The sequence below is a fragment of the Phoca vitulina genome, unplaced genomic scaffold (assembly GCF_004348235.1).
Source record: "Phoca vitulina isolate PV1807 unplaced genomic scaffold, GSC_HSeal_1.0 scaffold38, whole genome shotgun sequence".
Classification (NCBI taxonomy): domain Eukaryota; kingdom Metazoa; phylum Chordata; class Mammalia; order Carnivora; family Phocidae; genus Phoca; species Phoca vitulina.
In genome coordinates this window covers 711,626-855,087 of record NW_022589741.1, presented here as the reverse complement: position 1 = coordinate 855,087, position 143,462 = coordinate 711,626, and the positions used below count along the sequence as shown (strand labels likewise).

General features: G+C 46.4%; 4 protein-coding genes and 1 long non-coding RNA gene across 11 annotated transcripts in view; 2 read left to right on the top strand and 3 right to left on the bottom strand.

The window, feature by feature from the left end:
- Positions 1–6,566, top strand: part of MMP7 (matrix metallopeptidase 7) — a 7,866-nt gene extending 1,300 nt beyond the window's left edge. Inside the window, exons 2-6 of the mRNA XM_032427719.1 lie at positions 1,444–1,670; positions 1,753–1,901; positions 3,235–3,363; positions 4,870–5,031; positions 6,538–6,566. Coding sequence (XP_032283610.1) covers positions 1,444–1,670; positions 1,753–1,901; positions 3,235–3,363; positions 4,870–5,031; positions 6,538–6,566 — 696 coding nt within the window. The remainder of the gene's footprint in view (positions 1–1,443; positions 1,671–1,752; positions 1,902–3,234; positions 3,364–4,869; positions 5,032–6,537) is intronic.
- A 28,600-nt stretch (positions 6,567–35,166) lies between these two features.
- On the top strand, positions 35,167–94,242 carry TMEM123 (transmembrane protein 123). The gene is made up of 5 exons (XM_032427791.1): positions 35,167–35,427; positions 40,332–40,388; positions 88,543–88,794; positions 89,846–89,999; positions 92,247–94,242. Exons 1-5 carry the CDS (start codon positions 35,328–35,330, stop codon positions 92,269–92,271), a joined length of 588 nt encoding a protein of 195 aa, XP_032283682.1. The 5' UTR covers positions 35,167–35,327; the 3' UTR covers positions 92,272–94,242.
- On the bottom strand, positions 93,553–103,038 carry LOC116646853. The gene is made up of 3 exons (XR_004302227.1): positions 100,410–103,038; positions 94,251–94,319; positions 93,553–93,639 (listed from the first exon to the last, which is right to left on the bottom strand). It is a non-coding gene; the product is annotated as an uncharacterized LOC116646853 (long non-coding RNA).
- A 78-nt stretch (positions 103,039–103,116) lies between these two features.
- Positions 103,117–129,634, bottom strand: BIRC2 (baculoviral IAP repeat containing 2). The gene is made up of 9 exons (XM_032427709.1): positions 129,531–129,634; positions 126,511–128,601; positions 126,319–126,418; positions 122,839–122,917; positions 121,975–122,023; positions 106,259–106,501; positions 104,411–104,665; positions 104,110–104,151; positions 103,117–104,001 (listed from the first exon to the last, which is right to left on the bottom strand). The coding sequence occupies exons 2-9, from the start codon at positions 127,406–127,408 to the stop codon at positions 103,808–103,810; spliced, it is 1,860 nt and encodes a 619-aa protein (XP_032283600.1). The 5' UTR covers positions 127,409–128,601; positions 129,531–129,634; the 3' UTR covers positions 103,117–103,807.
- Positions 129,635–138,894: 9,260 nt separating this feature from the next.
- BIRC3 (baculoviral IAP repeat containing 3) overlaps positions 138,895–143,462 on the bottom strand; it is a 54,452-nt gene continuing 49,884 nt past the window's right edge. For all 7 annotated transcript variants that reach the window (XM_032427702.1, XM_032427701.1, XM_032427703.1 and 4 more), the window contains 3 exons: positions 140,109–140,363; positions 139,665–139,706; positions 138,895–139,555 (listed from right to left, as the gene is read on the bottom strand). In XM_032427702.1, the coding sequence (XP_032283593.1) occupies positions 139,362–139,555; positions 139,665–139,706; positions 140,109–140,363 (491 nt within the window). In that variant the 3' untranslated portion in view covers positions 138,895–139,361. The remainder of the gene's footprint in view (positions 139,556–139,664; positions 139,707–140,108; positions 140,364–143,462) is intronic.

Here is a 143,462-nt window from a genome sequence, read left to right as displayed (position 1 = left end):
ACACCAGGGAGACGTCAGCTGGGTTTAACAGAAGGCAGGAAAGTTCACATCAAGAATGCAAAAAGATTTCTTCCAAAAGAGTGTCTTTGTAAAGCCCGTAGCTCAGGAAGGGATAAAATGACTCATTTGTTTTTAAATAACAGATTCATTCCTAATTGTCATGGATGAATAGTGTTTGTTGTGTTGAACAAAACACAATCCCTGGGACCTTGAAGAGAGAGGACTAAGGTCACTTACATGAAGCGCACATTCCTGAGAGGTTCAGAGACAAGTGACCTTACCGCCTACCGCAATGAGGACGGCACGGTGTGCGCCAGGGTTTGAATCGTTCCAACGAAACCATCGTGCATCCTAGAGCCCTCGCCATTGTTCGAATGAAATGGGCTTTGGAAACAGAACCCGAGTTCAAATGCAGTTCCTCTCGGGGTGACCTGGTGCCAGGGATTTGCTTGTCTGAGCGGCGACTCTTCATATGTAAATAGGAACAATGCCACGCCTGCGTCCCAGCGCAGCTTGAGGTTTGAAGGAGACAAGGACCTGAGCTCCCGGTACAGTCCCTGCCATCCTCATGTCCGCACACAGGGGCCCCCTGAGAAAGTCGCAGGACCCAGGTGCACGTGGGGCACTCCTGGGAGACCGGCTGTGTCGGGCAGCCCACAGGATGGGCAGTGAGGGAACTCAGGGCCAGCTCTGCTGCTAAGTTACTAGGTGGCCCTGGGCACATCATTCAGCTGTGTGAGCTTTGCTGTCTTCACCTGGAGAATATGCACAGTAAACAAAATAACTTCACAGTGTCCTCTCCCAGCACTAAAATCTTAAGACCCATTAACCCCAGCCAGGCCCAGACCTCTGGAGAGTCTCGGATGTGGCTGTGTGAGTTGGACCTCTGGGCGGGGTCTCTGCTGCGCCCCTGAGGACTCGCTGGGTGCTCTTCCCGCTTGGCTATTACAAGCAAGTCTGTGCTTTATAAACTGTACGGTGGGTTTCTGCTCAAAACATTTACCGGGAGAGGGGCCCCTGGGTGGCTCAGTCGGTGAAGCGGCTGCCTTCCCCTCAGGCCATGATCCCAGCGTCCTGGGATCAAGTCCCGAGTCGGGCTCCCTGCTCTGCCGGGGGGCTGCTTCTCCCTTTGCCGCTCCCCCTGCTTATGTTCTCTCTCTCTCTCTCAAATAAATAAAACCTTTAAAATTAAAAAAAAAATCTTCCAAAAAAAAAACATTTAATTGGATAAAAGGGACATGGAGGGGCCCTTTGGCTCATGAAATGGAGTGACGATGCATCCTGATCAATATTAAATCTTCTCCTCATTAATGCACACTTGTTTCACCTGGTGGCTACATAGCTACCTTCACACCACGACTTGAGCCCCCAGGATCCGAGGCAAAGACGCACGGCCTTCTGCGATCTAAGAAGATGACAGAACAATCCCTCTCTTTCCAACAGGACTATCTCAAGAGGTTTTATCCGTCTGACTCAGAAACGAGGGAGGCCGACAGCTTCGAAGCCCAACTCAAGCTGATGCAGAGGTTCTTCCGTCTGCCGGTGACCGGAGTCCTGAACTCCCGTGTCATAGAAATAATGCAGAAACCCAGATGTGGGGTCCCAGACATCGCAGAGTACTCACTCTTCCCAACCCAGCCAAAGTGGATTTCCAGAGTGGTCACCTACAGGTTGGTCCCCTGGGGCTCGCCTCGGCAAACACAGCCCAGCCCTCCCCCTAAGGCCAAACTCTGTTTTCTCGTCTGCTGCCAGGGTCGTATCGTACACGAAAGACCTGCCACGTGTCACCGTGAATCAACTAGTGGCAAAGGCCTTGACGATGTGGAGCCAAGAGGTCCCGCTTTCCTTCAGGAGAGTTTTAGTGGGGACGGCGGATATAATGATCAGCTTCGCAAGAGGAGGTGAGGAAGGTCGCTGCGGGCGGGTCCTGTGCGTTCATGTGAGTGCATCCCTCTGTTCAGGATTGAAACCCTTTCTGTGTGTGGTCTTTACGTACGCTACATACATGACATACGTAACGTATAATGACGCATACAGGCACTAGACCTTCTCTAGTCCATCAGTGTAGAGCCACTGTTTCCGGCAGGGGATGCCAAGCGACGGCCCGTGAGCCACATCTGGCCCACCATCTGTTTTTGTAAATAAATTTCTATCCTTTTTTGTGTGTGTGTGGGCAGTTTCAGCACTTCATGGGTAAATATTTATCAGCACACAGTGATGGTCCTTCATTTACCCATTATTGATGACTGCTTTGGGGCTACCATGGGAGAGTTTAGTAATCGTGACAGATACCACCAAGCTCATAAATCCTAAATTACTTATTATCTGGTCCTTTACAGAAAAAGTTTGCCAACCCTGTTCTGTAGTGTGAATCCTGACAGGTGTATGTATGCGTACCTATATATATTTATGGGACAGGTTAAAATATGGCTAACTAACATCATTAAACCAAGAAAAGGGTTACAACTTCCAAAGGCCCTAAGTGGTCTCCCCGATGGCCTGTTGCCAACCCCCTCAATGGGGTCAGAAAGGAGAAACTGAGAGCATCCAGATTACAGGATTTAAGGAGACAGAACCCACATACAGGGGCTGCTGTTAATTGCTAGCATTTTATGGTGCAGATTTAAAGAAAAATGTTGTTCTCTTTGGTTCTAATGTTGGACTGCCCAGCTGCTGTGAACTAAGCTGAGTTTTGAACTTTGGCCACAATACTGACCGCCAAAGAACATGTCACAGAAAGCACTGATCGTGGGAGTCCATGTCTCTCAAGAAATGGATCGAATCCATTGGACTCAAATGGATACAGCCTGATACCAATTCAAGAATAAATATCTCTGCATCACAAATAAAAGCACTAACAAAATTCACTGTGACACTCTGTGCCTGGTTCTCCCAGGTTTTCATGAAAAATTGTCCTAAATGGTGCACAAGTATCTTGCTGAGTGGGGTACGGCTCTCCCTCTCCATCCTGCCGCCATTCGGCCAAGCACATCAATCAGATTTAACACCTCGATGGCCCTGGAAGTTAGATGTGGTGCATTTAAAGTCCCATATTCAGGAAGCCTTCGATCTCTGGTGGTGGGCAGTGCTGAGAAAACCTGCCTGGGACCAGCACCACGCGCTGAGTGCCCACGCCGGGCTGGTCTTTGCAGCCTCTGTAATTACGTAAACTACAGGATCAGATGGCCAGAGACCGACTCACTCACTAAGGGCAACCCCCCTGTTTTCTTTCAGCTCACGGGGACTCCCACCCGTTTGACGGACCAGGAAACACCCTGGCTCACGCCTTTGCCCCTGGGCCGGGCCTAGGAGGAGACGCTCACTTTGATGAGGACGAGCGCTGGACGGACGGTAGCAGGATAGGTATAGGGCCCCCTCGCTCTTCTGCTGCACGTTGTTTTTAGAAATCTGAGCTCCCTATACCAACGTGAATTTGATAATTGCCTTAGTTAATGGTAATTACTGACCCATCGTTAACTGCCAATGACTATGTGCCTCAAGTGCTTTATTTCATTCCACGTGCTCACAAGGCTGTGCAGACAGAGGATGGGACGAGGTTCCGGGCTCGAACCACAGGGGGTTCAACCCGCCGCAGGTCTACCAGCCACTCGCCGCGCGTCTTTAGTCAAGTTATGGACTTCTCTGAGCCAGTTTCCATCTGTGAAGTGGGACTATAAGTCCCACCTCCTGGGATTGTGGTTGGAAGTAAATGAGATAATATTTCTACAGTGCTTTACACGGTGTTGGGATAGCTTAGTCATTCAACAAATTAGAGTTCTTTCTATTTCCCAAAAATTAGTTGTTTTTTTTTAATTGGAGGAAAAGGAGGAGCAGAGACTATGATATTTAAGAATTGTGTACAATTCTGAGATCATCCTCTATTGTTCAAAAGGAAGCCAGCCCATCGTATTTGTCACCTTACAATGTGGGAGATTACAGACACACCCCAGAAAACTAATGGAAGAAAGCTCTGGTATAAATAATACCAAGTGCAGACGATTCTAACACTAAATTAATTAAATAAAATAATGTGGCTGCTCACTGTCCCTGAGAGGGAGATCTGTACTAGTGTTTGGTGATGGAAATCCACCGCCAAGGCGACGCCTGGCTGTCACTCCAGGCTTGGTGAGGGGGTGACACGGGCTCGCTTCCACGTCCTGAGGGTCTTGCTCATCCCCCTTCCTTCCTGCTCAGGGTGGGCTCACGGAGCATCCCCAGTCCCCACCCACCATCGCAGCGCTGGCCCCTCCGCCAATGCCCAGGCTGGCGCCTCCCACCTTACTGGCAAAGCCTGTCTGTGAGTCGGAGGGAAGATGGCTCAGTAAATCAGGAGCCAAGCCCAGCGTTACAGTCCTGGCTTCGTCAAAGCCAGCTTCCTCTCTCCTGATGCTCAAAGTCCTGTCGGTGAATGGCCAGTGTTTTCCGGACAGTGGGCAACTCCCAGTAGTATGACAAACCTACCCAGTGGGAGTGATTCTCTGTTGAACAGACGAGGACCTGAGGCTCTGGGAGGTCAGTTCATGTGGCCAAAGTGTCCAGCTGGTGAGCAGCAGAGCCGGGTCTCGAGCCTGGGTCCCTAGTGCCCCTGAAGCTTTTGCTTTCCACTCCAGAAGACTGCTGTCTGGGTGATTACATAAGAAAAACAGCACATTTTTGTAAACGCAGAAGGGGTGATGACATTAGAGCGCCACTCCTTTGATTCTCCTTCTCCGCCCTCCACTCGTGAAGGCCTAGACACAAGTAAGTGAGCTGCAAAGGCTCTGAGGAGGTGTGTATACTTGCAGTTCTCTTATTTTTTATTGCATGCTGTGTACGACGTTGTTTACAGAGCTGCTTTTAGAGTTCCTGTATGTCACTCTTGGGTTGTAGGAGTTAACTTCCTGACCACTGCGACCCACGAACTTGGCCATTCTTTGGGCCTGGGTCACTCGTCTGATCCCGATGCCGTGATGTATCCAACCTACAGAGTCAGAGACTCCAAGAACTTCAAACTTTCACCAGATGACATCGAAGGAATCCAGAAGTTATACGGTAATATTTATGATTTCACGTCGTCTCCTCTGGGCGGGCGCACCTGAGAGGAAAGACTGGGAAATGGGCATCCACTTGGGAAACACACTGGAAGTTACACCTAAAAGCCCACTGCGGGCAGAAATTTGAGACCTTAGATCCTCAAAACGTCACCAGGCTACTTTATACGGCAAGGATGTTGATTTTAAGTTTTCGATAATGCAGTATCATTTGGTGACATCAGGAAAATGACATGACTGAGGTATGCGGCTCACTGTTCTTTCTCGCTCGGTGCAGACACTTTAGAGAGTGTCCCCCTGGGGGGCTGGACTGAGGAACAAAGCTCCTTCCTCCCCAGCCGCCGAAGAGTCTGAATGATCACAAGAGCAATGAAAGTGCTTCCAAATGACAGGGCGATGTCCTCAGGAGAAGATCATTCCTGGAATAAGATGGATTTAAGACATCAGTCGAACCTAGAATTTACTATCGATGGCATTTCCTAAACTGTGTTCCCAGAACATTGAATAGTCCTACAACTCCTAAAAAAGGAAGCTATGGAAAAGCAAGGTCAAGAAACAGCATCTGTTGTACTTGAGGTGCACCTGCCACTCGAGTTAACCCCGCACTCCCTAGATTTTAACCCTCTTTATGGAACGCCAACTGAGTCCTGGCAGAATAGCATCTCAGAGAACACGTTCTGGAGAATAGCACGTAACTGTGCCTTAAAGTTGTGACTCAAATTGTTGTTGTTGCCAAAAAGTTCATGAAACACTGGCAATTGTCGGTAAAGTTATCACCAACAGAACAGAAAACAGTGCCTCCCCTTACATAAATCCGCGGCACTCGTGGAATAGTCCATGGCATGTATCACTGTCCCAGAACGCTAAGAAAATGAGAAAGGGACCCCAAAAGGGACGGACTAGATATCCCATGAAGCAGACAGACCAAGGCGTTGAATTAAGCGTTAGGCAATGAGGCGCCCCAGTCAAAGCTGGAGGGAGGTAACTTCTGGACACACGAAAGCAAGACTTAATTAAATAGGTTTTAAATTTAGCGAGTTCATTCATCCAAGAAGTCGCCATATGAACAGAAAATATACATTCAAAAGAGTATGATTAAACTCATGGGTGTTCTTTCCAGAATAATACAAATAATAGCTACAATGCATCTCGCGTTTAGTGCACCCAGCATTTCACGTGCTTTCGCTCACTTAATGCGACAATCCAGTGAGTTGCTGTTATCCTCATCTTGCACGTGGGGGGTCTCTCGTTGAGAGAGGCCGAGTACTACCTTACCCAGGATGGCGCGGCTGGTAGATGCAGAGACCGAGATGCAAAGACATGTGCCCCCGGCCCGCACTCCATCCAACGCCACCCTCTTCGCCTCTGGAGGGTGGTCTTCAGAACCTTTGTTCCAGGCACAGAAGAGCAGGCCGGGTGGATGACGGATTGTACTGACTGCAACATCTTAGGATGGGTTTTAAGTGTTGTATCCCATGTCATGTGTTCTTATTTTCCCTCTTAACAGGAAAGAAAAGTAAATCAAGAAAGAATTAGGAGCGTGGGGAAGAACACACGTTCATCCAGTGGATTCTGTGGGGTTGGTCCCCAGCCAGAGTTAATGCTCATGGCCCCTGAGCTCCATTTAGCACCTTGTCCGTCCTTCCCTGCACCGCGGCTGGTTTTCACCTGTCTCGCTCTCCCGGGGAAAGCATGAGTGTCTCCTTCCTCGATGACTTTCCTCGAGCAGCTTGCACTGGGTAAATAGCAATAAATGTTAAATACACAGATAAATAAAGTTTTTACTCCGTGGCAAAAGGGTTTCTACCGGGAAGTACTGTTTCTGTGTCAGAGAAGACATGCTCTATGGTGAAATCAAAGATCAAACAAACAAAAGCCCCACGTCACTTCGGGTCTTCAGCTGAACCTGCCCTGTCCCCGGGCGGGCAAGGAGGGAGCTCTCCATCGGTGCAGCTCAAAGGTGCCCAAGTTCCCCTTTTCCTCCTGGCCAGGCTCTCACTCTGAGTCTTCTGGGAGGTCCAGTTCTTCCCACAACAGGCATGTGAATTCCCAAGATTTTACATTCCCATAGTCACTTGTGGCTGAGTCCTGCCCCGGACCTGATGTCACTGGTTCTCCCCTGACCCGGCCATCCTGGGTTCCCTGTCCTCAGCCCAGGGCCAACCCAGACGTCAGTCCCACCCTCTTCTCTTTAACTTTCTCCGAGCCTGTCCCGCAAGGCTTCCAGGACCCCGCGGACACTGCTGAAGACCTGCCTCAGCAGTGGGATTGCACGTTGCACCAGGACCGTGAAACTGGACATTATCCCCATCCCTCAAATCCTTCCCCTACCCCAGGATCACAGATTTCTCACTGGCCGCCCGCCTCCCCCAGCCCCACCCTCCTATCCCCACATCTACACTCCACTCCTTCTCACTTCTCCCAGAAACTCATTTTCCTGACGTCCACGCAGCTCTCTCTGCAGCGAGAGACTCGTGAATGTGTTTCCGTGGGAGAAGCATTCTCTGTAGAAGAAAGAATCAGCGAACTTGAATATAGGGCAGTGGAAATTATCAAAGCTGAGGGGGAAAAGGGAAAAGGATCAAAGGAAAGTGCACAGAACCTAAGGTGCCTGTGGGACAGCCTCAGGCCGACCCTGGTGGGAATGCCGATAAGGAGGGAGGCTCTGCGTGTGAAGGGATGGGGGGGGGGGGGTCTGTGGAAAACGTCCGTACCTTCCCCTCGATTTTGCTGTGAACTTAAAACTTCCCTAAAAAATAAAGTCTTAATTTTAGAAAAACAACCTTATAGATTAAACATTAAATTACAATCTGGAATTTTTTAAATCAAAAAAATTGACAAACCTTTAGCTAGATGGACTAAGGAAAAAAGAGAGAAGGCTCAAATCACTAAAATCAGCTTGAAAGTGCGGACATTACTACTGATTCTACAGAAATAAAATTAACAAATAAGAGAGCACTGTGAGCAATTATATGCCAACAAATTGGATAACATAGACTCAAGGGACAAATTCCTAGAAACACCAAACCTGCCAAGATTAAATCATGAAGAAATAGAAAATCTAAATAGACCCATAACTAGTAAGGAGATTAAATCAGTAATCAAGAACCTCCTGACAAAGGAAAGCCAGGACTGAAGTCTTCACCAGTGAATGCCACCAAACACTTAAAGGAGAACTGACGCCAATTCTTCTCAAACTTTCCAAAAAATTGAACAGGGAGGAACACTCCCTTATTCTACAAGGCTAACATTACCCTTATATCAAAGCTAGACAAAGACACTACAAGAAAAGAAAACCACAGACCAAGAGTCCCTATGAATCGGATGCAGAAATTCTCAACAAAGTACTAGCAGACCAGATTCAGCAGCATAGGAAAAGGATTATGCACCATGCAAGTAAGATTTATTCCTGGAATGCAGAGATGTTGCAACAAGGTGAAAATCGATCGATGTAACACACCACATTAACAAAAAGAAGGGAAAAACCGCATAATCATCTCAATTCATGCAGGAAAGCATTTGACAAAATTCAAACCCTTCTATGATAAAAAAACACTCAGCACACTAGGAACTGAAGGAAACTCCAACAACATAATAAAAATATGAAAAATCCACAATAAACATCATGCTCAGTGCTGGAAGAATTAAATCTTTTCCTCTAAGATCAGGAACAAGACAAGGATGCCTGGTTTTTACCACTCCTACCCAACATCGTACGGGACGTCCTCAGCAAAACAATTAGATAAGAAAGATAAAAGACATCCAAAAGGAAAAGGAAGAAGTAAAATTACCTCTGTCCACGAGGATAAGATCTTATATACAGAAAGCCCTAACGATTACACCACATACACACATACACACACACACACTCACACACTCACACACATACCTGTTAGAACTAATAAATTCAGCAAAGTAGCAGGATACAAAGTCAACAAGCAAAAATCGGTTGCTTTTCTATACACTAACAATGAACAACCTGAAAGGGAAATTAAGCAAACAATGCCATTAACGATTGTATCAAAAAGAATCAAATACTTAGGAATTAAGGAAGGAGGTGAAAGAAATCAAAGAAGATAAACTAGTGGGAAAATCCCATGTTTGTGGACTGGAGGACTTAATATTGTTAAATTGTCAATACTACCCAAAGTGATCTACAGTTTTAATGCAAAAGACAAAAACTTATGCTAAAATTCATGTGGAATCTCAAGGGACCCTGAAGAGCAAAACCAATTCTGAAAAAGAGCAAAGCTGCAAAATTCACACTTCCTGATTTCAAAACTTACTACAAAGCTACACTAATCAAAACTGGATGGTGCTGGGGCGCTTGGGTGGCTCAGTCGGTTAAGTGTCTGTCTTTGGCTCAGGTCATGACCCCAGGGTCCTGACTGGCCTCCCTGCTCAGCGGGGAGTCTGCTTCTCCCTCTGCTCCTCTCCCCTGCTCATGCTCTCTCTCTCTCTCTCAAATAAATAAATAAAAAAAATCATTTTAAAAAAAGATGGTACTGGTGTAAAGAGAGATACAGAGGCCAGTGGAATAGAATAGAGTCCAGAATAAACCCTCATATATGTGGTCAAAGGATTATTCCTATAACTACACACAAAACATAATTTGATCATTATTCTCAGTTAACCATTTAACAAACATTCACTGAGTCAGGAACTTCGGGAGAGAAGCAGCATGCAAAGGTGAAAAACATATAGCATGTGCCTTCCAGAACCTCAAAGTCTGATGAATGAAGAAGATATTCCAGAAATCGTTATAATACACGATGTTAAGTGCTGCCGTAAAGGACTGAGCAACGTGTTGAGTTTCTGAGGTCCAGCCTACAATTTCTAGCGTACCACAGATCACGTGCAAATCCAAAACTCCAGTTTGACCCTCCAGTATTCTGGACAAATAGGACCTCCCTAACAGGCTTGGGACTCCCCACCAGCCTGGACGAGACCGTCTTACAGCTTTGATATAACCTAACACTCCGCAGACTCCAGACCCGCATCGCGGTCTGAAGGCTCCCCCGACCTGCTCCAGGCTCTTTATCCCTCCGAGGCACAGGAAGGACACCCAACAATAAATCTCTTGTGTGTCTAATCACATCTTGGCATCTGCTTTTTGGAGGACCTGAACTAACATAAGGGGTGTTTCAGTAATCTATCACTGCACTAAATGGTGGCTTGCAACAACAATCATTTTATTAAGTCCCATGATTTTGTGGGTCAAGAATTTGGGCAATTCTCCACAGGGTGAATCTTTTGCTTCATGGGGCAGATGGGCTGGTTCGGAGGGTCTGAGATGGCTTCACTCCCTCGTTTGTCACCTTGTTACAGGTGGCTGGAGATCTGGGCTCGGCAGGGACTGCTGGTTATCTCATAAACACGGTCTCTCCAGCTTGCAGATGGTGAGGTGGTAGGACTTCATACCTGGAGGCTCCGGGATCGAAGAGGGATCCACGAGCAAGGAGAAGCTACATAGCCTTTTGCTTCTAGCCTCAGAAGTCATGTAACATCATTGCTGCCGTAGTCACTGATCAAAGCAACCACAAGCCCACCAGACTAAAGCGCGCTCATACACGCCACCTGGATGCAAGAAATGCCTAAAAATTTACAGTCATGTTTTAAAACTGCCACATGGGGTCACCCTTTCTCTTACGAAACCATGTATCGTTTAAACCAGAGGCGCTTTATTCGTTCTGACTGAAGGTACATTTGCTTCATTAAAACGCTGTATGGAATGAATGGAGAAAGAAGATGTGGTTCATACATACAATGGAATACTACTCAGCCATCAGAAAGGATGAAATCTTCCCACTTATACTGACGTGGATGGAACTGGAGGGGATTATGCTGAGCGAAATAAGTCAGTCAGAGAAAGACAATTATCATAGGGTCTCACTCATATGTGGAACATAAGGAACAGCACGGAGGGCCAAGGGGAAGGGAGGGAAAACTGAATGGGAAGAAATCAGAGAGGGAGACGAACCATGAGAGACTCTGGACCCCGGGAAACAAACTGAGGGCTGCTGGAGGGGAGGTCGGTGGGGAGATGGGGTAACTGGGGGATGGGCATGAAGGAGGGCACGTGATGTGATGAGCACTGGGCGTTGTATGCAACTGATGGGTTGTTGAATGCTACATTTGAAATTAGTGATGTATATACATTGGCTAATTGAATTTAAATTAAAAAATAAAATAAAATAAAATGCTGTAGGGATCAGCAAAAATAAGTCCTGGCTTGTCTCCTCATTGCCGCCGCAGGCCGGATGTCGATGCCCCGGCCAAGAAGGAGAGAATCCAGTGTTAGCGCTTCCGTGTTCAGGGGACCGATGAAGCTACAGCCCATGCCTCTGGTGACCATGGCTGCTTGTCTGGGGTAGAGTTTATGTTTTCTGCACGTACGGAAGCTGTCGGGCAACAGGACCCCTGCCCACGTACTCACTGATCTTTCTACCTGTGAGACAGAGTAACTGACACTAGCAGGTTAGAGGATGGTGACCTGCACTTTGGCCTGACCTCCAGCTAAGGGACAGCCGTGACCTACTGGGCAACTTCACCTGGTAAGGAGAAACGTGGTGTCACGATTACCCAAGGACGACGGGTCAAAGTTTAAAAAACAGCACAGGCACACTTTCCTAAGGATCAGAGGTTGTAGACCCAAGGATCAGGACTCTCCTTGGTTACAATGTAATTGTGGACTTGCTCTCACAGACTTTGACGATGGTGCTCGTCTAGTTCGTTCTGGGTGCAGGTGTATGGGGTACACCTAAATTTTTAGGCATTTCTTGCATCAAAGTGTCTCAAAGACACTTTGAGAACTCCCTCAGCATTATTCGAATGCATTTGATAGGCTTCTTTTTCTTGCTTCTCAAATTAGCAAATTCTCCTAGCCGTGAGAAAAGCAAGCAACTATATAGAAACCTGGGAACCATACATAATGGGTTGAAGTTCTGTCTGAACTTAACACCTACTCCACTTCCTCGGTTTAGCTCTACCTACATGACTTACAGGGAAGAGTCTACCTCAAAGTACGTAGACCACACCTCTTACTCTATGGAATCATTCTGGTACAGAAACCGTGCTCAGTCTAACTCTTCTTTAAGCTTCTCCTCTCCCCAACCTCTCCCCCATGATATTGGTGGGAACGGTGGAGTTCTTGGCAAAAAAGGCAAAGTCCGTGTCTGAACTGTCTGGCGTTAGAAACTTAGTGATTAACATGAGCACAGAGAAGTCACCTGATATCCATTTGTTGAATGGCTAAATGGATGAACGAATGAATATTAACTTGAGTTAACTTGCTCAATTAAAATTTTCATTTTAGACATCTTTCAGAAGATGATGATATAAATCGAGAATGAGAGGCAAAATACATGCTACTCTAAATTTGGAATAGCTAAATGGTTTCTATTGAGCTTCTTCAGTATTAACACTTAGGAAGATATTCATTATAATTTACTTAGATTAATTTCCTTTGAACTTCATTTCTTATGTGTCCAGATCAGACAATTACGTCTTTTTAGGGAAACCCTAATATTTGGATTATCTTTGATAACCATCACATCACCGACAAAGACTAAAGGGCATCGTTTTCATTACTTTCAGACAGGGAATGTATCTGTTTCGTTCAGTGCCTGGAAGAGCATGTGACAGAGTCGGCACCCATTTGACATTTGTTGAATGAAGGAATGAATTAATCGATGTATAAATGGTCTGGAAAAGCATCAAATGGAAATTGACTTTTTCCTGAATGATAGCCCCTGTGCTGGGCTCGCTGGGCTCCTCCGTATTCCAAGCCCTCTGGTCATCTACGGCTACACAGCAGATAAACCCCAAACCTAATGTCCCGAAATGACTACAATGATGTATTGTCACTCATAATTCTGTGGATCAACCAGACGGTTCTCCTCCCGGCCTTGTTCAGGAGCTCAGCAGTCCGCGGCCAGGCAGTGGCTGGGCTGGAGTGCCCACAACTTGTTCATTCACAAGTCTGGTCCTTGGCACACATGGTCCAGATGGTCTCTTTACCCAGTGGCCGAAGGCCCAGCCCTACAGGTTCCAAGAAGCAAAAAGCAGAGGCAGCACTTTTGCGAACTCTCATCTGCTGAAGCAGACATGGTGCCGGGGATTCAAAGTGAGGGAAAACCAGCTCCGTTTCTCAATGGGAGAGCACGACAGGAACACGAAACCGTCTTCAGTGCGCCCTCCCTGCCACGTTCTAGGAATTACAGCCACCCTGAGAGGTGGGTAGCGGCTCGTCCCCTCCAGCAAAGGGGAAAGTCTCACGGCTGCCACGTGATGACACTGGGTTTGAAGATGTGGTTGTGCCTCTCAGGTCTTTATTATTGTTTCTCCAGAAAGATACCGTTTAGGATATGTACAAAATAAAACCGAACAAAATGACCTGACAGTGACTTTGTCTTGCTCGCTTGTCTCATTCTCGTACCTGAAAGCCATGTTATTTGTAGAATTATCAGTCAGGGCCTTGTATTGCTTTTTGGCTCCAAATACTGTCCTTTCGGGGTTTCCCATCACTATTGTCCACACAAAAAACACTCATTCCCTATGCAGTCTGCCCTTCCTGTCTCTTCACGACCCAGACAATGGTTCAGCCACCAGCGTGTGGCCCTTGCTCTGTTCTTTCAACGAGACCACGCTCACCTGAGTTGACCACACGGATTTCAGCTCCAGGCTAACTTGCCCTAATAACACACCTGCTCTCTCTGCTGTGTCCTCTGAGAAGGCAAAATAGTTCAATAATGGCCTAGCCATTATAATTCTCCCCTACCCCCAAGTCCTGACGATACTCCATATTTTCTTCTAGCAACTTCATTCTTCCTTATTTAGCTTCTTACTGATTTTTATATTTTGAGCTTATTTTTGTATTTCACCTGAGGTACGGATCTAATTTATTTTTTTCCACATAGTGAACCAATTTTTCCTACAAAATGTCTAAATAACACAAACTCTCATTGGCCTCTTTCTGGGTTTATTCTGTTCCCTGGGCCATTTGTTTATTTCTATACCTGCACCACATTGTTTTTCCTATTGTAAATGTCTGACTAGTTAGTAGAGTGAGTCTGTCTCCTTTTTGCTTTTCTTTTTCATGATTGTCTTTTTTTTAGTAAAATAGATCCAATTTATTGAGCCTCTACTATAGTTTGCTTTTCTCATTGCACAGTTGTTTATGCATATTAACACCATCTAAAGTAGTCCCTTACCCTAACTTCTTTTTTTTTTTTAATTATCATGTTCAATTAGCCAACATATAGTCTTAATCAGGGATCAGGGAACTACAGCCCATGGGCCAAACTCTGACCACTGACTATTTTTGTAAATAAAGTTTTACTGGAACGTAACCATACCCATTTGCTTGCATACTGTCAATGGCTACTTTTAAGAATGACAGTAGAGTTGAGTAGTTGCATCCAGCCACCAAAGCTTAAAATGTTTAGTGTTTTTACAGAAAAATTTTACAGAAAAAGTTTGCTGACTCCTGGTCTTTGTTACTCACAGACCTGAATACTTCCACATAAAGTTCAGAAATATTTTGGCAAAGTTCCTAGTTCTGAGTTCTTGATTACAAGCAACAGAAATTGGTTCTATCTAACTTAATGCAGAAATGAATTTACTGCAGAAGGCATCAGAGTTCGCCGGGACTCTCAGGAAAAAGCCTAGAGAAACAAGCTCAAAAAATGGGCATGACCCAAGGAAGAGCAGACAGCAGCATGACAGACAGGGCTACACTGCAGGGAGCCTGGTTGGGATGCGAGCATGGATGCTGCCACAGGGAAAAGTCTTTTGAACTTCCCTGCATCCCTGTACCACTCAAGATTCTGAGAAGGAGAAGGTTTTGTGTGAGCTAACATCACACACTCATGTGCTAGCTTCCAAAGAGCAAGGCATGTCTGGCCCTTCATCCACTTCCACAGAGAGGGGTAGGCTCCTGGCTTCTACCAAGACTCACTCAGTGGAGGGTTCATTCAAAATATGAGCAGGGAAGGATCTCCCCAACAGCAGCTGCGACTTTGCTTGAAATTGCATTAAATTGGGGCACAATTGTTATCTCTAAATACTGCATCCTCATTCATGAAGATGATTTATCTCACTTTTAATTCAGCGCTTTCTTTGTGCCCTTTGCTGGAGTTTTAAATGTTCTTCTGTAATGGTCTTGTGAATTTTTGTCTCATAAGTCCTTGATATTTTACAGTTTTGTTATTGTTGTGTTGGATGTTTTGGTATTATACTGTCTATTATCTTCTTGATTTTATTATTGCTGGTATTGAGGGATACTACTGATTTTTTGTATATTGATCTTATAGTATGTAAACTTTCTTATTACTTCTGAAAGTCTGTTGGTTTTCTTTAGTCTTCTGTGTAAATGATCACAATACTTACAAGTGACAATTTCATCTCTTCCCATCCAATCCTTATATTCCTTAGTGTTTTTTCCTGTCTTATTACTTTGGCCTGAACCTTCAGTGTTATGCAGAACATTATGTTAGCATGTATTGTTATACTGTTACTGATCTTAAAGCAAATGCTTTTCAAATTTTTCCAGGTAAAAAGATAAATACTTTTCTATCCCATTAAGGAAGTTTCTTTTTATTTCTAATTTTCTACTAACTAAAATTGTAAATAAGGTGTTTTTCCTGCATCTGTTGAAATGTTCCTAAGTATTTCATTCCTCAGCTTGTTATTATGTGAAATTACATGAATTAACCATAACTTATCACAATATATTATATTTTTTTTAAGCATTACTGAATTCAGTTAGCTAATATACATTAGGGTCCTTGCATCTGTATTCACAAATGAGACTGGAAGGTAATCTACTTTTATTGTACTGTTTTTATCAAGTTTTGATATTAGGGTTAAATTGGCTTCATAAAAGGAGTTGGCAATCTTATCTTTCTTAAAGAAAAGAAACAATAAACCTAAGGCTACAAATCAAAAAGATGAAGAATATTTAAAAATAAAAATGATTTCCAGAATTATAATTTATTCTTTTAAAAAGTTAATAAAAATAGAAAAATGACCAGCTGCCCCTCCTCCCCAGCCTGCCCCCGGAGGGCTCCGTGTTACACCCGCTCTCCTGGCACAGTTATTAACAGCAGCTCCTTTCGTCCACAACATGTCACTGCTGGGCAGTAAATTATCCAAAGGCGTGAGCCCGCTGTTCAGGCATGGGTTTGATGCTGCCTATTAGCTGGATCGAGTGGTGAAGTCACCGGCCTCTCTGGGTTTCAGGTGGCCCATCAGCAGAATGGAAATTGGGGAGTTGGAATAAAGCAAGTAAACTCTTAACTTCTCAACAAAAGTTAGTTGATTCCAACACCAGCGATTGCCATCCCCAGCAATCCACAAAACGGAGCAAGGATCCCAGCACCCAGACCCAACCCAACAGACTTCCAGAGCCATCTCGACTAGAGGCAGGAAGTAAGATGAGGCCACACCACTGTGACGTGATGGGTTTCTGCCCCAGTTCCTGGCACAGAGCACCTGAAACCTTTTTAATGTCCTGAGTGATGAGAGGATGAGGAGCAACTCTTGTTCTAATAGTTGGCCTTTGACCCCAGCGCCTGACATGGGGCTCCTGAGACTCGTACACTCCTGGGTGATGGGAGCGCCTTTTGTTTTTATGAGGGGATCCCTGGTGGGCTCCTTTTACCAGAGACTAAGCCATGATTAGAACCTTGAAATTTCAGCTCCCTCACCGTTCTCTGGAGAAGGGAGAGGCTGAAAACAGAGTTAATGATTGATCATGCCTACATGATTAAGCTTCCATTTAAAAAAAACTCAAAAGTCGAGGCTCAGAGAGCTTCCAGGTTGGTGAACACATCCACACACACATCTCATCATCTGGCTGTTCACCTGTGCCCTTTATCGTGGCCTTTAACAAACTGGTAAACTAAGTGTTTCCCTGAGTTCTGTGAGCTGCTCTAGCAGGTGACTGACTCCAAGGAGGGCGATCGTGGGAACAGAGGATTTGTGACCACGCTGGTCAGAAGTTGCGGCTAACCTGGGGACCTACTGCTTACGGCTGGCAACAGAAATGGGCTGGGGGGACAGTGTCCCGGGATGGAGCCCTCAGTTGGTGGGACCGGAGGCTGTCTCTGTGAAGACAGTGTCAGAATTGAGTTAAACTGCCGGACATGCAGCTGGGGTTACGGAGAGCTGGTGTCGGAAGCGCTGTGTGTGGTCGTGGTGGGGAGACCCGGAGGCAGCCAGGCTGTTTTTCCCACACAACCGCTGACGCCCAGCACCCCACAGCCTCCCACCCCTCAGCACCGGCAGCCCTGCGCACCAGGTCTGCTGCGAGATCCCCGAGCGCGGGCTCCCTGCCACGCTCCATTCTGACACCCAGGCAGCCCCCACCCGTCCCCGCCACCTGTCTGGTCCTCTGAGGCCTGGGCGCTTGCTCGCACTTGCCACCAGTACGTGGCAGGACGCGGATGTTCACACTGCTTCAAAGCGTAATCTCACCCGTGGGTGTTTTTCTTCCTTCTCTTTGATGTACTAGAAAGTGAAATGGAAATATTTTTTCTCAGCTTTGGTAAAGTCAACCCTCCCTTCCCTGGAGCAAAGAGAACATGTTCTTCAAGTTATGGATTTAAGGAGCATCAAGCGTAGGGTGAAAGGAACGGGGGGAGGAATTCCCACCCAGAGCCAAGCAGAGGCGGTCGGGGCAAGAGGTCTGTAGGTACCGACGCAGGTGGGAGCCGGGCTCTGCCCCGAGTCCTGACCCCAGCAGCACCCAGACAGGAGGTAAGCGGCTCAGCCGGGGAGGCGGAGCCCCAGCCACGGGGTTTCAGAGCTTTGCCGAATATCCTAGTGTCCCACACGTGTCATGGAAACTTCTAGAAGCTGCCAGACCCGACCGGAGCGTGCAGACGCAGACAGCGGCAGACGAGCAGTCACCGGGGTGGAGGGGCGACAGACGCAGGAGTAGGAGAGCCCCCCGGTGTAAGTCTTGTATGTGAGGGGCTGTCTCCCAGAGCAAGGGTCTCTCTGTTGACCATCCCTTGATTACCCTTCCAGACCCCGTCCTGCCACACTCCGCCCGTGCGCCCGACTCCGGCACCACACGGCTCGCTGGGCGTCCGCTGTCAGCATCTTCGCTCCCACCTCGTCCTGATGTGGTTTGTCTCAGGAGAGAGACACGGGCAGAACGGAAGGAGTGTCTTCTTATTAGTTTTACTTTCCAGATGTCCCGGCAGGTCCCTGAAGGGAGATAGGACAGAGCCCGGGCGTGCAGACGGCCCTGTTCTCGCATGTGTGTGAGGACCTCGGGTTGCAGGAGGGGACAGGCAGAGACGGGCACCGGCCGGGCAACTTCCAACGACCACATGAGGCTCTCCCACCAGAATGTATTCCTTGTGGGGCCAGAGATGTGCGTGCTGTCCCCTGGCGAGGCCCCAGAACCTAGACGAGGGCCTGGCACGTAGTATGTGCCCCGTTAATTTGCGTAATGCCTTCACGACGAGTAGCTGAACATTTGTCCCCACCCTGAACCGCAATCTCCTCGTCACGTCCACGAACGCCCCTGTTGTCAACATGCTTCTGATCCCGAGAACGTGCCTAAGAAGAGCTGTGAAAAAGATGGGTACAATGTAATCAAGACGCGCGGCCCCGGGTCTGGACGCGTGGGGGATGCGTGAGAGCTCACAAATAGGAGACGAACCGGAGTGAGGTTACTCCTCAGAGCGGGACCCGCTCGGCCCCAAGGTTAACCTCCTTATTCTACTTGAGTTCCCTCTGATGCTACACTGAAAATCTCCTGCTGGATTTGCAAGATCTAGCTCCCTACTGAAACCCATTATCTCTAGAGATGAAGAGATTATTGTGGAAAGAAAGACACGTCTCCCACGTGCGTGACAACGCTTAACAGTGTCCTGAGCTGCTTCTCCTGAACGACCAGATTCTCAGAAGCCTTGTAAGAGGAGAGTTAACAAACTGTGTATGACTTGTGGAAAGAGCTACAGAAAATCATATTCACAAGTTCTTACACTGACTCCTTGTAGGATACTTAAATTTTTTCAGGTCAAGAATTAACAGAATCAGGGGCACGTGGCTGGCTCTGTCGGGGTGGGGGGTGGGGCGGGGAGTGTGCGACTCTTGATCTCAGGGTTGTGAGTTCAAGCCCCACGTTGTGGGTAGAGATTACTTTAAAAAATAAAATCTTTAAAAAAACAACAACAATAAAAACAATTAACCGAATCCACATAAATTGTAAATTGGAGGCCATCCACGTGAGCTGCAAGTGTCTTTTCTTTTATCCCCTCTGCGGCCAAATGTAGAGGGAAGTAAACTACAACCATTTATTTCAGAATAATTAGAGACCACCTGGTTCCACCCTATTCATCACTTCCTCTTTTCACCCAATGTCTCAGAAAATCAAGTAGAAAATGTCAAATTTTTTAGTACAGACATTTACATATTTCAAAAGCACAAGCAATTAACATATTTTACAGAATTCTGTCTTAACGCTGACAGAGGAAATAGTTAAAAAGGGGATTGTAAGGGTTACTTCGCATTTAGTACAGTATCTATTTGTGAATAAGTCAATTTGCAGATAATGGGGTTGAATTGCTGGTTTTCTAACCCATTCTCCTGAAATGGATCTGCTTGTTTGTAATAGGGAACTTCCTGGAAGATGGACAATAAACACATAATTTTTTTTAAGATTATTCATTTATTTATTCAAGAGAGAGAGCGAGAACATGAGCAGGGGGAGGGGCAGAGGGAGAGGCAGGCTCCCTGCTGAGCAGCGATTCCCAACTCGGGGCTGGATCCCAGGACCCTGGGGTCATGACCTGAGCCGAAGGCAGACGCTTAACCGACTGAGCCCCCCAGGCGCCCCTCAACACTTAAATTTTACTTTCATGTTAATTACAAACTTATTGTCAACAATCTGCACAAATTATGTTGGAAAGAATCTTCATTTGTGAGCTCCCCCGGGAGAGTGGTCACTTGAACCAGGAAAATGCACGGTGTTGCCAGAAGGAGCTAGACTTTTACCCTGGGAACGCCACTAACTGCAATAGGTCTTTCCTTCCCTGTAAACATCCCCCCTTGATACTCCCACCGAATTCGGTGGTTTTCCACGCGTGGCCTGGCAGCCTCAACAGCTCCCGGGACTAGTTAGAAATGCAAATTCCTGAGGCCCACCCCAGACGTCCTGAGCACAAACTCGGTGCAGCCCAAATGCTGTGTCTGAACGCGATCACCACATCCGGTCCTTTACTTTTCAAATGTTTTTTAACCTTTTGCAGTCCGGGTCACCTCACTGAGGTGAGAGAGAGAAAGCAGGCCTGGGGGCTGGCCCGGCACTCACCACGCACGAGGCCTTGCGGGAGGACAGAAACAATATCTCAGAACATCATCAGACCAGGCCGCTCCGTGACCTTGTCTGAACACAGATAAAAACAGGAACATGTCCAAACCACAAAAATAACCAAAATGTTTTTCCATCCTAGCTAAAAATGAGTGGCCGTTGTCTCTTGGCCAATTAAAGCTTTAGATTCTGTTTATCCCTGCGCCTATCCAATACTTCGTCATAGAGCTGCCCTGCTTGCTGACAGCATCCAACCCCGGGCAAGACCCCACGTCTCAGTAGGACCCAACCCAAGCCGAAATCCGCCCCCCCAGAAAGTCCTTTCTGATTAGTTCTGACTAGAACGTTGCAGGGCTACACTGAGGAAGGACCGCGCTGGCTCAGGAACAGGTGCGTTCCCAGTGGTCTTTGGACAGTATTGGCATGGGGGATACCGCACCCCTCCCGACCCCCCACCCGGCCAACGGCTCACGCCTGTTGACCACGGACGAGAACAGTCGATGGCTGAAGGGTGGAAGGCCAGGAAGGACAAGGGGCGCGTGACTGGCTTCCAGAAGGGGGAGATGAGGAAGAAATCCACGAAGACACCGGGATTTCAGGCTCTTGCTCTCCCACAGGACAGACGTCTCTCTCAGACCCCTTCTCTAAGTCGGCCACAGCACCTGCTCACCCGCGTCCCTCCAGGGCGTGTAGGGGAGGAAGAAAGTTTTCCTCCACCCTCATGCGGTCCCTGGCTGGGTCTGGAAAGTAGACTGACAAGGATGATTAACAGGAGCAAAGTCTGCAAATGCACTCATTTAATAGAAGTTTTATGTGGTAGGAGAGCTTTCACGGGGAAATGACCAGAAGAAATGGTCAAGCGCGAGTGTTTTCACGCCAGGTTTGATGAAGAGTGGACGGAGTGGAGAAGCAGGCCAGGACAAAGGTGGTCAGCTGGAGGAACCCCAGCGGGGCCGGCCTGCCGGGATTCTCCTCCCTGCATCCTGGAGGTGAGGATGTTCCTCTCCCCCCGGGGGGCCAACGTCCTCACGACGAAACTCAGTTCTCTGACCTTGTATTTTTGCTTTCACTTGCTTTTTTGCCTTTGAAACTTCCAAACTTGATCCATTTGTTGAATCTTGTTTTCTAAATGTCCTTTTATCCTTTATCCGGCGTGTGTGCGCGTTTCCGCTGTGACGGTCCACCGAGGCATCCAGACCCAGGTCACTGACCAGCAGGTGCACCTGAGTCTCCTTGTGGAGTTCCGCTGATTTCAGTGCAAAAATGACCCCTTTGTTTAGTGTTCTCTCTCTTCACTATCACAGAATATCGTCACGTCTGAGTCCTACCTGATCCTTCTCAGAGTTCCTCATTAATTTGTCTAGGGTTTCCCAGACTTCTTAAAACTTCTAACCTTTAAAGCAAGTAAGTGCTCAGGACTCTATGCAATTTTTATAAAATATATATATATAAATATATAATAATATGTATTTATATTATATTATATTTATATTATATTATATATTTATATTTTTTATTATATTTATATATTTTTATATATACTTTTATATATATTTATATTATATATTTATATATATTATATATATAATTTATATTATATTATAATAAATATAAAAATATATATAAAAATAATCAGTCAAGCAAAGGGGTTCAGAGCATGAGTTCTGGACCCAAACTCCCTGGCTTCAAACATTCACTGCTCCTTAGCTGTGTGTCCTGTGCTGTGGACTCGCTCGTGGATAAACAGGGGGGTGGGGGGGAGGTGATAAGACTAGTACCCTCCTTATTAGGGACTGAACTAGTTAATGTGTGTAACGTTCTTACAACACGGCCTGCCACATAAGTGCTAGATTGTGTTTAGTTCATTAAAATTGTAATTATGATTAAATCATTGAAATTGTTATTGCTACCTGGCAGCTGCCAGTGACGGCATTTGTAAATTAGTAACTTTTTTAAAAAATATATTTTATTTATTTGACAGCGCAAGCACAAGCGGGGTGAGGGCAGAGGGAGAAGCAGGCTCCCCGCTGAGCAGGGAGCCCGACGCCGGACTCGATCCCAGGCCCCTGGGATCGTGACCTGAGCCGGAGGCAGATGCCCAACGACTGAGCCCCCAGGCGCCACTAACCAGTAACTGTTGTGCATAATCCTGGAGGCCTGTCCTTCGGCTGGAGAAACCCTGAGAGTGCCTGGCTAACGGGGACCCCGGGGAAGCTAGACCCGCATGTCTCAGAGAAAGAGAGCATGAACACGGGCCAGCTCAGGTGTCAGGGACAGCAGTGGGGCTTTTCTACGGATCATCCCATTGCTCCTTTCTACCATCACTGTGATGTGGGTGATCTGGTTATCGTCCTCCCCTGGTTGAAGAAATGGAAGTTGGAGCAGCTGAGGGACTCCCTTGGGCCTGCAGATGAAGGAAGGACACATGGGAAATCAGGCTGCCGCCCGGCAGGTACCTTTCCCTGGGCAGGTGGGTGGCCACGCGTCTCTGGGGTCAGCCCATGTTCGAGTCCCCAGAGTTCGTGGGTGTGGTTGTTCATACGCTGCTGGTGTTTCTGGAAGCTGGACGGGACACGAGAGACTCCCCTGTGAAATCAGCCCTCCTCACGTCACCTAAGAGGAAAACAGGGCCAACAGCTCGTGGCGCGGGCTCCAAGTTACCAGTGGCAGGAATGAGGCCAGAGGGCCTCCCTCCCGACGCCTCCCCACAGCGCCATTCGCCCTGACTTCCCTAATCCTGAAGTCAGACTGTTTATAAATAAAGTACCCTGGGGCGCCTGGGTGCCTCAGTGGTTAAGTGTCTGCCTTCGGCTCAGGTCCTGAGGTCCTGAGGTCCTGATCCCAGGGTCCTGGGATCGAGCCCCGCATCGGGCTCCTTGCTCAGCGGGAGGCCTGCTTCTCCCTCTTCCTCTACTGTTCCCCCTGCTTGTGCTCTCTCTGTCAAATAAATAAATAAAATCTTTAAAAATAAAAAAAATAAAGTACCCTGATTTGTTTGATACGGGGAAAATACCAATTGTTTTGTTGATAGGGAAATCCGGCAAGTTGAAAATTCTATTAGTTTATTATGGTTACATTTATGAATTACAACAAGCATTAGAACAAGACAATACAAAAGCAAACAATTTGAACAAAAGTACCTTCAAAGCAGTAACAGGTGTTTAACTACATTAGATTAAGAGCCACACAGTCCTCCCCATATGCTAGAGGGTCACGTAGCCATCAGATTAACAAGAAATCAGCATTTTAAGCTTCAGTACAATGTCCTTCCACTGAGGCGTGCTCACCTGCTGTGAACAGATAGAGCAAAATGCAGTGTAAATTAGGACCGAAGCTGCCCTGGATGAGAAGGCAAATCGCCACCCCCTCAGGGGCTGCCTCAGCTCCAGGCCCCCAGCAGGCCCCTTGGCAGCCCCCGAGCAAGGGTGAGACCAGATTCGGATGTGCTGTGTCTGAGCCGGGGGGACTCGGGTGTCGCCTAGCTAGCCAAGCATCTAAGTGCTTCACTTCCCCCAGCCGTGGTGGACTCCACATTCCACAAGGAAGGGGACATGACGTGCTCATCTCTGTCTCCCCAGCACCCGGCATGGCCCTGAGGCGTAGCGGGTGGGCTATACCTGTCTCCGGAACGTTGTAGCAGACCAACAAAGGCACCAGTGAGTTCACGGACATCGCTGTGACTGGAGGTCAGGGACAGGATGGTTGGATGTGGCATCCTCCTCCCGCGGTCCAGACAAGGTCCCTGTGGAAACACCAGAAGATTTCAGCTCATCTCACACCCAGTAAAAACCAGGAATGAGACGCGGCTGATAACAAAAATGATGATAGAACCTTGAGGTTGAGTTAACAGGAGTATGGTGCTCCAAAGAAAGTTGATAGGCGATTCTTCACTGCTGTGACCGCTTCCCAAACATGCCAGATGCTATGCTCATTTCCAAGGGAAGATAGATAGACCCCCACCCTTTTGTTCTCTCTGTTTATGCAGTTTTCTTCCACCCACAAAAATCCTTCCTAACCCATCCTCCAACTCTCCATTGTCCTCCTTGGAATTCTCCCGTTCCACAATTCCAGTCCCTATACCCACCAACTGAATTCTAGTTCCCCCAAGCCCCAAGTTATGGGACTTACATTTTTTTACCTAATATTTTCATTAATTTACATGTCTTATTTATCAAAAGAATGTAAACCACAAAGCACTGATCAAAGGCAAGTGGTTTTCATTATTTTTGTTGTACTTGCTTCCATGTACATTTCACAGCATTCGATTATAATCATCTAAAGGCCAGTGAGACCTTCGTCATTTCTTTTCTTTCCTTTCCTCTTAAATTACACACTGCACTGAGCTAGTGGCTCTGGGAAAAGAACAGAAGTTACTTGTCTCAGGGCTGACTCAGACATATGCAAGCTGCAACAAGAGGAAGCTGACACGCGGGCCAGGAGTGAGAGCACACGTACTCTCCGAGCCAGGAGCTGGGTTTTGAAACAACTCTTAGCACAGAGATATATTTTCACGTACACAGCTCGCATAAGAGTTAAGCAACCGAATATGTAAACAAATAGTTTATACATATACATACAAATGCCCAATAAAATAACCAAAGGTGTGCCATTTCAGTTAATAGAGAGGGAAATGCAAATTGAGCAAAATGAGCCTCCATCTTCGGCCTATCACTCTGGCAAAAGACAAAGAGGTAATGTGCAGTGTGAGCAACAGTGGGAATGTAGATTTTAAAGTGCACTTCACAACACGGATCAGAATTTTTAAAACACATATGCCCTGACTAAACAATCACGTTCGTAAGAATATACTCCTCAAAATTACTTTTTCCATGTTGCCAGGCTGAAGGATGCTCGCAGTGCCATGAATTTATATTAGTAGAAATCAGAGATGACCTACATATCTGTCAAACTAATTATGTTTCAGTAAATGACATCTTGCTCTGACGTTTCATAGTCACCACAAAGAATGAAGCGCATCTCTTTCTGTAGATATGGAAAAATGATCACAATATATTGTCAAATTTAAAAAGCAAGTTGCAGAACAGTAACTGGAGTATAATTCCTTTTTTGTGGGGAAAAAAAAAGACCTATGTTCTATGTTTTCATGTTCATATAAATGCACATGCAAATTTCTACATAACTAAATGTGCAAAGACAAAAACAAACATACAAACAAAAACAGAGATCTGAAAAGAGAATCACCCCACACCTGTGGTTACCCCCCAGGGAGGTAAGACAGGAAAGACTTTTTACGCACTTCTGTGTATTGTTTAAATTTTCTTTCAACCTTCATGTAATACTTATGACTCTTTTTGAAATAGAAAATAAACCCAATTAAAAGTAGAGGCTTTTCAAAGTTGTGATAAAATGCTTGAATATTCGTGGAAGCCATGATCGAACTTCAGAGACTGCATGCATGAAAAATCTCTAAGTATTCTTTAGAACTCTATGCTCACAAAATTACTCACATACATGTGTGTCAGTTACGGAAACCTGAAATCCTGTGTGGTCGCCCAGACCAGCTCCTTCCATGTTGCAGATGAGGTAAGAAAGGAACTAAAAGAAAAAGAAATTTCTCTGACACTTTGCTTTTTAAAAATTGACAACCCAAGCAAAGGGCTCTCAGAAACAATTCACCCGATCACTGATTTATGCAAGGGGCCACAAATTCAAATGCCACAGGACAGGCAAGAAACCCAAGTCAGGGATTAATGAGGCCAGCCGGGAATAAGACAGGAGGCGTGCAGGGCTGTTTGGAGGTGCGTCCTGCCCACAGAGCCTGGGTGGCTCAGTCAGTTAAGCGTCTGACTTTGGCTCAGGTTGTGATCCTGGGGTCCTAGGGGGTCCTAGGATCGAGTCCACCATCGGGCTCCCTGCTCAGCGGGGAGTCTGCTTCTTCCTCTGACCTTCCACTGCACACGCTCTCTCTCTCTCAAATAAAGAAATAAAATCTTTAAGGAAAAAAAAATAATTTTACGTGTACAATGCAGTGGCATTAATTACATTCACAGTGTTGTACAAACCACCACTACTAGGTATTTCCAACATTTTTTATTACCCCAACAGACACTCTGTGCTCATTAAACGATAACTGCCACTCTGCCGACCCCCAGCCCCTGGTAACCTCCAACCTACTCTGTCTCTATGCCTGTGCTGGGCACCTCGACGGAGTGGAATCACGGGCTATTTGCCTTTTGTGCTTGGCTTATTTCACTCAGCATGATGTTTCCAGAGTTCATCCACGCAGAGCATGCATCAGAACTTCATTCCCTTTGCTGGCTGAAGAATATTCCATCTACGCTGTGTATTGTGATATTTTTTTTAAGGAGGCTCCATGTCCAACGTGGGGCTTGAACTCATGATCCCAAGATCAAAAGTCACACGCTCCACCGACTGAGCCAGCCAGGTGCCCCGGGTATTATGGTTTATAGTAAGAAACATATATTTGGTCTTCATTTCCCTTTCCAGCTTGAGAGCTTCTAAACCCTCAGAATTTCCCAAGCTGTGAGAAAGTTCAAGGTGTCTTTTGTTATGTTAATGAGGTGGGTTTTGGAAAGCCCCTCGGTCACCTGAGTGGGGGGTGGGGGAGAACTGGTTGCCAGGGGAACCAACCAGGTGATTTGGGGTTGGACTTGCAGTTCCACCCCCTGACCTCCAGGAAGGAGAGAGGGGCTGTAGGTAAAAATGCTCGCAGGTGACCCATGATTAAATCAACCATGCCTATGAAATGAAGCATCCATAAATAACCAAGGAGGACAGGGCTCAGAGAGCAGGCAGAGTGACACTGTGGAGACCTGGGGGACAGAGGTGCCCCGGAGAGGGCGAAGCTCCGTGCCCTCCCCCTGTTCCTACTGATCCTGAGTTCCATCCTTTTATAATAAGCCAGGAATCTCGTGAGTAAAATGTTTCTCTGAGCTCTGTGAGCCACTCTAGCAAATTCATCAAACCCAAGGACGGGCCATGGGAGCCTCTGATTTATAGCCAGTCGGTCAGAAGCACAGCTAATCTGGGTGACTGGCAGGTGGCCTCTGAAGCGTGTGTTGGGTGGGGGAGGGGGACTGAACCCCTCCCCTGTGCAATCTGATGCTCTCTCCACATAGATGGTGTCAGAAGCGAACTAAGTTGTTGGACACCCAGCTGGTGTCTGAGCATTGCTCACTGGTGTCGAACAGTTTCTATCCGTCTACCGTCTACCATTTTGGTTTATCTGTTCCTCCGTTGATGGGTTGTTTCCACTTTTCAGTACTGTGAAAAATGCTATGAATATTGGCTTAGAAATATCTGAGTCCCTTTTTTATTCCTTGAGTCTAAACCTAGGAGTAAAATTGTTGGGTAATAGGATAATTCTATATTTAACCCTTTGAGGAATCACCAACCTGTTTCCCACATCATTGGCACCCTTTTACATTCCCATCAGCAACGAACATAAATCCCTTATTTTTGAGGTGAAGAAATCAAGGGTAAAACTGGTTAGATAACTTGACCATATACACAGAAAGTCAACTGCAGATCTGATATCACAAACAGGTATCTTGAGTCCCAAGACAATCCTCTTTCCAAGGTTAACTCCACCAAGATAGAAGTCAGGCGATCAGGCAGATGGCAGCAACATCTGCACAAGACTAGACCATTGGAAAGGGACTCCCTGATATCTCTGGGGGAAAGAATTTGAATAAGTTCTGGATTTTGCTCATCCATCATAGACAAAATTTTGTTTTATTCTTTACTTCCTCAGGTCTAAGCTCCAAGAGAAGATTAAATCATGTTTGTCTTTTGCCTAGTACCTAATTGTAGAGTAATCATAGACACATTTTTTATCATTATTACACTTACTGTTCTAAAATAAGGGCTTAAAAATATTACTTTAAATGCAATAAATATTCATTTTAGAAAAATTGGCAAATTCACAGAAGTAGAAAGAAAAAAAAAGAAGAGTTACCTAGAGAACTATCTATCAGAAAAATAACTATTAAAGCCTGAGTCCTTTTTTCCCAAGCTTTTTTTTCTAAGAATGGTGTTTTTGTGTGATATATATGGTTGGAATTGCAGACGCTTAAAATTTAAAAGAATTATTACAATTTGGGGAGGCAAGCTTAAAAAATACAATAAGGAAAAATAGATATTCAGTTCTAGGAAAGGGCCCAACATACACCTGGTGGTTCTTCCTCCCAACTCAGCAGCCCTCACCGTCTCAGATATCCCTTTTGGTGGTATGTTATTACTTACCTGTCATACGGAAAAGTTTCATTTACCCAAATATAAGAGCCTAAGAGCTTGGCCACATCTTATACTATTTTGTTCCTTCCTCCATGCTGCAATTACAGGGAAAGCTCAGCAAAGAACTTTTGGATGATTTTTACTGATTTCTTATCACCTTCGAAGTTAACACTCCTCTGAGTCTCTAATAAGGGGTAACCCAACCCAGGTACTGCAGGGCCTCCCATTCCACATTAAGAAATTAGTTCAGCAATCAAAGGCCATTTAAAGTCATTTAGGGGCCCCTGGTTGGCTCAGTCGGTTGGGTGTCCAACTTTTGATTTCGGCTCAGGTCATGATCTCAGGGTCGTGAGATTGAGGACCCGCCCCCCCATTGAGCCAGTGTCAGACTCCAAGTTCAGCAGGGAACAGGGAGTCTCCTTGAGGTTCTCTCTCTCCCTTTCCCTCTGCCCCTCCTCTTGCTCATGCACACACTCTCTCTCTCTTTCTAAAAGGCACACCCTCTTGTCTGCCACAGAAATGTTTTCATTTTTCTCTCTTCTACGTTCTGTATAAATTTGTGTAAAGTCTCTCCAGACTTTGTAGTCCCTTTTAGCTTATGTCCACGTTATCACTGATAGCACTTACCCAACATTGAGACCATGTTCTCTTTCTCTTCTGTATTGACAGAGAGCACAGAGGGGTCTTTGTTGGAATCTGTTTTATTTCCCCAACACTCCAATGATCCTCCAAAAAACAGTTTCATCTCTTCAACGATATTTCTTATTTCCTCTCTGTCTCAGTCCAGGTGATACCCAAAGTGCACTACTCTGGGGTGAGAGGGACTTTGGTAACCCCCAACGCCGCTCAGGGACCCCCTTGACCCATGCAGACACCAACAGAATATCATGGAAAGGTTGGGTTCCACCGTGGTGCTCTCTGTGTGCATTCTGGAGGGAGGCCGCTATGAGGGACCCAGAAATGACAGAGGGACAGTGAGACAGAGCTCAGACAGTGCGTGTGAGTATTCCAGGGTAGGGGGTGTGGAGCTACTGCTCACCCAGTTGCTCACACCACAAACCTGGGGGTCAGCCTTACCTTCTCTTTCTCTTAACCACCACATTCTGTTGACTGCACACCCAATCTACACCCCAAACCCATTCGCTGCTTCCGTTGTCACCACTCCCACCCCAGTTCAAGATACCACACAGTAACCCCCTAACCAGACTCTTGTTCCCCTAGAGCAACTCCCTAAATACATAAATCATAACATGTCCCTTTGCCAATTCTCGAATGGCTTTCCATCATGTTCAAATTAAAACCCAAACTCCTCACCTGAAAACCCCCAAACCTCACCGTGTACCCCTCTGCCCTTACTCACTAAACTTCAGCCACAGTGACTTCCTTTCTGGTCCCCAACACACCAAGCTTGGTTGAGCTGTACTTCCCCTGGTTTTCTCACATGGCTCCGTGTAAGGACTCGTGGCTTCGAGCGCCACCGTTACCTGCTCAGAGAAGACTTCCCTGACTACTTATTCTGAAGTAACCACCCAGACGTTCTGCATGACACTGCCGTGTTTCCTCAGCAGAGCCCTGATTTCTGGTGCTTCCTTGTGGGGCTGTGTGTGTTTTCCAAGGCTCCGACTTCTGCTGAGTGAATGGATGGTAAGCCCTATGCCCCCATTTCCCAGACGGGAGGCAGGAAATATTGAGCAGGGATCACGACTGTAAGAACTTTATTTCAGATATTTTTTTTTTACTTCCTCATAAGAGCTGTTTTACCTTTTGTCAATTTCTGCGCCATGATTAGCAATGAAACTCTTGCTATAGAAAGTGGTTGTGATCAGGGGCAGCTAGGAACAATGGCGGGGGACTTGGAGCTACGTCCACATGAAGGCTCGAAGAAGTAGGAACAGTAAAGAATGGGGTAGGTGGCAGTCAGTGACTTTGACTGCAGGTAAGCTGAATCCCTGGAGCCTCGTCCAGAGAAGAGCCGAGAGTCAGAGCAGTTGCTGATGAACAACCTGCGACTAACAGTGGAAGAGCCCGTAGGACTTTCCTGTGCCCACCACCTGAAGCCTCTGAGCCCGGATCCCATCTTCCTCCCGTCCTCCTGGCACAACGGAATCCTGCTCCGATCGCACACCAGAAACTCACCACCGTCACCTCTCCCCCAACCAATTCCTCTGGACTCAGACACAGCTCCCCGCTCCCTTTTTGAGAAGTCATTCCTTAAAAGCCGTAGTCTACCCAGAACTCTTTCTAATCTGACCTCCATGTTTGGAGAGGAAAGTCCAATTGTGTTCACTGTTCTGTGTGTTGAATCTTCACCTTTACTTGTGTTTGCTGTGTTGTATTTCTGCTGTTTCTCTTGCCTTAATGTGAGAATCCTGCAGAGCCTGAATACAAAATCGACACCCAGGAGAGCTTTTTGGATGAGTGGTACTCTGAGGGAAGAAACAGAAAGGAAAAACTGAAAGCAGAGGGAAGAAGGCGTGAGAAAAGCAGGGGCTCCAGAACACAGAGAGGAAGCAGAGGTACAGAGGAGGGAGGGGACCCAGTGAATCAGCCTTCACCGTGAAGACTTAATCACAGTGTACAACGTGCTGTCAATCTGCTGAAATGGAAGTTGACAGGAAATTGTGGAGAACAGGGAAATGGCCACAGGCCAACTCACACTCTTTTGTTAGGTCCTCCCCCTGCCTTGTCAAAGTTGCCGCTCCCTCACAGTCTCGAAGTCCAGCAAATTCTGATTCGTTCCTCGTGCAAATACTGACGTATCAACAGATTGGCTCACACGTCGCTAGAAGGTAATTACCTGTGCACGTCTAACCAGATGAGCGGTCCTTGATCACCTCTTTCTCTTTTGATGAATAAGAACTTACAGTGGGATATAAGCAGGTTTCAGTGATAAACTTGAAATCTCTGGACCTTCTGTGCAGTCACAAGAGAAACAGACTCTGCCATTCTTAACTCAAAACCAGCTCACTGTTAAACCACTCACTGGGTCTATCATTTTATGAGGCAGGTGGAATCTGTGTTATTCGCTATTTCCCAGCACCTAGCCCCATGCCTGGTGTATGACATGTGTCCACTGAATTTTTGGACATTAGCTGATTGAATGAACGATGGTCCCCGTCTCTGCTTCGTGCTCAGGGGACCTTCATTCTAAGACACAGACGTATGGGCAATACAGAATGGAGAGAAGAACAGAATCCCTGAGGGAGTAGAGTACCTGAGCTTTGCTCTGTCTACATCCACCCACCTTCATTCCATGCCGTCGATACGATGGGAAGTGCGCTGGACTCCCAGGTACAGATAGACACAGACCCTCGCTCCAATATGTGCTTTTCCATGATCTCATTGTAGCATCCACCACTCTGCGTCAGCAACTAGACAGCGTGTCCCTAGACTGTGAACTCTGCTAGGACATTGTCCACCGCGTTCTAAGAGCATCTGATGGAGGCGGGAGAAGACATGTCCAACTGTAAAGAGTCAGGATCCTTAGTTGGGGAAAGAAAAGCTGAGTGTTGCTGATGGAGCAGAGAAGGAAGATGCTGAAGATACTGGGAAGCTCTCGGGATTGTTGGAAGGTGCAGAGAATCATGACTGAGGCTACACCCCAAACCCTGCAAAACTAGTCCAGTGAGAAAGTGTCTACACTGCAGCTCCTGGCCAATGCTGGTATGCGCACCCGCAGCGCCGGCGGCTCCAGACGGGGCTGGTTTCCTTGGGCTGCTCAAACCTGCATCTAAGTTTCCCACGGATGAGCCAGCTCGGCAGAGCCTAGCTCACATTCTTGAGCCCGGCTGCCAAGGAGGCTGGGATTTGACATCTAAAGGAAGGCAAGCTAATCAAAAGGTGATGAGTGGCCATAAATATGACCAGTGTCCACTGTACTGCAGCAATACGTGATGCGAGTGAAATCAGAAATGTGCTTTCAGAGATAGTCTCTGGTTCCATGAAACTTGCATCCTTGAGGGAGAGCCTAACAATAAGCATATACATGAGCGTGATGATGGATAGTGCTAGATGCTACAAAGTCACTTAGAACTGTGGGGTAGGGCATCCAAGAAGAGCTTTTCTGAGATGAGCAGACACCTAAATGGCATGAGGGGGCAGCCAGCACAAAGGCTCTGGGGTGGGAACTGATTTGGCATTTCTAAAAAACTAAAAGGCTGCTGCTGAGTAAGTGAAGGGGAGAAGGTAGAAAAGAGGGCAGGAAGAGCCCCAGGGATGATGCTGTGTAAGGGCCATGATTCTGGACCCTGGAAGGTTGCAGGGGAATAGCATGATGTGACTTACATTCTAGGAAGATCACGCTGGCTGGTTGCTGTGATCGAAGTATGAGCAGGGGGATCAGGGCACTTAAATCTGCCTGATGTCTGGGGAGAGGGTGACACAGGAGGGAATCCTGGGAGATGAGCGAGAACTGCCCAGGAGAGATCAGGAGGCATCTTGGCCAAGGGAAGAGCAGGAGCAAACACACAGCAGCATGGAAGGCTCTGGAATGTTTGCAGAACTTTGAGGAGTCCAGTGAGGTTACAGAGAGGGAACCAGACATCAGGCTGGAAAAGTAGGGGAGAGCCAGACTGCCAAGGGCTCCGGCACTGTTCTTTTAATTTCTCACGGCACCGAAGTCAAGTGTTCGTCCAGTGACGGGGGCAGAGCCTGACGTGACACTGGGACTAGATCTTCCCCAGGGAGTCCAGACCTCTCCTAGGACTTTGTAAGAGGGCAGGAAAGACACAGTCCCTTGCCCCTTCCACCGCCCCCTTCTCAGGCTGGAGGAAACTGTGGGCCGACCCCCAGTTCTGTGTTGCTGTTGTCAGAGCAAAGCTGGTGCAGCAGAAATCAGATAACACACAAGATCAAAGGGCGTCGATGTCAAGGTCAGTCCCAGGAGAAAATGGCAAGTGGACATCTTGTCTTCCATATTTCTCATTTCTCTTCTGGAGGCATCTTATATTCCACCCCATACTCCCAGGTACATGTACACTGAGGCTTAAAGGAAGCATTAGAGGTAGGTTGGCCAAAAGAACAAGAGAAGGGCGTTTCAGAAAGAGAACAATGTACGCAAATGCCCAGGAACCAGAAAGCACCCTTGTCCATGGGCAGCCGAACTAAGGCTGGAAAGGCAGGTTGAACCTGGGTTGTGAGATGCTTGGTTGATGGGCTAGACAGTCACCAGAACAATTCATTCCTGAACCAGATTCCCGGGTTGAGTAGAGTAACCAAAACCTAAATGTGCAGTGTTTGCTTTTTTGTCCATGGTGGATGCCAGGGAGTATTTGCTGGCTTGCTTGAATCAACAGATGGAAGTCTGTAAATTTAGGACAGATGGCCCCATTTAATCTCTATGATCAGTCATGTCCATATTGATGGACTTACGGGAGATCATCTCGGGGAGGTTTCCCACCCACAGCAGGACTCTTGGTGGCTCTCCTGCAGGAGCTATGGGTTCTTAGCAAGAACAACATGCAAGCTTAGGAAGCACTGCAAATCAAGACAGTGAGTAGAATTGGCTCCGAGGGCTTAAGAGGGACTGGACCAAAAACTCTTCAGAACAGGTTATTCCATCTGAACTGGGACAGCAGACCCCGGGAGACAAGGGACGAGTTTCGATCTGTACCGCGGGCCTCCGCGCCGTACCTGCTACCACGCCCGCGCCCCCTGCCCCCGCACTCCTCTCTTTCCGCAGAGCGCATCTTTATCCCGACGTGCAGGGCACGGGGGCAAGACGATGAGCTACAACGTGGGGTACAGGTGCCCCTGCCCGAGAGGAGATCGTTCCTGGGAAACTGAGCCGGGGTCAGGGAACGGTCTCCCCGCTTCCCCACAGTTCCCCTTCCCACACTTTTAGGGAAAGACCTACACGAGCACCCTACGGCTTTTCCCCTAAAAGCAAACTCCTCTTGGAATCTGTCGGGAAAACACGCAGTACCGCAGGTCTCTCCTGAAAGCCACGTGGCGGAAGGCGGACTCTCGCAAAGAGGGGCCCACGCGTGCAGAGGTCACGGCTGCGGCATGCGTGCATGTGAACAGTGCCTGTGTACGGACCCCCGGCCCAACTCAGGCGGGGTCACCGAGAAGAAGGCTCCCACGGCCCACCACCCCTGCGGGACTCCCGCCCCCCGGAGTTCCGCTCCTCCCAGCCCGGGCCCCACCCGAGTCGATCAAAGACTTCCTTCCGGGCCCAGCGAAGCCCAGCACGCCCGCGGTCCCGAGAGGCCCGGCGGCCGCCTTGCTCCGCGACTGCAGAACGGCCGCTTCCGAGAAGAAAGGAAACCGCGCGAGCGCCGGGGGCAGGGGAGTCCGCAAGCGGAGCCTCGCGGGCCCCGCCCCCAGCCGGCCCCGCCAAGCCCCGCCCCGCGCCGGCCCCGCCCCACCGCCCCAGCCAAGTCCCGCTCCCGCGCGCCGGCCCCGCCCCACCGCCCCACCCAAGCCCCGCCCCGCGCGCCGGCCCCGCCCCACCGCCCCCCCAAGTCCCGCTCCCGCGCGCCGGCCCCGCCCCACCGCCCCACCCAAGCCCCGCCCCGCGCGCCGGCCCCGCCCCACCGCCCCAGTCAAGCCCCGCCCTCCGCCCCGCCCCCGCCGCCCCGGCCCCGCCCCGGCCCGAGCCCCAGCGCGGCTCCCGCGCCCTATTTGGGCATTTGGGGGGCCGGCGGCGGGAGGCGACGCGGAGCCGGTGCCCGTGCGCAGAGGGGCCGCCCTGTGGCGCCGCGGACGCTCGGTCGGGAGCCGCGAGGCAGCCGCGTCCTGCCCTCGGAACAATGGGAGTCGGCGCGCGCGGCGTCTGGGCCGCGCTGATCCTGGGCGCGCTGCTGGTGCTGGCGCTGCTGAAGGCCGCCGTGGACAGCCCGGGCCTGGGCGGTAGGTGGCGGCGGGGGCGCCAGCGCGGGCCCCGCAGGTGGGGGCCGGGGGCGCGGAAAGTTGTGCGCGCCTCAGGCGGCGCGCGTGGGGCGGGCCCGGGGAAACTGAGGCTCGGGCCGGCCCCGTCCCTGCCCCACGCCGCGGCCGTCCCCTCCGGGTTTCTGCCAGCGAGCTCGCAGGTCCGGCGGAGCGCGCCTCACCTGTTGAGTGACCCTCCGGCGGAGGGCGCAGGCTCGTGGTTTCCCCCTCCTGACGGCCGTGCCCCCAGGCCCCCTTCTGTAAACTGGCCGGGTGGGCCCCCGCGCGTCCGCGACGGACTGAGTGGTCTCGGACCAACGCTCTCTAGCCCCGAGGCCCCCACACGCTGAAAGGGGGGGACTGTGGGGAGCGCGCGCTGCTCCCGGGGCGCCCCAGGGGCGCGCGCCCCCGCCCCGCGCCATGGGCACCTGCCGCGGCGCGCACCTGCGGCGCAGTCCTCGGGCCCCCGCTGCCTGGTGCGCGCCCCCGGCGCGGTCGGTGCGCTCAACACCGTGATGCCGTCCGTGGTGCGGGGGGCGGGGGGGCTGGGGACTTTAAAAACCCTTTAGGGGAGAGGCCGGGAAGCCGAGGTTTGCTGTAAATTCCCTTTTCCTTTGGTCAGCTATTGTAGCAGTCGGGTCACTGGGTAATGGCGGGTAAACTAGGGTAGGTTGTTTTAAGTGACCCAAGTTTTCCGTAGTTTTAAGTTCTGTCCATCGGCTGTTTGTTTAGCCTGAGATTAGTTTTATCCAGGAAAAGATAAAGATGTCAGTTCAGGCACAACACCTGCTTTGGCTAGAATAATCTGGCTGAGTTCGACAATAACAATTTTCGTTTGTTTTGCTGATTTTTTTGTTTCCTTTGCTGAATTGTGCATGTCACAAGCCGGCTTTGCAGACCTGATTCTGAGATTATTTAAGGAAACAATGATCAGTAAATCACACCCATCATATTTTCAATATTATGAGATGTTTCACTGTAAGGTGAACAATCTGGACCGAATCAGTCTATTTTGGTGCTAATTTTATACCAATACTTATAGAAGGTCTCCCTTCTTTTATTTGTTATTTTGTGAAAGTAAACCTTATTGTTTCTCTGATGAATTACTGATTAGAGAAACTAAGTATCCTTGCTTTACTTTTTTTTGCCCTAATAACAGATTTGGGGGGGGCGCTATTTTAATACTGTTTGTTCTGTTTATTACTTAAAGTCTCTCTAGAGGCTAGTGCTATTTGGAAGTCTTGGAATGAAGGCTCTCCTAGAGGAGAGCCTTCATTTCATGAACGAGTATAATGAACATGAGCTGGAAAGCATTTCTACAGACTCTAATGTCACTTTGAAATTAGAGTAAAAGAAGGTTCTATAGAGAATTTCTCAAAACAAGTAAGTGTCATTATGAAATCCAGTAGTTTTTAACAATCATCCTAGAGCTTAAACAGTATATTTTACTAGGCACTTTTCCTGTGTACTCCCCATTATGCTAATTGAGGCCCATACATCATCCCATTGGATCCTCACGGTATTATTCCCATTTTATAAATAGAAAAAAACTGAGGCTTAGAAATTGCCTAACTTATTCAAAGTAAAACAGCTAATACCTGTTTGATTTCAGAGATTAAAAATCCCAACTCTTAATTCACCATTTTGCCACTAAGTCACTTTAGGTGGTGTTGGCTGTTCAAGTCGATAATGCTTAAATGTACAATCTGCTATAGTCCACGATATTGTAGAAGATAAAAACATGGAAATTCTTTTTTTAAAATATCCTGCATAGTCTCCTTTGTAGTTTCATAAACACCGTCAGTTGGAGGGAGGGGTGGGGGAGGCAATGAGCAAGTTAGCAAAGCTGCCAATAGTGGTCGTGCGTGGCAGGGGGAGGCCGTTCATCAGGACTCTTGGTGGCAAGTGCCAAACCCACCTTGAACAGCCCTAGTGGAAAGCAGGGACTTTACTGAGCCTTTAGCACAGAAGTCCAAAGTGGCTTCAGAAATGTAGTATTCAAGAGTTCAAATAGGTTGCCAGGAGAAGGCCACTTCTGGCTCTCTTGATTACATCTGTCAACTCTCAGGTGAGCCAAGCCGAGCTGTAGTTCAAGTGTTGTCGGCCTGGGGTGGGGGTCAGGGCCTATCTAAAGTGAGTTTCCTGCACCAGACACCACCGTAATGGGCAGCCAGTAAGGAGAGTAAATTAATCCTTACTGAGTCCGTGCCTCTTCATGAATGTAACTTTCTTTTCTTCCATTCAGCACATGGGTCTATGTTAATACTTGGTCTCTGTCAAGTAAAGCATCAGCCTCTTGGTAGTTAGATGGCCGTGGTGTTCCTTGTCTCCTAGGATACAAAACCAGTACATACCCGCAGTAGGTGCGTCATAAGTAATTGAGTCGAGAAAGGAGAAGGGTCCTAGAGCTGCAAAGACCATCTGCTTTTGTCTCCTTTTTTAAGCCAACAAGGTTGCTGGGACATGATGCGTCGTAGGAGTGACAAGAGCGGGGAGACAGAAGGAGGGGGCTCCTGCTGTGGTCCAGGCAGAAGGCAGCAGCATGTCATAAGTGCACGGAGTCCTTCTCTGGGGGGGGGGGGTGTGAAACTGAAATCACCTGCTAATGGACTGGAGGAGGGAGTGGGGAAGAGGGACGAACGGAGGCTGACCTCTTGGTGTGGGGTTGAACAGCTGGTAACCCAGCAGCGGAGAAGCCCGGGGACAAGCAGGTTTGCAGTAGAAAATCCGCACTTCCTCCTGGCGCTCCTGCGAACAGGCTTCGCAGTCAAACAGCCTGGTCCAAATCCAGGCTCTGCCACTTCCTAGCTGGGTGGCCTTCTGTGGGCCTCACTTCCTGCCACTGCAAAATGGTCTTCGCGTCCCAGAATTGTCGGCAGAGCTGGGTGACCTAGTGAAGTGACATGCTCCCCAGGAGGCCTGGCATGGAGGACGCTCTTCGCGATATTGGCAAGTATTTGATACCAGCTGCTAAATACGGCTGAGGCGGTGCAGGACGCTGGTGCACTGACTTGTTTTAACCAAGAGTCACTGCTTCATCAGTCCCTGAAGCCTGCCTTAGTCTGCGGCATGACTGGTCTTTCTCATTCTGCGGAGACTAGTCTACTGACCTTGATCTTTCAGGTTTAATCTTTTTTTTTTTTTTTTAAGATTTTATTTATTTATTTGAGAGAGAGAAAATGAGAGACAGCACGAGAGGGAAGAGGGTCAGAGGGAGAAGCAGACTCCCCGCTGAGCAGGGAGCCCAATGTGGGACTCGATCCCGGGACTCCAGGATCATGACCTGAGCCGAAGGCAGTCGCTTAACCAACTGAGCCACCCAGGTGCCCCTTTCAGGTTTAATCTTCACATCACATCCTACTATGATAAATGGAATAGTTGCATTAAGAGGAAGACATTTGCACACACAGTAAAGATAGATCCTTCAAAGTTGTTTTGCTTACTTTGTACTTTGAGGGGTTTTTTTGGCTGGGGAGTGCTACCTTTGTCAATAATATACCTGCTCTCTTCTCGTGTGGTATATTATATTTAATATCCCATTATACAAAGACCCAGGTTGAATAAACCACTCTGACAAGGGACATAGAATTCTTCTAAAGTTTTTCCAAATCTTAAGGTACTAGTTAAAAATTAAAAGAATCATACTTCTATGAGAAGTCTTACAATTAAAAATGAAAATCCTAAGGGGCTAATATCCAAAATATATAAAGAATTTATACAAACTCAACACCAAAAAAAAAAAATACAATTAAAAAATGGTCAGAGGACCCGAATAGACATTTTTCTAAAGAGGACATACAAATGGCCAGTAGACACATGAAAAGATGCTCAGCATCACTGATCATCAGGGAAATGCAGATCACAACCACAAGGAAATACCACTTCATGCTTGTTAGAATGGTGAGAATAAAGACAAGAAACAACGGGTGTTGGCGAGGATGCGGAGAAAGGGGAACCCTCACGCACAGTTTGTGGGAACGCAAGCTGGTGCAGCCGCTCTGGAGAATAGTATGGAGGTTCCTCAAAAAGTTAAAAATAGAGCTACCATATGATCCAGCAGTTCCACCTCTGGATGTCTATTCAGAGAAAATGAAGACAGTTATTTGAAAAGATAGATGCAGCCCTATGTTTATTGCAGCATTATTTACAACAGCTCAATGATGGAAGCAGCCCAAGTGTCCCTCGGTGGATGAGTGGATAAAGATGGGGGTGGGTAATGGAATATCACTCAGCCATAAAAAAACGAGATTTTGCCATTTGCAGCAACATGGATCGAGCTAGACAGCATTATTCTATGTGAAATAAGTCAGTCAGAGAAAAACAAATACCGTATGATTTCACTTGTATGTAGAATTTAAGAAACAAATGAACAAAGAAAAAAAGACAAAGAAACAAACTCTAAAATAGAGAACAAACTGGTGGTTGCCCGAGGGGAAGTGGGGAAAAAAGAGAAAATCCTACCCGCTTCGTCTTCTCTCCATGGTATGAAGTTAGGGGTCTTGGTGGTGTGAGACCCAAGGGTGCCCTTGCGTCAAAAGGGCCCCTCCCAGGTGGCCCAGTCCTCTCGGAGGAACAGAAAGTGGCTTCTCTCACCAATCTCTGTGTCCCCGTGTAAGTGAATGAACTTTGCAGGAGCTGGTGCATAGTGAGTGGGATGTAAGCGTTTGTTACCTAAGCCAAATGTTTTCTGTGTTGAAAACCCCAGTAATCCAGTCCTAGATTTCCTGGCAGGCCAGGTGTGTTTCGTAGCCGTAACGGGGAAGGAGAGCTTCTCGGGGGATGTCTGCCTCCCGCACATCACCGCAACCTGTCGCCGGTGTTCTTACATCAGTGTTAAATGCTTTTTCATCACGGGATGTTTTTTCTTTTTTTTTTTTATTTTATAGGATCTCTAAACACACAGAATTTGGTGCCTTCAGGAAACCACAGTGCTAACCCAACAGGTGAGTTTAAAGAGGTTCAAGCAGTGGGTTTTCGGCCATCTAGGAGGCAGAAGGTAGGTTTGAAGCCCGAGCCGCAGGTCCCCGAATCCTCTGGGTCTCTGAGGGCACCAGCGTGGAAGGGTCCAGGAACCACGCTGGTGTCCCCAGGGCCAGCAGTCAGCCGGTCAGCGAGGTTTCAGTTCATTTCCTTCTCCCGGTCCTCATTCCTCAGCGCAGACTGAGGTGTGAACTAGACGAGGGCGCCCAGACCTGTCACTAGCCCCGCTGGTCGGCTCCCATTCAGTGGTACTTACCGAGCGTCCGCGGCACGCTGAGACGGTGTAGGGGCTGAGGGCACAAACTCGTCCCAGCCCTGGCCTCTAGCAGTCGTGGTGGGGTTTTTAGTTTCATTTCATTGTGGGAAAATACACACAACATGACACGTAGGCTGGTAACCACTGTGAGCGCACCGCTGAGCCCCGTTGGGGAGTCTCCGCGCTCTGCCCGCCTCACGCTCTCCCTGCCGTCCCTGCCTTTCCTACTGGCTTCTGGCCGAACAGAGCATATTCTTCTATTTCAGCTTTAGTCATTCCACAGGAAAAGTTTTCATTTGGGGAAGAAAGACTAGCTAGGTTGCCGCGAAATGTAATCATGATTATTGCTGGGCGTGTGTAGGACCTGGTTTGTTTGTTTTGTTTTTTAATATCTTATTAGATTATTAAGTGTCTTTTCCTGAGAGCCTACAATGTTTAAGAAACTTCTCGTACATTTGCTCGTCGCGCAGTGCGGAACTGGGGATGGTTCCGTGTGACACAGGAGGGAGCTGAACATCAGCGGGCTAACCATCCTGCCCAGGGTCACACAGCACATTCGGGATTTGAAGCTCCCTTCCTCGGACCTAAACCTGTGCCCCCTCACCACATTTCCTGCAACTGCGGTGTGGTCTTACCTTTGAAATACCACCGCTCACAGTTGTGAACTGTTATTAAAGCTCAGCGCCGTACGCTGAGGACACCTCCGGGGTCCGTGGGGTGTTGCACCCGCCCCTTCTAGCGCAGGGAAATTCACGGAGAACAAAAGAAAGCCTTGCCTCACAGCATTTTTCTAAAGACAGCAGATAATGCAGCTGTTACAGCAACGATGTGTTGCTCGGTGTGTAACACTTCCCGTAACCGTTATAATATTCTTCGCAGATCGTCTTTGATCTTGAAAAGCCTTATGTAACATGTTGAATTTGTGTATTTTTGTAGGATGTGATGCTTACTATTTTGTCTTTTGTGGTAACATAGACCCTTCTAATTGTGGAAGCTGATTTTGAACATTACCAATTTCTCTGGTGCTGTTGACCTAACACGGTTTATTGGGCATCAATTCCAAAAGGAGAGTAACATTTTTCCTTGGCAGACTGCTGTGTCGTGTGCCGCAGGCTCCTGGGGCACGTGGGCACGTGGGCACGGCCAGCGCTGTGGCCTGCAGCACGGGCGCCCGTCGCTGTCACACGGCTCGCCACATCAGGGTTGGCACTCCTCCCTTCTCTGTTGGGTTTTAGTCTCATCTGAGTTCCTGGGGAGTGGCTTCCATGATTTATTCATCCCAACGCTGTGCCTGGTCCCCAGGACGTAACGCACACACGTTGGTTGACCTGAGCCATGGCACCAAATGCATATTTTGTGACTCCCACCTTATCAAAGAGCCGCTGTACGGGGTCTGCAGACATGACTGCTCCGTGCTCCAGGGTGATCCTTTATTACAGCTGTTTTGTCATTTTTCGCGGAGTGGGATGGATACTTGAGGTCAGAGAAGCCGGAGTTGAGGTCACTCTCCGTTATATGGAAGGGTTGTATTTCCTTATATGCCCTAGTCATTATCTGGGGATAGCCATAGCTTTGACATTCTTTTCTGCAGGGTCTTACTGAGTTTTAGTAATTCTACAGAAAAGTTTTCATTTGAGGGGGGCGGACAAAAAGACTACACAGATTACCCAAAATGTAATAATGATTATTGTTGGGTAGTTATGGGAGGATTTTTTAAAAAAATGTATTGTAGTAGATCATTTGCACATTTTCAGCTTATAGAGAAAATAATTTTCCCCATTTTAGATATAGTCAGAGGGCTTCTATTTTAGGGTCTGTGGATGGATGAATTTATTCTTTATAGTGTAAGGAGGTCACATGCCCAGATTATTTTTCATAACAGGTTTGGGCAAAGCTACAAGGGAATGTGACGTGGTTCAGAATTGACAGCGTTTCTCATCAGTGGCCAGACCGTAGCTCAGTGTCACCCAGGATACACCTTCCCCTTGACCACTTATCACTGATGTTCCCCGAAAAGAGGAACCCGAGAGCTGCCAGGGACCCCCTTCCAGGTTGAAGCTCTCTCCTTGGGCATAATTTGTACCGAGCCAGTTTCAGAGCCGTCCGTCCCCGATGTGGCGCGTGCGGAATTGGCTGTGCGCCACAGAGCCTTGGTCCAGTCATGTCGGCGTCTCTAGTTGGCGTGGTTTTATCCACAGATGTGGTTGTCCTAGTGAGTGTGTGACATACTGAGATCTGTAGGAAATACATATTGGGTCATTCGAATGGCCGAAATCTATTCCCCGAAAGTATTTGGTCTTCCTCCGTGGTTCCTGGCCTACAGCTCCTAAAACCCAAGGAGTTTCCGAAGGTAAGAGTGATCAGGGTGTCTTTTGTTACACTAACGAGGTGACTTTAGGACCCCGCCCGAAGGTGGGGCTGGACAACCACGTGGCTAACTGGTTGGAGCTTTCCGTCTCCCCCCACCCCCTGCAAACTGTGGGAGGGGAGGGGGCTGGAGGTTCAAGGAGCCGATGGCTAATGACTTAGGCATGACTATGTGATGAAGCCTCCATAAAAACCCACAAAGCGTGGGTTGGGAGTTTCCCGGTGTGTGAACCGGTAGAGGTTCAGGGAGAGCGGCCCCGGGGAGGGCCCGGGAGCTCCGCCCTTCCCACCCTCCCGACCTGGTCCCGAGTGTTTCTGCCCCAGCTGCTGCTTCCTGAGTTCTGTGAGCCGCTCTAGCAAAGGAGAAGAACCCGAGGAAGAGGTCACTGGAGCCTCCACACTGCAGTGGGTGAAGCTCAGCCTGCGTCCTGTGACGGGGGCCAGGGTGCTCTCGGGGGACGGCCCTCACCCATGGGATCCCACGCTGTCTCAGGCGGGTGAGTCAGAACAGTCCTCAGACACGCTGGTGTCCCAGGAATTGCTTGGTGGACGTCGGGTTTGGGAACCCTGGTTTAGTATGACACCAAATCTCACTGCGTTTTGGTTTGCTTTCCTTTGTTGACTAACGAAGGTGAGCTCCTTCTCCCATCTTGGGGAGATGTCCGTTCAAATCCTTTGCCCATTGTTTAATTAGGCTGACATTTTATTAGCTTGTCTGTACCTTCTTAATTTTTATGATGATGAAAATAGTGTATAGTTCCTGTGGAAATTTTGGAAAAGTATTTTTTTAAATCATTCAGATTACTCCCACCAAGTGTTTTTAGGTTTTTTTAAACTCCAAACTTAATTACATGGGCACTGTTTCTTAAAAAGGGAACTAAGACTCTCCTGCAAAACGTTTCACTGCGGTTACAGCCTAGGAGGTGAAAACAGCTAGTTGAAAAGTGACAGTTTTACTCCATCACCTTGTTGGGTATGAGCTGCTTTGACTGCTTTCCCTCCACAGCGAATGTAATTCCCTAGCTTTTCATGTTCCCCCCACCCACCCAAGATGTGGATCCTGTTTCATTTCAGGGAAGATAGAAAAATTATTGCTTTGCTTTTAAGTGGCCTTGGGCAAGTTACTTAACCTTCTGGTGCCTCAGTTCCTTCTATTTAAAAAGCTGATAAAATGCAAGTGTCTAGTGGGATAAATGAGGTAGCATGTAAAGCACCTGCCGTTAAGTGGCACCTGGCACAAGCTAGAATCTGAATGTGTCCCTCTTGCTCTCTGGCCGCGATGACGTTTTCTTTACTCCCTCCTTTGTCCGCCTTCGCTGCCACGGTGCCTTTGCATATTCTGTTCTGGGTCCCAAAGAGCTCGGCCCCCCCGCCGCCCCTTTACCTGGTAACACCCCTTCAGCTTTCCGATCGTGCACAAGCTTCCCTTCCTCATCGGGGAATAGTCTCCAGCCTCCAGCTCCAGGCCCTCAGCGGACCCCATCTGTCTGAGGGGGCAAGTGGGTCTCCCCAGCCCACAGGTCAGCTCATTCACGGGCAGTGCCGACGTCGGCCACCGCGTCCCCAGTGCTCAGCACCAGACTGCACATACATTTCTGTTGAAACAAGGAGAAACATGCTCTGGGAGGAGGAAACCAGTTTTTACGCCTGGTACCGCAGCCTCACCTGGGGGACTAGCTGGGAGCTCCTTTGTCAAGGTGACCCACGCCATGCGCTCCACAGTTAGGAAGAACGGGGCTTCAGTGGTAATGGGGGAGTTGCCACGTTGTGCTGCTAAGTTCCAGCACAACGCCGTTTGCTTTGCTTATGTTCTGATCAAGTCTCGGAGCAGGCCCTGATGGGATGTGCAGGGAAGGGGGGTAGACCGGGCCATTCAGATCCCAGAGGATAGCAGGGACCTGGCCTGGCTCGCCAGGGCCCTGCTGCGGTCAGTCTTCCTGCTGAGCTGGAGGTCCCGGGGTCAGGACGGGGACCTTGTGGCAAGGCAGGACCATCTGAGCTCTGCCCAGACGTGAGGGAGCATCGTGAAGGTGCTGTGGGGAATGGGGGTTTGGGAGGGGAGGGGACAAGGTTGCTGGAGCCCCTCAGGGGGTTTGGATTGGATAGCAGTGTGGTGGGAAGCCCCTGCGGGATCTTAAACAAAGCCACCCGAATGGCTAACAGCCCGGGGCGGCGGCGGCTGGAGCAGCAGGTGTGGAGGGCACATGGGCAGCTGGGTATTGGGGTTGGGCTCAAGGGGCTTCTTGGCCCTGTCAAAACCAGACACCTGTTCCCCACAGGCCTGGGGGATAATTACAGGTGGAGAAGTGAAGCCTGAGAACAGCCGAGCGATGACCGCAGGCTGGAGGGCAGGGCAGGCGGAGTCCGGGAGGGAGGGCCGAGAATGGCAATGAGGTCGAGTCGGGCGTGGAGGGGACGCCCCTGTACTGAGCTTCCTCGAGTGGGAGACAGATGCGGGGTGACGGTGGAAGCTGTTTGAACTCGGTCGGTGACCCGGTTATTAAAGACGTTTCTTGCAGGATAAATCTTAGAAGTGGTCATCTTTTAGTTCCACTATTCCATTTTTATTTTTAAAATTATAAAGCCTTAAAACTGGAAGAAGTCTTAAAGCCATATTTTTCAAGTTTCTTAGCACATTAGAATTGCCTGGAACATAAAAAACACCGGTCTGGGTCCCACCTAAAATGTGAGTGGGGAGGAGGAAGCCTAGAACGTGCCCGGGGTTCCGCGTGGAGCTGAGGCTGAGAGTCGTGACCTCGGGGTGGGCTGGAGGCTGGGGGCGCAGGTGCTTCCAAGCAGCCCGAGCAGAGTCGGCGCTGGAGGTTAGCTTTTACAAACATTTCTAGCAAACACAACGACAACAACACATTTTTAACTTCTTTGGAAAAGAAGTATAAAATCTTGCGTGGTGGGGTTAGGCAGAAAATCCAGTGATCCTCACGCTGGGCTGCACCCCCCACGAGGTCGGGAGGTGGACAGGACACGGGGGAATGGAATAGCGGTGACGCTAGTAGTCGGAGGATTTCGTTACTTTGATTAACATTGTTTAGATTTGATAAGAGCCCTGTAGTTACCAAGAAAGGATAGGGACTAACTTTCCAAAAATGGACAAATTCTTTAAGTTGTGTAACCAGAAGAGCTGTACAGAATAGTTGAAGCCCATTCTAGGTTTTTTCTGTTTATATCAATCTTAACACGTGTTCTTCACAATTGTTCTTGTTTGCATTGTGAAAATTTCCTATTAAAGCAGTCATCCCAAGTTAATTAATCTCTGTTAACTCTGTTTACCTCACAGTGTGGTAAAAAAGAGAAAAGCAGCAGTGACTTGACGGATGATGGAATCATTAATGTGAATCATTTATGACTTTCTCCAGAGAAAACAAGCTTAAAACTTTGTCGAAAGACTACTCTGGTGGCTTTTACCATAAAGGTGCGCATATTGAGATTGCCTATTTTACATAGAGACATGAGGACCCTCTTTTTTAAACAATCATAACGCCAATGTTACACTTAAAAGTTCATTTTTTTTTACGGTTTTAATGAGGAATAATTGACATACGGCATTGTGTGAGTTCAAGCTGTGAGCATAACGATCTGACTTACACTGTGAAGTGATGGCCACAGTAAGTTTAGTTAACGCCCATCCCCTCAGAGATAGAAAAAAAAAAAAAACCCAGAAGACAAAACAAAAAGAAAAAAAATGCTTTTTTTGTTCTTATGATGAGAACTTGGGAGGGTTTACTCTGACTTTGCTGCGTCATGCGGTGGTGGTAACCCCAGGTACCACGTTGTGCATCACACCCCTGGTCCTCACACCTGGACATTGGTTCCTTGTGCACACCTCTTCACTTCCCCTCCCCTGCACCTGCCCTGGCGGCCCCAAAGCTGTTTCTTTTTCTCTGAGCTTGGTTGGTTTCTTTGTTTTAAATTCCACATGTAAGTGAAATCATGGAGTATCTGTCTGTTTCTGACTTAGTTTGCTTAACGTGATGCCCTCAAGGGCCATTCACGTCGTTGAAAATGGTGGTGTTTCGTCCTTTTTGGTGGTTGTATAATACTCCGTTGTGTAAATATCAGAACTTCCTAACCCATTCATCCACTGATGGGCGTGCGGGTCGCTTCCATGTCTATCTGGCCGTTGTAGATAATGCTGCAAAAACATGGGGCTGCAGGTATCTCTTAGAGACCGTGATCTCGTGTCCTTTGGATGAACACCCGGAAGTGGAGCTGTTGGAGCTCATGGTATTTCCGTTCTTCACTTTTGTGAGGAATCTCCATCCTGTTGTCTCTAACGACTGCACCACTTTAACAGTTCTTCCAGCAGCGCTCAAGATTCCCTTTTATCCACATTGGCGCCAGCATTTATCTCCTGTCTTTCTGATCTTACCTATTCTAACAAGTATGAGAGGACACCTCATCACGGTTTTGATGTGCATTTTATTTTTACTGGATGATGGTGAGCATCCTTTAATGTACTTGTTGACCATTTGTATATCTGCTTTGGAAAAATGTCTGTTTAGGTGCTTGGCGCATTTTAATTGGATTAACGACATTTTGCTGTCGAGTTGTAGGAGTTCTTTATCTTTTTAAAACTGTAGTTCACATGAAACTTAGCTTCAGGTGTACAACAGAGTGATTTGACATTTATATACATTACAGATTGCTCGCCACAATAAGTCTGGTTACCATCTGTCATCAGTTATTACATTATTGACTATACTCCCTGTGTTGTACTTTAAATCCCTGTGACTTCTTTATTTTATAGCTGGAAGTTTGTACCTCTTAATCCCCTTCACCTGTTTTACCCATCTTCCCAGCCTCCACCCTGCCGGCAACCATGAGTTTGTTCTTGCATTTGAGTCTCTTTTGTTTCTTTTTTTAGATTCCACATATAAGTGAGATCATAAGGTATTTCATTTCTCTTTCTATGACTTATTTATTTGGCATAATACCACTAAGTCCATCCATATAGTTGCAGATGGCAAGATTTCATTCTTTATGGTGAAGTAGTATTCCATTGTACAATCCATGCTTATTATATATTCTTTATCCATTGATCTGTTGATGGACACACAGGTTGCTTCCATATCTTGGCTGTTGGAAATAATGCTGCAGTAAACATAAGGATGCTGTACCTTTTCAAATTATGGTTTGCATTTTCTTCAGATAAATACCTGTAAGTGGAATTACTAGATCATATGGTAGCTTTACTTTTTAATGTTGTGAGGAACCTCTGTACTGTTTTCTGTAGTGGCTGCCCCAATTTACATTCCTACTAACAGTGCATGAGGTTTGCTTTTCTCCATATCCCCACCAACACTTTTTATTTCTTTTTGGTAATAGCCATCCTGACAAGTATGAGGGGATAGCTCATTGTGGTTTTGATTGCATTCCCCTGATGATAAGTGATGTTGAGCATCTTTTCATGTGTTAGTTGGCCATTTGTATGTCTTCCTTGGGGGAAAAAGTTTATTCAGGTCTTCTGCTCATTTTTTATTCAGATTTTATTGTGTTGAGTTGTAGGAATTCTTTATATGTTGGATATTAACCCCTTATCAGATAAATCATTTGCAAATGTCTTCTCCCATTCAATAGGTTTCTTCTTGTTTTGGTGATGGTTTTCTTTGCTGTGCAAAAGCTTTTTAGTTTGATGTAGTCACAATTGTTTATTTTTGCCTTTTTTATCCTTGCCTGGGGAGACAGGTACAGAAAATACTACTAAGACTACTGTCCACAAGTTTATGCCTCTGTTTTCTCTTGGGAGTTTTATGATCTCAGGTCTTATATTTAGGTCTTTAATCTAGTTTATTTTTGTGTATGGTGTAAGAAAGTGGTCCAGTTTCATTCTTCTGCATGTAGCTGTCCAGTTTTCCCAATACCATTTATTGAAGAGCTGTCTTTCCCCATTGTATATTTTTGCCTACTTTATCTTAGATTAATTGACCATTTAAGCATGCGGTTTTTTTCTGGGCTCTGTGTTTGGTTCCACTGATCTATATGTCTGTCTTTATACAGTGCCATACTGTTTTGATTGCTATAGCTTTGTAGCATAGATTGAAATCTGAGTGTGATGCTTCCAGCTTTGTTGTTCTTAGGATTGCTTTGGCTTTTCAGGGTCTTCTGTGGTTCCCTACAAATTTTAGGATTATTCTACTTGATAGGGATTGCATTGAATCTGTGGATTGCTTTAGGCAGTATGAATATCTTAACAATGTGGGTATACATCAGAAAATTGCAGGTTTGGTTCCAGACGACTGCAATAAGGGGAGTCATGAATTTGATGGTTTCCCAGTGCATGTAAAGTTATGTTTACACAATACCCTAGTCTGTTAAGTGTGCAATAGGATTATGTCTTTAAAAATGTACATACCTTAATTTAGAAATACTTTATTACAAAAAAATGGTAACCATTATGAGCTTTCCAGAAGTTTTTATCACTGATGGCAGATCACCATAACAAATAAAATGAGACTGTTGTAACTATTGTGAGAATAACCAAAATGTGACAGACACAAAGTGAGCAAATGCTGTTGGAAAAATGGCATCAGTGGAATTGCTTGATGAAGTGGGATTGGCACAACCTTCACTTTGTGAGGGAAAAAAACCACCTCATTATCTGTGAAGCAGAGTAAAGTGAAGTGCAATAAAACGAGGTAAGCCGATATAAATTCTTCCGTTCCATGAGCATGGCGGATCTTTCCATTTATTTGTGTCATCTTCAGTTTCTTTCACCATTGTCTTACAGTTTTCAGAGTATAGTGATTTAGTTTACGTGATAATTTATTCTTTTTTATAAATAAGATTGTTTTATTTGATTTGTTTGTAACTAGTGTGTAGAAATGCAACCAATTCAGGAATATAAATTTTGTATCCTGCAACTTTATTGAATTCATTTATTTTAATATTTCTTGGATAGATTTTTTAGGATTTTCTATATATATAGTATCATGTCATCTGCAAAGAGTGAAAGTTTTACTTCTTCCTTACCACTTTGGATGCCTTTTATTTCTTACCTGATCGCTGTGGCAAGGATTTCCCTTACTATGTTGAATACAAGTGGTGAGAATGGACATCTTTATTTTGTTCCAGATTTTAAAGAAAAAGCTTTCAGCTTTTTACCATTCAGTGTAATGTTAGCTGTGGATCGGTCATATATGGCCAGTTGAGGTATGCTCCCCCATTACCACTTTGTTGAGAGTTTTTTTCATGAATGGATGTTGATTTTTGTTCAGTGCTTTTTCTGCATCTATGGAGATGATATTTTTGTCCATCATGTTGTTAATGTGTAGTGTATCACGTTGATTTGTAGATAGGGAAGCATCATGGCATCCCTACTTCGTTGTGGTGAATGATCCTTTTAATGTATTGTTGAATGCTGTTTGCTGACATTTTGTTGAGGATTTTTGCATCCATGTCCATCAGAGGTATTGGCCTGTAGTTCTCTGTTTTATTACTGTCTTTGGTTTTGGAATCAGGGTAATGCTGGCCTCGTTGAATGAATTTACAAACATTCCTTCCTTTTCAGTTTTTGGGAATAGTTTGAGTAGGGTAGGTATTAATTTCTCTTCAGATGTTTGGTAGAATCCCCTGTGAATCCACCTGGTCCTGGACTTTTGTTTGTTGGGAGTTTTTTGTTGCCAGTTCAACTTCTTTTCTAGTAATTGGTGTGTTCAAATTTTCCGTTTTTTTTCTGGTTCACTCTCAGAAGATGATATGTTTCTAGGAATTCATCCATTTCTTCTAGGTTGTCCAATTTGTCGGCATAATTATTCATAGGAGTCTTTTCTTACCCCTTGTGTTTTCGTGCTGTCGGTTGTAACGTGTCCTGACTTTCTGATTTTGACTTCTCCCTTTACCTTGATGAATCTGGCTAAAGCTTTATCAATTTTATTTAGGTTTTCAAAAAATCACTCTTGGTTTCAATGATTTTTTTTTTATTGGCCTGTTTCTTTTTTCAGCTTCTTTAGGTATCCGTGTTGATTTGAAATTTCTCTTGTGTCTTGAAGTAGGCCTGTCTCACTGGAAGCTTCCCTCTTAGAACAGCTTTGGCTGTGCCACAGATTTGGGCATGTTTCCCTTTTGATTTGTCTCGAGGTGTTTTTTGACGGCGTCTTGGATTTCTTCCTTGACCTACTGGTTGTGGTCACATGTCGTTGAGCCTCCGGTGTGCCGTTTACAGCTCCAGTTTCCTTACTGGTGGCCTGTCTGATGATTGAGGTCAGTGGGGTTTGAAAGTCCCCTGCCATTGTCGCCGATTCCTCTTTATTTGGGTGCTCCTATCTCAGGTGCATAGATACTAAAACCGTTACAGCCCCTTGTGGAATTGAAGCCTTTATCATTACGTAACACCTTTCTTTTGTTGTGTTTTCCTTTCAAAGTCTGTTTTGTGCGATGTGAGTATTGTTTCTCCAGCTTGTTTTTTATTTCCATTTGCAGGGAATACATTTTTTCCATCCCCACACTTTCAGTGTATGTGTGTGTGTGTGTGTGTGTCAGTGTATTGTTAAGTCTGAAGTGAGTCTCTGAAAGGCAGCCTGTGGATGAGTCTCTTCTCATCCCTTTGGTCACCCTGTCTTTGGACCAGAGCATGTAGTCCATTTACATGTAAGGGAATTATTGATATGTATGCATTTATTGCCATTTGGTTGATTGCTTCCTGGTTTTTATAGTTCTTCCTTTCTTCTCTTGCTCTTCCCTTGTGATTCCATGGATTTCCTCAGTGTTTGGATTTCTTTTTCTTTAGTTTTTGTGAACAGGCCTACCTTGAAGGCACAGCGGTTTCAGTTCTAGACCACCACAATAAAGCAAGTTAAATTAATTTTTTGGTTTCCCAGTGCATTTCAAAGTTATGTTTACACTGTAGTCTGTTAAGTATATAATAGCATTATGTCTTAAAAAACTACATATCTTAATTTAAAAAGGCTTATTGGTTAAAAAATACTATCTGAGCTTGCAGTGAGTCATCACCTCTCCGCTGGTGGAGGGTCTTGCCTCAGTGCCGAGGGATGCTGACTGATTGGGGTGGGGGCAGCTGAAGGCTGGGGTGGCCATGGATTTATTAAAGTAAGAAGTTTTGCCACGTTGTTTGACTTTTTTTTCCATGAACAATTTGTGTGTTGTGCAGTGCCGTTAGATAGCTTTTTACACACAGTACACTTTTTAAAACTGGAGTCAGTCCTCCCAAAACCTTCTGTTGCTTTATCAACCAAGTTTATGTGATATTCTGAATTATTCTGAATGTAACATTCTGTAGTACTTTGTTGTCATTTCAACAATCTTCACAGCATCTTCACCAGGAGTTGATTCCATCTCAAGAAACCGCTTCCTTTGCTAAGAGGCAACTAACTCCTCATCCGTTCAGATTTGATCACGAGATTGCAGCAGATCAGCCCCATCTTCAGGCTCCACTTCTGATCCCGGTTCTCTTGCTGTTTCCACCCTGTCTGCAGCGACTTCCTCCCCTGAGGTCCTGAACCCCTCAGAGTCATCCCTGAGGCTGGTAGTCCACTGCTGTAAAACCCTTTTTAATGATGATATTTTGACCACCTCCCATGGATCACAATATTCTTATTGGCATCTAGAATGGTGAATCCTTTTCAGAAGGTTTTCAGTTTACTACGCCCAGACACATCAGAGGAATCACAGTCTCTGGCAGCTATAGCCTACTGAAATGTATTTCTTAAATAACAAGGCTTGAAAGTAGAAATTCTGTCCTGCTCCATGGGGTGCAAGGTGGATGTCGTGGTAGTAGGTGTGAGAACATCAGTCTCATTGGACATCGGCATCGGAGCTCTTGGGTGACGAGGTATGTTGTCAGTGAGCACTGAAAGTTTTTTAAAAGATTTTATTTTTAAGTAATCTTTACACCCAACATGGGGCTCAAACTTACAACCCGGTTTAGGAGACTTATGCTCTGCCAACGGAGAGAGCCACGTGCCCCCGCACTGATGTTTTTAAAGGAAACTATTTTTCTGAGCACAAGGTCTCAACAGTGGGCTTAAAATAATCCAATATGGCCTTTGGGCCTGTACCCCCATCTTCCAGTAATTCACCAAGATGACCAAGACAAAGGGAAAGAGGAGAGGCCTCTTAGAAAACATGGCGTTGTTCCTTTAGCCACGTACAAGTGAATCTTCAAGAAGGGGGATACTGTGGACATGGAAGGAATGGGTATTGTTCAAAAAGGAGCACCTCACAAGTCTTACCACGGTGAAACTGGAGGAGTCTACAGGGATAGCCAGCATGCTGTCGATGCCATTGCGAACAGGCAAGTTAAGGGCAAGATTCTTGCCAAGAGAACTAATGTACGTATTGAGCGGAGACAGCTTCCTGAAGCCTGTGAAGGGAAATGATCGGGAAAAAGGAGGCCAAAGAGCAAGGTGTTTGGGTTCAACAGAAACACCAGCCTGCTCCACCCTGAGAAGCACACTTGGCAAGAACCAGCGGAAAGGAGCCTGAGTTGCTGGAACCCATTCTCTATGAGGTCATGGCGTAATAGGTGTTAAAAAAAAAAAAAAAAAGTCCAGGACTATTAAAAAAATTTTAAAACTAGAAAATTAAAGGGGTACCTGGGTGGCTCAGTTGGTTAAGCATCCACCTTCGGCTCAGGTCATGATCCCAGGGTCCTGGGATCGAGCCCCGCATCGGGCTCCCTGCTCTGCGGGGAGTCTGCTTCTCCCTCTGCCTCTGCCCCTGCTGTGCTCACTTGCACTGTCTCTCTCAAATAAAATCTTAAAAAATAAAAAACTTAAAAATTACAGTGATGTAATAGTTGAGCTGCCATCCAGGCTTTGTTGTTCAATTTCTAGAGCACAGGCAGAGTAGATGGAGCATAATATTCAAGGGCTGGGGGGTTTTTCGAGCGGTACGTGAGCATTGGCCTCAGACGTAGTGTCTCCAGCTGCCTTACCCCTAACAAGAGCGTCAGCCTGTCCTTTCCAGCTCCAAAGCCCGGCACCGACCTCTCTCCGGCTGGGAAAGTCCTGGATGGGGTCTGCAGTAAAGGCCACTTTGTCTCCACCGAAAATCTGTTTTGTTCAGTGTAGCTGCCTCCGTGAGTTATCTTAGGTAGATTCTCTGAGTAACTTGTGCAGCTTCGACATCAGCACTTGCTGCTTTGCCCACACGTGGTTGCGTGAAGATGGCTTCTTTCCCAAAACCTCATGAGCCCACCTCTTCCAGCCTTCAATTTCTGCAGCTTCCTCAGCTCTCAGACTCCGGGTTAGATTTTGGCTTACGGGAGCGTTGTGGCTGGTTTGATCCTCCCTACAGACGCCTAGAACCTTCTCCGTGTTGACAATGAGGCAGCTTTGCTGACTTTCTCACTCATGTGCTCACTAGGGGGACACTTTTCACTTCTCTGTAGAACTCCTTTGCGTTCACAATGTCACTGTTAGGCTGAAAGTTATCTTATGCCCGTCTCTGCTTTCAACATGCTTTCCTCACTAGGCTTAATCACTTCAAGCTTTGGATTTAAAGTGAGAACCTGAGGCCCTTCCTTCAACTTGAACACTTCAGAGCTGTTGGGGAACAAGAATATCCTGTTGCCTCAAGGTCGTTCCAGCTGGACTGAGAAGCAAATGGACAGGAGACAGATTAACAGGAAATCACATTTAATAATGTATATATGAGGAGTCCACACGGGCAGGGAAATTGCAAAGACAGGCACAATGAGGTATATATATCATCCTGAACTAAGGAGAAAGGGGTAGAGGTCTGAGTCTTCAAAGGGAAGGAATGCAGTCCTCTGGAAGAAGGAAAAGTTTGCTGGGCCACACAAATGATGGGATGCAGAGAAGACTTGGAACAAACAGGCCTTGCTGGGTTCCTCCCTGTCCACCATCCCCCATTCATGCCAGCATGCAGCTGTGGTGACCACTCCCTTCCTGGAGTGGGCCCTCCATGTGGATTCTTATAGGCAGTTGTGGGGGAGGTCAAGAGCTTTTCCTGAATCTGCTGGGTCTTGATGGCTTTTAATTCAAAATTGTCTTCATGCCAAAGTGGCCGATCTTGGGGCGGCCTGCCCTGGGGCCCTGCAAGGCCATTGTAGGGTTATGAATTGGCCTAATTCCAATACTGTTGTGACTCAGGGAAGAGGGAGGCTTGAGGAGAGGGAGAGACAAGGACGGCTGGTCAGTACGGTAGTAAGAACACACACACAGGTGCAGTTTGTGGTGCCCCAAAAGAATTAATAACATCAAAGATAACTCACCATCATAACACATATAATAATATGAGAGTGTGAAATAATGCTAGAATTACCAGATTTGGCACAGACATGGAGTGAGAAAACTGTTGAGAAATGCTGTTGGAAAAATGGCACTAATACGCTTGTTCAGTGCAGGGTTGCCATAAACCTTCAATTAGTTAAAAAACAAAAATTGAAAAACAGTACTTGTAAGGCACAATAACGTGAAGCACAATAAAAGGAGTTTTGCCTGCATTCATTATAAGTTTTGGAAGTTCGTATATAATACCGTGTATATGTATAACAGTCTGTTTTGAGTTGATGGTCCCTGAAGTTGAAACACATTTTAAAAGCACTACATTTGGGGCGCCTGGTGGCTCAGTCAGTTAAGTGTCTGCCTTTGCCTCAGGTCCTGATCTCAGGTCCACATCAGGCTCCCTGCTAAGCTGGGAGCCTATTTCTCCCTCCCCCTCCCCCAGCTCTTGTTTTCTCTCTCTCTCCCCCCCATAAATAAAATCTTAAAAATTAAATGCACTACATTTTTTTTTTTTTTTTAAGATTTTATTTATTTGACAGAGAGATAGCACAAGTAGGCAGAGTGGCAGGCAGAGGGAGAGGGAGAAGCAGGCTCTCCGTGGAGCAGGGAGCCCGATGCGGGACTCGATCCCAGGACCCCAGGATCATGACCTGAGCCGAAGGCAGCCGCTTAACCGACTGAGCCACCCAGGCGCCCCCTAAATGCACTACATTTTTATTCCCCCCTCAACATTTTATGTATTTGACATCATATTTTACATATTTTGTTTTGTATATCTTCTAACTATTATAGTTTATTTTTACTACTTTTCTCTATTAACATTCATGCTAACTTTATAAGCAATTAATCACTACCTTTATTATTTGTGTGCTTTTGCCAGTGAGGTTTTTTTGTTCTTAATTTCTCTCTAGTTATGGCCTTTCCATTTCTGCTTTAAAGAAGTCCCTTTAACATTTCTTGTAAGGTTAGTTTAGTGGTGATGAACTCCTTTAAAAAAAGGTTTTTTTCATATGGGAAACTCATCTCTCCTTCAGTTCTGAATGATGATCTTGGTGGGTGGTATATTCTTGGTTTTAGGGTTTTTTTCTTAAAGCACTTAAATATATTTCTCTTCCTTATGACCCAAAAAGTTTGTGCTGAAAAATTAGTAGATGGTCTTTGGAGTATTCCCTTTTATGTGACTAGTTGCTTTACTCTTGCTACTTTGAAGATTTCTCTCTTTATCTTTACTTTTTGACATTTTAATTTTGTGTTTTGGTGTGGACCTCTTTGGGTTTATCTTGTTTGGGACTTTCTGTGCTTCCTGGGCCTGGATGTCTGTGTCCTTCCCCAGGATAGAAAACTTTATTATTTCTTCGAATACGTTTTCTGCCCTTTTCCTCTTTTCCATTTAGGACCCCTGTAATGCAAATGTTAGTGTGCTTGATGTTGTCTCAGAAGTCACTAGAAGTCACTTAAACTATCCTCATTTTTAAAATTCCTTTTTGCTGTTGAGCTTGAGAGATTTCCACCACCTGTCTTCCAGATCACTGATCTGTTCTGCATCCTCTGCTTTGCTGTTGATTCCCTCTAGTGTATTTTTCATTTCAGTTATTATAGTTTTTAGCACTGATTGATTCTTATATTTTCTATTTTTTTGAAGTTCTCTGTGTGTTCATCCATTCTTCTAATTTTGGTGGTTATCTTTCGACTCTCACTTTGAACTCTCTCAGGTAGATTGCTTACCTGTTTCATTTAGTTCTTTTTCCTGAGGTTTTGTCTTGTTCTTTTGCTTAGAACACATTCCCGTGTGTCCTAATTTTGCCTGACTCTGTGTTTATTGCTTGTCTTAGGTAGATTAGGTACGTCTCCTGATCTTGAGGGAGTAGCCTTATGTAGAAGGCATCCTTCAGGGCCCAGAAACACAGTGTCTCAGGCTGTTAAAACCAGGCACTCCAGGGATGTCCCCTGTGTGGGCTTCACGTGCTGCCCCTGTTGTGGCTGGGCAGTGAGTGCTGCAGGTGACCTGGTCGGCAGGGCTCCCCCCACCCCCAGGCGGGAGCTGCTTTGGAGAGTTGCTGGTCCTGAGGTGCCCTGCTGTGTGTGGCAGGTGGGGGGCACTCTGATGGGGTGCTGGGCCTTTCTGAGGCTCACTGGGTATGGCGGGGCTGGGGCTGCTTTGGAGGGGCACCAGTCCCAGCCAGGGTTGCCCACCAAGTGTGGTGGTGTGGATGCCAACTTGCAGGGGTTCCTGCCTGGTGGGCAGTTGGATGAGGTGGTCCCACGGGGGAACAGTGGGGTTGCAGAAGCGGTGCTCTCAGGGTGGATGGAGAGAGTCAGAACCGGCACCCACCAGTGTGCGGTCAGCCAGGCAGAAGGAAGGCAAGAAAATGTCATCTGTTAGCCCTTTCGTTCCCAGAGAAACTTCCATAAAGATGCCTGCTCCTTTGTTACACACCCTAAAATTAGTCAGCAGACCTCCCTCACTTATGACCCAGGTGCTTTTCAAACTGTTGTTTCTGTGCTGTAAGTCTGTGTGCCGGCCCCTTCAGGGTGGAGCCCTCCTGCTCTCCCAGGGTTAAGCCCTGCTCATTTTCACAGCTCTCAGAGTTAAGCCCCCCGTTCTGCAGGGCCAGACGTGGCAGGGCCACCACCCCCTGGTGCAGGTCCCCAGGGCCAGGGATGCCCGGTGTCGGGCTTGAACCCTTGCTTCTCAGGAAGAACCTCTGCATCTATGACATCCCTACTGTTTGTTGGTTGCCACACGAGGGTTGTGGGTTCCAACCAGACTGTGTCTCTGCCCCATTTACCTTTTTAAGTTTTATTTTCTGTTTTTGGCTGTGGAAGAACTGTTCTGCTTCTCTTTGGGTTGTTCTCAGAGAGTTACTCCATATCTAGTGGGGGAGGAGGTGAGCTCAGGAGCCCCCTACTCTGCCATCTTGATTGGGATCCCCATGTATTATTTATTTTTAAGTATTAAGCCCTTATCACATATTTGGTTTGCAGATTTTTTTTCCCCATTACATAGGTTGTTTTTTCATTTTGTTGATTGTTTACTTTGTTGTGCTGGTTTTTAGTTTGATGGAGTTCTGGTTATTTTTTTTGTTCCTGCATTGGGTGTCCTATCCTAGGAATCCTTTCCCAGACCCATGTCAAGGAGCTCTCCCCCTGTTTCCTTCTAGGAGTCTTAAGGTTTCTGGTCTTCCGTTTAAGTCTTTGATCCAGTCCACATTAATTTTGTGAGTGTGTCCAGGTTGGGGTCTAATTTCAGTCTTTAACATGTGACTGACTATGCAGTCTTCCCAGGGCCGTTTATTGAGGGGCCGTCTTTTCTCTCTTGTCAAATAATAGCTCACTGTGTCTGCACCGGTTTATTTCTGGCTCTCGATTCTGTTCCTTTGGTGTGTCTATTTTTGTGCCAGTTCCTACTCTTTGTTAACTCTAGCTTTACAATGTGCCTCAAAAATGAGGAAGTGTGATGCCTTCCACTATTTTCTTTCTCAGGATTGCTCTGGCTCTTCAGAGGCTTCTGTGGTTCTGTATCAGTGTTACAATAGTCTTTTCTACGTCATTAAAAAAATGCCTTTGGACTCTTGATAGGGCTGAATCTGAATCTGTAGATGGCTCGGGTAGTGCTGACATCTTAAAAATATTCTTCCAATCCATAAACACAGGATACCTTCTAATTGTTTGTTTCTTCAGTTTATTTCTTCAGTGTCTTGGAGTTATCAGTGTAGAGATACTTCAATTCTTTGATTAAATGTATTCCTAAGTATTACATTATTTTTGATGCTATTATAAATGGGACCATTTTCTTTACTTTTTAGATAATTCATCAGTGTCTAGAAATGTTACTGCTTTTTGGACGTTAACTTTATTCAACTTTATGAATGTGTTGATTAGATCTATAAATTTCATGCATAATACGTAGGATTTTCTATGTATAAAATCAGGGCATCAGCAAACACAGTTTTAACTTACTCTTTTCCAAATCTGATGCCTTTTATTTCCTTTTCCTACCTGATTTCTGACGAGCACTTTCAGTACTATGTTGAGTAGCAGTGGTGAGAGGGGGCCCCTCGTCTCGTTCCTGATCTTAGAGGAAAAGTTTCCAGCTTTTCATGGTTGAATGTGATGTAAGCTGTGTGTTTGTCTTATGTGGTCTTTCTTATGTTGAAGTATGTTCTCTTTATATCCCCTCTGTTGAGTTTTTATTGTAATTGGGTGCCCATTTATCATTTTGTCAAATGATTTTTCTATATCTATTGAGATCCTATTTTTATTTTGGTCATGTGGCATATCACATTGATTTGTGGGTGTTAAACTAGCTTTGCATCATTGGAATAATTCCTACTTGATCATGGTGAATTATCTTTTTAATCATTGCTGCTGAAATTGGTTGCCAGTATTTTACTGAGAATTTTTGTATTCATGTTCATCAGGGATATTGGTCTATAGCTTTCTTTTCTGGTAGTGTCCTTTCTGGCTTTGGTATCAGCATAATACTGTCCTTAGAAAAATGAATTTGAGAGTGTTCCCTTTGCTTTGATTTTTTTAGGGGACAGGGGTAGTTTGAGAAGGATTGGTGTTAAATTCTTTAAGTGTAAAATTCGCCAGTGCAGCCATCTGGTCATGGACTTTTCTGTGTTGGGACATTTTTGATTACTGATTGAATCTCCTTAGAAGTAATTGTTCTGCCCAGATTTACTATTACTTCCTGAGACCGTAATGGTAGTTTGTATGGTTCTTAGAATTTTTCCATTTCTTGTATGTGTCCCAGTTTGTTGGCATGTAAGTGTTCATAGTAGCCTCTTAGGATACTTTGGATTTCTGTGTAGTCCGTTTTACAGGTTTTTTTTATTCACTTATAATGTTGACTTGGGTATGCTCATTTCCTTGGTTTAAACTAGCTAAAAAGGGGCACCTGGGTGGCTCAGATGGTTAAGTGTCTGCCTTCGGCTTAGGTCATGAACCCAGGGTCCTGGGATCGAGCCCCGCATCGGGCTCCTGGCTCAGCGGGGAGCCTGCTTCTCCCTCTCCCTCTGCCTCTCTCCCTGCTCATGCTCTCTCTCTCTCTCTGTATCTCTGTGTCTCAAATGAATAAATAAAATCTTAAAAAATAAATAAATAAATAAATAAACTAGCTAAAGGATTGTCAAATCTATCTTTTCCAAGAACCAACTCTTAGTTTTGTTAATCTCATTGTTTTCATGTTGTATATTTCATTTATTTCTGCTCTAAACTTAATTTCCTTCACTCCGCCAACTTTGGGTTGTTTGTCCTTCTTTTACTAATTTGTTAAGGCATAGAGTTAGTTTGCCTATTTGAGATCTTTATTCCTTGGTTTCTTAATGTAGACATTTATTGCTATAAACTTTGCTCTTTGAACTGCTTTTGTTGTATCCCGTAAGTTTTGGTATATTGTAGTTCCATTTTTTTATTTACTTCCCCTTTAATTTCTTCTTTGATCTATTAGTTGTGTAGGAGAGTGGTGTTTAATTTCATGTATTCGTGAATTTTCTAGTTTTACTCCTCTTCCTTATTTGTAGTGTCATTGCTTTGAGGTAAGAGTAGATGCCTGTAGGATTTGTCTTCTTGAATTTGCTATGACTTTGCTTTGTGGCTTAACATGTGGTCTGTGCTAGAAAATGTTCCACGTGCTTTTGAGAAGAATGTGTATTTTGTTGTTGGATAGAATGTTTTGTTTATGTCTGTGGGCCCACCTGGTGTATGATGTTCAAATCTGCAGCTCCCTTATTAATTCTGTCTGATCTGTCCCTTGGTGAGAGGTAGGGAATTAGAATCCCCATCTCCTGTACTGCTGTTTCTCCTTCGGCCTGTTAGCTTTTGCTTTAGATTTTCAGGTGCTCCGATGTTTGGTACATAAGTAATTACAACTGTTACATCTTTTTGATGGATTGATTCCTTTATCATTACATAATGGCCTTCTTTGTGTATTTTTACTGCTTTCGGTTTCGAGTATATTTTTATATCACTTAAGTGTATCTACCACTAATTCTTTGGAATACCATTGGCTTGAAATAATTTTTCCCATCCCCTGACTTGCAGTCTGTGTGTGTCTTTATGGCTAAAGTGAATCTCTTGTAAGCAGCATATCATAAATCTTGTTTTTTTATCCATTCAGCCATTCTGTGTCTTCTGATTGGAGGATTTAATGCATTTACATTAAAAGTTTAATTATTGGTAGGTAAGGCTTTACTTTTGCATTTCTGTTGATTTCTGGCTGTTTTGTTGATCCATTGTTACTTTTTTCATATCGTGCTTTTGTGTTGTGTTGTTTTTTTGGTGTCAGTATGCTTTGACTTCTTTAGCATGTTCTTTTGTGTAATTATTTTATCTTGTGGTTATATGAGGTTTACATAAAATATCTTAAAATTTGACACCATGGGGCGCCTGGGTGGCTCAGTCGTTAAGCGTCTGCCTTCGGCTCAGGTCATGATCCCAGGGTCCTGGGATCGAGCCCCGCATCGGGCTCCCTGCTCGGCGGGAAGCCTGCTTCTCCCTCTCCCTCTCCCCCTGCTTGTGTTCCCTCTCTCGCTGTGTCTCTCTGTCAAATGAATAAATAAAATCTTAAAAAAAAAAAAATTTGACACCGTATTTTAAATTGATAACAGCTTCAATAGAATTCCTAAACTACAATTTTACTTCTGCTCCCCCTTACGTTTGAGGTTATTAATGTTAGTTTACATATTTTTTTCATCGTGTAACATGAAAGTGAAAGTAACAGATTTTCACCGAACTTTTAGAGTAGAATTCTAAACAAAATATGCATCACCATCACCACAATATAAAATCGACCATATGTGTAGTCCACAATGGACTATATATATTGTCAAATTCTATAAACATATACCATTATTCAGCAAGTTTTATGCTACCTTTTTATGTTTTTGTGATAACTAACATCTTTTAAATTCCACTCGAACTCCCTTTAGCATTCCTTACAAGGCAGGTCTAGTAGTGACAAATTCCCCAAGCTTTTGTTTGTTCTGGAAATCTTTCTCTCTCCTTCACTTCTGAAGGACCGCTCTGTCAAGTGTAGAATTCTTGGCTGACTGCTTTCTTTTCTTTTCGTTCTTTTTTTTTTTTTTTAAGATTTTATTTATTTGACAGAGGGAGAAAGAGAGACAGCTTTTTTTTTTTTTTTTTTTTTAATCAAAGTCTTCCCTCCTGGCCTGGAACCTTGTTGTTGAGGAACCTGCCTGTCATCCTGTGGCCGATCCCTTGTATCTAATTTCTCCTTAACCTTGTTGCTTTAAAGAAATCTTTATCTTAGACTTTTGACAACCTCGTTAAAGTGTGCCTTGGCGTAGTAGCCCTATTAGAGTTTGACCTTTTGGGGCTCCCTGGGGCCTCGTGAACCTGGATGTCCGTTTGTCCCCTCAGGTTTAGGGAATTTGAAAGCTATTCGTTTGTTCCCTTTGGTGGCCCACTCACTACAAGTTTTTTGCATTCTGTACATTTAAGCAAGCAGTGTCCTCTCCTGGTCTTTACAGGTGGCAGAGAGCTCCTGACCGCTGGCTCCGTTTGGGTTTGTGGACGCATCAGCTGTTGCCTTGCCTTGGGCAGGTGGGGCCTGCTCCCAGGGTCCGCTGGGGGCGCGGCCGCTGCCCAGGCTGGCGTCTGATGAGGGGGTGTGCCCCGGCCCAGGACAGATGGACAGGATTGCTGTTGCCTCCCAGCCCAATGGGGCGGCCGGACGGGCTCTGGGGCTGCCTGGGTGCTCTGGATCCTGCCCAGCTTGCTTACCGTCGGCTCTAGTGCCCGAAGCAGCAACAGGTGGGGCTCTGGGTTAGTTTCTCTGCCTGGGTGGGGCCTGGGCCAAATCAGGTGGTACTGTGCACGGAGCGCCCTGACCCCAAGGGGCCGGGGTACTTCTCTGCACACAGGTAAAACCAGCCAAGCTTCCTTCTAGCATCCCTGGAAGCAAGGCCGATGCAGGGGCTGTGCAGCCCCCAGCCCACTGACCGATGGGACACAGAACAGAGTCTGTGGGGGCTGCAGCCGCAGTGCGTGGGGCTACGAGCTAGTCCCCAGACCAGTGGAGAACTAGCTGCAGTGCCCGTAAGGCTCTGACCCAAGGTGACCCATGTCCCCAGTGCTCTGGCTGAGCGGGGCCGCTGGCTCTGTCCTGCAGATGGTCACCCTCGTCCGCTGCTATGCACTCCAGGTGTTCTCGCAAGCCTTCCTGGCCTGGCAGGGCTGGGCTGACTCCGCTGCCCTGCCCCACGGGACCCAGGCTCAGGGGGGGCCGCCAGCTGCCCTCCACCCCTGCCAGGGCCAGCCAGGGTCTTCGCTGGAAATCCAAACAAGGCAGAGCTGCGTGCCCCCAAATTCCCGAGTCGGTACCCCTCACTGGTTCTGGAGAAGGGTGGCGGGCAGGTTGGCCCGGCTACTTGGGTGCCGCGGGGGGGGCAAGTCAGTTTGCCAAGATCCCCGTTGGGCATAAGCTGAGTGGGGGCTGCCAGAAAGCCACCTGTAAAATGAGGGAGCTGGATATCCAGCCCAGGTTCTTCCCGCCGGTGGGAACCTGCACTGGCTGGGGCCGCGGTGGGCGTGGGGGAGGCGCCCGGCCTGCGGTCACTTCTCTCGCGCATCGCACGGGGTCCGCCGTGGTCTCGGGCAGGGGCTGCTTCTGCCCTCGTGCTGTAGACCCTGTCGGTGTCCGGTGTGTGACTAGCTTAGTGGTTGTGCTGGGGGCGGCATGGTCAGAAGCGCCCCGCACCGCCACCCGCCCACCCTCCCTGTCCATGAGTTCATAACACACAGAGACACGCAGACGTGCTGTTTGGTTCCTCTCCATCGACATGTACTGTAGAAATTTTAGGGAAAGAAGCAATACAAGTATTTATAAGTAAAGGGGTAAATTTCAAAAGTCTTTAAAATGTGGATCCTACCGACCTGCCTCCTTTTCTTGGTGAGAATCTCTCTCTTCACACGAACTAGAATTACATGTGGCTCACGGGCACAAGAAATTACCAGGAGGCTCATGATAGAGCAGCCAGGCCGACGGAACCCTTGACCTTTTCAAAACCCTCCCCCTGCTCCTGAGAGACCCAGTCCCATGTGACGTGTGCTCTCCGGAACCAGGGGACCCCAGCAAGGCATTACCTGTGCGGGCAGGAGCATCACCTCCACAGACGACACGGGCAGAGGCAGAGGACGAAAACCTCCGAAATCCCCACCCGCCCCTGAGAAGGTCAGCTGTGTAACCCCTACTGCTTTTAAATAGATCGTATTTATCAGAGTCCTAACGGCAAAATCCGAGGGAGTCCGCAGGGCACTGCTGTAGGGGGACCACGGATTCAGAAGCGTGTCAGCAGGAAACCTTGCTCGCCGGCTGTAGGTGCAGGCTTTGCTCTCTCTTCCCCGTTTGTGTGTCGGGGACGGTCCTCCTGCTCGGCCGCCTGATGGCGACTCGTCCGTATACACGCGTTCAGTGAGCCCTCGGACTTCACAAGGAGAAAGTGTTCTGTTCCGTTCGTTCGTTCTTTTTGCGGTTGAGTTTAGCTTTTCTAGGTATGTTCCTGGAAGTGCTGCTGTGTGATCCAAATTTGTCGTGACCTCACCCTTTTTATCCCAAAGTGTCTGTTTCAGGGTGAAGCCCGGGAATGAACAGTCCGCGGTCACTTTGCAGCAGGGACACTGCGTGCTGAGACGGGCAGCACGTGCAGTTGACGCGTCACTCTCCCTCTGAACAGCATCCCCTCCGCCCGTGCGCGGCTTGATGGCGGGCCGCGCTGCCCAGACCCGAGGCTGCATGTCAAACGTCTGATGCTGTGTCCCCCTAAATCCAGGGGGCCTGTGCTCGTTTGCCCCTAACAGGCACCGTGTGTAACATGCCAAACTTCTGCTTCGTAGAGTGCTTTGATTTTCAGTTTATTTTTGAACCAAAAATAGTCCAGTTGGCTTAAGGGTAGTAACATTGCAGCAAACAGACACGGGCATTTATGTTTTCACATCTGTTAGTTTTAGGAAATGTTTTTCAAGGCCGGAGTGAAACGTTCGCAGAGGAGTGTCGAACGCGGTTTCCAAGAGAAAAGTCTAATTTTAGAAGCTTCCCCTTTATGCCCCAGAACTTGCCTTTGAACACATCGCTTCATAGATCTGTCCTGCGGGCACAAGTTGAAAAGTGCATTCTGTTGCAAGGAAAAATGTTTTAAAAACTGAAGAGAAACCATAAATATGATGTTGAAGAACAGGAAATAAAAACAAGAAGTAGCCATCGCCGAGTTACAACTACTTGAGGGCCTGAATGAACCGAAAATCTCTTCAAGGGGTGGCTGTCCAAATCCCTGTCCGTTGTGTCCACTCAGACCCCGTTCCTGGGAGGGCCCGACTGGCCTGGTCTGCAGCCCTTGCCGGTCCATCCCCTGCGCCTTCAAACCCCGCGGTGAGCGACGGGGAGAGCCCGCGGATGCCCAGTGATCCACTCACCCTGCCGTGGGCAAACGGATGGTGGTGCCTGGCGCGGGGTCTGCAGTTCCGAGTTATGTGGCAACGGGTCACATCCCGTGAACCCCACAGTGTCCCTCTGGGTTAGCTTTGCGAAGTCGTCTCGATGAGCAGGAACTTCTCAGAAGGGGGAACTCCTCTAGCTCGTCTCCCCTGGTGAGTTCTTACCTACGGGGTGTTGCTAGATGATGGCGACGCTCAGAACGTGTGTGTGTTCTTAGATGTCAGCCCTGAGAGCAGCCCTCGTCTTCCTGAACACACTGGTACAGTGTTTGCATTTCCCTTCCATTTCCTTAGGACTGTGACGGCTGTGGTCAGGTGCCGCCTTCCGTGAACCCCCCCCAGTCAGCGAAGGCCAGGGAGCAGGACCTGGCTCCATGTGTGGGGACGGCATGGCTCCCTCTGACACCAGAAGACCTCTGTCAGCCTTGGGCCACCGCACGGGCACAGGTGACCGAGAAGGGAGGGCGCGTCCCCAAGCACGGCGAGTGCGCACAGGGCCTCCCCCAGAGCTGGAGGGCCTCCCCCAGAGCCGCGTAGGGTCTCCAGGGACCAGTGCCCCTCGAGTTCGCCAGGAAAGGGAAGAACACACATCCAAGCTGGGAGGAAGAGGGAGGAGCCAAGCAGCGTCCTGCCTGCCGCAGGGGACGGAGCTCCCCACAAGGACCGAGCCTCCCCCCTCGGTGAGGAATAAAGCCTTCGCAGGAAGACCGAAAGGCACGTCCTGTAGGAAATGGTACAAAGCCAACTGTGAGCAGTAGTGTTTGTCCCCGAGTTACCTAGATAGAAAGGGAGATAAGACGCATGTGTGTTCCCACCGCAGACAAAGGTTGTAAGCAGAGAACATGTGAAAACACAGCAGAAACCTGCCGCCGGGCTCGGGGGCTCTGTCCCTCGGCGGACGGTGGCGCGTCCCCTGCGGAGGGCTCGGGTGTGGTTTGCTGCCGTCCTGATTCCTGTGCACCATCAAGTCACCGATGTTCGGCCCGCACACAGCTTTCCGTCCACAGCTGGCTACACCCGGAGTGTGTGCATCCGGGCCCGTTCGGGAGTTCCTGACGCTCCTGGGGTGGCCGGGATGTCGCCAGCCCAGTGCAAGTTCCCTAGCTGTGACGGCGTGCGCGGCGAGGACTCGAGCACAGAGCCTCCGTCTGCATGAGGCCGCGTGCGCGTTCAGTCCTGATGTATGTATTCTAGTAAGTAAACCTGCTTTCGCCGTGAAATAGAAGTGACTGTGATCCTAAAACCCTTGCCTGCTTTACTGGTTGTAAACCGGCTGGTTTTTTCCATTATTATGAAGTTAAAGGCAATTTTTAGAAGTTCCTTGAGATAGCTGAACTTTTCAAGTTTTCCTCTTTAGGGAAAAAGCTACCATAAAGAAATTGATTCTAGGTAATCTTGCACCCAGAACAAGGGTTTTACTTAGGTTTTCTGTTTTGCTTTTTAATAAGTCTTACTATGTGCACTTCGTTAACGTACTAGTTGCCCCGCAGCGGCTGACGGGAGGCCGGGTTCCTGTGCGAGCCTGGTCGGTGCCTGTAGGATGGATTAGAACAGTGGGTAGATTGTAGATGGTCCATGGTAGGAACTTCTTTTCTCTGGGGGCCAGGTTGGGGGGAGGACATAAGCATTAACAGCCATTAAAACATGAATAGGGGAAAAATAAAACATGCGCTGATTTTAAGCCTCAGGGGTTTTGTGCAGGTTTCTGCACCAACTGTAGAGTGTTGGGGTGCTCGGGAAACCCTCTTGGGCCCCGGCAGCATTTTGAAACTGTTGGCTCCCACCGATGGGTGTGGGTTTCGGTCCTTTCTCTTCCGTAGTTCAGAGGAAGGGGATCGCGAGGTGAGCTGACACATCTCCGTGCCTCCGTCTGCCCGTCGGGGCACCTGACGGGGTTGTGCGAGGACGTGAGTGTGCACACGTCGGAGGCGCTGTGTGAGCGTCGGTCGGCCCGTGTGGTGGTGCAGGCACCGCAGTCGGGAGCGGAGGGTGTGAGCTCTCGTCGGCTAGTGGGACCCCGGCTGGGCTCCGTCAGAGCTGCCCGGCGGTTCGGCCCCCACACCTGCTGTCCCCTCACCCCGTCCGCGTGGACCCGATACACGCTGGGCTCTGCCACGGATGGTGGGGGCTGCGGGCCTCCCGGGGCCCAGGTGATGCTCGTAGGGTGCTGACGTCCCCTGGAAGGGCAGCTGCGGTGGACGATGCCTGTGCTGCGTGCGGACACCGTGGGGGCGCTCCGAGCGGGAGAGCCGCGAAGGAAGCCGCCCCTGGATGCGCTGGGCCGCCGCGATGCTGCTGGGTGGGCTAAGGGGAGGACAGACACGTCCCTGGGGCCTGTGCTGGGGAGGGGGCGCGTGCCCCTGGTGAGATGGTGGGGAGGGGGCCGTAACCATGGTGACCTCAGGTGAGCAGGTGCTTGGCCAGGCCTGGGACAGGCGCCCCGTCCTGCTCCCGAACGTCGCAGCTACGTGAGAAGGAGGGGAAGCTGTGCGGCCAGGCAGCCAGCCACCCCGGGAGCCCTGCGCTGCTGTCCTGCCCGGCTGCCCCCACAGGCTCCAGGGATGGCCGGGCTCCCCGTGAGACACACAGGCTCCCTCCCGAGAAGAGACACCGATGTGGACACACCGGTCTCCATTCCCACTGTGCACATTAGCAAACACGCTTTCTGCCTCCGGCGTTTGCCAGAGACCGTGTGTCTGAGACACGAGCTCGCGGGCACACGGAGCGGAGCCGGGCGGCGCGGGGTGGGGAGCCCCACACTCCACCGTCCCCCTCCTCTGTGTCCCACAGAGTCCATGACCAAATCTGAACTCCGAGCACGGGATTCAGGGCTTCAGGGGAAACCCGGGTTGGTTTCCAAATCTGTAGGCCCCAGGGTTCATTGTGGGGTAAAATGACACACTGTCTCTGGGATACTCAGTAAAGCATTTCCTGGCTTTCGTCCCAGTCCCAGGGGATGGTTTCATCCTCAGGGGCTTCAAGACCCAGCCGTCTTTGTTCGGGCGCTCGTGTGCTCGTCGGCTTTGTTCTGCGGGCCTCGGCTGAGGGCCTCACGACGGCATCAGGCCGCCCTTGCCGGGCCACGCCTCTCCCCATCTGCGGCTCTGAGTCAGCAGTCAGCCAGAAAACCGCATAATAGAACTTGTTAGCAGTGTGTCTAAAATTAAAGCAATTTTCTTCCTTAATAGGGGCTGAGAAGCTTTTTAAATCTCAATTGATTCAAGTTTTTTTTTATTTTTCTTTGGTCGTTATGGGCTTTGAAAAAACCGTACAAGTTAATGATGGGTGCACCTAATCTCTCAGGGAGCCCAGAAGTACATGGAATCTCAGGACGAACCTGGTCCCTCCCTTCCCTTCCCAGTAATTCCCCAGGAATATTACTGGGGTGAGTGTCCCAGAAGGGTGTGTGTACCGTGTCCTGCAGCTTGCTTTGGGGACTCGACTGCAGAATGCCGATGTTCTGTGCGGCCCTGGATGTTGCTGTGGACAGCCTGGAGCTCCGGGCGGTGAGACCGTCCTGTCCGTGTTCCCCTGGCTCAGGAGCCGGGAGGTAGCTTGGCCGGGTGCTTCTCCGGGGCGGGAGTGGAGGCGGCAGTCAGGAGGGCGTGAGCGGGCACTCAGGGATGCCCTTCTCAGGTGACACTCCGCTGAGTCAGGCCGGCTGCTGGCCGGACTCTGTTCCTCTCCTCCTGGTGTTGCTCGAGCGTCTTCACGACATGGGGGCATGCTTCCCCGAAACTGAGCAGTCCCAGAGATCCCTAAATCCTAGAGGGCCGGGCAGAAGCTCTCCTCCTTAACATGTAGCCTGAGAGGTCGCAGAGCGTCACCTACCCTGCCCTACCTGCGCTTAGAAGGGGGTCTCTAAGTCAGGTCTCCACACAAGGGAAGTGGAGTCAGGCTTCACCAAGTGGGGAGGCCCATCAAAGAACCCGGGGGCACACGTTAACCCCGTCACCGTGTGTGCAGCCCCGTGTCCTTCGTGCCCACCTTTGTTAGGTTTCGTGGAATGGACGTCCCGCGACCTTCCCAGCCCTGCCCCCATCGGCACGCATCTTCTTGTAACCAGTCTGCAGTGAACAGACACGCGCACCCACACGCACGTGGCTACACCAGCTTGCGCCGGGTGGCCAGATTCTCAGACGAGGGATGCCGGGCCCGTCGTGGGGTCCACGTGAAGGCCCACGAGGATGGACCTCTTAAACACAAGAGCTGAACGTGTGCAGACGCACTTTGCGGACTGGAGTTGGTCCCTTGTATACTCACACGCACACGAGCAGCATCGTGCCGTCAGAGTTAAATGTCGCGAGAGCTGAAGCGGAGGAGTAGACTCAAGCTGAATGAAATGGGTTGACGTAAGGAGCTCAGGAGGCGGGAGCAGAGTGGTGCGTCCCACGTGAAGCCACGTGCAACTTGAGCACATGCCTAACTGCTACGTGGCGTAGAAGTCGTGTGAAGTAACAGCACAGACCCAGGATAGATTCAGGATAGCAGTTTCTGCACGGCCCCATCGTGGATGGCGCTCCTTTCGGGACTTCCTCAATCAGCAGATCTTTATGAATCAGGACAGTGAGAACACAGATGGTCGTATTCTCTGTACCTTCTTGTAGGTCTTTAGTTTTAGTTACTTAGCTTTTTTCAATTTTATTTCCTTAAAAAGAGAGGCTCTCGTTATGTAAGTTTTTAAAAATCTGCGATGCTCTTACTTGAGCTTCACCGTTGGGTATTAAGTGCAAATACGTGTTTATTGGTAGTGATTTTAGACCGTGAAGGCGGTCGGTGGTGGGACAGCCGAAGGGAATGCAGGGGGTCTGGAGTTACCGAGGAGCCTCATCCACGAACAAGGGGCACAGCGGAGCAGAAGGGGCACCGGCCTGACTCCCGCGGCCTGGTAACGGTTGGCTCACCACCTCCTGCAGCGATGGGCGTTCCCCTAAACTTGCAGTCCGCCTTCTCCTCTTAACTTGCTGTGAACAAACCCCCTTTCCAGGGCTGTTTTACAGACCCCAGGACATTTCTTAAAATCAGAACCGTGGAGAGCACCTACGTACCGTGACCAGCACGCAGTCAGCATTTTCTCCCTGCTCCTGCCGGTGACTGCCTCGTGGGTCCCGATGCTGTTTCTACCGTTTGAACAAATACGTGCTTTTAGTAACTGCAAAGTGGACGTTTCTCTTTAGTCTTGCAAGAAAAAATGTTCATGTTGAATATTTTCTAATGCCTTTATCCAGCGAGTTAAGATGATTTGCTGGCGGCTCATGGGCTGCACGGCTGTCGTCTCTGGAGGCTTCTTTCTGCGGACGCCTGAGCGGATCGCTTTTGCGCTGCGTGAGTATGTCTTTGTGGCGGCGCTTGGAGCTCGTCCGACCATTCTCTCGCGGCAGCGGCAGGTGGCTCGGGCTCCGTGGCCGGCGCATAAATCTTGTGTAACCGAGCAACAGGTCTGCTGCCCAGCCCTCTGGGGCTGCGCATAATTGCTCTGGTAACATCATTTCAGACCCGCTTTCCCACACATTTTAGCCGTGCCGTGACGAGGAACCGATCGCCGGGCCGTGAGAAGTTCTGGCTGTTGGGCGTGTGTTTACGATGTGGACGGCGTGGGACATCCTGTCTGTTGGTCTGTAGAGCGCGGAACAGCGCAGTGCTGGGTACGTGCTCAGCCTGCGTTTGCCAAATACTCGGAGCGATTCTGAGCGTGCCCTTTGCTCCCTGTAGCATCTGTTTAGCGGCACGCTCTGTGCAAGGCCGGTGGCGAGGCAGAGACCGTCGCTGGCCCTGACCCAAGCTTTTCCACGGCTGAGAGCAGACTCTCACGCCAGACTGGCCAAGTTCCAGTCCTGGCTTCCATTACTGCTTAGTGCTCACGTTACTGAGCCTGCGTGCCTCAGTTTACCCCTGTACAATGGGGACGACCGTGCCATCTGCCTGCTAGGGGGATTAGGGCAATCGCTAGCATTTATGGAATATTGGCTCAGAATCAATACCGGTTAAGTACTGATCCCGTACATACGTGCGGGGCAGACTGCTCCAGAGCTCGTTCCAGGTCAGGTCCATCCCCACGTAGTAAAGGAAGACTAGAAAACATCAGCAAACGGTGTTTTCCTTCCCTCTGACCAAACCAGAAACCACGGAGCAAGCGAGCCTAGTGCAGCTCCTGAGGGTCCCCTCAGGGCGGAGAGCAGGCAGGACAGGGTCGGAAGGGGGGTCATCTTGTCACGTCTGACTGTGGTTCTGCCCCAGTGAACGGTGACAGCTAAGTCGTCTTAAACCCAGTGATCCCGTGTGGTCGGAGCGTCCTGGTGTGGGAGCTGCTTTGTCAACAGCCATCCAGTGCCACGTGCTGTCAACGCTGGCCAGGGGTCTCCCAGGCTCCCCCCAGAGCGCACGGCCACACAGGGTGTCCCATGTCTGAGACCTACAAGTGCCCTTGGCAACCAGCTCGTCTGGCGGGGGTGGGGGATGGTTGGGCCCTGAAGCCACAGGCACTGTGGGTACTTGCCCGAGAAGAAACCCAATGGTCCAAAAGGAATGAGATCTTGCTATTTGCAACGACGTGGATGGAACTGGAGGGTATCATGCTGAGCGAAATAAGTCAAACAGAGAAAGACATGTATCATATGACCTCACTGATATGAGGAATTCTTAATCTCAGGAAACAAACTGAGGGTTGCTGGAGTGGGGGGTGGGGTGGGAGGGATGGGGTGACTGGGTGATAGACACTGGGGAGGGTATGTGCTCTGGTGAGTGCTGTGAATTGTGCAAGACTGTTGAATCTCAGATCTGTACCTCTGAAACAAATAATGCAATATAGGTTAAGAAAGAAAAAAAAAAGAAGATAGCAGGAGGGGAAGAATGAAGGGGGGGAATTCGGAGGGGTAGACGAACCATGAGAGACAATGGACTCTGAGAAACAAACTGAGGGTTCTAGAGGGGAGGGGGGTGGGAGGCTGGGTTAGCCTGGTGATGGGTATTAAAGAGGGCACATTCTGCATGGAGCACTGGGTGTTATGCACAAACAATGAATCATGGAACACTACATCTAAAACTAATGATGTAATGTATGGTGATTAACATAACAATAAAAAATTAAAAAGAAAAAAAAGAAAGAAACCCGAATGTCAAGACCAGGGTTTTCTAACCAAAGTGCCATAGTGAGGCTTTATGGTGTGAAACCATGAATTCCTGTGTTGGAGTCTTCACAAACTGTTAACAGACCGACAGCCTGTGCGAGGAGTTAGAGACCTCTCGTGAAGGCACGAAGGACCAGAGTAAACTGTGGGCTTCAGGGGCCGCGTGGTCTGAGTTCCACTCCACTGTGTCCGCAGACGGTGCGAGAACAGATCGGTGGCCGCGTTCCAGGAGCTCTACTTCGGGAACAGGTGGAGGCCGATTGTGGCCAGCAAGCCAGACACGGTAGATCCTTGTCTACATGGTCTCTGACCGGGGAAGTAAAGCCTCGAAAACGCAGCGTCCGGCGGATAGCAGATCACGGCAGTGCTCCCGGGGCGGTGGGGGCCCCACAGAGTCACCCGCTCTGGGCCACTGCCCCGGCGCCTGGGTGAAATGGTGACATGGTCCCCCTTCCACCCCCGGACCCCCAGCACGGCCTAAATGCCATTCTGAGCACAACCACCCTCCAGCAAGGAGAGCGGGTCTTGCGTGAGCTGACCCCAAGCCGCTGGTTCCGTCCCCCTTCCCATCCACGGGTGTCCCACTCATTGTCTCGGCACTTCACTCCCGCTCGAGCACACCCGTGAGAACTGGGGATGCTGGGGGACATGTTCTCTGCTGTGTCTAGGACGCACCTGCCATGAGTTACCTTTCAGTAAATACTCGGATCAGTGCGCACCCCACACTCTGCAGCCTACCCCTGTGCACGTGTGTCCTCGTGCACGGCTTCTCCCCAGGAATAACCACCTCCCGTCCTTCCCAACCCCAGACCTGTGTGGAAGTCCTTCCTCCGTGCACTTCCTTCTTTCAAACTGGAACTTTTCGTTTCTGCTCTCAGAGTGTGTTCTCTGTGGTGTAAAACCTCATCCATACCGTACTTGAGTAATAGAAAATACCCGTCCAATATTCCATACTAGATGGAAATGCCCTTAGATTGGCTTTTCTTCATACCACCTGTAATATTTAGCATGTCTTATATAAAACAGGCAACCAATAAACATGTATATTCTATAATTAGGCAAAATTTGTAGACTCAAATAATTGCTGAATTTAACTGAATTCAGCTTTAACTGGATAGCATTTTGTTCCTTCATTTTTTAGGGCTCCCCATGAAAGGCTGATTTGTTGCCACTGGTCCGTCTCTCCACCGGTCTGGGAGATGTATTAATTACTGTATCTCAGTGCCCGACAGGTAGTACGGTACTCAACGCTCAATGAATCAGTCGAGGTTCATTGAATCAGTTGGTGATTGAAATTCTGTAGGAATGCATGAATGATCAAAGGTTTTTTAGTATGATCTATAGTTTGATTCTTAAGAACGATGAACAGGAAAGCTAAAAAAGCCATAGACTTGAATGCACTAACTTATAATCAAACGAGTGTCTGGAAGAACCAGCTTGAGCTGCTTTTCTCAGCAAAAAACACCGACAAAGCCGGGTGTCCCCCAGGCTGGTTGTCCGGGTACGGGTGAGCGCATACCTCATGGGAAGCCTCGGGAAGTAGATTTCAGCTCTGCAACCTTCAGTTCTTCCAGTTCCTCCCGAGGAAGCATCTGTAAGAGCTCCTGAAGGGGTGTGTGCTCTCTCAGCCGATCTGACATCAGAAGTCTGTGTGAACCCAGATGCCTGTCTGGTGTATGCACGTAAGTGGTGAATGCCCCTCGAAGCATGGCTTGAGCGGAGCTCAGAGTTGTGGTATTGTCAGAGGTTCATTGTCAAAAGGTTTTAAAATTTATATTGTGATTTTTAAAATTTAATCTATGGGTAATTGAGAAGTATCTATTTCTAATGTTTTAGGAACTGGGTAGTTATGTTTTTAATGTGGATTTTAGTTTAAATTCACAATGGCCAAAATTTATATTCTTTCAATCCTTGAAAGTCATTGACTCTTGTTTTGTGATGAAGTTCAGGTTCCTATTTGCTAAATGTACCATATGCTCTTGGAAAGTATGTGAATTTTAGTTGGATAAAAGTGTATGTTGTTGATTAAGTCAAGTGTGTTAATATTATAAAATCTTACTGATTTTTTTTTTTAATTTTTTTTTTTTTTTTTTAAGATTTTATTTATTTGCGAGAGAGAGAATGAGAGACAGAGAGCATGAGAGGGGGGAGGGTCAGAGGGAGAAGCAGACTCCCTGCCGAGCAGGGAGCCCAATGTGGGACTCGATCCTGGGACTCCAGGATCATGACCTGAGCCGAAGGCAGTCGCTTAACCAACTGAGCCACCCAGGCGCCCCCTTACTGATTTTTTTATTCTGCTCATTCTTTTCCCTCAAGTTGCCAAAATTCCAGTTCTATAGATTGTTTCTCTCTATTGGGTCTTTCGTTTTTGCTTCATATGTTTCTCCTGTTATATATAAAATAGAGCTTCCTGCTGGGCTGACCCTTTTATGAAATGTTCTTTCTTTTTTTTTTTTTTTTTTTAAAGATTTTATTTATTTGAGACAGAGAGAGAGATAGCTAGAGAGGGAATACAAGCAGGGGGAGCAGGAGAGGGAGAAGCAGGCTCCTGGCTGAGCAGGGGGCCCGATGCGGGGCTCGATCCCAGGACCCTGGGATCGTGACCTGAGCCGAAGGCAGACGCTTAACCGCTGAGCCACCCAGGTGCCCCGAAATGTTCTTTCTTAAAACATGTCTGGTTATGACTTTGGTCTTAAGGACTATTGCATATGATTATAGGGTCATCACCGTGGTTTGAAGTATGATTAGTAAACACGCATTGCAGGTGTATGATGTGAGGATTTGATATTTGTTCAGTGAAATGATCACAATGACTCTTGTCAACACTGGCCACCATTCATAGTTAAAAATTCTCATCACAAGAAAAAACGTTAAGATTGACTCTCGCACCTTTCAGATATGCAATACAGTGTTATTAACTACAGTTACCACACTGTGCATCACACCCCCTTGACTTGCTTGTTTTATAACTGGAAGTTTGTACCGTTTGACCCCCTTCATCCATTTTGCCCCCCAGACCCCCCCCCCCGCCTCTTGAAGCCACCAATGTATCATGTCTGTGAGCTTAGTTTTTTTAATTTCACATAGGAGTGAAATCATATAGTATTTGTCTTTCTCTGACTTATTTCTTAGCATAATACCCTCAAGATCCATCCATGTTGTCACAAATGGCAAGATTTCCTTTCTGATGGCTGCGTAATACTCTGTTGTATATAGACCACCTCTTCTTTATCCGTTCATCAGCCATGGACACCTAGGTGGTCTCCATATCTTGGCTACTGTCAATAATGGTGCCATAAACATGGCAGTGCAGATCTGTTTTCAAGTTAGGGTTTTTGTTATCTTAGGATAAATAACTAGAAATGGACTTTCTGGGTCATATCATATTTCTTTTAACTTTTTGAGGAACCTCCATACTGTTTTCCAGAGTGGCTGCACCAGCTTGCATTCCCACCAACAGTGTAGGAGGGTCCCCTTTCTCTGCATCCCCGCCAACACCTGTCATTTCCTGTGTTGTTGATTTTAGCCATTCTGACTGGTGTGAGGTGGGCTCTCCTTGTGGTTTGGATTTGCGTTTCCCTGATGATTGGTGATGATGAGCATTTTTTCACGTGTCTCTTGGCCTTCTGCGTGTCTGTGGGAAAACGTCTCTTCGTATCTTTCACCTGTTTTTTTTTTTAAGATTTTATTTATTTATTTGACAGAGAGAGACACAGCGAGAGACGGAGCACAAGCAGGGGGAGTGGGAGAGGGAGAAGCAGGCTTCCCGCTGAGCAGGGAGCATGATATGGGGCTCGATCCCAGGACCCTGGGATCATGACCTGAGCCGAAGGCAGAAGCTTAACGACTGAGCCCCCCAGGCGCCCCCTCCACCTGTTTTTTTAATTGGATAGTTTGTTTTCTTTTGCTCTTGAGTTGAATGACTTATGTATTTTGAATATTAACCCCTTATCAGATGATTTGCAAGTATCTCCCATTCAATAGGATGCCTTTTCATTTGTTGATAGTTTCCTTTGCTGTGCAGAGGCTTTTTAAAGTTTGATGTGTCCCATTTGTTTATTTTTGGGGTTTTTTTTGTTGCCTTTGCTGTTGGTGTCAAATCACACAAACAATAGCTGCGCCTGACGTCAGGGAGCTTACTGCCTGTTTTGTGCGAGGAGTTTTATGATTTAAGTCTTAACATTTAAGTCCTTAATCCATCTCAAGTTAATTTTTATATACGGTGTAAGAGAGTGGTTCGGTTTGCCCAGCACCATTTATGGAAGAGACTGTTTTCCCCATTGTAGACTCTTAAGTCCTTTATCATATATTAATTGACCGTATGTCCGTGGGTTTATTTCTGGGCTGTCTGTTCTGTTGGTCTGTGTGTCTGTTTTTATGCCAGTCTCGTGCTGTCTGGATTTGTGCAGATTTGTAATATAGCTTGAAATTAGGGAGCATGATGTCTCCAGCGTTGTTCTCTTTGTCAGGGTTACTTTGGCTCTTAAGGGTGTTGTGTGGTTCCATACAAATTTCAGGATTTCCCATTTCTGTGAGACATGCCGTTGGAATTTTGAGTGGAATTGCGTTGAATTACAGAAAGCTTTGGGTAGCATGGATTTTTAGTACTATTAATTCTTCCAGTGCCTGAGCATGGAATATTTTTCCGTTTGTGTCATCTTCAATTTCTTTCGTCAGTGATTTAGAGTTTTCAGGATATAGGTCATTCACCTTCTTGGTTAAGTTTTTCCTTAGGTATTTTATTCTTTCTGGTGCAGTTGTAAATACAACGGCTTCCTTTGCCTTCTGGAGGCTCCTCGTGAGTGTTTAGAAACACAACACATTTTGGGACACTGATGTCTGTATCCTGCAACTTAACTGAATTCATTTATTCCATCAGTTATTTTGGTGGTATGTTTGGGGTTTTCTGTATATAATATTGTGTCATCTGCAGATGGCGATGGTTTTACTTTTTCCTTTCCAATTTGCCTTTTATTTTTCTTGCCTAATTGCTCTGGCTATGGCTTTTAATACTGTGTTGAAGAAAAGTGGCAAGAGGGAGGGCGCCTGGGTGGCTCAGATGGTTGAGCGTCTGCCTTCGGCTCGGGTTGTGATACCGGGGTCCTGGGATCGAGCCCCACGTTGGGCTCCTGGCTCGGCAGGGAGCCTGCTTCTCCCTCTGCCCCTCCCCCTGCTCATGCTCTCTCTCTCAAAAAAAAAAAAAAAAGTGGCAAGAGGGGTTGTCCTTGTCTTGTTCCTGAGCTTATAGAAGTTTTTGGTTTTTCACCATTGAGTGTAATGTTTGCTCTGGGTTTGTCATATATGGCCTTTATTATGTTGAGGTACATTCCCTCTATACCTGCTTTGTTGAGAATTTTTATTGTAAACAGATGTTGAATTTTATCAAGTGCATTTTCTGCATTTGTTGAGATGATAGTAAGATTTCTAACCTTCATTTTGTTCATGTGGTGGATCACATTGACTTGCAGATGCTGAACCATCCTTGCATCCCTGAAATAAATGTCACTTGATCATGATGTAGGATCCTTTTAATAGATTAATGAATATGGTTTGTTAATACCTTGTTGGGAATTTTTGCATCCATGTTCATCAAGGATATTGGGCATTCCATTTCTTTGCTTGTGACATCCTGATCTGGTTTTGTTTATCAGGGTAATGCTAGCCTGGTAGAATGTGTTTGGAAGTGCTCCCTTCTCTTATATTTCTGAAAGAGTTTGAGAAAGATTGTTATGAGCAGAACTCACCAGTGAAGCCGTCTGGTCCTGGACTTTGGTTTCTTGGGAGGTTTTTGTTTACTGATTCAATCTCCTTAGAAGTAATGGGTCTGGTCTGCTCAGATTCTCTTATTTCTTCATGATTCAGTCTTAGAAAGTTGTGTTTTTAGGAATTTATCCATTTCTTGTAGGTTGTCCATTTTGTTGGCATTTAATTTTTCCTAGTAGTCTTTTGTGGTTCTTTGTAATTCTGTGGTGTCCATTATAACATCTCTTTGATTTCTGATTTTATTTCAGTCCTTTTTTTCTTGGGGAGTCTAGCTAAAAGTTTGTCAATTTTGATCATCCCTTCAAAGAAGCAGTTCTTTGTTTCATTGGTCTTTTCAGTCTCTTTGATTTTTATTTCCACTGTGATCTTTTTGTTTCCTTTCTTCTACCAACTTTGGGCTTTGTTCTTTCTCTAGTTGCTTGAGATATGAAGTTAGGTTGTTTGAGATCTTTCTTGTCTCTTGAGGTAGACATTTATCTCTATAAACTTTTCACGCAGAGCTGCTTTTGCTGCATCCCATAAGTTTTGGTATATTGTACTTGCATTTGTCACAAGGTATATTTTGATTTCCCTTTTGATTTCTTCTTTGGACCATTGGTTGTTAGGTAGAGTGTTGTTTAAACTTCATGTATTTGTGAATTTCTAGTTTTCTTTTCTTAATTGATTTCTAGTTTCATACCATCGCGGTTGGAAAATATGCTCGGTATGATTTTTTTTTCTAATTTATTAAGACTAGTTTTGTGGTCTAAGATAATATCTATTCTGGAGAATGTCCCATGTGCACTTAAGAAGAATGTGTATTCTGTTGCTTTAGGAGGGAATGTTCTATGTATGTCTGTGAAGTCCATTTAGTCTAATGTATTGTTTAAGGTCAATATTTTTTTTTATTTTTCTGTCTAATCTTTTTTTTTAAAGATTCATTTATTTATTTTAGAGAGAGAGTGCGGGGATGGGGGGGAGACAGAGAGGGAGAAAGAGAGAGAGAGAATCTCAAGCAGACTCTCCACTGAGCACAGAGCCCGATTCAGGGCTCAATCCCATAACCCCAAGATCATCACCTGAGTGGAAACCAAGAGTCTGATGTGCAACCGACTGAGCCACCCAGGTGTCCCCTAGCGATCTATCTTAATGAAAATAGGGTTTTAAAGTCCCCTGCTATTATTGTTTCTATTTCTCCCTTTTGATCTATTAATATTTGCTTTACACATTTCAGTTCTCTGTGTTGGATGCATACATATATACAAATGTTTTATGCTCTTGATTGGACTGACCTCTTTAATGCCTCTTTGTGTCTTATTGTTTGTTTTAAAATCTATTTTGGGGGTGCCTGGCTGGCTCAGTTGGTAGAGAATGTGACTCTTAATCTCAGGGTCATGAGTTCAAGCCCCACATTGGACATGGAGCCTACTTAAAAAAAAAAAAAAAAAGTCTCTTTTGTCTGATAGAAGTATAGCTGTCTCAGCCTTCTTTTGTTTTCCCTTTGCATGGAATATCTTTTCCATCCCTTCACTTTCAGTATGTGTCTTTGGGTCTGAAGTCTCTTGTAGGCAGCATATAGATGGATCTTGTTATTTTATCTATTCAGCCTCTCTTTCTTTTGTAGAATTTAGTCCATTGCATTTAAAGTAATTGTCAATAGGTATGTACTTATTGCCATGTTGTTCTTTTTCTTCTGGCTGTTTTGCTCTTCCTCTCTTCTCCTAATCTTTCTGTGGTGTGATGAGTTTCTTTAGTGGTTTGCTTAGATTCCTTTCTCTTGTCTGTGCATCTACCGTAGTTCATTGCTTTGCAGTTACCATGAGATTTGGATAGGATATAACAACTTCCATTTAGAACAGTCTTTCTTAAGTTGATGATCCCTTACGTTTGAATACCTTCTGAATACATTTCTATTCTCCCTCCCCCAGTGTTTTATGACTTTGTCACATTACATCTTTCATACTGTATATCCTTAACTAATTACCGTGGTTCTACTTTTATTGCTTTTGTCTTTTAACCTTCATATGGCTTTATAAGTCATGAATCTACCACCTTTACAACATTAGATTCATCTGAATTGTACCTTTATTCTTTCATATGTTTTCCTGTTACTAATCAGCATCTTTTTGTTTGGGCTTAAAAAATCCCTTTAATGTTTCTTGTAAGGCCAGTCTGGTTGTGATAAACTACTTGAGCTTTTGCTTTTCTGGAAAATTCTTCATTTCCAAGTGACAACTTTGCAGATCGAGCATTCCTGGTTGGAAGTTTTTTCTTTGAGCGCTTAGAATATATCGTGCCCCTCTCTTCTGGCCTGCAGAGTTTCTGCTGAAAAATCTGATTGTCTTGTGGGGGGCTGCCATTGTATATAACCAGTTGTTTTTCTCCTGCTGCTCTTAATCGTCTCTCCTTTATTTAATGCTTCATTTTTTTTTTTTTAAGATTTTATTTATTTGACAGAGAGAGAGACAGCGAGAGAGGGAACACAAGCACGGGGAATGGCAGAGGGAGAAGCAGGCTCCCCACTGAGCAGGGAGCCCGATGCGGGGCTCGATCCCAGGACCCCGGGATCATGACCTGAGCCGAAGGCAGACGCTTAACGACTGAGCCACCCAGGCGCCCTAATGCTTCATGTTTTAATTATAATGTGTCTTGGTGTGAATCTCTGTGGTTTCCTCTTATTTGGAACTCTGTGCATCCTGGACCTGGATGTCTGTTTTCTTCCCCAAGTCAGGGAAGTTTTCAGCCATGATTTCTTTAAATTTTCTGCTCCTTTCTTTCTCTTTCTTCTGGGGCTCCTGTAATGTGAACATTGCTTTGCTTGATGTTGCCCCATGAGTCCCTTAAGCTCTCTTCAATTTTTTTCATTCTTTTGTCTTTTTGCTTCTCTGTCTGGGTGAGTTCCACTGATACTTTCTTCTGCAGAATCGGGTTGGCCGTGGGGCCCCGTCTAGTGCATTTTTCAGACCAGCTGCTGTGTTCTTCAGCAATGTGGCTTCTCCTTGGCACTTTCTTATACTCTCTTTCTCCATTGAAGTTCCCACTGTGTTCCTCCATTCCTCTACCAGGTTCAGGGAGCATCTTTTTGACCGTTATTTTGAACTCTTCATCAGGTAAATTATCTCCATTTCATTAAAAACTTTTTCTGAGGTTTTGTTGTTTAATTTCGAATATACTCCTATTCCTTCATTACCCTTTACACTGTGTTGGTTTCTGTGCATTAGATGAAACAGGCGCCTCTCATTCTTGAAGGGGTGGCCTCATGGAGCAGATGAACCTTATCACTCAGTACTGCCCTAGTTTGGTTGTCTTTCAAAACTTTGTGATTATTACGCACGTTCTCTTGTTTCTAATGGCTCCCGGGAGCTGAGGCTGTGCCCAGCCCGTCACTGTAGGGGACAGTCCCAGGACCTAGACTCAGGCTGACCGTAAGCCACGTCCTCGGCCGCCGGCATTGGAAGCATGCCAGCGCACACAGAGACTGATGCGGAAGTCTCGCTGGCCCCCAGTCAGGCGATCTGGAGGTGTCCTCTGGACAAGAATTGCAAAAATGCAGCAGCTAGGCAAGTGTTCAAGCTCCTTCCCACGAGATGCCAGTGACCTGGAGGGAGGCAGACAGAGCACGAGGGTGCCCGAGCCCAAGGGAACAGGTCTCTTTCACAGAAGTACGAGGAGAGTTTGTCTGCTGTGCGTGCAGCGCCCTGGGGTGCCAGTCTGCCCGGAACTGCCTTTCCAGTCTTTACAGCCATCGGACCCAGGAATGCCATCCCCCTGGCCACCAGGCCAGCATGGGGGGGAGGGCATAGGGTCCTCTCCTGAGATACTGGGGGCTGGAGTGCAGCAGAGGGGGAGTGCACCTCCACCCCGAGAGAGGACCCATCAGGCCCCTAGATGTGTGTTAACTTCCATGCCTGCCTTTCAGGCCAGCACTTGAAGGTGAGCAGGGGAGCCTCTTTGACATAAAGTGTGGGCACCTGTCACTCGGCTGCCTCTGGGCTTGTCCCCGGGGTGAGCGACACTGAGCACACGAGCCGCTTGCAGTTCCCTGTGGGTCTGGTGGGCCTGAGGGCTCGGCTCCCAGGGCAGGTGTGCAGGTTGGAGTACCCGATGTGTGGCTCAGGGAGGGGTTGGGAGTTCCCTTGTGACTGGGGGTCACTGTGCTGGCGGGGAGCTCATGGCAAGCTTGCTTCCTTGCGGGTGTTCTCTGCTTTGCTCCATGTGTAGAGTTGCTCACCTAGTTGGGGGAGTGTTTCCAGAGGACATTGTTCTGTGGGTCCCTGCAGATTCAGTCTGTGGGAGGAGGTGCCGGGCTCTGCTGCGATGCCACGTGGAGCCGGGACTACTCACTGCCCGGTCCGGGTCGGTTACTGCTTTGTGGTAACTTCTGCGCTTTCGCTCTCCAGGCTGGTCCAGTTTCTTGTCGCTTGTAAACAAACGGTTCATGGGCTTCTTTCTTACTGTCTGATGATCTGCATCTTGTCGGTGGCCTATTTCGTGCATTTAATGTCCAGTGGGTGTGCTCTCTAGTGGGGTCTTGGACAGGAGCAGAGCTGGACTAGGCTGAGGGAGCACGGCAGGCCCAGGAAGGAGCAGGAACCAAGCGCAGAGATGAGCTGCACGTGAGGGGAAGGCGAGCAGATGCACCTGCTGGGGAGACTGGGCCTGGTGCGCCGCGGCAGGATCTGCCCTCTGGGTGCTGGACGGTCCAGCGTGCGGGCGGGAAGTGAGGGCGTTCGCCCGCAGTCGTGCTCGCACGGTATGGAGGAAAATGAAAATCCAAGAGGAGTATGTGCAGGTGACAACCAGCTACTTCCATTGAAAAAAACAAAATACGATACAGTAGTTTGGGGGGCGCGTAGGTGGTTCAGTCCAGTAAGCGGCCCACTCTTGATTTCGGCTCAGGTCATGATCTCAGGGTCCTGGGATCGAGTCCTACGTCGGGCTCCACGCTGAGCGGGGAGTCTGCTTGAGATTCTCTCCCTCCCTCTGCCTGCCCCCCGTACGTGCTCTAAAAAATGAAGATACATTGTTGTTTAATAATAACACAATGAAGAAGTCTGAAAAATGAAAAACATGTTAAATGAAAAGGGTGATGCCTGGAAGGAAATGGAAGTCCCAACATGAGTGCGCTGTTTGCACCTTGCCTGGACCGTGAGCTCCCGGCGGGTAAGGATTGTGTGGTCTGTGTGTGTGCAGAGCCTGGGAGCACGCTGGTGCAGGGCCGGGGGCGCGGGGGCTGGAGTGTGCTGGGGGGCGGCCGGGGGCGTGCGGGGCCGGAGTGTGCTGGGGGGCGGCCGGGGGCGCGTGGGGCCGGAGTGTGCTGGGGGCGCGCGGGGCGCGGGGGCTGGGGGGTGGGGGGGGGGCGGCGGGGGGCGGGGGGGGGGGGGGGCCGGAGTGTGCTGGGGGGCAGCCGGGGGCCGGGGGCCGGGGGCGCGCGGGGCCAGGGTGTGCTGGGGAGTTGTGTGCCACAGAGCAGGAAGAGAGGGAAATTACTGTTCTTGCGGATGCCCTTTGACTGTGATCCGTGCCTTTTTTGTCGTTAGCCGGGGTGACTAACCGGGAGCAGAACGGGCGAGGCCTCGGGCTAAAGCGGGGACATTGCGCTCCTGGCTCTGCTCAGCTGTTCCCCGCGCGGCGCTGGGACGAACAGCCCGTCACCGATACACGAGACCTTATTTAAAACACCCCAGTTATGTTTCTGTGTTGGTGGATACAGTTGGTTTCCCTTTTGGAATTTTAACTTAGGAACTTGTAAAATATATTTGATTTTCAGAGAAAGCACACTTCTTTATGATGACAGTTTTTATTTTTTAAAGCCCAGTTTCCTCTTAGATCCTGTTTTAATCTAGATTTTTCAGTTCTGTGGATTTTTGGTCCGCAGGTCATTAGAATTTAGAATTTTTGGAATGAGCGTCCTGTCTGTGCAGGGAGGGAAGGCCCCCGCTTCTAGATAATGCACCTGGGAGTGAAGTGCTGTTCGTTGTTGCTTTCTAGAGGAAGGAGGTTCTCCGTGTGCAGAGTACGCCCGGGGCCGCACGCCTGCGGTCGTCCGTGGTTTGCGCAGGCTGCAGGCTGTGCTCAGAGTCCCACCAGAAATTCACGCCGTCTTCAGTAGCACAGTATGTCCGACAACGGGAACAGGACTGGAAAGATACTACCACCCCATATTTAATAACTACTTCCTGTGCATTTCAGCCCCAGTGTAAGTGTGTATTTGATGCCCTGATGAAAAGAAACCGTCACCCCTAACCTCGAAATCTTTAGGTTGAAGGGGGAAAACGGCACTTAGGTGTTTCTGGACCCGAGGCTGCAGGCGTAAGGAAAGCGGAGCAGTAACAGGACAGGAATAAACGGAGACTCTCAAGAAGGTCCGTACGTGTGTCGTGGAAACGGGCCTGGCTTCTCTTTTTGGGTAATTGCCTCAAAGAACCGAGGAAGAGGCAGCATGCTCTTCCTCTGATGTGGCTCCGAGGGCAGTGGGGTGGCCCTGCAGACACCCGTGGGGGGACCTCGGGTGCGGCTCTCGAGGGGAGATCCATTTATCCCAAGAAGGGGTGAACCGTCGGCGTTTCCCTGGCACAGGCACGGTGCTGCGAGCGCAGCCCCCCGTGACCTCCCCGGCCACCAAGCAGGCGCGCCCCGGCCTGGCTGGTGGTGGCTTGTTGGCACCCGTGGCTTTCACCCCACGTGGCATCTCGTGTGTGCGTGTACGCGTTCCCCAGCTAACAAGGGCACCCGTGACCCATTTCCCTCTTCATAAGGCCCCTCCTAAGGACCTCACTTTAACTCCATCCCTTCGTCAAGATCCTGTCTCCAGACTAAGGTCACGTCGTAAGGTGCTGGGGAGCCGGATTTCAGCACGAGTGTTGGAGGACGCAGCTCCTCCCTGACCTGAGCCCCGGTAGCTGCGGGTCCGCCACGCCCCTCCCCTGCTCCAGCCGAGGGGTTGGCCTCCTCATGTCCGCTTACCGACAGTCGACAGTCATATATAGGGTGCTCTGCTTTCCAGAATAACCCCGAAATACTAAACCTCTGCGGCCAGCCAAGCTGAGGGTTTCTCCCGTGCCCGCCGCGGCCTGCTGCCCGATTGGCGGCTTGCAGCGGGGAGTGGGCGTTGTTGGGCTTTCGTCTGTGCTCTGCCTTTGTCCCCCCACTCCTGCTGATTGTGACAGGGATGAGCGTCTGAGGGAAGGTTGGGACGTCTGCATGGGGCAGAGGTGCACCCGTGGTTCCTGCCGCGGGGGCCTGTCCCCCCGCCGACCCTCCCTCCACACACCCTGGGCCCCCACTTTCGGCGCTCGGCCTCCCTGCTGGTCGCCGTCGCCCCGTCGTGCGGAACTCTGTCCTGAGGCGGTCGTGGAGGGCCACCCCGTGCGGCGGTCTCCCGCGCAGCCTGATGTGGTTCGTGGGGAACGAGCACCTTGGCCGTCAGCGTGAAGTCTTCTCCCAGTTCAGCCGTTTAAACTTCACTGACAGGTGGAGACACACCAGCCCCGGCACCTTGAGAAGGACGCGTCAGGCCAGAGTCCTTTCCAGTCTCTGTCCCCTCAAAAGCTCTCGGGGCAGCCGGGCTTGACGTCAGGGCATCTCTGTCCTTCGTGGGCAGAGGTGGGAGTGGACACGTGGCCGCCGACGCTCTCCCGCTACCTGCCCTCTTGGTGCCTTGACAGGCGCTGCTTGATTTGCTTTTAGTACTTTTCTTACGGAGATGTAATTGACACACGACATCTCTTGGTCTCAGGGACCCGCCGCGCGTCAGCATTTGTGAATACTGCGAGGGGACCACAAGGAGTCCAGTAGACAGTGTGGGCCATATGCAGGGACGGTTTTTCTTCCTTGTGATGACCACCTCTAAGAGTGACCCTCCGCAGCCTTCAGATGCGTTCCCCGCGCCACACGGTGCATCCTGGTGACTTGCTCTGTACCTGCTGCCGCCCTTCCCTGCCCACCTGCCTCCCTCACCTGCACCTGCACCCCAGGCTGGTGGGCGCGGCCCGGCTGGGGTGCAGGCAGTCAGGGCTGGGGCGGGAGGGATGGCGTTGTTCGCAGAGGGGTGCGGACAAGCTGGCACTCGAATCCCAGGCAAGGGCGTCGCGTTCGTGGATGTGAGCACTGGCCTCAGGAGCTTCCCTGGATCGCAGTTCACGCGTCGACACGTCGTGACATGGTTTAATACAGAACTTACTTGCTGTTCTGTCAATTTGTAGAAATGCTGAGCTGCTTGTTTCTCTAACACATTTGTTGGATTTTCGTATTTGGATAAACCTACTGCAGCTCCCCACTTCTACCCCTGCGACTCTGTCCAGTAGCTCGAGGAACTTCTTCCGGCCGAGAGAGGGGAGCGGGCTCACGTGTGCGCGCTCGCGTGTGCGCCGCGTCCAGAAGCACGCTGTGTTGTCTTGCTCTGCAAAGCTCATTCTGAAGCTGTGACATAAGTCCTGGTTCTCTGCTCTGTTTCCCTACGGTAGCAGTCTGCACTGGCTCAAGGAGGGGTACTTCCCTTCTAAGGTGTATCATCTCTACAGAGAGCACTCAGGTGGGTTCAGGTGTGTATCATTCGTATCCTCTACTTGGAATAACTGTAATTTATTGGTCTGTATTGTACAAAGGTATTCCTCTGGCCTTTTTTAAAAACTAGATAATACTCTGTGGGTGAGACCATACAGTAGGGACCCCAAGTTGAGGAAACGTGTAAGGAATCTGAATAGTAAAATCTGACAGGCAAATAAGCAGCACTAATCAGCCTTACAGTTAAACTGAAAAAAGAAAAAAAAGTACCAAAAGTCTTTCAAGAAAAAGTCCAAAATTACTGGAAGATGGGGAGTTGGTACAGGAAGCAAGCAGTGCGGGTGCGGGACGGAGCCGCTGGGGCAGGACGGCCAGAGGGAACCGGGCTGACGCGGGCAGCGGAGGGGACCAGTGAGCCTGCAAGGATGCTTGGACACGCAGAAACAAACGCAGGGATCCGCGCGTTCACTTAAAGGGGCAAAGAGAGCATCGACTAGATTGCAGGGACTAAGGCACCCGTGGCTGGAAAGGGGTGAGGTGGTGACGTCAGGGAGCAGGTACCACGTGAAGCAAGCTGGCTTTCGGGCACAGCCTGGCTGATATGTACACACATGGCTAAGCGAGGAGTCTTCTCTTCAGGCTCTTCGGGGAGTCGTGACAGGACCGGTAGCTGCTCCTTTGCACGCAAACCTGCACGTCAGGTTCGTGAACGGAGGCGCTGGGCCAGGCGTTGGGAGTTAGGAAGCCTTCACCAGCAGGTGGCGTCCCAGCGCACGGTGGGACACAGCGTTGACACTCCCAGAGAAGCGGGGCCCCAGCCCGCGGGGGGGTCAACGCACGCTCGCTCATCCAAAGCTCCGGGGAAGGTGGCACAGAAACTACGCCGTGAGGGGCGCCTGGGTGGCTCAGTCGTTAAGCGTCTGCCTTCGGCTCAGGTCATGGTCCCAGGGTCCTGGGATCGAGCCCCGCATCGGGCTCCCTGCTCAGCGGGAAGCCTGCTTCTCCCTCTCCCACTCCCCCTGCTTGTGTTCCCTCTCTCACTTTGTCTCTCTCTGTCAAATAAATAAAATCTTTAAAAAAAAAGAAAAAAAGAAACTACGCCGTGAAAAACCCTTCCTCCGTCCGTCTGTCCGCTCGCCAGACACGGGGCAGGACAGCGGTGGGAGGTCCCCACAGCGATGGTTAGGACTCGGTCCTTGTCCTGAAGGAACGCGGTTCTCTGGGTTCCTTCCTATCTTCCACAAGTTCCTAGCTTCGTGGAAGCGCGGTGGGGACCCCGCAGGGTCGTTTGCCGTCTGAGATCCTGGGTGGTTGTAAAAGTGCTGGCGTCGCCAGCTCAGCATCCTGGGGTGCTGTACCGACCACGAAGGCCACCGAGACTGGGTCCTGATTCCCTGAGCCTCCGCGCCAGTGCTTACATCTCTCGATCCTCTTGCAGAGAATGTCACCACTGTGACCTCCAACCACACGAGCCAGCCCACCAGCACCGTGAGACAGCCGACGACCCCACAGTCTTCTGCATCCAAGAACGAGACAGTCACGGCAACACCTCGAATTACAACAGCCACAGGCCCCGCCAACAGGACTAACACCAGCTCAGTTTCACAGAACGCAACCCAGACGACGCCGGCCACGGTGACCAGCAGCGCCCACAACAGCTCAGCCACGTCCGCTTCTTCATCCGTAACGAGTACGTATCCAGGCCGCCCTGTTTGTGCTGAACACAGGTGTCCCGTGCCGCATTCCTACTGTCATTCCGTGCCACAAAAACAGAAATGCGGACGGGCTGTCCTAGTGCATTCATCAGCGGATCGATCCTGCTGTGCTTGTCCCTGTGGAAAATTTGTTTCCGACTTAATGAGGCCACACGATGACGGTAGGGGACATGTCCTAGCAGGGAACTGTCATTATGTGGTTTGAAAACGTGTCCTGCCTGGACCTCCAGGTCCCTGGGTACACGGCAGAACTAGGCAGCATCAGCCCCCGGGGTTCCTAAACCCCAATCGCGGTTAGCGTGGTTCTCACTCATTCCTGCCATCGAGCTCTTCACGTGGCTCAGGGGCAAGCACTGTGGACAGCCAGCACTGTTCACGCTTCGCATTCGTCTCAGATAAAACGCCTGGGAGACCACGAATTCAGAACCTGAACACTGACCTTTCCATGTATTCAGAGGTCAGCTCGTGATTACATTTATCAGCACAAGCAGCAGGCTTTATGGTTTCCACTCCGGTTTCCTTACTATAGTTTATGTTCTGAAATCAACTGTAATGTCTCAAGGGTTTTTGATGTGATAAAAGTCAAAACAGTTGAAGTCCCCAATTTATTCAAAAGGAGAATTTTCAGTTAGAACCATTCAGACTGGATCCAGCGGCAGGATCACCGCCGTGGTGCCCAGGCCTGTGGTGAAGGCATCAGCTCTTACGAGGACCAGTAAGGAAACAGATTCCCCACATGGTGCTGCCTTGGGGACTGTGGTCAGAGGTCGGGGTCCAGCAGCACAAAGACCCTCAGATGCTGGGGCGGCAACCCTGGGGAGGCAGCTGGGGGGGCACATGGGGAGAAGACCTGCAGGTGTGGGGGTGGGGTGGGGGAGAAGTGCTGGATCAGCTGGGGGACCCAGAACCCAGCCGTCACCCAAAGCAAAGCAGGCTTTAGGCTTGCTTAGAAATTCAGAGTGGCAGCTTATTAGAATGATGATGTTGTTTAAAAGCAACTAAAGCCAATTTTTTGTTTTCTTCTAGTCACACCAACTATTAATTCTAAAGGAAATCCAGGATCAAAATTTGATATTGGCAGCTTTCTTGGCGGTATTGTGTTAACACTGGGAGTTCTGTCGATTCTTTACATCGGATGCAGAACGTACTATTCGAGAAGAGGCATTCGGTATAGAACCATGTGAGTTTTGACTGCCCAGAACTTGTTATTTCTGTATTTCCTTAAATACCACCACGAAATGCCACAACAGGGCCCCAGGTGTAGGAATCACATTCCCATTAACCCTGTGCCCAAAGCAGATCATTACTTACAAACACAAATGGATGCACATGCCTATGAAAATGCTGTATTTACTCACGTTGTCCCTTTTCATTCAGGCCTCTAAGCTTAAGAAACACCCGTTCAGGCCTCAGCAGGTGCGGCCAGTACGCCTGGTGCTTTCCCACAGCACGGAGGTGTATCCTTGCTAGAAACATGGTTTTAAATTCTAATGCAGTCTCGTTTTCTCTGATAACTCGTTACAAATGAGTTAACAGATGTCATCATCTTACCAACAAGGCTCCCTCGAGGGACCACATGCGCCCCTTCCATGGGCCTGTAGGTCTTGGAGGGCTCATCTCCTAGCTTCTGTTTCTGAGTCCTTTTTGGGCTTTTTGACTGTTACTGGAGTACAAGAGCCAATTCATTGTTTTGACTGTTAACATAGCATAGACTCCCCAGAATGACTACTCTCCAGAGGACACGCACGAACTTTACACGTCAGACAGATCTGGAACTGATTTAACAAAGTGAAACAGCTTACTTTACTAAAGAATTCTCGAAGGCTTGGAGATGTTGGTGCTCGTTATGAGTTTCCAGGAGGGAACAGAACATGAAAGTATTTCTCAAATTTATCATCGAACTAAAAAACACCAGGCTTTAACAAACTCACTTTCAAAGAGTATCAAGGTGTTTTGCCAGCATATTTGGAAACATTCCTTAGATCAACCCACTAAGGAAACAGACTGGAGTTAACTTGTTAGATATCCCTCTGTGTTTCTAGAAGTATTTATCGTGTTTTTGGTGAATTTCACCAGTTAAACAGAAGGTACATTTTGATCAGTGAATTCAATGCCACTTTTTTCATAGTATCAATGTTTATTGATGTAAATGAGGCTATAAAATAGTGAAGCAGGTAAGTTGTGTTTTCATTTTAAGTTGCTGTGACTACACAGCATGTCATTTTAACTTCTGTGAGCTCACGGCCACGGCATGCTGCCCGGGAGCAGCAGACTCACCCCACCCAGAGTCTGTTCCATAGGCACAGAGAAGATCCCGCACTGAGTCTACACGTTGTTTTGACTTTCCCCCCGTTAACCTGTCTGAAGTTAGGACGTATGCTACAGTCTGGGGGTGAAAAAGCATTGTGTTGTAGTTCATTCGGCCGTTTTTCCTAGTGCATTTAAAAGCCAGGAGTTGCTTCGACGTCGGGAAGTTCTTACGCGGTGCAGTATTTTGTTTGTCCCATGGAAGAGACTGAGGCCTTGCGTATCTAGGAGTGAGCACTAACCCGTTATCGGCTGGGCCAGCAGAGTGCAGCGTTCACGGATGGGCGTGGTGCTCAGTGTGGACGCAGCAGGGGACCGTCCCACGCTGCCTGAGCTTCTGGTCCTCGGTGAAATGGGACAACGGAGTGATGGCGTTGGTTACCTGAGCTACAGGTGGTCTACTGCACCTAACACGGAGTGAATGTGCAAGGAATCGTGGGTGCTGGGGGGGGTGATTTAGGAGGTATCCTGCTGAGCGAAGTAAGTCAGAGAAAGACATGTATCATATGACCTCACTGATGTGAGGAATTCTTAATCTCAGGAAACAAACTGAGGGTTGCTGGAGTGGGGGGGGTGGGAGGGATGGGGTGGCTGGGTGATGGACACTGGGGAGGGTATGTGCTATGGTGAGCGCTGTGAATTGTGTAAGACTGTGCATCACAGACAGGCACCTCTGAAACAAATAATGTATGTTTAAAAAAAAAGAAAGTAGGAAGGGCAAAATAAAGGGGGGGAAGTCGGAGGAGGAGATGAACCATGAGAGATGATGGACTCTGAGAAACAAACTGAGGGTTCTAGAGGGGAGGGGGATGGGTTAGCCTGGTGATGGGTATTAAGGAGGGCACGTTCTGCATGGAGCATTGGGTGATATACGCAAACAATGAATCATGAAACGCATCAAAAACTAATGATGTAATGTATGGTGATTGACATAATAAAATTTTAAAAATTCTAGAGCAGAGGTCTGAGTGTAAATCTGCTTGAATCCTTAGCTGTACAAAGTTTACATAAAGAAAGGACAATGTTGATCCTAGAGCTTTAAGTTATTTAAAAATTAGATTAAAAAACCGTTTTGATGCAAATACAAAACAAAGTAATTTTAACTTTTGATCTATTACAGTGATGAACATGATGCCATCATTTAAGGAAATCCAAGGACCCATGGAAAGAAGATGGATAACAACCCCATCAATTAATTTTAGTTATTCTTGAATACACAAGCCATGCATATAATGTACAATGTACTATAGAAACATGTAGATTTCTGTTACTAAAGGTAAAAAGGGTTTGGTTTGGGTTTTTTAAATGAGTATTTGAAGCATATAGTTAATGTTAAAAAACACATAGTCAGACAAGTCCACCCCTTCTGTGTGGCGCTGGTCACACGGGGGAGTAACTGGAAGACCTGAAGGGCGCCGTGCCCTCTGCGCCCACAGATGCGGGCCTTGGGCTTGTTGTACAGCTTAGTACCGGGTTTAGAAACAAAATACACTGCCCTCAACCCCCGCTCAGAACTAGAACTGTACAGGGCTCGGCCCTGCTAGAGAGCCTGTGTTCTCGTTACAGCCTCTTTTGAGCTTTCAATGGCAATGCAGCTAAAAGTATTTTTGCCTCTGTGTAATTTCAGTAAACTGCAATGTTGAACAAAGTTTTAAAGATGGAGTTAGGTTTTTTGCTACTGCCAAGACTACTGGAAATTGCTTTATTTCATATGCAACAGTTAATTTTATGTTTAGGAAATATTTTTAAGAGGTGTAGAGCTTCTTTCAGTAGCTAGGATCCTGTACGACGCAGAGTCAGCCTCCCTACCTTACGCCCCCTCTGCGATTTCCAGACAACCTGCAGGGCGACAATGCTGCATTTTTATACTAAAGAAATCTTTGTATTGGGATTAATTCTTAAGTTTTTAAAACAAACTTTTAGGACTCTTCAGGCCCCTTGTCTCCCGTTGAGGGGACTCGGCTGTTTTACGGTAACAGCAGAGTGTTCGAGGGACACCCATGTCTGTCAACGTCGGTCTGAGGGTTCGGCTTATAGTTTATATTACAGCAGCCAAAACTCAGGGTCAAGTTTGGCAAAAAAAAAAAAAAAAAGTATTTAGTCCTACTAAATGACCAGCCAATATAGAAATACTGTATTAGATGTCCTAATGACACCGCTCTACATTGAATAGGATTTAAATGTAACTTGTGATCAGCTTTTCGTTTTCAGAGAATGCCAAGAATTTTTATATAAAAGCATCATTTCTACTCACTGTGCACTAGGGCCCACTGAGGTGAGGAGCAGGTGACAGGGCAGGTCTGAGGCGCACGGTGGGCCCCCAGTTTGCAGAGAGGTGGGCTGCTTAGTAACCTACAACGCACCTGCCTGGTCTCGAACTGCTTTTATGTCTTTGCAAAATATACTTACGCTACAAGCATATGCTTCTATCTTATGGTGGGGGCCTTTAAACTGAACTTATTCCGTCTCTTGCCGGCTTGACGCCCATCAGAACCTTGGAGCCAGGCCTGTTTCTGCAGCACATGGAAGAAATGCCATTAAACCCCTTTCCAGCTGCCTGTGCTTTGGGTCTAAAAACTGCCTTCTCTGTCTGGAAGCGGGGGCACGAACCACTGCTCCCCCAGGGCGCACATTTCCTAAGCCTGTAATTCATGTCCTAATTATGTTTACTTCAGCAGATACTCGCTTCTGTTTGCGTTCCTTGAGAATGTATTTACTTGAAGATCTCTGAGAATCCAATCAAGGACTTTAGATAATCCAAAACATGAGTATTTCCCATACAGATAAATGAGAATGGGCAATTTATTAGTAAGAATTTTGTATTTTTCAGGAGAAACACTTAAAGCAAATTCCTTTTCTCTTTTTATTATAATGACCAGCTTTTGGTATTTCATTGTTACTGAGATCTATTTTTAGAATAAAATTTTGTTCTCCATCTAAGAGTTTTGTATGTGTGGTTTTGCTTCATTTCCTCAAACTCAAGAGAAATGAAAAGCCCCAACTGAAGAGGCATATTTTAGGGGTGAGGCTGGCTGGACCTGCAGTGTCACCTGGAAACTTGGTAGGAGCAGAAATTCGTCAGCACCACCCCAGACCTCCTGAATCCACGTTCCAACACTCCTACCTGGTGATTTTCCGGAACAGCAACGTTTGACAAGCCCTGCTCAGGATGCTCAGTTCATGCTGCTTTGTTCTGTTGGGTAGAATTATAAAATTAGGTACATTCATGTTAGAAATACACATCAGCTACAAATACCCCAACAGTGCACAGACCCGCACAGCAAGACAGAGGCTGTCCCCCGCTGTGGCCTCGACCACTGGGGACCCGAGACCGAAGCAGGGGGCTTACAACAGGCAGCACTTGGTCTGGAGGGGGCAGAGACACGTCCCACCTGCAGAAGCGGGGGAGTGCTGTCCCCACCCAAGACCTGCTGCAGCTCTGCCCCGTTCCGGTCCTCGGAAGAACCTCACCAGCCCTGGAGCCTGGTCTATCCCCGCCCAGCAGGGGGGCTGAGCCACGGTGTGGCCACCACAGCCCGGCCACAGCTGAGAAGAGCTCTACCAAGACCGAATCCACAAGAAGTAGAAACTCTCAACAGACCAGTCAGGAGTAAGGAGACTGAATCACTAATCAAAAATCTCCCCATAAAGAAAAGCCCAGGACCAGATGGCTTCACTGGTAAATTTAACCAAAGAATTAATGCTAATCCTTCCCAAATTCTTCCCAAAAACAGAGGAGGGAACACTCCCAAGTTTTCTTTAGAAGCAACGTTTTCTCTATGCCTCACGTGGGCTTGAACTAATGACATCATGAGATCAGGAGTCACAGGCCCTACTAACTGAGGCAGCCAGGGCCCCTGCCCGCCCGCCCGCCCGCAACTCATTTTAAAAAGCCAGCATCACCCTAATACCAAAGCCAGAAAAGGACAAACCAGAAAACTTGAAGGCAAATCCCTCGTGAATATAAATGCAAGCATTTTTTTTTACCCAACAGAATTCAGCCCATTGACAGGATCACTCATCCCTGGGACACAGGGATGGTCGGACATGCACAAACAGATCCGTGTGACACACGGCACTAACAGACTGCAATCACACGGTTTTGGTTCTTCTAGGCACAGAAAACATCTGACAAAATTCAACATCTGTTCATGATAAAACCTTAGATATGGAAGGAATACCCTTTCATACAGTGAAGTCACCGTAGGACAGGCCTCCAGCGGTCCTCAGAGTCGTACGTCAGGGTCAGGAGGGAGGCGGGGTAACCACAACTCCACACAGCACGAGAAGTCCTAGCCACAACAGTCTTTATTTGCACACGACATGTTTTCATAAACACAAAATCTTAGAGACTCCACCAAAACCTGTTAGAGCTAATGGATATACTCAGTAAAGCTGCAGGGTACAAAAACCAACATTCCAAGAGCAGCAGTATTTCTATGTACTGATAACAAAGTATCTGAAAAATAAAGACGACCCCATTTACAACACCATCAAAAACAAAATACTTAGGATTAAATGTAATCAAAGAACTGAAAGATCTCTACCCTGAAAACCACCAAATACTGGTGAAAGACACTGAAGATACAAGTTAAGTGGAAAGGCACCCTGTGGGATGGTACAGGTACGAAGCCCATAATTTGTAGTCCTCTGAAACCTGGGGCCCATCCTACCTCTCCAACCTTGTTTCCCATTATTCACCTTCGTTTTCCAAAAATGCTTCATGCATTTGTCTTTCTTCATAGTTCTTCCTCTGCCTGGAAAATACTTCCTAATACCTCTGTTCTCCAACTCAGCGTACTCTAATCCTATTTAATCCTCAATACCCAGTTGCAGACACATAGATCAATGGACCAGAACAGAGAGCCCAGAAATGGACCCTCAACTCTATGGTCAACTAACCTTCGACAAAGCAGGAAAGAATATCCAATGGAAAAAAGACAGTCTCTTCAACAAATGGTGTTGGGAAAATTGGACAGCCACGTGCAGAAGAATGAAACTGGACCATTTCCTTACACCACACACAAAAACAGACCCCAAATGGTTGAAAGACCTCAATGTGAGACAGGAGTCCATCAAAATCCTAGAGGAGAACACAGGCAGCAACCTCTTCGACCTCAGCCGCAGCAACTTCTTCCTAGAAACATCGCCAAAGGCAAGGGAAGCAAGGGCAAAAATGAACTATTGGGACTTCATCAAGATAAAAAGCTTCTGCACAGCAAAAGAAACAGTCAACAAAACCAAAAGACAACTGACAGAATGGGAGAAGATATTTGCAAATGACATATCAGATAAAGGGCTAGTATCCAAAATCTATAAAGAACTTCTTAAACTCAACACCCAAAGAACAAATGATCCAATCAAGAAATGGGCAGAAGACACAAACAGAAATTTTTCCAAAGAAGACATCCAAGTGGCCAACAGACACATGAAAAAGTGCTCAACATCGCTCAGCATCAGGGAAATCCAAATCAAAACCTCAATGAGATACCACCTCACACCAGTCAGAATGGCTAAAATTAACAAGTCAGGAAACGACAGATGTTGGCGGGGATGCGGAGAAAGGGGAACCCTCCTACGCTGTTGGTGGGAATGCAAGCTGGTGCAGCCACTCTGGAAAACAGTGCAGAGGTTCCTCAAAAAGTTAAAAAATAGAACTACCCTGGGATCCAGCAATTGCACTATTAAATGTTTACACAAAGGATACAAAAATGCTGATTTAAAGGGGCACATGCACCCCAATGCTTATTGCATTATCAACAATAGCTAAATTATGGAAACAGCCCAAGTGTCCATCGACTGATGGATAAAGAAGATGTGGTATATATACAATAGAATATTAGCCATAATAAAGAATGAAATCTTGCCACTGGCAACGATACGGATGGAACTGGAGTGTATTATGCTAAGTGAAATAAGTCAGTTGGAGAAAGACAAGTATCACATGATTTCACTCATATGTGGAATTTAGGAAACAAAACAAATGAGCAAAGGGAAAAAAGAAAAGAAACTGAGAGGCAAACCAAGAAACAGACTCCGAGAACACACTCATGGCGACCAGAGGGGAGGTGGGCGGGCATGGGGGGAACAGGTGATGGGGATGAAGGAGCGCACCTGTCGTGATGAGCACCAGGTGGTGTATGGAAGTGTTGAATCACTAAATTCTACTCCTGAAACTAATACTACATTGTATGTTAACTATGAATTAAAAACAAAATAACTACTCTAGTACTACTTTCACTAACATTATTTGAAAAAGCCCCCATAGCACTTGCCTGAACTTCTCTCATGTTTGGATTAAAGTCGACTGCGCAGAGCCTCGGTATCCCGTCTGTACAGAGCTGCACAACGTCGTTCGTAAGACCTCTCCTGCTCTCAGTGCTTGCTCTTCTGCACCTCTGTTCCCTTCCACACCCTGCACTCATCCCCACACCTGCCCTCGTGCGTTTGCACCTTCAGTGTCTGTAAAACGTACCCCAATTACTCCCAATTATGCTAGAGTATGAATTACTCTAGCAATCACAATAGCCTCAAAATGGAAAAGCTTCCTCAAGAGATAGTGAATTCTGGTGGGAACACAATTGTGTGTGTAATCATGTGAAGTGTTGTAGAGATTATATACCCGATGAGGACAGAGAAAAATCCTTAGTTTCCTTGTAACCTTGAAATTGCTATCATGATTTCTGTTTTTACAGAAAAATCATTGGGTATTTACCTACTGACTTGGAAATAAAGACCTTCGAGGCCTAGTCTAGAGACAAAGTAGCTCAAACACTTGTATGCACACACGTATGTATACACACGCACACGTACAATGCATAAAACTGTGAATTAACGTAAATTAACGGGGATTCCCACTGGGGAGATTCCAAGTCCTTGTGGGGAGCAACTGAGGATTTCAACATTTTACTTGATATGCTGATCCTGATCGCGTCTTTCTCAAGTGTCTACTCCAATTCTATCTGGCCTTCAAAACACAACAGCAGCCTCACCGCTGGGAGGGATGCAACGCTAGGGCTGCGTTTACACTTGCGGATGGGCCACTGCCCCTGCCGTTAGCAGAGCCCGCTGAGAGAACAGCTCCCAGGTGCGGACCCACGTTCGATCCCCCTTCACCTTGTGACCAACAGGAGGGGCAGAACCTGACCCTCAGAGAAAAGCTGAGGAGCAGAGCGATAAAGGGCTGGCCAAAGCCGCCTTACTTAGAGGAAACCCCGGCTCTTCTCCCCTTACACACTGGGCCGCGCCACCACATGGCCGACAAGGTGTGACCAGAACTGCGAGGATTAAAAGCTCCAAGAACTCACAGCCTGAAACCTGTCTGGACACCATTATCACCGGAAAGATCACAGGATCTAGCAAAAATATCAATTGCTGTCATGGTCTTCCCACATCTGCTCAGCTAATCACACGTCTCCCAACACAGCAACTAGACAGTACAGTCCACTGTGCGTTTGTGGGCCCATAGATAACACCTGTTTGACCCACGTTCAGGACTAATAAGGGACGCAAGTAGTCAACGCAGGGAGATGAAAATGTCACTGTCGTTCCTGATAAAGACTTTGGACGACAACAGAGGTGGGAGCTTCCAAACACCAAATCCCAGAAGGAAGCCTTTATCATCAGTGACTGAAAATACTGAAAACCCAAGCACGTCTCAGAAGAACCAACCCCAGGCACCCTGGCTCCCACAGGGACAGAACAGGAAGACAGGGCTCAACTACCCAAGTCTCTCCCCAAAAGCACCAAGACTCTGGACAGCTGCACCAAGAGAACTTCTGTGATGGAAGAAACACCACAGAGAACACCTGTCCCCCCAGCCTAGTTCTTCCGGGATTAATCTGTGAAGAGCAGGACTGGCCGTTACCATTCACGGGATCTGCGGAGTCCGAGGGCCCCAGACCCTGTGGGGGCTCTGACAACTCTCACTCATGTGCGGATCCAGCAGCGTGATCTCGGCTGATGGCCGGCCGGGGTCCGCGCCGAGGGTCACGTGCACCAGCGGCCACGGTCATCCCTGCCCGGACTCCATAAAAACACAGACACTGCCCCCCGAGTGGCAGAGGATGAAGACGCGGTCCAAGGCTTTCATCACACCTGACCCTCGAGCGCCCGTCGCTTTCATATTACAGGATGGCAAGAGAGGCACTTCTAAGTCTGAACGAGGGTTACAGAAAAGCAGCTGCGTGACCAGCCAGCTGAACGGCAATGCACGGGCACTTAAAAGCCAGGCAGAAAAATACTGGCACACGTAAGTGGCCGTCAATTTCTCAAGGTGACTGTGAGCAAAACCGACCGTGGGTGTAGCTACTGAGAAAAATCCAATTTTTAAGCTAACGTTAACATTCTACAAACTTGAGAGCATCCTGATCCTCAGACCTGCCCTGACGATACCAATGGGGAGAGTCACAGGTGTGGTTTTTTGATAATGAGCAATAAAATGTATAAGCTGCACAATTCAGTAAAGGCGTATTTTCCAAATGACTAATGCATCATGGGTTAAAGAACCAGTCAAAGTGCAAGACTCACCAAGGAATCTTAATGCATTTAACCCTTAACACAGGTTTGATCGTCACTGGTCTACTTAGAATGTGGATTTTTTTTTTTTTCAACAATTATATAAATGTACACTATCAATATAGTACAGTATTGTAAATGTATTTTCCTTATAGTTTTTTAATTAAAACTTTCTTTGCTCTAGTATGCTTTATGAATACAGCACATAATATACAGAACATACAAAATATGTATTAATCAACTGTTTATCAATAAGGCTCCAGTCAACAGTAGACTATTAGTAGTTAAGTTTGGGGGGAGTCAGTAATTATACACAGATCTTCACCTGTGTTGGGGGACTGGTGCCCCTAACCCTCGTGTTGTTCAAAGGGCCAACCGTGTAAGAGAAAACAGTAAGATCACTTAACAGTTAAAGGATCAGTGGTTTCTAGGGGTTAGTGGGGAGGAAGGGATGAACAGAAGGGACAGAATTTTAGGGCAGTGAAACTCTTCTGTATATTACAATCTCACAACCCTGAGATCATGACCTGAGCCGAAATCAAGAGTTGGACACTTAACTGAGCCACCCAGGTGTCCCAGGAACTCTGTACTTTATGTTCAATTTTGCTGTGAACCTAAAATAGCTCTTAAAGAATGTATAAATTAGTAAGTTTTTAAAATTTAATTTAAACTTAAATTTTTTAAGACCATTGACATGATTTTAGACTCCACACTCCAAACACCTTTCAAAAGTTTCAGTGTAACATCATAAAGAATATCCAATTACCTGAAAAATTCTCCTTCCTTTTCTAAATACATCCTTCTGAGAAGCTGAATTTTCTTCATATACTGAAACCAAAGCCAACATATTACAAAAAATTAGATGCAGCAGCAGATACAAGAGTCCAGCTGTCTTCTACTAAGCCAGACATCAGAGCTTTACTAAAATGTGTATCAATGCCATTCTTCTAAATTTTCTACATCATTATTTTTCTTGAGAAGGACTATATTAACATGTACTGTGCATTGCTTTTTTTAAAGGAATGTTTCATTTTTAAATGAGTTCTTAAGTATTTTAAAAACCTGCTGTAATTTCTACCTTGGTAAGTAAGTATCGGTACATACAACCCACGTGAATATAAGCTCTTTGGGGTCCTCAGGAATATTTAGGGCTGTAAAGGAACTCAGACCAAGACGTTTAAGAGTTGCTACTATGCATTAGTAGGTTTCTTCCATATAGAAGAACACTTCTAGAAAACAATGTCCATCTGTCTGCTGAGTTGACAGCCAGTTGTCCTCTGACTTACGGGATGGGGGTCAACAAGTAAAGGGCCTGGGCGGCTGGTGTGGACAGGAGAGCGCCCTGCTCAGCTCCAGGACTTGGTTCTCTTTAGAGAGCGTGTGGGGAACCCCAGGGCAGAAGCAAGAGACCTAACAAATGACTGACTTACATAATTCCCCCCATTTATATTAAGAAGGTAAAGAAGTAAGAGCCATATATTATTTTCAAACGTAAGTTAAAAAAACCTGAAGGAGTAGTTGAACAAGAGATGAAATTTTAATTTCATTTCATCAATAATCCCTTTCATCTCGACCACACACAGCTGACCTGTCAATCACTTCCCTTCATGCAGCCCAAAGTCGGCCCGTAACTTCACACTCCCCACAAAACTCGGCTATAGCCTCCTACCGACCAGAAGCCTTACCAGCAACAGTTAACACATGATTTTATGTATTCTACACTGTATTGCTAAAATAACACCCTTTCTTTTTTTTGGTATTTCTAAACTACAAAGTTTGTGAGTTTTTTCAGATCGCAAATCTCAAAAAAATTGTCCAATATATTTACTTTAAAAATCCGCTTACAGTGGCCCCACAGTTCAACACACCTGTGTTTGTTCGAGGTTCAACCATACTATTCATAGGCCGCCAGCTAGCTCTCCAGCAACGTGCATCAGGTCACTGAGCCTAAATCTGCACATTTACAAAACAAGGTAACACGCATCCAAGGGACGCAATAAATACACCTTAAGGAACAGCTGACATTCGCCTACTGGTTCAACACCACGAATACCTGTTAACGACAGATTCTCATCATGAGCATAAGACAGACTAAAACTCCACTCTCTGATCTAGGCAGAGAGGATTCAGCAAGGGGATAAAATATTATGTCACTGTTTACTTGTATTCCATGCAGTATTTTCACTGAATGCAAAAAAACACGTTAGTTCTTACACATTATGAAAACCAACTAGCTGAACAAAGCCAAGTAAGGTAAACTTTCAAATAAACGAAATTCAAATAATTTGGAGTTCTTATGCTGGATAACAGCCCATGCAATTTTTAAAAATATTAATACAGCTTACGAGAACAGTTTGTCCAAAAAGCACAAGCTAAGGAGTCAGGTAGACCCATGTTCGAATTTTACTTTGTAGTTGCTGGAAGGATGTGGGCTACTGTGCTTAAAGCCCCTAGCACCTGGTACTGGCTATTAGGGCCGCCATGACTCAAGCAGAGGGAATTTAGTTTCTCACCATCTCTGGTGGCTGGAAGTCTGGAGACCAGATGCTGGAAGACACAGTTTCTTCTGAGGCTTCTCACCGCGGCTTGCTGATGGCCTGATGGCATCTTCACAGGCTCCTCCCTCTGGGTGTGTCTGGGACCTATGCTCTTCTTAGGAAGACACCAGTCCTCTTACATTTGGGCTCAGAGGACCTCATTTTGCCTCAGTTAACTCTTCAAAGGCCTTATCCGGAAAGGCAGTCACACTCTGAGGTACTAGGGAGATCAGGACTTCAACATACGGATTTGGGAGGCACAATTCAGCCCATTACCACGGTGGACCCTCGATCGAGCAAAAAGGAAAAGTTTCTAAAATGATTTCATACCTTCTTTAAATTCCTTCTTTAAGGGCAGGGAGAACCCTCCCACCGACGCGAGGCCATGGGCCCACAAGTTCATCAGCACCTCACGCTGCAAAGGCGAGACGAGAGCCTGGAGGATGGAGAAACTTTCACTCCTCCCAGGGTATCCTCTATGTAAAGGCACCTGAAGGAGTTACAGGATAAGAAGACACATGGAGTGTTTACTATTTGCTTTCCCCGGGCCTCAGAAGTCTGCCACGGACCCAGATCTGGGGAAGGACAGGGATGCTCAGGCCCAAGAAGGAGACACGGAGCCCTGCCTGGGTCCACCTCGTCTTCCCACCAACATCTATGCAACAAAGCCATTACACTATTTTTTTTTAAATCCCAATGCAGATTTACCTAATTTTATTTAATTTTTAATATGGATTTTAATTATAATACACAAAGCAACTACACAGATATCATCTTAAAAGAATTTCATGAATCACATTATTTAAGAACACTTTTTTAAAGATTTACTTGAGAGAGAGACAGAGAGAACGAGGGGAGGGTCAAAGGGAGAGGAAGCAGCAGACTCCCCACTGAGCAGGAAGGCTGATGCTGGGCTTGACCCCAGGACCCCAAGACCATGACCTGAGCCAAAGGCAGACACCTGACCCACTGAGTCTCCCAAGCGCCCCTAAGAACACTTCTTAGTAATTTGTTTTATGAATTCCACTTTTATTTAACAGCTAACATCTGAGTGCTTACAGTAACACAGATACGATTGTACAGTAACTCATTTAACCCTGATAACCCTATTAAGGCATGGAGAAAATACTTTTTAAGTCAGGAGGAAAAAAACAACGCAGTCTTTTTAAAGAATTTTATTAAGAGGTTCTCACAAATTAGGGAAAAGCTTATTGACCAGCAAGAAAAAAGTCCTTATTTTAAAACACAAGTGGAAAAATATCAAAGAGAATTTGGCACGTAACTGTGGTAAACTCCAGTGGTCCCGCCCGGTCTCCAGGTCTTGTCAACTGCACACTCTCAGGTCGTACTCAAAGCTTCCAGAAAGAACACCAAACCCAGGCCCTTCCGACAGGACACCTCAGGGCACCGAGGCTCTCCGTAACCTCCCCTGAACTCGCACACTAACACAGCCCATCACACACAAACCCCCCTTCGTCTAAACAAAGATTAGGACAAAGGATACTAATGTTCTGAAACAAGATCACTAGTAGCAAAGCAGAATACAACACAAATGTCCTAATTAAAGAACCAATAATTCTTTTATACTTCAGACAGCTTCACGTGTTCAACAATATGCTACAGACCTTTATGAGAGAAAAGTACGAACGGTGCCCTTAATTACCCCCCTGCAGATGGGGCATTTTCTCAGAGAGGGGGCACATTCCTGGCACACGACCAGGTGGCCACAAGGAATGAACACTATGGAAACTTCTTTGTCCATGCACACTTTACACGTCCTCTCTTCCTGCAGCCTCCTTAACTGCTCTTCCAGCGACAGACCTAGTAAGAACAGACTTCAGTGAAATTTAGTTTCTACTTTAACTCCCATTAAAAAAAAAAAAAAAGGGTAGTATTTCCTGTTGGTCTTAAGTCTTCATTTTGTTTTACCTGAAACATCTTCAGTTGGAATATACTTCATGTTCTTGTCCACTGAGGAAAGAAAATCATACAAAAGGCATTATTCTACCAAATATAAGACTGCGTCACCCACTACTCATTTCCCTGAGCAACACAGACGCTGGCTACAGATGAGGGACTACGCAGGCCACCACGGGGGCAACGGGAAGACCTCCCTGTTTCGGAGCAGCTGATGTACAGACTAGAGCTGGCTAACTGGATTTATCGTTTGTCAAACATAAACATGAACATAATCCCACAGATTTCTGAAATGATTTTACCAGAAACTCACCAAATAAGTTCTTATATAATGTAGAGTCAATTTCTTTTAAACAACTTTTGAAGATGTTGGCAGCAGTGTTTCCTTTAACTAAGACGGTATCAATCAGTTCTCTTGCTTGCAAAGGTATCTGTGTTTTTTGCTTAATGATATCATGTTCCTGTTTATTAATTACATTGGCCTTTAAAAGATTATCCAGGATAGGAAGCACACAAGTCAACTGTTGAAAGAGAGCCATTCTATTCCTCCGAATTAATGACAAATCATCTTCATTTAAGAAAGAAAAAAGAAAAAAATCCATTAGATTTTAAAGGGCTCCAACTATAGACACATAGTCATTAACAACCAACCCTACAAACAATTTAGGTACTAAATTAACAGGAGCTTGAAAAAGCAGCATAAAGTTACTTGTTTGCACTTAAATTCACACCTATCATTCAAAAAACTTCTGGAAGATTTAGCTAAGGCATATCATATAGTACACACAACACACAGGGTCTCTGTTTTTGTCATTTCTAAAAGTGGAGATATTTACAGAGGTCTTCGAACCCTGCTGTTCCATAGAAAGCAAGCAGAATTTTAAAGGACAGTAAAACTACGGAATTAATAATACTGACTTCTATTTGCATCCTATCACTTTAGTTTTATAAACACTTTCGTACAAACTCCCTTATTTGATACCAAAGATCCTATCACTTGAATAAGGCGGGTATGACTACTACTCATTTTCAAACATGGAGGAAGAAACCTCAGAGCACGAGCGACCTCCTCAAAGAGCCAGTCTCCTGATGATGTCCTTCCCACCCCGTGCTGAAGGAGCACGACTGCAGTGCGAGTGTCACCTGTCCCGCAAGGACAGACCCAGGCCCCCACGCCAGTCCGGCCGCTCCCTGGCTATGTGCCCTGAGCCGTCACTCCCACATCCATCTACTTCACAAACAACGTTTCCATGTGCTTGGCACTACGCTGAAATGTTCTGTTTGCAACTTCTCATTTAATTGTCCCAGAACCCCATGCAATTCATACTATTACCTCCACTTCATAGAATCGCAACCTGCTGACAGAGCCAGGGTTCAAACACAAATCTGTCTCAACTTAGAAATCAGACTTTACCGTTCTTCTCCATGAGCACACGATACGGTTCTCTTAAGCCACGCCTAGCATTACTTACCAGCTCCAACACAAAGTGTCTTCCGACCCACACTCCCACTCAACACCGTGCAGCCTTGGCCTGTGCAGCTGCGGTGTGCTGGGCGCCACAGCTCGGCCGCGAGCCCCGGGAGCAAGCAGCACGGCTACGACGCGCACGGGGCCAGACACGGGTGCGCGTGCTCCACTCGTATTTGCTGGAGGAACGATCGCTCAACAGACTGAGCGTCCCCTGAACACCACAGTCAGTTCCCTGATCAGCTCCCCACTGACTCTGGGCCGGGCAGGGGCCTCTCGGCAAGTAAGACTTCACCATCAGGTCTATGTTCTGTAGAAGGACCACTGAACAAGGACCACGGAGTCAAATACCATGTTAAGAATATGATTTCAAGGAAAATTTTTTAAAAAACTGAAATAAGACCTGCACTCAACTTTCAACTCTTCCTTTCTCAAACAATATAGATGTTATATATGAGCGAGGAAAGTAATACACTTCAAAAAGTTATGCTAAAATCCTGATTGGCACCGATCACAGATCTTATTGAAACAGAAACGTAGAAAGGGAGCTGTCGTGCCCGGTTCCCAGCGTGGCCCACCATGCAGAAGGGGGGACACCGGCAGGGAGCGAACACATGCCGGCGCTCCTGCGATGGGTCACCCAGGCCTCCGAGCCGCGCAGAAACAGGGCGAGTGACTAACATTCCCAAATACCTGATGCCATTTCTTCAGTTTGTTGTTCCTTCTCTTCTTCTCGGGTCTCATCTTCAGCATTAAGAAGCGCTAACACAATATCGTTAACGGTTCTGTAATTCTCCCCAGTGGTCAGGATCTTACTTTGCACCGTCTGCCTCACCAGGCTTCTACTGAAGCCCATCTCCAAGGCGGCCTTCACCACGGGGGTGTTCATCATGACTGCGTCTTCTGAAGAACCTTCTCCAGGTCCAAAATGGACAACTATTTGAAAAGACATGTACCGATGCTAAATTCCACAAATATCAAAATACAGAGAAAAATCATGACTACGGCACAGTCTTGACTCTCATGCTGTTCATATCCTGGTAAAGCACATGAGCTATTTATGCACCAATTACCTGTAATTCCCACAGAAGTATGAACAGGATCAAATGAGAGTGTAACAATATGCCCTACCTTTTTTTTTTTTTTTTTTTTTAAAGATTTTTTATTTATTTATCTGAGAGAGAGAATGGGAGACAGAGAGCATGAGAGGGGGGAGGATCAGAGGGAGAAGCAGACTCCCCGCTGAGCAGGGAGTCCGATGCGGGACTCGATCCCGGGACTCCAGGATCATGACCTGAGCCGAAGGCAGTTGCTTAACCAACTGAGCCACCCAGGCGCCCTATGCCCTACCTTTTAAAATATCACTTCCCGCATTACATCTTGGAACCTACTTAGTGAGAGACTCTGTAAGGACAGGGCTTAGGAATACATGTCTTTTCGAAAATCCCAAAATGGGGGCGCCTGGGTGGCTCAGTTGGTTAAGCATCTGCCTTCGGCTCGGGTCATGATCCAGGGTCCTGGGATCGAGCCCCACATCAGGCTCCTTGCTCAGCAGGGACCCTGCTTCTCCCTCTCCCTCTGCCTGCCTTTGGCCTACTTGTGATCTCTGTCAAATAAATAAATAAAATCTCCAAAAAAATAAATAAGTAAAAATAAATACAATAAAATCCCAAAATGATTCAGATGTACAGTCATTTTTGGGAGCCAATATGCTCTAAGACTGTAAGTACGCCCCAGGAAAGCAGGGGAAATCAACAAAGACTTCATTAAAGCTGACGTCAGAGTTTGGACTTGAAGGATAAACAGGATCCAGAGAGGCGGACGGATGAAGCAGAGGGAATAACACAGATGGGGGCAGAGTGAAGTGGAAGATTCATTCACGCAAAATACGTCTAACAACGTAGTAACAAAACGGGGCTGAAGTAGTCATGTGACTTCGATCATGACAGACGCTCTGAGAACAGAAAGCTGTGTGAGGTGATTAAAAGGAATTAGGAGAGATGAGGACCACTGACACGGAGTGATCGGGGAAGCACTTTCTGGAAACAGGGTCAACGCTGAGCAGTACAGCACTTCCCGCGGAAATTACAGAAAGCCGCCAGCCTTCAAGACGCCCGACTGCCCTCTGCTGGACAAGCGCTCTAGTAAACACGACTGCAGCCCAGCCACCCGCCTGTGGGGAGCGGCAACGGCACAGCGAGTGCGTGAGCGGTAAGAAGGATCACGGGAACGTCTGAGAGGAATCTTCTAGGCAACAAGAGCAGCATAAAAGCCCGATTCGAAACAAAATCATGACATTCAAGAACTAGAAAGGGGCGCCTAGGGGGCTCAGTCGTTGGGCGTCTGCCTTCGGCTCAGGTCAGGATCCCAGGGTCCTGGGATCAAGCCCCACATCGGGCTCCCTGCTCAGCGGGAAGCCTGCTTCTCCCTCCCCCACTCGCCCTGCTTGTGTTCCCTCTCTCGCTGTGTCTCTCTCTGTCAAATAAATAAATAAAATCTTTAAAAAAAAAAAAACTTAAAAAAAAAAGAACTAGAAAGAAAGTGGTGAGCTGCAGTCAGAAAGGAGGGTGATCCCCAGACCGTGTAGAGCCTCGCCAGTTTATCTTTCACTCTAGGTGTGCTAGAATGTTCTGCAGGCATTTGAAGTGAAGAATGATAAAACCTGGTTTGTGTTTTCAGAAGATCATTCTGGCAGCTCTGTGATACGTTCGTGATGTGAGATGGAATGAGACCGGCCAGGCCCTCACGAAGATGGTGACTGCAGTATGGACTGGGCTGACAGTGCCCTGTGGAGATGGACAGACACACGAAGATTCTGGGTTGATGCCTGACTTGAGTCAACTTTCTGACCTCAGTAGGTGGGTACCATTAACTGAGATGGGGAAGGCCAGACAAGATCAAATCTGAGGGATCCAAGACAGGAGAAAAGGTCTGCTCTGATCATATTAACCCTGAAACACCCATTATAATCAAGTAGAGATTTAAACGTGTAGTTGGACATGCCAGCCTGGAGCTAAGGAAATGAAATAAATTTGGGCCAAGTGCTGAGAAGTACTCCATCATTTATGGTTTGAAAAAGGAGCCGCCAAAGGAGACTGTTCATGATTAACCAGAGAAATAGAGGAAAACCAAGAATGTGGTGTCCAGGAAGCCAAGCGAAGAAGGTGTCTTAAGAAGGATGCAGGAGAGTCATGTCAGCAAGACTACCAAGTAAGATGTCCCCCGCTTGTACTGTGACTCAACAGCAATTTGGAATCCACCTGCAAACAACGGTGCCTTTGTGAAAGCTTTGAGATCCAGGCAGAAGAGTATGAAACCTCCATACCCTCAGGACTTGGCTACAGGTCCACTTGGTCGATCCTGTCACCAGCACCCTACACAAAAGAATGTGGACCCAGGCCTACCCACGCTTTAGCATACGGACATACAGACCTCGGTACCAGCTGCAGACACTGAAATTGCCTGTGAACTGCATCCCACCACAGTCCGGGGAGCCCCTGGAGGTAAATCCACCAAATTCAGTCAGAATGCAGAACTGGAAGGACCAACCTATCCCAGCGTCAATCTGCAAACAGTCCTGCTAGCACAGGGACGCAGCAGGACACACTGCCCACTGCACACCTGGAGCTCCTGAAAGGGCTCAGCCTCAGTCCACAGCAACACCACCGGCACTGGGACCCAGGGAGTCTCCTGTCTGCGCCTCAGGAGATCCTGCAACAGCTCCAGCCTCTCCTGATGCCATCGGGAAGCAGCCCTGCCCACCAAAGCACCTGGCGGGAGATATGCGCACCCGCGCCTCCACAGCCAAGTCTGCAGACCTCAGTTTGGGCTGTAGAACCAGAAACAGCCCTCAGGCTCGGTTCCTGCCTCTCTCAGCCACGGTCCAGGGCCCCTTCCTGCTCCAGACAGGAGTCCTTGCACAGACCTAGACGGAGCCACACCCATCTGCATATCTGGTAACGGTCCTGCCGTCTGAGGACCCAACGGTGGACCCTGCAGCAGATCCAGATCCCAACATCCTGTAGAACAATGTACTGGAGACAGTACCACCCATCAAGGGACCAGACAGAAACCACGCCAGCCTGAGCGCCGGTAACAAGCCCACCAAGCACAGATCCCACCACAGACCAAGCAACAGCCTCAAAACTGGTTACAACTACATATCCTCCAAGGGAACTGACAGGAAAAGGTCTTTTATCTGCCAGAACCAGTCTGTAAAGACTAGAAGAGATGCTTCTTTCTTCAAATGCACAGACACCAATGAAAGGCTACTCATATCATGCAAAACAGGCAATAGGACAACACCAGAGGAAACCAAGAAAGGTCCAGTAATTTACCCCAAAGAAATGGAGATCTACAATCTGCCTGACAACAAACTAAATATTATCATCTCATACTCAACGAAATTCAAGAGAACAAAGATAGGCAACTAAAAGAAATGATAATACATTTCAGAAATACATCTCAGGAGTTTAATATAGAAAAAGAAACCACAAAAAAGAACCAAATAGAAATCCTCGAGCGGAAGAATACAACAGAACTGGAAAACTGAGGCACGAGCTTCAACAACTGACTTGACCACACAGAAGAAAGTATCAGAGAACTCGAAGGGAGATTATTTGAAATCAGCCAGTTATAGGAACAAAAACAAAAAAGAATGGAAGAGTGAAGAAAGCCTATGCGAGTTACGAGACACCACCAAACAAATGAACATCCACATCATAGGAGTCCCAGAGGAGAAAAAGGGGCGTAAAGTTTATTTAAAGACGTAATAGCTGAAAACTTCCCAAATCATGGGAGAGATTTTCCAGTTCTGTTATTGTATTCTCCAGCAACAATAAAATCAAAGAACCACAAGCATGATCAACCCAAACATTATTCTCAAATGTGTAATAGTCAAAATGTGAAAACACAGAGATAAAGAGAGAACTTTGAAAACAGCAAGAAAAAAACGACTGCTCACGTACAAGGGACACCCTCAGGCTCTCCGCACACTGCTCCACAGAGACCGTGCAGGGCAGCTGAGACGGACTCGGAAAACAAAACCACACCGATAATAATGGCAAAACCATCCTTCAGAAATGAAAAAAAAAGATAAGACATTCCAGAAAACCAAAGTTGAAGGAGTTATTCAACATTAAACCTGCCCTACAACCAATGCTAACAGGTTATCTGCAAGCTGAAATGGACACTAAACAGCAACATGGAAACACACCCAAGTGTATAATTTCCTGGTAAACGTAAATATGGAGTCAAATTCAGCATACCCTCTACTATTACTGCACCTCTAACGTGCAAGTTAAAAAACAACAGTATTAGTAACTACAGCTAAAATAACTTGTTAAGGGATCCATATCAGAAGTAAGACATCAACAGTGCAAAATGTGCGGTGAAGGTAAGTCGTGTTAAGTTGTTAACCAGCGTAAAGCAATGACTCCATCTCTTAAGATGCTTTAGGTGAAAATCACAGTGAACACAAAGACAAAACCTATAGTTAAAGCACACTATGACAGAAAATAAGTAAAAAAGGACTACAGCAAGAGAAGAAATGAACAAAGGAACTGAAAAAAAAATCATTATAAGAAGTCTTCAGAGGACCAGTATTTACTTTAAAATGTAACATATGAAATGAACTACGTTCTCTAATCAAAAAACACAGAATGGCTAAATATATTTAAAGAAACAAGACCCAACAATATGCCTCCTACAAGAGACTCTGGCAAGCTGAAAAGTGAAGGGATGGAAAAAGATATTCCATGCACATGGCAACCAAAGAAATGGAAGAATGGAGGCCTAACAAGTTAGACTTTCAGCCAAATATCAGTGAGAAGAGACAGAGAAGGTCACTACGTAGGGATGAAGGGGTCAGTTCACCAAGAGGACATAACAAATGCATAGATGTGTGTGCACCGAACAGTGGAGCACCTAAATATTTAAAGCAGAGGCGCCTGGGTGGATCCATTGGTTAAGCTGACTCTTGACTTCAGCTCAGGTTGTGATCTCAGGGTCATGGGATCGACCCCTGCGCCAGGCTCTGTGCTCATGGGGGATTCTGCTTGGGATTCTCTCTCTCTGCCCCTCCCCCAGCTCTCTCTCTCAAATAAAGTCTTTAAAAAATATATTTAAAGCACATATTAACAACACTGAAGTGAGGAAAGAGACTAATACCTACAAGCAGGGGCTTCAACAGCCCACTTCCAATGCTGGCCAGAGCAGCCAGACAGAAGATCAATAAGGAAACCACAAACCTGAACAACACTCCACACCAAGTGGACCTCACTCAGCAGCACAGAACACATGCTTCTCAAGCTCTCGTGGGACAGTCCTCAGGACAGATCCTAGCTTCTCCTCAGAGCTAGCTTTAACAAACTGAAAATACTGAAATCACATCAAGTATCTTTTCCACCTACAACGGCATAAAACTAGAAATCAGTAACAGGAAGAAAACTAACAAATTCACAAATACAGGGAAATTAGACAACACACTCTTGAACAACCAATGGATTAGAAAGGAAATCAGTAAGAAATCAGAAAATACTTGAGACAAATAAAAACACAACATACCCAAACTTAGGGGATGCAGCAAAAGCAGTTCTGAGAGGGAAGTTTTTAGCGATAAATGCCTAAATTAAGAAAAATGAAAGCTCTCTAGGGCGCCTGGGGGGCACAGTTGGATAAGCATTCAACTCTTAGATTCGGCTCAGGTCGTGATCTCAGGGTCGTGGGATCAAGCCCCAGTCAGGCTCCCCAGCACTGGAGTCTGCTTGAGATTCTTTCTCTCCCTCGCTCTCTGCCCCTCCCCTACCACATGCACTCAGCACACGCTAAAGTAAGTGAATCTTTAAAAAAAAAAAAAAAAAAGAAAGCTCTCAAAAAAACAAAACAGAACAAAAAAAAACCGCTTAATTTATACATCCAGAATACAGGAAAATAAAGTGGGGAAAATAGGGGAAACAGGTGAAGGAGATTAAGAGTACACTTATCTTGATAAGTACTAAATAATATATGAAATCATTATATCGTATACCCAAAATTAATATAACACAGTATATTAACTACCCTGAATTTTAAGAAAACTCACTAGTTTAAAAATAAACAAAAACAAAACAAAAATACAAAAAAAGAACAAACTAAGCCTATGGTGAACAGAAGGAAGAAAATATTAAAGATTAAAGCAGAAATAAATGCCACAGAAACTATAAAAACAAAAGGAAAAAGGGGCACCTGGGTGATTCAGTCGTTAAGTGTCTGCCTTCGGCTCAGGTCATGATCCCAGGGTCCTGGGATCAAGCCCCGCATCGGGCTCCCTGCTCCGCAGGGAGCCTGCTTCTCCCTCTCCCACTCCCCCTGCTTGTGTTCCCTCTCTCGCTGTGTCTCTCTCTGTCAAATAAATAAATAAAATCTTAAAAAACAAAAAAAACAAAAAAAAACAAAAGGAAAAAAACAATGGCACTAAGAGTTTGTTTTTTTGAAAAGGTAAACAAAACTGACAAACCTCTAGCTAGACCAACCTAGAAAAGAGAGCACTCATACAAAATTAGAGACATTACAAATGACGCTCCAAGTATGCAGAAGATCCTAAGAGACTACTGTGAACAACTACACACTAAGAAACTGGACAATATATATGAAATGGATAAATTCCTAGAAACCTACAACTTAACCAAGACTGAATCAGGTAAAAATAAAATATCTGAACAGAGCAATAACAACTATGATAACTAAAGCAGTAATCAAAAATCTCACAACAAAGAAAAGTTTGGAATCAGATTTCACTGATGAATCCTACCAGATTTTAAAAGGAATCAACATCAACCCTCCTTAAACTCTTTCAGCATCCTGCAGAGAAGGAAACGATCCCAAAATCATTTCATGAAGCCAGCCACCCTGATACTAAAGACAGATAAGGACATTACATGAAAACAAACATCAGGCCAATATCCTTGATGAACAGAGACACGAAATTGGGGAGAGGGGCAGGGACAGCTAAAACGGTGGTGGAACAGGGGACCTCAGGCTCACCTCGTCCCTCGAACTCAGCTAGATAACTATCAGATCATCCTAAATACCCCAGAAGTCACCCTGAAGACTGACAGAACACACTCCACAACTAAAGGGAGAGAAGAAGCCACATTGAAGAAGGTACGAAGTGTGGAGACGTGGTCTGGGGGAGAAAGGGATTGCAGGGGCTGCAGAGGGGAGGGAGCCCTGGTTGCAAAGAAGCGGGAGAGACAGGGGCACACTGGAGAACACACAAGTAGAACGCTTCCCCAAAGCCACTGTCTGGGAAAATGACAGGGGCTGAATTTCTTGAGTTCTTGCAACCAGCCAAGATTAAAGCCTGGAGTTTTCAAGGTCAGCGGGCTTGCCTGGGCTAGAGCCTGGAGGCACTGCCCTACCGCTGGAGAGGAGGCAGGCAAACAACCCAGAGCTGGACAGCGTGGAAACAGTGATCTGGAAAACCTGAAAACGCCTGGGGTACACGGGGGGAGATTATTCGCTCTTCTTGGAGAGGCAGCGTTCACAGAGCCGCCTCTCTGGGAACAAAGGAGCCCGCTGGCCCCACTCCCCTCCCCACCCCTCAGCATAAACATGGAGCCACCTGCAGTAAACAGCGCAGCGCCCACACTGGCCGTCTAACCTGCTTACACCAGGTCCCACACCCCTGTGCTCTGCCGGGAAGGCCCTCCTCTGGCAGGCTTGCTCAGTCCCAGAGCAGCAGGCCCCTCCCCAGAAGACAAACAGAAACCCCTGTCCACACCACGTCTCCCAACCAGGGAGTTCTGCAAGGCCTCAGTTCTGGTGGAGTTGGTATCAGGTCTCATTTCACAAGCAGACCAGCACACACCTCATTAAAACTCGCCACATTCAGGCCAGGGACCAAACACTGTCCACAGAGGGCAAGGAGAGCCCCTGCAGACCACTGGCCCGAAGGACAGAGCGGCCAAACCACAGCAGCAGAGTGCATGCAGCACACATCTGAGACACTCCCTGAAGCACCAGGCCCTGGGCACTGCAGACCTCTTCTTCATACTCTCAGGACGGGTCATATAACAGGCTTTTCTAACACAGAGAGAAGGAAGAGACACAGGCAAGATGCCAAGACAGAGGAATTTCTCCCAAAGGAAAGAAAAGGACAAAGTCACAGGCAAAGATCTAAGCCAAACTGATATAAGTAACATGCCTGATGGAGAATTTAAAGCAACGATTGTGAGGATACTCGCTGGGCTTGAGAAATGAATGGAAGACTTCAGGGAGGCCCTTAACGCAGAGATAAGAGAATAAAACAGAATCAGTCAGAGATGAAGAATGCACTAACTGATCATGGAAACAGGATTGATGCAAAGAACGGCAGGCTAGAAGAAGCAGAGGAACGAATTAGTGATCCAGAAGACAAAGTAATGGAACATAATGACAATGAACAAAAGAGAAAGAGGAATTATGGAACGTGAGAACACTTGGACAACTCAGCGACTCCATCAAACATCATAACGTTGGTATGACAGGAGTCCCAGGAGAAGAAGAGGAAAGGGGGCAGAAGGTTTATGTAAGGAAATAATAGCAGAAAACTTCCCTAATCTGGGGAAGGAAAGGGACATCCAGATCCAGAAGGCACAGAGAATTCCCATCAAAATCAACAAAAGCAGGCCAACACCAAGACATACTGTAGGAAAATTTGCAAACCACAGTGACAAAGAGAGTCTTAAAAGCAACAAGACAAAAGCAGTCCTTAACTTACAAGGGAAGACCCATAAGACTAGCTGCAGATCTCCCCACAGACACTTGGTGGGCCAGAAGGGAGTGGCATGATGTATTATTGAACGTGCTGAATGGGAAAAATCTGCAGCCAAGAATACTCTACCCAGCAAGGCTGTCATTCAGAATAGAAGGAGAGATGAAGAGTTTCCCAAATAAAACCAAAGGAGGTCATAATCATAAGCCAGCCCAGCAAGAAATACTACTAAAGGGGACTCTTTGAGTTGAAAAGAAAGATCAAAATGACAGACAAGAAAGGAGCAGAGAAAATCTCTAGAAACAAACACAAATAATAAAATGCACTAAATTCAAATCTACCAATAATTACTCTGAATGTACATAGACTAATAGCTCCAATCAAAAGACATACAAGTGTCAGGATGGATTTAAAAAAAAACAAGGGGCGCCTGGGTGGCTCAGTCATTACATGTCTGCCTTCGGCTCAGGTCGTGATCCCGGGGTCCTGGGACAGAGCCCCGCATCGGGCTCCCTGCTCCGCGGGAAGCCTACTTCTCCCTCTGCCACTCCCCCTGCTTGTGTTCCCTCTCTCGCTGTGTCTCTGTCAAATAAATAAATAAAATTAAAAAAAAAAACAAACAAAAAACAAGGGGCGCCTGGGTGGCTCAGTCATTAAGCGTCTGCCTTCAGCTCAGGTCATGATCCCAGGGTCCTGGGATCGAGTCCCACAAGACAGAGGAATTTCTCCCAAATCAAAGAACAAGATAAGGCCATGGCCAGAGATCTAAGCCAAACTGATATAAGTAACATGCCTGATGGAGAATTTAAAGCAATGATCATAAGGATACTCGCTGGGCTTGAGAAATGAATGGAAGACTTCAGGGAGTCTTTACACATTCAATGCAACCCCTAGCAAAAATTCTCAACAAAATATTAGCAAGTCAAATCCAACAGTACATTAAATGATTCATTCACCACAATCAAGTGGGATTTATTCCTGGGCTGCAAGAATGGTTCAATATTTACAGGAAGCCTGCTTCTCCCTCTCCCACTCCCCTTGCTTGTGTTCCCTCTCTCGCTGTGTCTCTCTCTGTCAAATAAATAAAATCTTTAAAAAATAAAAAAATAAAAAAAAAAACAAGACCCATCTATATGCTGCCTACCAAAGACACATTTTAGACCTAAAGACACCACCAGATTGAAAATGAGGAGATGGAGAACCATTGATCACACAAATGGACATCAAAAGAAAGAAAAGGACATCAAAAAAGTAGCAATACTTTTTTCAGACAAACCAGATTTTAAACTAAAGACTGTAACAAGAGAGGAAGAAGGTCACTATATCATCATTAGTGGGTCTATCCAACAAGAAGATCTAACAATTGTAAATATTTATGCCCCCACCTTGGGAGCACCCAAATACATAAAACAATTCAGAACAAAGAAATTCATTGATAATAATACAATAAGAGTAGGAGCTTTAACACCCCACTCACATCAATGGACAGATCATCTAAGCAGAAAATCAACAAGAAACAATGGCTTTGAATGACACACTGGACCAGATGGACTTCACAGATATATTCAGAGCATTCCATCCTCAAACAGCAGAAAACACATTCTTCTCGAGTGCACCTGGAACATTCTCCAGAAGAGATCACATACTGGGTCACAAAGCAGGTCTCAACAAGTACAAAAAGACTGAGATCATACCGTGCATATTATCAGACCACAACACTCTGAAACTTGGAAGTCAAGCACAAGAAAAAATCTGGAAAGACCACAAATACATGGACGTTAAACATGCTAGTAAGGAATGAGTGGGTCAACCAGGAAATCAAAGAAATAAAAGGCTACATGGAAACAAATGAAAATGAATACACAATGGTCCAAAACCTTTGGGATGCAGCAAAGGTGGTCCTAAGAGGGAAGTATGTAGCAATACAAGCCTACATCATGAAGCAAGAAAAGTCTCAAATACACAACCTAACCTTACACCTAAAGGAGCTGAAGGAAGAACAGCAAGAAGTCTTAAAGCCAGCAGAAGGAGGGAAATAACAAAGATCAGAGCAGAAATAAATGATAAAGTAAAAAAAAAAAAAAAACAGATCAGTGAAACTGAGAGCAGATTCTTTGAAAGAATTAATAAAATTGATAAACCCCTAGCCAGACTTACCAAAAAACAAAAAGGACCCAAATAAATAAAATCACAAATGAGAGAAAACACAACACCACAGAAATACAAGCAATTCTAAGAGAATATTATGAAAAACTATATGCCAACAAACTGGACAACCTGGAAGAAATGGGTAACTTCCTAGAAACACATAAATTACCAAAACTAAAACAGGAAGAAACAGGAAACCTGACCAAGACCCATAACCAGCAAAGAAATTGAATCAACAATCAAAAATCTCCTAAACAAATAAGAGTCCAGGGCCAGATGGCTTCCCAGGGGAATTCTCCCAAACATTTAAAGAAGAGGTAATACCTATTCTTCTCAACTATTCCAAAAAATAGAAAAGGAAGGAAAACTTCCAAATTCATTCTATGAGGCCAGCATTACCCTGATACCAAAACCAGACAAAGACCCCACCAAAGAAGAGAACTACAGGTCAATACCCCTGATGAATATGGATGCAAAAATTCTCAACAAACTATTAGCAAGTCGAATCCAACAGTACATTAAATGATTCATTCACCACAATCAAGTGGGATTTATTCCTGGGCTGCAAGAATGGTTCAATATTTGCAAATCAATCAGTGTGATACTGAAGAGAAAGGATAAGATCCATATGATCACTCTAATAGATGCAGAAAAAGCATCTGACAAAGTACATCATTCATGATAAACACCCTCAGCAAAGGTTTAGAGGAAACATATCTCAACATCATAAAGGCCATGTGTGAAAAAGCCACAGCTAGTATCATCCTCACTGGAGAAAAACTGAGAGCTTTTCCTCTAAGGACAGGAACAAAACAGGGATGGCCACTCTCACCATTACTATTTAACACAGAACTGGAAGTCCCAGCGTCAGCAGTCAGACAACAGAAGGAAATAAAAGGCATCCAAATCAGCAAGGAAGAAGTGAAACTTTCACTATTTGCAGATGACAAAAACACCTGAAAGACTCCACCAAAAACCTGCTACAACAGATATAAAACATCAACATACAGAAATCTGTTACATTTTCATACACTAATAATGAAGCAGAAAGAGAAATCAAGGAATTGATCCCATTTACAATCGTACCAAAACCAAAAAGTACCTAGGAATAAACCTAACCAAAGAGGTAAAGGATCTGTTCTCTAGAAACTATAGAATGCTTATGAAAGAAATTGAGAAAGACACAAATATATGAAAAGACCTTCTATGCTCATGGATTGGAAGAACAAATATTGTTAAAATGTCTATGCTACCTAAAGCAATTTACACATTCAATGCAACCCCTATCAAAATACCACCAGCATTTTTCACAGAGCTAGAACAACCAACCCTAAAATTTGTATGGAACCAGAAAAGACCCCAAATAGCCAAAGGAATATTGAAAAAGAAAAGCAAAGCTGGCGGCATCACAATTCCGTACTTCCAGCTCTATTACAAAGCTGTCATCATCAAGACAGTATGGTAGTGGCACAAAAACAGACAAAGAGACCAATGGAACAGAATAGAGAGCCCAGAAATGGACCCTCAACTCTATGGTCAAATAATCTTTGACGAAGCAGGAAAAAATATACAATAGAAAAAAGACAGTCTCTTCAATAAATGGTGCTGGGAAAATTGGACAGCCACATGCAGAAGAATGAAACTGGACCATTTCCTTACACCACACACAAAAATGAACTCAAAATGGATGAAAGACCTAAATGTGAGACAGGAATCCATCAAAATCCTAGAGGAGAACACAGGCAACTCTCTGACATCAGCCATAGCAACTTCTTACTAGACATGTCACCGGAAGCAAGGGAAACAAAAGCAAAAATGAACTACTGGGTCTTCATCAAGATAAAAAGCTTCCACATAGCAAAGGAACCAATCAACAAAACTAAAAGGCAACCTTCCGAACGGGAGAAGATATCTGCAAATGACTTCTCTGATAAAAGGTTAATATCCAACATATACAAAGAACTTCTAAAACTCAACTCTCAAAAAACCAATAACCCAACTAAACAATGGGCAGAAGACATGAATAACATTTTCCCAAAGAAGACATACAAATGGCCAACAGACACATGAAAAGATGCTCAACATCACTCATCATCAGGGAAATACATATCAAAACCACAATGAGATACCATCTCACAGCTGTCAGAATGGCTAAAATCAACAACCCAAGAAACAAGTGTTGGCAAGGATGCAGAAAAGGGAAGCCTCTTACACTGTTAGTGGACATGTAAAGTAACGCAGCCCCTGTGGAAAACAGTATGGAGATTCCCCAAAACATTAAAAATAGAACTTCCCAGGGCACCTGGGTTGCTCAGTCAGTTGAACATCTGACTCTTGATTTCGGCTCGGGTCATGATCTCAGGGTCGTAAGTTCAAGCCCAGTGTCAGGCTCTGTGCTCAGCAGGAGTCTGCTTGAGATTCTCTGCCTCTCCCCCTGTACCTCCTCCCACTTGCAAACACACGCTCTCTAAAATAAATTTTAAAAAATTTTTTAAAGAAACAAAATAGAACTTCCTTATGATCCAGCAATCCCACTTCTGTGTTTATCAGAAGGAAACAAAATCACTTTCTGAAAGATTTATCTGCATTCCCATGTTCACTGCAGCATGATTCACAACAGCCAATACATGAGAACAACCTCTAGGTGTTCATCAGCAGATCTGAATAAAGAAAACATGGTCATATGTGCAGAATATTATTTACCCATAAAAAAGAAGGAAACCGGGCGCCTGGGTGGCTCAGCCGTTAAGCGTCTGCCTTCGGCTCAGGTCATGATCCCAGGGTCCTGGGATCGAACCCCACATCGGGCTCCCTGCTCGGCGGGAAGCCTGCTTCTCCCTCTCCCACTCCCCCTGCTTGTGTTCCTACTCTCGCTATCTCTCTCTCTCTCAAATAAATAAATAAAATCTTTAAAAAAAAAAAAAAAAAAAGAAGGAAACCCTGCTGTTTGCAGTAATATGGATGGACTTTACCAGATGAGTAATTCCTGAGAATCTAATACATAGAGTACCGGCTAGAGTTCACAGTATTGTATTACACACGTGGAAGTTACTAAAAGAGTGAATCTTAAATATTCTTACCACACAAAAAAACAAAATTATGTTAGGTGACCGATGTGTTTATCTTAACCTGGTAATCATTTCACAATGTATGTGTATCAATCATGCCACTTCTTACCTTAAACTTATTACATAATGTCATATGTGAATCCTATCCCAATAAAGCTGGGGGAGAAAGGGGTGAAGCACTCAACTGTTTCGAATGCTGATAACAGGTCAAGCAGTGGATTTACTAAGACGGTGGTTCTTGGGGACCCTAACAAGAGTAGTTTTCAGTAGAATAAGTTTAAGAAAGAATGGAAAAGAAGAGAGTAAGCACAGATAAATCTTTCTACACATTTTGTTATAAAGGGAAGCAAGGAAGTGAGACAACAGCTAGAACATGACGCAGGCTTAAGGAAGGGTCTTCTTAGGACTGGTTACAGTACATTAGGTTCGTAAGCTGAAATATTCTAGAGATTGAAAACCTGATGCTACGAGACAGAAAGGGAAGAGCACTGCCAAAGCAAAGTTCTTATGCTGGCAGCAGGTTTGAGATTCAGAGGACAAAGGACAAATAGAAAAGTTGGCCTTAGTTCCTTCATGAAAGGAAAAGAAAGGTGAGTGGTATGGATACATCTCAGACTGGTGGCTTTGCTGGGAGGAAATGGGAGTAGTTCTCTTTTGATTGTGTTTATTTCCTCAGTGACGCAAGATTATGAGCTGCACGTAAGTTAGGGAAGAGAGCATAGAACCTCCCAAAGAGAGAAAATTTGACAGTCATTGTATGTACTGGGGAGTGGCACAGGGTGGCAGGGCGGCCCACGGAAAGCTGTGGTCATAAATTTAAAGCGAGAATGGTTGGCCCTATCTCTTCCAGCTCTATCACACAGGAGGCAGTTATCACGTCAAACACCGATTCCAAATCCTCAACAACCCTCCTGAGTCATCTGGGTCATGCTATCTGCCAAGAAATGGTGCACTGTTACCTTCGTTATTTTGGACACCCTAACATATGAAAACTACATACATTAACCAAATGCCAGATGTGGCCAAAACTAAGTTCTAACCAGATCTATTTCCTATCCTTGCACTAAAATACTACACACCTAACAAACAGCTAAAATCTCGCCCAGTTCTTAACTCATCCGTCAATTGGCCCTTTCCAAACATACTGGCTTATAGCAAACTCTTCTCTTTGGAGAGGTTACTGTTCATACTTCTCATCTGGTATTATCAGTGATGGTTATTTCTCTTCTGCATACGTCCCGTTTCCCCAGTTGGAAGGTTAGCACTTGAAGAACAAAGATTAGTATACTTGCTAGAATGCTGTAAAAATGTCATCAACCTTAGTAGACACGTAATATTTATTAGTTAACTTCCCAACACTTTTTCCTATGTCCTCAGGAATCAAATCCTGTTTATATACTTGTGTGCTTAACATTCTTATAAAAATTCCCATTCTACATTTGGAGTATTTTCATACATACTTGGTGGATCAGCATTTTCATCTCCAGAAGTATCTGATGTTGACAAAAGCTATGAAACAGGAGAAAAATTAATAAGTAAAATCAAAAATCTCAGACAACCTTAAACAGAGCAACAATAAGTTTACCTTAAGTAACATACATACTCTTCTGAAAACTAGGTAATTTATATACTTACTATGCTCTATTTAACCTTAATCATCAATAAAAATCCCCTTAAACTTTACCTACTTCCAAATTAGAGTTCAAGTATTTCTCTAGTTTTAGGAAAGGAGGAAAAAATATTAATGATTCCTCGTTCCATTTAAAAGATATTTCAGCTGGATCACTCTCAGAGGCTCCAAACTCCTAACAAGTTGTTTTTGTTTATTTTTCTGGAAAAGATGGAGGAGACACTACAGATCCTCCTTCAATCCCACCACAAATTTGTACAGTGGGAGACTGAGTGATTTTTCAGAAGCCTAAAAGCAAGAAATCTTTTTTTTTTCTTAAGATTTATTTATTTAGAGAGAGCAAGTGAGCACGAGCAGGGGGGAGGGGCTGAGGGAGAGAAAGAATCTCAAGCACACTCCCCACTGAGCATGGAGCCCAACATAGGGCTTGATCCCACGACCCCAAGATCATGACCTGAGCCAAAATCAAGAGTTGGACGCTCAACCAACTAGGCCACCAGGCGCGCCCCTAAAAATTTTTAAAAAGCCCTGAAGAAGATAGTTACAAAAATAAAAATTAAAGGTGTCATTAATTGGATATAAAGCAACTAACCATACTTGATAAGAAAACAGATGTAAATATTACTCCTAATAATTATCTTTGTCATTATCATTTAGGAGAATTCAGCATTGCCAAATATAAAAAGTTACTCACCTGCTCAAGAAGGTGAGGGTACCGAGCTTGAATCTCATCAACAAAGTCCTGCCCTTTCATGCGTATCAAGAACTCACACCTATAACAGAAGACGAAAATTACTTTTAAAAAGTGTTTACCAAAAAAAAAAACCTTGATCTTCTAGAAAAGTGGCTTTCAAACTCTCTCATTGTGCTCCACAGTATAAACATTTTACATCACAACCTAGTACACATATGTATCAAGCAGGAAAAAAATCCTCGTAAAACACTACAAACTCTTACTACACGTTGATGCATTCTGGTATTTTCTATTTAATCACATTAATGAATAATAATAAAAGGGTTCAGACCTCAAAGGAGCACAAGCTAAGACTTGAAAAATGCTGTTATGGACAATTTACTTTGGGGTTTCACATAGTTTCAGAAGCTGTAATTAATATTCCTAAAAAATGATCTTTCACAACATAATAACTGCTTATCTTTCTCTGGGGTCCCCTCTTCCATTACCACTGAAGCACAAACCCTCCCTCCAAAACACAGAGAAATATTCTCGTCTATATGCAATATGACGGTGTTTCCCAAAAACTTGTTCACAAACTGCGAGGGCTGCTCAAAGGCCTTCCAAGCAGCTCACCTAGCAGCTACTTCCATTTTATCCCTTCAGCGTCTCAATCACCTACTGCTCAACAGCTCAGCACCGACCCGCAAAAACAGTGAGCCCCCACCCATGCCATGCTGCGTACAAAACTAAGAAGGAATCAGAGACCTAGACCTGAAACCTAAGCAGAAAATCTTTCTGTCCTTAGGTCACTAAACTAAGAGACCAAAAGCATAATCCATACAAGATAAAACTGATAAAACGACATCCTCAAAAGCCAATGTTAAAACAATGAAAAGACAAGCCACAAACTGAAAGCTGGCAAAACACACCTGTTAAAAGAACTTGTACCCAGAATGTATTAAGAACTTTCAACACTTAGTAATTAAAAACAAAAAAAGACAACTTTAAAATGGGCAAAAGATTTGGACATTTTACCAAAGGTATGCAGAAGGCAAATAAGCCGCTCACCATCATTAATCATTAAGGAAATACTAATTAAAACCGCAGAGAAGTATCACACCACACCTGCTGGAATGACCACACTAAACTGATGATCCCAATTACAGTTAAGGATGTGAGACACCGGGAGACCTCACAGGCTGCCGGCAGGAACCTACAACAGCACAGCCACTTAAGAAAACAACATGGCAGTTCTTAGGAAGTGAAAACTTTCCACAACCCACCAATCCCACGCCTAGCTACTCACCCAAGCCAAATGAAAACATCTGTCACAAATGTTTATTAATGTTTACAGTGGCTTTATTGCTTATTGCTCCAAGCTGGAAACAATCCAAATGCCCTTCAACTGCTGACTGGCTAGATCAGTAGAGATTGTGGAAGCATGCTCACGACTTCAGTTTGTCAAGGAGATAAAACAGCTAGTTCTCACAATGTTCTCAGTCATCTGACAATTTTAAATTATTTTTATTCTGGGACCGACTGACATTCATTATGATTAAAGCAGCAAGTACAATGAGCCCTGGCTCATCTATCCCCCCTCCTCTAAGAAGTTCAGTAAGGACAGAGGTTGTTGTCTTCATCTCCAGCATCTAAACCGTCCTCCAGCCAGCAACAAATATGGGACAAACGAACATCTACACTGAAACTATTATCCATTCTGGTTTTCCATTTACTGAGATTAAAGGTTATCCACAATCAAAATTTGCTGTTTTCCGAAGTGTTTACACAAAGCACCCTAAGCCTTTTTCCTTTAACCATCTAAAACAAAACATAAATTATGGAAATAAACCAAGATTTTGTTTTGTTTTATTAGGGACAAAATGCAGTAATTCAAACACTGGAACTGGAAAGCTATTTTTGTCTTTTTAATACTTAGTAAATTTCAAACTTCATGTACACAATCCCATAGAGCCAAGCATAATCAAGTCATTTAAAATTCTGACAAAATACACTTTTTCCTAAATAATTTAAACAAAATATGTCACTTTTGAGAGTTAGAAAGTCAAATTTTACCTTGTTATATTATGAATATTAAAGATAAAATTTTTAAATACAACTTTTAACAATGTACTGATCCATAAAAAAATACTTCAAGTTTATCTTTATATAAAAAAATGACAATAGGACGTTTTAATTTCGTGAAGGGGTTCAAGAGATTCCTCATCATTATGAAAGGCACTCACAGGTCAAAACACTGTCCTGTACGATCCCACTAATGGGAGGTACCTAGTCAGACTGAGAGAGACAGAAAGGAGAACCGCGGCTGCAGGGACTGGGGGGCCGGGGGCAGGGATGGGGAGTTCGTGTGATGAGTACAAGCTTGGGAAGATGAGAAAGTCTGGTGGTAATGACGGAGGAACAATGTGAACGTACTTAATGCCACAGAACTATGGACTTAAAAATGGTTAAAATGGTAAATTTCATTATGTATTTTTTACCACAACTTAAAAAAAATCATCTAGTCCAACGCCCCCATTATACAGATAAGGACAGAGTTTCAAATGGGTCACACCACTTGTCCAAGTTCACACAGCTCCTCAAAAATGAAGAATTAATTTCTAATTCTACTTCCACGAACAATACAGCCTCTCAATTCTTTGTGGGCTACAGCAGAAAACAGGACATACTGCTAGAGACAGTGACTAAGATATCACAAGATCTTATCACAAGATAAACCGTACAAAAAAAAATTTACAATATAACGAGACTTAATCAGCTTTCATTATACGATTTTTGTATCTGCCTTTTTCTAGAACATTTTATGTCCCTTCTTATTCTCCTTTTTCTTTCTTTTTTCCAACATATATTCTTTCATGCTATTCTACACATCTTTGTAATCCTTAAGATTTCTTTAAAGCAAAAATGGGAACCCTACAGATAAAACATCTGGCCATATTATAAATGAGTCCTCAAGAATAAGTTAAATTAGGGGTGCCTGGGTGGTTCAGTCGGTTAGGCACATGACTGCTGATCAGGCCATGATCTCAGAGCCCTGGGATCAAGCCTAAGATCAAGCCCAGCATCAAATTTGCTTGTCTCCTCCCCTCCCCCTAAGCCCCCCCCCCACTAGCATTCTCACTGTCTCAAATAAATAAATCTTAAAAAAAAAAATAGTAGCAAATTATATCCTGAATACATGACTTACAAAAGTGAACATTCTAGAACATTTTTATCAAAATAATTAATGTTAAAATTTGGTGTATTTTAAGTTTTTAAGTAATCTCTACACCCACTGTGCGGTTCAATGGTCCCCAGACCAAGAGTCACATACTCCTCCGACTGAGCCAGGCAGATACCCCAGATCTGGTGTTTTAAAAGACCAATTCCCCAACATCGTAAAAGCAGCTTTGCTATACTGAAATGTAAACATAAATCCTACAAGCACACCTACTTCTTGTAAGCACAGTTTTGTGTAGAAATACCTTTCACAACAATTACCTTGGAAACCACTTGGCGTGCTCCACCCACGGGTCATCTCCAGATTCCCAACACCTTAAGCCCCCATCACAACAAAAGCATTTGACATCATCATTGCGACCTAAAGAAAACAAGACTGAACTTAAACACACGTCCTAATACGTAAAACAAAGTGAACTTGATAAAACATACAACCACACATCAGTGTCTTACCCACGTAATAGAAACCAGCACTTGCAAGCTGCTCAGGCCGAACTGGTACACTAGACGGCCAGTACATAAATGTTCTCAGTCGAGCTGCATGTGTCTGCATGCTCATATTTGAAATGCTAAACCTCAGCGTCTCCAGAGAATTTTCCAAAAATGGGCAGTTGGGAAAATGTCTGCGGTGTTCTGACATCGCATCATCCTTCGGTTCCCAGTTACTCAGGGTCCCACCGCAGGCAAAGCACGCTACCTTGTCTCCAGGTCCTATATAATAAAAGCCGGCTCTTGCCAGGTCCGATGGTGACAAAAAGGTTAACGGCCACATATGGTAAGTAAGAAATCTGGCTTCTTCAGTACTCATCGCATAACTGTAGGGGTTAGTCCTCAACGGGGAGAAGTCTTCGACTGCTCTAGGATTAACAGGGTTTGGTGCAAGGCTGGAATGAGAACCACTGAATGAGCCACCATGTTCCAAAGTGGGAGATAATGAATACGTAAAAGTGTTTCTCGTTGGAGAAGTATTCTTAAAGGTGGAATCCCGGCTAGTAAGAGTAACCAGACTGTGAATAAAACTACAGCTGGGATAGAGCTGTTTATGCTTTTCAATAGGATTGTCTCCAGGTTTCCAGTTGTCCAACATCAGGCCACAACAGAAGCATTTGACCTTGTCATTCACACCAGTGTAGTAAAAACCAGCACGGGCCAGACTCCTCTCTGAGATGGGGACGCCGGGGGGGAACGTTGAGTATGTAGACATTCTATAGAGTTCACATGAAAAGTCGTATTTTATTTTTTGTTTGTTGCCAACTGTCTGATTTGATAAGATCGTGCTATCTTCCATGGTACTCTTAATTCTCTGACATGAAGAACCTGGGACAAGTCTTTGGGAAGTAGTTTTGTGCATGAGTGATTTTACTTTTTAATGGCTAAAAACCTTCACCTGAAATCTCTCCTATCTTCACACGAAATTAGTTTTTTACCACATAAAAGAATCAAACGATAGGCTTCTACTTATGTAAAATTCACTACACCTTCTTTATGGGATTTAGTTTACACTCAGGTGGGACGAATATCTGTCCTAAATTACCAAGATACCATCTAGTACTGTTTCGGATTATATTAACTCTTATGTAACTCAAGGGCTAATTGCTCATTATTTGGTGTAATACTAACATAAAGGCCTGAAAGAAATTGGCACACTTATTGAAATATGTTAAAACTGCTTGATTTTTCGAGGAGGTTGATATTCCCAAAATTCTAAATAATTATAGGGTACCTAAATTATGCCTTCAATATGCTTTTAGTTACAAGCTACAAAGCCTGTTTATCAAGCCAATTGCTGATTATGCTACAAGTGGGAAAAACTATATGCAGGTTTCTTTGAAGCCCTTTAATACAGTATTTTTAAAAATCTTGTTTTATTCTAGCAAACAAGAATTAAAGTCTTCATATGGTCATATTATCTAAAGGCTAGTTTCACACAGGTTATCACCCCAGTATTTACTTAAATGGGTTGTACTAGCTTCAGAAACAACTTGCTGACCCTACACCTGTTTTAGTGTGTGATGTCAGATTTTGCTTCAAGCTAACTGCTACCTCTTCCACCTGTTAAATATTGTCTGTCTTTGTTTCCATTTCCTGCAGCATCATGATTTGTCTTTCTTCCTCATTCTGCATACCAATTATACTTGATCAACTGAAGGTATTTTCTCCAAACTATTTAACCATAAAATTTCCACAACAGGAACTTTAACACTGCATTTAAAAATTAAATAGCCTATCTTTAAAAATCACGTATCTAAATCATTTTGTACAGATAAATCAACTTATCAAGATACAGCTTATCCTTCCTAGTGTTATCTATGCATAATATTTTATGGACAGAATTGTTTATGCACAATATACCAACAATTAACCCTACTAGCCTTCTTTCTGAAAACCCTTGATATTTTAAAACTATAATTCATACACAAAATTACACTCCACAAAATTCAATCTATATCCCTTTATAAAGTTTCTGGTTCTCCAAAATGGGATTTATTACTGCCGGGGAAAGAAACGAGGGGGGAAAAAAGTAGACTCTTCAAGGCTGTTAATCTGAAAAGGAAAAAAACAAAAAAAAAAAGCTCTTTCAGAAAACTGTATTTTCATGGTAAAGAGAACTTACAGACTTTTCAATGTATTCAGTACAGTCTAAAAATGATTTACTTTAGATAACACACCTTAAGTCCAGAAATCTGTCACCAAAATCTTCTAACTGGAAAAACAATTAAAACAAATGCAACACACCCCCAGCAGCACTGAGTGTCCTTTTAAAACACGTCCAACTCTGCAGACAGACGGACACGTCCACACAGGCAGCGACTTCGCTCCTGGTCTCCCTCCCCTGGCGACAACATCTAGCAGCCTGAGGAAAGCCCCTCGGCCGGCCAGCGCTGCCACGGACAGCCTGCGCCCCAGGGCACCCGGCACGGCGGGCACCGGGCAGGTCAAGTGCGTCCAGGACCAGGCAAAGTGACCAGCAGGGAAACGCACCGCGAGCTCACGAACAGAAAGCCTAGACCGTGCGGAGAAGCCGGCGCGCACACCTAACCGCACGACCGGCTGAGCAGCACCGGCCTCGGCGACGGGACCCGGGCGGTGGGCACCCCGCGCTCCGAGCACACGGCAGCCCGGCGGGGCCGGCGGCGAGGAGCGCTCCCCCCGACCCCCTCCCCGCGCCCGGGACCCGGCTGCACGCCCTGGGGGGACGCCGCGAGAGCTCCGTGCGGTCCGGTCCCCGCGCCGGGGCAGGCCCCCACACAGCTCGGCCCTGAAACCTGCTGTCGCCCGCGAGCCCCGGGGCGAGGGCTCCCCACGGACAAAGTAGCGTCCGCGAGCGGGGAGAGCCCGCAGCCCGCCGCGCCCCTGCCCCCTGGCTGAGGGGCCGCGGCCTCCTTCCGTCCCCCCCCCCCCCCCCGCGCCCCCCGACCCCCCCCCCCACCCGCCCGCGCCCCGACCCGCGCCGGCAAGAGGGCCGCACTCACCGCGGGCCGGCGCAGCACACGCGGAAACGGCGCGACGGCCGGCGGCCTCCCGCGAGCCCGGACGGCGGCGACCCCCGGAGATGCGGCCGGCCGGCGCAGCTCCGGCGTCCTCAGCCCCGCCCAGGCGGGGCACGCGCTGACGCACGCTGACGTCAGCGCCGCGCCGGGGCGCCGAGGGTCTGCGTCAGAGAGCGGCCGGACGAGCCTCCTTCGGCGGGCGGGACCGTCCCGTCGCCGGCGCGGCGCTGTCTTTCTCCCTCCGCGCCGCACATCCTCCTGAGGCGCCGTGGCACGCCCCGAGCCGCGGGGTCGGGCGGTCGGGAAGCCGGCGGAAGCGCCGCGCCCCGCGGAATTCCTCCGCGGCGGTGCCGGTGCCGGCGCCTGCGCGTGTGTCTGCGCCTGCGCGCGGGGACGGCGGCGGCCTGCGCGCGCTGTGGCTCCGGCCCGGCGGCGGCCGGGAGAGCGGCGGGGCGTTAATTAAAGGTTGATTACAGTTTGGACTTCGTAGTCTCTTGAGAGTCACGGCCACTCTGGCGTCACTCCGTGTGTGTCTTGTCTGTAATCTGTCGGTTTCCGTCCCGGGGGCAGGGGCAGTAGCGGCGGGCCCCGGGCGTGAGCGCGGCCGGCGGTTCCCTGCGGACGCGGTGCGGGGCGCGCTGCGGGCGGGAGCCGCGGTTTCCCGGCGCGGGGACCCTGGGCCGCGCCGCGCGCCGCGTGAATGGAATCGGATGCTGTGTCCTGGCGGGGGAACTCCGGGGGCGCAGCCGCTTCAAAGACTCGCACACCGCCCGCCGCTGGGGGAGGCAGCCCGGGGAATTCCGGCGCCCGCGCCCGCCCGCCCCCCGTCGCAGAGCCGGGCCGGCCGGCGGCATCCGCCACGGGCCCCGGTGCCGAAACACGCCCACGGACGCTCGGGCGCCTCCACGCTCGCCCGGCCTTCAGCCCGAGCCCCGGTCTCGGGAGCCGCGGAGACACGGCCGGCTGCTCGCTCTGCAGCCGAGGCCGTTGCTCTCTCGCTGCTTGTCCCGGCCGGACGATCCGATAACGAAGAGACGGGGAATTCCACATTCTAGAAACTCAGGGCCTTAAATGCGTTTCCCCCAAGAAAGCACGTAAGAACATTCAGGTAGAATAAATACTACTTTTTAACTTTTAATCTTGTATAAGCTTGTGGTTTAGTGTTAATTTATTCAGTTACCCATTTACTCGATTTCTCTTCTTCATACATGTTGTGCAGAGTCACTGGTGGTTTTTAAAAATAGGCCGAATATTTCTGCTGAGGTTGCCATTCTCATACTTTTCACATTTATGTAGATCCAAGACAATTTTGAGGAAGAAGAATACGATTGAAGGGACTTGTCCACCAGATACCAACTTACGTAATGAAGCCCCAGTAACTGAAACAGTACATTGTATCACAGACGGACGGATAAAGCAACAAGATTAAGAGCCCAGAAAAGAAGACCTACTTACATACTATGTATACGAACTCGATACGCCATTGGCGTTACATGTTAGTGAGAAAAGGATTAACTGGTCAGCAAGTAGTGCTAAACAAACAGTTATTCCAAAGGAAAATAAAATTAGACTGTGACCTATTAAAAAACTATTTAAAGAAATTCGTGGATAAAAGCCCTGAAAGTGAGCAGCTATCATATGAATCCTATTTCGCGCAGCTCTTGTCATTACTGGTGCCGCAGGCTACAAAACGTAATTTTTCCTCTACCCTCTGGGCTCTTGGCTGAGACACCCCTGTAGTAAAATGATGAACGGGAGGAAAACAAACCCAAGTTTAATAACATGGATGCCTCATGTACACTATGGGAGAGATCAGAACACTGGGTAACTCCGCGAAACGGCCCAAGCCATGGCCTTAAACTCCATCTCCAGCCAAAGACAAAAGACGTTGGGGGTGGGGAGTCGGTTATGGGAAGTTACCAGAAAATCACAGTAAACAAGGGTAAAGCTGCTATGCAATGTAAGTCCTTGCCTTCTCCACTGATACGAATGTCTAGAGGTTTGGTCATCCCCTTCTTCCTGGTACAGCCAAGAAGACACTTTTACAAATGGGGATTTCCCTTATATACAGAAACATCTCTTACAAAAGGGCAACTTCTACTCGGTTTTCAGAGTTTATCCTGTGTCTGCTGTGTCTTAAAAATAACCAACTCAAGGGCGCCTGGGTGGCTCAGTTGGTTAAGCGACTGCCTTCGGCTCAGGTCATGATCCTGGAGTCCCGGGATCGAGTCCTGCATCGGGCTCCCTGCTCAGCTGGGAGCCTGCTTCTCCCTCTGCCCTTCACCCCACTTGTGCGCTCTCTCTCTCTCTCTCAAATAAATAGATAAAACCTTTTAAAAAAATAACCAGCTCAACATAATTCTTATGTCAAAGAGACATATTTTAGGGTGAGCAAAAGTCTACTCTTCAGTCCTCAGGGGTTATCTTAGGCCAATAGAGCACATTCACATTGGCTTCTGCGTCCTTTTGACATGGCCCTAGTAGTCTTTGCTTGCCAGGCTGGTTTTGTACATGGCTTATCTCATACCTGTAATAAGCATTTACTCAAAGTGCCCTGATTCATTTAGTGGGATATGGTATTTCAAGACCATAAATCTGAATGTTTGTGGTGCTGATTCTTCTTGAATTGTAATGTTTTTATAACCTGTTTCATGAAGAGCGCTGGGTAATATGGTCTTGTTTTGAGTTTTTCTTTAATTTGTTTTCATAATAAAATGCACCATGAACCTCACCTTGAATTCCAACTCAGGAATTCAAGGTTTTATTTAACCTCATTGATCATATATCCCTCCCTTCCTTCACACTGAAAAATCTCCATTCTACTCCCTTCCTGCTGCATTGGTAATAATTTCAACATTGTTTTTATGGTTCATTTTTTTTTTTTTTTTTTTAAAGATTTTATTTATTTATTTGAGACAGAGAGAATGAGAGAGGGAGAGCACATGAGAGGGGGGAGGGTCAGAGGGAGAAGCAGCCTCCTTGCTGAGCAGGGAGCCCGATGCAGGACTCGATCCAGGGACTCCAGGATCATGACCTGAGCCGAAGGCAGTCGCTTAACCAACTGAGCCACCCAGGCGCCCTCATTTTTTTTTTCATTTTTAATGTGCTGTTAATCATGTATTTATCCATATATCCCTTTTTCTTAGATAAAGAGTAGCATGCTTTTTTCCTCCTTTTTTCACTTAATAGTAAATTCTGGAGATCACTCAATACGGTCATAGAGAGAGAGAGTCCTCATTTCTGCCCAATACTCCAATGTGTAAAAGTACTATAATATATTCAGCTAGTATCATAATGTATTCAAATACTCCTTACTGATGAACATCTGGGTGGTTTCCAATCTTTTGCTATTACACATAGCACTGTAATGAATAATCATGGACATACATCTTATTTTAAGATATATTCCCAGAAGTTGGACTATTAGGTCAAATGGTAAATTCATATGTCATTTTGCCAGCCATAGCCAAATACCCCTCGCCCTCCGTAGGAGTGTTAGCATTTTGCAATCCAGCAAGCAGTGTAAGTGGGTTCCTTTTTTCTACACAGCTTCACCAGGGGAGTATGCTGTCAGACTTTCAGGTTTTTGCCAGTCTGTTAGATAAATAGTATTTCAGTGTAGTTCTACTTTTATTGCTCTATTATGAATGAGATTGAACATCTTTTCATATGCATCAATTGCATATGTAATATTTTATGTTTAAAAATTAAGTATACAAGAAGGTCAGGATTGACTCTGTGGTATTGCTAAAGAAAAAAATATTCTGACACTTGCTGAAATGTCGACAGGGAGGGAAGACTTTATTCGGGACAGTTGCAAAAATGCATTGCAACAGGGTGACGGAGCAGGCTGGCCTCTGGATACAGCAAAGGAGCTGAGGACTAATAGCCAACCAGCAGAATGAGGGGTTCAGTGGGCACAAAATCACTTAGCGGAGTCATCGAGGGCAGGGGGATTCTTGCTGAAGCAGGGCAAGGGCTCATGGTCAACTAAGGGGGATAAGGAATGTGGTCAGATATCAAGGGTGGGGACATTCTCACTAAGCAGCCTTAGCAGGACTCTTGCTAAGATGGGGGAAGGCAGGCAGAAGATGGGGCCCCAGGGCCTAGACAGGATGGAGAACACACTGACTTAAATCTGTATAACAAACCTCCCCCGAGTTTACTGAGCTTTTCCTGCTAACCTCCCCAGAACTGGCCTCCCCGCACCTTTTCCTTTTGTCTTTAGCTGTGGCTCAGGCCCCGTCAGGAGTTAACTCATCTCTCCCATGTAAGGGTAAACTACACGCTAAACTTGTCTCGTTTGCTCTTGTTAAACTCTCGGTCAAGAACTCAGGAGGGCAGAGGGAAAACTATTTTTTCTCGCATAGGTCAGTCCGTACTGTAGGGAAGGTGCCCCAGCTGGGTCCTGTAAGTTAGCCAGGACAAAGATATAGTAACAAGAGAAAAACAGAAGTTTATTAAAATGTGCATCACACATGTACAGAAGAGAGCCCTCCGTGATGACTAACCCGCAGAGGCCGTTAGAACTTGGGATTAAATCCCAACAAAGGAAATGAGATTTGGGGATTCTGGGTGAGAGAGGAAAGGCAGAGGAAAATGGCCGGAGAAATATGGTAAACAGGAGTTCTTTAGGAACGCATGTTTTGTAGATTGAAGTCCATGCCTTCTGCATTGTTACGAGTTGAGTTCTCTTTCTGATACTTCAGGGAGAGACATCTCTACAAATAGAAATTTACTTTGTAAATATAAATTTCCTTTTGGGAAAGAAAAACTTGCGCCCTGTTTTTAGAGCTTTTCCTGCCTGTGATGGTTCTCTATGGCCTTCAGCTTGAAATAATCCACCTACCAAAGAGACACATTTTGGGGTGGCACATTTCTGGTACCGCTGAGTACACAGAAGAAATGCATACTTTCCTGAATTCTTGAAGTAGTTCATTAAAAGGAGTAAACAGAACCCAGAACATTAACAACCAGGACATCTGGGCCCTATCACGGCTCCTTCCTCCAACGTTTGGTTACTTACAAGCATTCTGAGCATTATCTTTCCATCCATTTTTTAAAAATCATTTTATATATCTGTCTTAAGACTTTGTTTTGATATAAAAGCTTTTCATTAGGGTTTTGGAACTACAACGAATCTGAAAACCCACTTGATTTAATGAGCTCATTTTACACATGAGGACGTGACCAAGATGACTGCAGAGGAGATTTCTAGAGCTATCTTGTGGAGAAACTGAATGTTCATGACAGCTTTAAAATTGTGTTGTTTGTATCGATGTCAAATTTTCTAAATTTCAGAAATATTTAAAAACTTAATAAGTAAACTTTAATCCTTTAATATGAATTAAAATCTCAGCAGCTCTCATTTCAAAAGGCAACGTGCTAAAAGTTAGGATGATAAGGGTTAAAGGGGGGCCCGTATATTGGCCTCATACCGTTCGTTGACTTCTTCACGGGAGGCTGGGACCATTCGCTCAAAAGCCTGCCTGTGCCAAACTCAAAGTTTTAGACGTCTGATTGCTTTAAATACATGCCCAGTAACCACATTTCGAGCCACTTGGAGCCTGGGCGCCGCGCACACAGCCCCCGCTGGTTAAGGACGCCCCCGAGGCTGTGAAAGCCCCCGCGCTCGGCCGCCCACCTCCCGGCCCAGACCCCCGCCAGCGGCCCGGCTGCATCGCCCAGACGTGAGCGTCCTCTCCGCCCCTGTCGCCTGGAGCTCCCTGGAGCGCAGCCCCTCCAGCGGGGGTCCCCCAGCGCGGCTTCTGGAGGGTCTCCTGCTGTGGGGGCGCCTCAGACACCACGAAGATCACGCTCAAGTTGGCGAGGCTGCCACCTGCGGCCGATCAGCCCCCACATCCTCCTTGAACTTCTCACAGAAGGAATCACAGTCCTAAGGAAAAGCCAGTCACGTGTGGGCAAATGCGAGGCAAAGGGGACCTTGCTCCTTCTGTATTTCCTGACAAAGGAGGCAAAGATAAAAGATTCCCAGGATCCAAACCGCTGCTGCAGGTGCAGGGAGGGCTGTATCAGACAGCAATCATGTGAGGGGCTCTGGACGGCTGCGGCCACAGGATTACTGGAAAACCTCGAAAATGTGCAATAAATAAACAAAACTTTACAGGACTTGGAGAGCTGAGTTCTCCCCATGCCCAAGGTAAACAAGATTACACAAATACTGAAACCATGGATGTTTTAAAAGATGACGGCTTAAAGTCATTCCAATCTTTGCAATATATGCTGCTTGTCACAATGTATTAACTTTAGGCTTAATCTCTGCTGCTTTTCCTTGAGTTCTATTGATGTGGGGAACAAAGGCAGAAGGAAATGTAGATAAAACGAAATGTCCCGATAACGTGCAGCCCACTGACAAATACTTGAGGCCGGCAAAGTATAACCTTCCTCCAGGAACTCCCAATCGTCATGTTAATGCCTCGCTAGAGGGGAAAACAGCCTTAGCCTGACAACAGCAAGGCCTCTGGCATCCTGAGAGTCTTCCCTAGCATTTGAAAATCCTTCTGGATCTTCCCTTGCCTTTACTTCCCCCGACTCCAAAGTAGATAATCAGTCGCCCCTCACAGTCTCCTTGCTGCCCGCAGGTCCTGTCCCCGGGCTTTAGTAAAACCACCTTTTTGCACCAAAGACGTCTCAAGAATTCTTTCTTGGCTGTCGGCTCCGGACCTCACCAACGTTCCAAAACTACACCAATATGGTCTTGGGCAAATTATTTAACTCATTTAAGAAATATTTATAGAATATATACTGTGGACATAAATTCTAAAACTGTCCTTGCCCACGAGCTCATAGGCTAGCAGAAGAGACCAATAAAGTCATCATAAAGTCAAGCACAGGGACAATAAGGGAACACGAGAAAAATTTAATGCAGGAGGGGGGTGTGGATGGCGGCAGAGTAGCTTCCTAGAGAGAATAATATTTTATAGTGCATATTATCTTTGTATACACTCTGATGGGTCTCTAATGTCTCAAAGTGATACAATTAAGAACAATTATATTTATCTAGACCAGGGCCATCCAATAGAAATGTAATGTCATTTATGTAAGTAATTTTAAATTTCTAGTAACCATTTTGGGTAAAAAGAAACAAGTGAAATTATTTTTAATATTGATACAAGCCAACGTATCTGAAATATTATTTCAATATGCAATCTATATAACTTATTGAGATATTTTACATTCCTCTGTGTTAGGTCTTTGACATTTATTGTATATTTTATAGTTACCATACATCTCAATTCAGAGGAAGGTACATTTTAAGTGCTCAGTAGCTTGGCTAGGGACTACCTTATCAGACTACACAAATCTATTTTCCACCAGAATTCCCAATATTTTCAAGTATGAAGACCTCTCAAAATATTTTGAGGTTAACCACATTATAGTGTGACACTTTTTAAAGATTTATTTACTTTAGAGAAAGAGAGCATGGGAGGAGGGACAGAGGGAGAGGGAGAGAGAGAATGTCCAACAGACTCCATGCTGAGCCCAGAGCCTGACATGGGGCTCGATCCCAGGACCCTAAGATCCAGAACTGAGCCAAAATCAAGAGTCGGATGCTTAAATGAGTCACCCAGGTGCTCCTACTATAGTTCAACACTTGTAATACCCACTGACTGATAAATCACTTAAAAAGTTCTTATGAATACATTGAACAATGCTTTTCCATGTGTTTCTTTTGCATACGAGTGTCTACTGTTAAGAAACAAAATTCAGCCAAGTAAATTTGAAGATGTAATTGGCTTCATTAAAGGGTTCATGAAATGGGGGCGCCTGGGTGGCTCAGATGGTTAAGCGTCTGCCTTCGGCTCAGGTCATGATCCCAGGGTCCTGGGATCGAGTCCCACATCGGGCTCCCTGCTCGGCAGGGAGTCTGCTTCTCCCTCTGCCTCTCACTTGCACTCTCTCTCTCGCTCAAATAAATAAAATCTTAAAAAAAAATAAAAGAGTGAATCCCTTCAACATTCCGTCTGATGGTTTTGCCTGGAATTACTTAGTAAATACCCACGTGGTCTACGAGGACACGTGAGACCTCAGGAGGAGGGGAAGACAGTTGAAGGACATCGACTGTGACCATCAGGGACCAGCAGCTACCAGCAACAGTAACTCTCAGGAAGTGACAAGAGTGATGTGTCATGAGCTGACCCAAGTATGAAATTAAGCTCAGCGCAACGTTCTGAATTGTAACACTTATTATATATTGTATATTGAGGTTTAAACCATCTACCTAATTCAGGGGACTGAAGACCAGGTTGGATCGGGACAGAGAGGATAAGGCTGGAGAGCATTAAATGAATTAATGCAGGTCAAGCACTTCAAAATGGTGTCTGACCATCAGCACACTGAGCTACCATTATTATCTACAGCGAATTATTTTTTCCAAAACAGAATTTCAAGTTAACTAACACTTAGCGGGATAAAAAAACATTTGAATAATAAGTTGGCTATGTTGGCTATGAATCACCAAAATGAGCAATGAACAAGAGTTTCACAGTGAAGATGGCAAAATTCAAATATTACGTGCCATGCCGTAAGGACCAGATTTAAAAAAAAAAAAAAAAAAGAATGTTGCAAAAGGGAATGTACTTTCTAAATATTTATCCTATAACAATGTTAGGTTACAAAGGACCTAAACAACAAAGCAGTGTTGCAATCAATTTAGCCGGGTGCCCCAGGAGGAAGCTGTTAGTATGTGTCCTTTTTACAGAGAGGCAAAATCAGCCGCACCGCAAAGGAGTAGGTCTCCCTGTGCTGACAGATGGCCCTTCTCGTCCTTGCTGGGTTCCCAACCTTTCTCTGCAGGACTCCAGCAGACATCTAGAACTGCTTTAGGGGCTTGGCCTTTGTTCGTCCCCAGGCAATATTCCCTATTCCAGTGTTACTTCCGGTTTTAAAGCCCCAGTAGGTCTACAGGAAACCAAGGATAGAGAATTATTAATCGGGCATGCTGAATACCAAAAAGTAATGCAAACAAGGAAAATTTTTGCTGCCCTGACAGTATGGAATAAATTTATTCACCAGAACGGGCTGTTGGTTCCAGCCCAGGCTGCTAACAGGTAGACTGAGTCCCAGATTTCAGAGCAAAGTGGTGAGAACAAAGCACGGAACGTTTCCTGATGGGTAGGGCAGGCATGAGACTTCCTGAACGAACAAGCAAGCTTGCTGATCTCGACTCAGACATCCCACAAAACCCTGCTGATGAAAGCCAGGTGTGATCCCCCCTTGGGATCTACGGTGTGAATGAAGAAGCATCTTCGAGAAAGGGATCTAAATATAGCTCAACACCCATGGGGTCTTAAGGAGGTTGGAGGCAGCCTGGGAGGGAGCAAACGGACACAGAAATAAAGAGTTTAAGAACAAGAGTAATTTTATGGCTTTATTAAAATGTTCATCACAGAATTCTTTACAAAACCACCAAGTCCAAAAAGTCATTCAACAAATATCAAGACCTTCTACATACAGGATTTGGATCAAGAAAGGCAGATAATCCGTGCTCCTGTTTCTTAATACGACTCCAAAGTATTTAAAATTCTGAAAGCTTCATTCACTTACGAGTTCAGTAGTGCGGAAATTCTGATTTAGTATTGTCCCTGTAGTGCTCTTTGTTCACATGAACAAAAGCCTATCGTTCTCACTCTCTCTTAGGTACACACGGCTCACAACGTTTGGATATATGTTTATATCAGTTTTGAGTTGCAAGTAGATAAATATCTTAAGGAAACCAACCAGCATAGTAGTCAAAATTACAATACATTTAATCCATTAATTTTAAAGTGTAGACAAAGTTTGGGATCTTCCTCATGAAAGAAACGTCCGCACTGTGCCCTTGACTGGGCCCCTGCAGATCGGACATCTTCGTAGAGACGGGGCGCAGTCTCTGCACACGACCAGGTGGCCACACGGAATGAACACTATGGAAACTTCTTTGTCCATGCACACTTTACACGTCCTCTCTTCCTGCAGCCTCCTCAACTGCTCTTCCACTGGTAAATCTACCAAGAGAAAGGAATTTTTAATGAAGGCACCTGTTGCTGCTTCTCCAAAAGCCAAGAAAATAAAACCCATGATTTCTACTGGTTTAAATCATTACTACTATGTTACCTGAGACATTTTCCGGGGGGATATACTTTATGTCCTGTTGCACTAAGGGAGAAACACAAAAAGCATTATTAATAACAAGTAAGGTTAATATTTAGTCACAAAATATATATTTTTAAACTAACAGCTTAGACTCTCGCCAAATGCTATCAATAACTGTCATAATGTCAATGCAACAAGAATCTTTCATCTTTTTGTGCAACAGTTTGTTAATTAGATTGAATTATTTCCAGTAATCCCAAAGCATTGATAAGAGCATATTTTCTTTTTTTTTTATTGAACTGAATTGAATTTTAAGTTCCGGTGAGCTAACACACAGTGTAATATTAGTTTCAGGTGTATGGAATTGTGATTCGACACTTCCATACATCACCCGGTGCTCGTCACACTAAGAGCGTATTTCCAACTGACCTAGAAAGTTCCCCAAAGTAATTGTGCAGCACTCACCAAAGAAACGCTTGTATAACACGGGGTCCGTTTCTTGTAGAGAGTTTTTAAATATGGTGACCGCAAAGCTGCCCTTTACTAACACAGTATCAATCAGCTCTCTTACTTGCAGAGACGTCTGTGCCTTCTGCTTAATCACACTGTGTTCTTGCTCACTAATCACTCCAGCAGTTAGCAGACTATCCAGGATCGGGAGCACATAAGTCAAATGCTGGAAAAGCACCATTCTGTTCTTCCGGATCAATGCTACGTCGTCTTTATAAAACAAGAAAACAAACACAAACACGTTCCACCTCTGCTCACAGGGACACATGACTGAAGAAGTCACAATCTGTTTGCACCGCAGGTGACCGCTAGGTTGGGGGGTCCCCGCGGCCCGGCGTCAGGATGGGCACTCTCCGTCATGTGTCCCTTCATTCCATGTTCCCAGCGGCCACGGCGGAAGGCATTGGTGTCCCCCCCTTAGCAGAGGAGAGATAGAGAGCAACACACTGCAGGACACACGAGAAAAGTAGACGGAGGCGGTCTGGCATCAGTCTGCGTTCCCGCACATTCCGCACATTCCGCACAGCTGCTCAGCCTTTAACCAAATCCAACTTAGAACCTAAGAAAATTAAAATTCCAATTCAATCTAGTCAACTTGGGGAAAGATAGAATCAAGAGATTAAAATGACAGAACGTTTATTTCTTAAATTATCATTCACCTGTACAATTTCTTTGAAATTCGATTTTAGGATAAAGTTTTAATTATTTCCCCAAATTAGATATGACATTGCCATTACCCAAATCTTTTATAGCAAGTGGGGAAAGGCACCAGCAGCATTTTAAAGATTAAATCTTACTTGTCGATGATACCTTCCTGTGTATAGGATCATTGTATTCTCCGCTGAGATCCAGATTTTGTCTCTATCGATAAAATATTTTATATTTTGAAATTCTGCAATTTTATTATCTCCTTGGAATATGACTTGTGAATCTAAGTTTATTCATTAGTACACAATTTTACTATGATCCATAAGGCTCTTTCTACAAAATAACTAATGATGGAAGTTGGGCTGTCTAAAAAAGTTATTTGGGGGGAGAGGACTGTTAGATTTTAGAAACACTGACTCTGTCGAGCAGTAGGACATAAACCAGAACCATTTAACAAAAAATAGTGCTTAGTAAAAAAGTCAAGGCCAGAGATACCCATTTTGAAGATAACGAGCTCTGGGAATAACTGGGAAAAGGACCAGGGCCTTTTTCTATCTAAGATTTCTTTTTCTTTTTTTAAAAAGGTTTATTTATTTATTAGAGAGAGATGAGAGAGAGAGAACGGGGGGTGGGGAGCAGGAGGGGCAGAGGGACAAGCAGACTGCCGGATGCTGTGGGGCTGGATCTCACGACCCTGAGATCATGACCTGAGCTGAAATCAATAGTCAGATGCTCAACTGACTGAGGTACCCACATGTCCCTAAGATTTATTTTTCTAATTACATTTAACTTAGACTAATGTAGTAAGTTCTCTGAAATTCTTAAGATTTCTTTTTTTTTAAGATTTTATGTGTTTATTGGTCAGAGAGAGAGCGAGCGAGCACAAGCAGGGGGAGGGGCAGAGGAAGAGGGAGAAGCAGGCTCCCCACTGAGCAGGGAGCCCGATGCAGGATTCGATCCCAGGACCTTGAGATCACGACCTGAGCCAAAGGCAGACACTTCACTGACTGAGCCACCCAGGTGTCCCAAGATTTCTAAAATTGTATTGCTAGTGGTTGAGGAAAAAAGACTCATTTCAAAGTCACAGACTGTATTCTGGCTTGTAAGAGCTAAAGACTTGAATATACCTTTGAAGCATATTATTCTTTTGCTCTGGAAATAATACCCTAAATTGTCTCTTTATTTACACACCTGTCAAGAAATTACTTACCTACTTACTGTTCTTGGGAAACTATAAAGTCATCACTAACCTAAATGAAAATATTTTCATTCGCTCATTCAAACAACACTTCTGGAGCACAGAGTACATGCAGTGTGTGCGCTGGGCAGTGTAGACGTAACAGGGAGTAGAGATGCTACAAGATATTTTTGATGATGCAAATTATTGTATATTGTTGACTGCAGTCATCTCTACAGACTGTTGATTTTCTTTGAAAGAAGCACAAATGTGTCACAGCTGGGGTCTACGAACAATTGTGGAGGTGGGTGTTCTCTTCTTTGAAAGATGATGACCAACAGCTAAGACGGAGAAGACCACTGCAAGGACGGGCAAAGACAAGCTTGGGCCATGTTGTTGCTGTGCTGGTGGTCTGCAGAACTCAGCACTTCATGCTTCGGTAAAGACAGGATCAGACGTGTTTGCCCAGGGTGGCCAGAAGACAAATCCACCTAAGGGGCAGGCTTCTTCAAGCCTGGAATGGACAATCTGCCAACCGTCCTGGGCAGAAAGAGATTCCAGATCGTGCTGGACAAAGATGGGGCAAACTCTTTTCCCTTTCTGAGCTTTGGGGGTATTTGGGAGCGTGAGCTCTCATAGGGGAAAACATGCTTGGGACTATCCTAGTCATTTATGTAAAATGTCCAGAGCTACACAGAGATGAACCCGAACAGAAGCTAGACAGAGAGACTCATGAGGATGGGCTTAGGGGCAGCAAGAGGGGCCCAAACAGCTACAGCTGTCAATTACCACCCGTGATATAATGCTCTTCCATTATCCCTAAATCTCTAGTAAGAGCTTGCGAAAAGTTGCCATCTATTTTCAATAGACTTATGGGTCTGGTCCCTGCTTGGCAAAGAGCGGCAAAGGAGGGGTGAACATTTCTGTCTAGGTCAGACTGAGGACAGCATTCAGAGTGGCCAGGTGGGAATGGACATGGTTGGGGGGGGGCAGTCTCTGTGAAGGGCCACAGAGCAGAGGCCACACAGTGGCAGACACGGCTAGTGTGGAGGGACGTGGCTACTTTGTCTTGAGAGAATGTGCAACAGTGTCCTCGCCCTCCCCTCAAGAACAGAAGGACTCCCTGAAGGGGAGCTCAGTTCCTGTGTGGGCAGGCCGGAAACTTCATCATAATTCACACATTAATGTGTGTTATTAATGCTATAATTAATGTCACTGGGCTGAGACACTCTGGACGCTAATATTAAAATAACTGTCCCTGATCCCACCCCGACTTACAGCGAAGGGAGTGAGCGTGGGATCACAAGCCATGAATGATTACATACACAGTCCATGACCCAGAGTAAAAGTATAAATTAAGAACATGCTTTCACTCAACACATACATTTTCAATTGACTAACGAGCAATTCAAATACACTGTAATGTAAAAAATTTCCAGAATTCAAATTGAGACCACTGAACATAACACCTGATCGCCCTGACA

Coding starts and splice junctions, on each gene's coding strand:
- TMEM123 (XM_032427791.1), top strand. CDS start 35,328: ATGGGAGTCGGCGCGCGCGGCGTCTGGGCCGCGCTGATCCTGGGCGCG. Junction 40,389..88,542: donor CCACAGTGCTAACCCAACAG/GTGAGTTTAAAG, acceptor ATCCTCTTGCAG/AGAATGTCACCACTGTGACC. Junction 88,795..89,845: donor CGCTTCTTCATCCGTAACGA/GTACGTATCCAG, acceptor GTTTTCTTCTAG/TCACACCAACTATTAATTCT.
- BIRC2 (XM_032427709.1), bottom strand. CDS start 127,408: ATGCACAAAACTACTTCCCAAAGACTTGTCCCAGGTTCTTCATGTCAG. Junction 126,419..126,510: donor TGCTGGTTTCTATTACGTGG/GTAAGACACTGA, acceptor TGTTTTCTTTAG/GTCGCAATGATGATGTCAAA. Junction 104,152..104,410: donor ATTATATAAGAACTTATTTG/GTGAGTTTCTGG, acceptor TTCTTTCCTCAG/TGGACAAGAACATGAAGTAT.